This window comes from Gouania willdenowi, chromosome 3, assembly GCF_900634775.1.
Source record: "Gouania willdenowi chromosome 3, fGouWil2.1, whole genome shotgun sequence".
Lineage (NCBI taxonomy): Eukaryota > Metazoa > Chordata > Actinopteri > Blenniiformes > Gobiesocidae > Gouania > Gouania willdenowi.
This window is the reverse complement of record NC_041046.1, coordinates 35,432,921-35,577,099: the sequence shown is the minus strand read 5'-3', so window position 1 is coordinate 35,577,099 and position 144,179 is coordinate 35,432,921. Positions and strand designations below refer to the sequence as shown.

The 144,179-nt window shown below is 38.1% G+C and overlaps 4 protein-coding genes across 15 annotated transcripts in view; 2 read left to right on the top strand and 2 right to left on the bottom strand.

The window, feature by feature from the left end:
• Positions 1-24,253, top strand: part of nhsb (Nance-Horan syndrome b (congenital cataracts and dental anomalies)) — a 66,060-nt gene extending 41,807 nt beyond the window's left edge. The window contains exons 2-13 of one of the 4 annotated variants that reach the window (XM_028440452.1): positions 9,187-9,339; positions 11,338-11,474; positions 11,943-11,990; positions 12,130-12,174; positions 12,294-12,338; positions 13,406-13,598; positions 14,544-14,675; positions 15,333-15,485; positions 15,855-17,492; positions 17,586-19,013; positions 20,075-20,198; positions 20,760-24,253. In XM_028440452.1, the coding sequence (XP_028296253.1) occupies positions 9,187-9,339; positions 11,338-11,474; positions 11,943-11,990; positions 12,130-12,174; positions 12,294-12,338; positions 13,406-13,598; positions 14,544-14,675; positions 15,333-15,485; positions 15,855-17,492; positions 17,586-19,013; positions 20,075-20,198; positions 20,760-21,393 (4,730 nt within the window). In that variant the 3' untranslated portion in view covers positions 21,394-24,253. Of the gene's footprint in view, positions 1-9,186; positions 9,340-11,337; positions 11,475-11,942; positions 11,991-12,129; positions 12,175-12,293; positions 12,339-13,405; positions 13,599-14,543; positions 14,676-15,332; positions 15,486-15,854; positions 19,014-20,074; positions 20,199-20,759 lie in introns of all 4 variants that reach the window. The other 3 variants (XM_028440443.1, XM_028440439.1, XM_028440459.1) reach the window with 3 other exon arrangements.
• Positions 24,254-30,559: 6,306 nt separating this feature from the next.
• On the bottom strand, positions 30,560-65,543 carry scml2 (Scm polycomb group protein like 2). 5 transcript variants are annotated; one of them, XM_028443129.1, is made up of 14 exons: positions 65,443-65,543; positions 58,674-58,732; positions 58,410-58,478; positions 58,099-58,169; positions 56,826-57,060; positions 55,584-55,672; positions 55,160-55,403; positions 41,510-41,808; positions 39,654-39,777; positions 37,776-37,982; positions 35,966-36,139; positions 35,092-35,307; positions 33,681-33,835; positions 30,560-33,034 (listed from the first exon to the last, which is right to left on the bottom strand). In XM_028443129.1, exons 2-14 carry the CDS (start codon positions 58,693-58,695, stop codon positions 32,909-32,911), a joined length of 2,031 nt encoding a protein of 676 aa, XP_028298930.1. In that variant the 5' UTR covers positions 58,696-58,732; positions 65,443-65,543; the 3' UTR covers positions 30,560-32,908. The 5 variants fall into 5 exon arrangements, with proteins under 5 accessions (XP_028298930.1, XP_028298929.1, XP_028298931.1 ...); XM_028443128.1 differs by having other exon boundaries at positions 65,439-65,528; XM_028443130.1 differs by having other exon boundaries at positions 33,681-33,832; positions 65,439-65,528.
• Positions 65,544-68,990: 3,447 nt separating this feature from the next.
• Positions 68,991-128,753, top strand: cdkl5 (cyclin dependent kinase like 5). 5 transcript variants are annotated; one of them, XM_028443029.1, is made up of 21 exons: positions 68,991-69,351; positions 72,191-72,541; positions 77,899-77,933; positions 100,963-101,008; positions 101,095-101,231; positions 101,562-101,682; positions 105,323-105,382; positions 106,317-106,407; positions 108,952-109,054; positions 109,880-109,966; positions 110,409-110,489; positions 110,955-111,130; positions 112,633-113,483; positions 114,615-114,952; positions 117,920-118,021; positions 118,276-118,381; positions 119,383-119,542; positions 121,450-121,555; positions 122,751-122,912; positions 126,686-126,934; positions 127,991-128,753. In XM_028443029.1, exons 2-21 carry the CDS (start codon positions 72,505-72,507, stop codon positions 128,396-128,398), a joined length of 3,456 nt encoding a protein of 1,151 aa, XP_028298830.1. In that variant the 5' UTR covers positions 68,991-69,351; positions 72,191-72,504; the 3' UTR covers positions 128,399-128,753. The 5 variants fall into 5 exon arrangements, with proteins under 5 accessions (XP_028298830.1, XP_028298831.1, XP_028298829.1 ...); XM_028443030.1 differs by having other exon boundaries at positions 114,612-114,952; positions 122,751-122,873; XM_028443028.1 differs by having other exon boundaries at positions 114,612-114,952.
• Positions 128,754-135,816: 7,063 nt separating this feature from the next.
• On the bottom strand, positions 135,817-140,572 carry rs1a (retinoschisin 1a). The gene is made up of 6 exons (XM_028443298.1): positions 140,471-140,572; positions 140,160-140,185; positions 139,825-139,936; positions 137,755-137,896; positions 136,822-137,017; positions 135,817-136,635 (listed from the first exon to the last, which is right to left on the bottom strand). Exons 1-6 carry the CDS (start codon positions 140,523-140,525, stop codon positions 136,483-136,485), a joined length of 684 nt encoding a protein of 227 aa, XP_028299099.1. The 5' UTR covers positions 140,526-140,572; the 3' UTR covers positions 135,817-136,482.
• Between the last annotated feature and the right edge of the window lie 3,607 nt (positions 140,573-144,179).

Sequence of the window (144,179 nt, the reverse complement as noted above, 5' to 3'; positions counted from 1 at the left end):
TCAAGCTGTGACGAATCACTGGCATGTCATTCCTCAAGAGAGTATAGGAGCGTCTAGAGTGTGTCCTAAGTGGAAGCTTCTACCTTTTCTACGTGCAAATACGGAGAGTTCCCTTGTCACTATCGAGCTAGGTCAGCTGAAAGGATGATAGAAGGGACAGCAGGTGGGTGCAGAGGTAGAGGGGGAGGGTCTGTGTCTACAGATGTCAGATCAGATGTTGGACGTGTACCGAAACGCTTTGAAAAAGCCTGCAGGACAACAGGACGGGCTGTGTTACTCATGAACAGATGAGAAGAAAAACGTGATAAAGAAAGACAACAGAGAAGACAAAGTCTCAGCTGCTGGACATGGCTTTGGCGTGCCTTGGTTTTGGCTGTTCCCCTGTTGGATCCAAAGGTACAGCTGGTGGCACCGGTGTGTGCTGCTGACCAACACACACAGTTTCTCACATTTAAATTTTAAATACAAGGGCAGGGACTGACCCGTGCTGAATAGCCATCATTACCGATAGACCATGTATTATTAGTCCAGGTGATTATTGAATTTGCATGAGGGTGATCAGTATTTGTGGACATTCAAATTTTTTCATTCAGATTTTTTTTTTTCCTGAGCATGCATGATCAAAGCATCAAAGTAAGCTTTATAGGGTCGGTTGGCATAAAACTCTAACATGTAAAATTGTTGCTTAATTTGTAACATTAGCATACTGAGATATTTCCATGTGCCTGGATAACGTTTCTGTAAGTTGTGACCCATGATATAAATATTCTACAAAGAAACAAATACTTTGACACACGAGTTACCTCCCACATCCTAGACTAATAATGTAACTAGGTACATTAAAGTCTCCAGTTGGCTTTAGCTGAACGTTGGTCTACATGATTGTGTGTTAACCCTGTGATAAACTGGCTTTCTGCCCGAGCTTTGTTCCACCTCCGACCTGCGTCATGACAGTTCAGGTCTCCAGTGTAAAGCCCTGCATGTGCCACAAATCTTTTAACCAACTTTTCTCATTTTAGATAGTAATTGATATTATCCAAAATTAAAACACTGGGGATCATTTAAATCATTTTTTAACATAAGTAGTTACCCACGTTGCAAAGGGGGAGAAGATTTCCAGTAAGGTTCCAAAGAAACAAGCTTGGAAATGAGAATATTCAAAAATATAAACTTCTCAAATTATTTCATTGCAATTAACTGCAAAATATGGAGTAATATTAAATAACTTAATCTTATTAAAAAATAAACATTAGCATCCATGCAAAATAGAGTATTAAAATCTGTAACATTTCTACGAGGGTAGCAAAAATTGCTTTCATTTCATTAGAATAAATGTGAAAAATTGAGAAGTAACAAAATTAAAGATCAGTCCTCTTCGGGCACGTTAAATATAATCAACATATTTTTGCATGACCTGAAATATCAACATTAGTTCATTCCAACACCAATGAGGTTACAGTATATTTTCACGACTGTTTGTCTGTTAGCACAATTACACCAACAAGATTCCATTAAATTTAGTACAGGATCTAGATCAATATACTGATTTTGGATTAGTTTGAAAAATCAAAAAATTCTTGTCTCTCATCGTTGGTGAAAACTTCAAAAAAAAAATTTTCGATTTGTTATTGTCCAAACTTATGAAATTTAACTCAGTTATGTCGGGTTAGTTCCTCATTTACCCCACCAAGTTTATTCTTGATTTTAATTTGTGCATTGCTTTGCAATTTTTCAAGAAAAAAAATGGGTAATGTTATTAATATGGATATACATTTCTTCCGAGCCTTTAAAGTGTGAATAATCATGGCACCATGATCAGGATCACTGATCCAGATAACTGCCAATATATGGCAGAGAGAATATTTTGCACTTGGTGGAGGTTTGCACTCTCAATTTCCAGATAATTCTAACAATTTCCATGAAAAGTTTATAATTTTGAATATTCCCAAAATTCTCGACTTTAAGTTCCCGTGGAATTTTCCACCCCCTTTGCAACCCTAGTAGTTACAGTACTAGTACTAGTTACTAGTAGTAACAGGAATGGAGTGTTGGTTAGCATCAGAGGTGAAAGTACAGATTACAAGTACTCACGTTACTGTATTTGCGTTGCTTTTAGGAGTACATTTCTAAATCAGTCATTTTACTTGTACTTAAGTACATTTCTAAAGAAGTAAAGTAATTCATTACATTTCTACACCCAACTGTTACTGAGTAAATTATTATTTTTGTTTTAAAATGATCAACGGACATTGTGAAACTACAAAAAATGAAACAACCAGATTGATCGTAATGCACAGCACCAAAGCAGCATGGTTATTTTCTCAGTTTTAGAGTTCATAAATGTAGCTATACTTAGAGCCTGATAAAAAAAAAGTTATTTTCAATTGTACATTTTATTTTAAACAGATTCCTTTGCATAAAAAAAGTTCCAACTGAGATTTGGTCTCTTCCTTTTTAAGTTTATACATGAGTTGTTTGCTGTATGCAAAGGAACCGTTGTTACCAAAAATAAACGTGGGGGATGAAAGTAACTAGTAACTTTGACTACCATTTAATTTCGCTACTTTTTAATTGTTCTTGAGTATTTTATGTATGACTTACTTGTACTTGAGTGCAATTTCAATCAAGTAACAGTACTTCTACTTGAGTAGGTTATTACAGTACACTTTATACCTCTGGTCACCATTTACTGGTACTAAGAATACCTGACTGGATGGATATGGAGTATTGACACTACAGATGTCAAGAGGATGTGAACCTTTTTTTTTTCCCTCTACAGAGCTGGTCAGTGAGTGTTCCTTTTATAACATTCGTCTACAATGACAAGATTTTACAGCTACTGCCATGTGGAGTGTGCTCTCTGACCCAGATATAACTTAATACGTCCATCCGCTACCAATGAGTCATACTCACTAACATTTCTACACCAGGAATATGAAGAGAAGCTCCTGGTCCTGAGTACAAAACGATGCTAAATCAGGGCCAGCTCATGTCAACAAACCTGACTGTGTTTTTATCAAACAGAAATCAGTCTTAAAATAAAAATTCAAGTCATAAATGTGACCCATTAATGAATGAGGAGGAAGTAACGCACGGAAACACTTCAGCCAATAGATCACCAGCTGTACATCACATATTTAAAACCTCCACATTAGCAATGACAGCATTTAAATGAGACACCTCCCCTGACACAAAACACATAAATTAAAGAGTTCTTACTCCATCAAGCCATCCTAACAGGGCCTCCGCTCTCAGCAGGGGTTTGACTCACATTTGGTGATTACTCTACCATTCCCTTTATATATTGATTCTGTGCCTTCGTGAATACAGAAGACATGACAATACACTAAGCAGATGTGTTTACTTTCTATACAAACTTGGTTTAATCAAGGTCGTGGAATACTGGATCATTTTCCAGTTTACACAGGATTAAGGCTGGTTACGTGCTCTGTATCTGCCTGTTGAAGCACAAACATCTGCAAACATCTCCAAACATCTCCAAAATTCATAGATAAATCTCAGTTCTCATATTTCATGGCAGTTTTAAAAGTTAGTTAAAAAAAAAAAAAAAAAAAAAATACAGATTTAGTGGAGTATCAACCACACAGACTGCATGTCCCAAAGAAAAAGCAAGTGAAGATGCATCAGCTGAACCCCTCGGAGTCAGTATAAGCCCTCAAAGTCAGTGGAACTCAGAGTCAGTATAAGCCCTTCATGTTAGTATTTATTAGATTAGATTGCATTGGTTTATTTGAAAGGGGACAGTGCAATTTCATATAACACATGAACAAACATGGTTTAAAAAAAGCCAAAATTAGCCAGAAGGCTATTTTTCATCTGTAGTCCCCTGGCCAAGATGTAAAAAGGCATTAAAATACAAGCATGACAATACATTTACAAGTCAATAACAGTACCTGTTACAATATTAAAACACACAAAAAACCTGTTACAATATTAAAACACAAAAAACACGCATTCAAAAGGCTACGATATCTAATACAATGCAATGCAGCGCAACATGCTCGACTTTTAATGTTGGCAGACGTACATGTTAACAAGACAAATTTTCAATTTTTTTTGTAAAGGCCTTGTAAGTGGTTAGCTGTTTAACCTCCTCAGGTATTGAGTTCCACTCAGCAGCACCCCTAACTGACCAGGCCGAGCGACTAAAAGCACTCCTGCGCAGAGGGATGACACAATCGCCTCTTACAGAGCCTCGAGTGACGCGCTCAGAGCTGTTTCTTTGGCTGACGAACTCTACCAGAGGAGCTGGGGCCAAATCATTTGTTACTTTGTATATGAGACTCAGATCTGCAAATCTATGGAGACTGTCCCATTTTAAAAAGTTGTACTTTTTTAGGATTGCACAGTGATGATAGTGCCTTGGTTTTCTATCAAAGACTTTAATGGCTTGTTTGTATAATGTCTTTTTGCACTCTGACTTGCCTATTAATACAGTAAACTGTATTGATAACTAACAGCAGTGGGCGCTGCGTTCACTGTTCCAATAAGTTTGAATGAGAACATTTCAATTTAATTTTGACAATTCATAAATAACTCCTTAAACTTACCAAAACACCATAAGAGCAGGAGAGTCAGTAAAATCGGACAAAATTTTGAAGGACGGGTTATTGGACAAAAATCTATTTTATAATAATGAAGTACAGTACACAGAAAAACAATAGGGGAAATAATCTCCAATACAACTCACTCTCAGGTAGTGACCGTCTACTTGGTCTACATTTGGTATCACGTTATTTGTGGCCATACCAGTCTGTGATCGTCCGATCTCATTAGATCTCTGAAGCTAAGCAGGTCTGGACCTGGTTAGTAGTTGGATGGGAGACCACAGTGGGGTGGCAGTCACCCCAGTGGTACCTGCCATTGTGTCCTTGGGCAAAGCACTTCACCCACATTGCCTCATGTTGGTGGTGGTCGGAGGGGCCGATGGAAGCCTCGCTTCTGTAAATCTGCCCCAGGGCAGCTGTGGCTACAATAGTAGCTTACCACCACTAAGTGTGGAAAGAAAGAAATAATCCCTCACTTCTGTAAAGCTGTGTAAAAATGATGCATTATTTTTATTTATCCAACAGAAACATGGGATGTTGATTTAGTTTAAACTGTGCTTCTTTAACATTCTGCTGAAATTAACCAAAGACTGCCAAAATGAGCTCACTGATTTAATTGCAGACAAAAGCAAGCTTTGATGAGCAATGAAAGGTTGCCAAGCTACTGATGCCTGGTGCACGGACACAATTGCATTTGACATTCAGAGTTAAAAGAGTGTAATTAGGATAGGAAAATAAAGCGTAGGGAGGTGAGATGGGTGATGGTCACAGCCTTTTTCTTAGTTTTACTCTAAATATTTAACGTTACAAATAATGTGGTGGTGATAAACATTGGTGCTGATAAACATCAAAGCCTGGGAATTTTTTTGCAGCGATTTCTGCAGCGTGTTCAGTGTATGTGTTTAGCTGCCACCTGCTGGTGTGTTTCCTTACTGCACAACATTAAAAACTGGGAGTGAGCTTTCTTTTTTTTTTTTTGATTAACATGTTTTGTTTACATCCTCGCATATTTTTATATGCAAGATAAAATGCTTCCCAATAGTTTTAATATTATTTTAGTTTAAGATGGAGGCCACAGTGTGCAGAACAGGTTAGAATAATGTCTGATTTACTGTATATGCTTTCTTTTTGTTTATCTGTGAAATTAAAGTTGGACCTCTCAATCTGAGAAACACTGTTAAATTTAATCTGTAGATTAATGGTGAAATACTTTTTGCCGTAAAAATTACAGTCATGTCATAGTCCACATTACGGTACACCGTAAAATGCACAATCAGTATAATTCACAGAGAAATACTGGCAATTGTTTGCAAAAGTTCACCATTAAAATTACAGTTTTATATACTTCGGTTGCCATAAATTAACCATAAAAACTACAGTCACACTTTGTTTTTACAGGGGAAAACATTTGTTGCAGATTTTGCAGTGCAAACTGGTAGAATAAAGGGTTTATATATTTTAACAAAATTATGTTTTGCTCTTTAATTAAAAGAAAAATAAAGACTGTCTCATTTGAGTTTTCTACCTTATAATTCACTGTTTACAATACAACTGTAAAAAGAATTCTAGAAATTACTGTAAAAACCAAAAGCTTTGATGCACTAAAATATTTTTTTTATTATTTTGTTTTGGTTTTTTTTTTTTTTAAAACAAAGAGCAAAATCATATTTTAGCTATGTGCATTTACTGTCATCTCTAGCTAGGCTGAGGTTAGGTCTAAAGCCCCACAACTTTGAACTGGAAACACAATGAAAAATGTTTGTTTCCCAGACTAATCTTTGCATTACCTGGAACATATTCTTTTTCTCCAGGGTCTTCACGTTTTATCACCTAAAGAGGTGATTGGAACACATTTTTAGTGGCTCCATGTTATGGCAATTTTTATATTCATCATCATATCGTCAAATGTATGTTCATGTGTACAATTTGTCATGTTTTAATACATGATGACTGCGTTACTCTTTGCACTTTTGAACAGCTGATCATGTTAGATTAAACAGTACAGATCGTATTGTACTCAGTGCAACACAGAGTCTCTGCTGAAGGCCAAAACTCAAACTCACATGCAGATATACACGAGCGCACACACTATCAAGGATAGATAAGAGTGGCGCCCAATCTTCCTCATAATATATACGTCTTCATCATCCTCAAATGTTTTTACTGTTGGGCATCTGACTCCCTCCTTATCCTCAGGGTAGAACTTTTTCTGTTATCTGTATAAAAGCTTAAGCTGTGAAACTGTTAGTTAGAGTGGGTCTTGCCTTTTTGCTCTGCCACAAGCCTTTTGCCTTTCATTCTTTCAGGACGGAAGCTTCTTTTTTACTCTTTTTTTCTTTAATTTTATAATAAATCTTTTTTATAAAATCATCAATGCCTCGCCTGGACTCCATCATTCAACCAGAGCAATAAATCATGTCTCCAAATGAGGTCAACCGCAAATTTGCCGTGACACCATGTAAATGTTTCAGCCTCTAACATTTAAACTTCTCCAAGAATATGAAGATGAAGCCCGAAAGATAAGATACATTTCATATCCACTGCCTCCAAAAGTAATGAACTACATTTTAAAATCTTATATGGAATTTATCCAACCAACCATTTCTGGAGGACAAAATTTGACAGCCTGAGACCCACTGGTCTGTAAACAACCAACAATGCCACCTCAAAATGAGGAAAAGGAAAATAAGGTTAACTAAACAGAGGGTTCCCCATTCATGAGTGCTTTGGTAGGCCCCACAATAAACACACAGAGATGGTAGTGCACTGTACAATTATAACAATCTTTATTTACAAGTCTTAATATAAAATTAATTCAGTAGTATTCATAATAATAAATAACACATTTTATTTATAGTGCACTTTACATTTGATGCCAAACCTCAAAGTACTACAAGATTAAAACAATACAACATATTGAAAGACAGGACTAAAAAGAAGCATTAACTGTTAAAATAAGTTTCTGTAAAAAGGTGATATTTAAGTTTTTTCTTAAAAATGTCCACTGTCTGGGAGGGTGTATTCCTTGATTATGGAGAGCGTTTGCTCAGCACCGCCTCTACAGCTTATATTAACCTTTATTCAGCTCAGATCATTCAATTAGTATAAATATATCCATATCCATAGTATTTACTTAAATTTGATAGTAATATGACATTATCACAACAACAAAAAAACAATATACTACCACAAAATAAAGACAGTTCATGATCATAAATGTGTTTTCAGCAGCATAGCCAAAAGAGCCCCAGCACAAAAACGGCATCATGGACGTGACATTTTACAGTTCTACAATTTCACAAGTGGTTTCACCAATTTTGAGGGAAAACACACAAAAATGACGCTTTAGGAGTAGAATGCTGACGCACGATCTGAGGCCGATATCGGCGAGACGTATGCGTGCTATCTGGGTTTCTATTACTTTTTTAAAACTACAACACACACAAATAAATCCAAAACACAGTAAACTAAATGTGTAACACACAACACATCAAAAATAAACTGTACAAAACTAATCAAGACACTTCAATGGTTAAGTAGGAGAAACCAAAAAGAAACACTAAACTAGAAAGCATAACGTCAGGCAAAGCTATAACAGAAATAAATGAATTAGCATTAATAATGAACATTCACTGCTACATTATGTTAGCTTAGAAATAATTACCTGGCTCACTCTGTTCCAGCACCACTAAACTCTCAGGGTATAATCACTCAAACAGACTTAGACACAGGCCTAAAACAGGGGCCAATATTAATGTTTTTCATCATAAAACATACATTAAAATAAAAGAAAAAGCTACTTACATCACTGTCACACCAAACCAAACCAACAGTTCAGACATGACCAAACCAAAGGGTTCAAAGGTGGTCTACATGACCTAATTAAGGCAATGGTGCATTCAAGGACACTGGGAAATGTGCATCCCACTACACCTCACTACATTCGGATCATTAATTTTTTTTAATGTAAGGTGATACGTGCGTTCTGGACTAATATGCAGAGCTGGCTGCAGTCTAAGGAGATTTAATATTTTTTCTTTTGTCAGTGAAAGATATTAAGTTTGGTATTTTTTATTCATGATGGAAACTTAGAGCTTCTCATTAACACTTAATTCTGTGTTCACTTTAAAACTAAACCCACTCTCAGAGTTAAAACTGTTCAGTAAATCTCTAAAATCTGTCAAAGACATAAAAGCCTGGAATTCATATGCTTTGCTGTGTAAATTTAATTAGATTTAAGATAGCCCTTATTTATGTGTTTGTTTCTTTATTTTCCCATCGATATCTATCTAATGGTAGTTAGGTTATGACTTACGTATGATTGATAGTTTCAATGTTTTTATGTCCTTTCATTTCTTATTTTATGGTTGGATTTCCCCTGTGTTTCTTTTTATGTTTGACCTGATACCAGTCTGTGTTTTGTTTTAATTTGATATATGTTTATCTATATTGTTTGTATTGAAACAAAGAAAAATAAACATTTACACACATTTATTCCATGTCCTTATTCCAAGACTTGGGATGTTGAAGCTAAGAAAACGTATTTGGACAAGTTGTCAGGGAGAATTTTGGGGTCATTTCTTTAACATCTTCCTCTTTTCTCTCTCTCTGATGTCAGCGGTGTCCAACCTGGAGATAGAAAGCAAGCTGTCAGCTCACTACCAAGCCCCATGGCACCAACAGCACAACATCTTTCATCCTTGCACCCGGCTGCCGTGTCTGGAGGAGCTGCACAGGAACGCTCAGCTCAGCCTTCGGGCCCTGAACCCAGGTGAGAACAGTAGAAAGTAGGGATGTAACGATTAATCGTAAGGCAGTTAAAAATTTATTTTATTTATTTATTTATTCAGTTCATTTCCGACATGGTTGCAATCACAGAAATTCATAGGTACCATGGTTGCAATCACAGAGATTCATAGGTACCACGGTTCACATTGATGCTCTGAAAATTGAATCGCAGTACTTTTTTTAAACAGCAGAGGGCGCTATATATTAATCCTTCCAGAAGCGGACGTGACGGGCGGAATCTGCTACTATTTTCTTTCTTGCCGCCATTTACTGTTAAACATGCTCATAAATGATTCTTTACTCCTTTAGCACCGAAAGAATATCTGTAAAAGTCACGTTTTTCTATTAGCTCTGTCTGCTAGCATAGCTTCTCTTCTTCACTGGTGGAATAACTGCATGCCAACCGACCACTGGGTTACCAGCGCCCTCTGCTGGTCTAAGCAAATATCTGACGTAAATGCAGTATAATGACTGTTTTTTTTTTTTGTTTGTTTGTTTTTTAAAGTCCAATTGTTAAGGCACAAAATACATTTTCAGTTGCACTTTTAAAAAGAAAAAGAACTATTATGCAGTTTTTAATTGTTTACTTTAGAACCAGAATTTAAATTAATAGGTTCCTTCTTCATTTGTATCATTCCTTTATGTATTTCATTCAAGATTTATTTTTAGTTAAATTGCATCATTTTGCATAGTTTATCAAGGGATTCTTTTGACAATGAAAAATAAAAGGAACATAGTATAGTATTTTCCCCAAAAAAATAAAGGAATATTTTTCAGTCATTTGTCAACAGTCCCATTTTGTAAAATAAATCGTGAGAAAATCGTATCGTGAACCCAGTATCGTGAATCGATACCTAGTAGAAAGTGTAGCGTACTGACATTTCCTTCTCAACTAAAAGTACTGTTGATTGAAATTGTACCCAAGTACAAGTGCAAGTAAGTCATACATAGAATACTCAAGTACAAGTAAAAAGTAGCTCAGTTAAACACAGGGTCCCCACGGTCATGAAATTCCTGGAAAAAGTTATGGTATTTGAAAAAAAACGATTTTCCAGTCTGGAAAAGTCATGGAATATTTTAAATGTTTTGGAAAAGTTTTGGAAATATAGCCTTTTTTATAACACAGTTTTAAATACGTTAAACCCCAAAAATGTTAAGCGTTAATTTCAAAGTGAGATCACTTCGGCTGGTGTACGCTAAAAACAAACAAATGCATACGCAAAAAAGATCTTAGCACTGCAGAACTAAGTCATGGAAATTTGGTAAAATATTTCGGAAAAGTTTTGAAAAATCATTGTGAAAAAAGTGTGGAAACCTTGTAAATAGTACTCAAAGTAAAAGTTACTCCTTACTCTCGCCCCGCACATTTATTTGTGGTAATTAATCTTGCCACGGTTCCTTTGTTTACAGTAAACATCTCATGTATAAACTTTAAAAAAATGAAGAGACCAAAAAAACAATTGGAACTTATTTTATTTTCCACAAAGACATAAAAAATAAATAAAATAAAAGGTTTGTCAAAATGTACAATTAAAAAATAAATAAATAACACCAATAAATTAAACTCATAATAAGAAATTCTCAGGCTCTAAGTATAGCTAAATTTATGAACTCTAAAACTGAGAAAATAACCTCCATTCAATGCTGTTTTGGCACCGTTCATTACATTTTATCTGGTTGGTCGGCTTTGATGTGATGCATTTGATTGTTTTCTGGTCATTTAACAACAAAAAAAAAATGTTCTCAGCAACAGTTTGGTGTAGAAATGTAATTAATTACTTTACTTCTTTTAAAACGTACTTAAGTACAAGTCAAATGACTGATTGGTACAAGTACCCATAAAAACAACTCAATTACAGTAACGTGAGTACTTGTAATCCATTACTTTCACCTCTGGAGAACAGCCCCTCCAGGCTTCCGTTCCCCATGTGCACGTGAGGCAGACAGTAGAGTTTATTCTGCCTGTGTTTGTATTTCACAGATGAACAAAAGTGTCAGAGGTCCTCCAGCCGAGAATCCAACAGGGTGACCATCTCTGTGTCCGTGGCTCCGCCCATGCCCACGTTCCCATCGCCACACACCATCCGACGGCAACAGAGGAGCCGCCTGGCACGGGCGGTGAGGAAAACTCACTGTGAATGTCTAATTCTGGATTTTTCAACCTTGGGGTTGTGACCCCATGTGGGGTCGCTCGGAATTCAAATGGGTTCGCCTGAAATACCTAGTTTTAAAAAAAATATTAAAGTTGTGTTTTTTGATTTTTAAATTATTATTTTTCAGAACTAATTCTAAAAAGAATGAAAACTTGTGAAATTTGTGATTTCAAAATGGGGTCACGACCCAAAAAAGGTTGGGAACCACTGGTGTAATTACACATGCTGATATGAAGCAAAAAGCGACGTAGATGTTTTTCAAAAATGACTTTAAACTATTTTTCTATGTATTCTTCATTCTTCAAATATTTATATTATAGAAAAGGAATCTGAAACTTTTGAAAAGATGATGAACAAAATATGATTTAGAAGTCTGGATCTTTTCATTATACCTTTGATTTTTTAACTAATATGTTTATTTGATGTCATGCAGCAAGAACGAGCAGAACGGGAGCGGGAGTTGGACTACCAACCCAGGAAGGTAAATCATTCCTATTAATATTTCCTGTGGATGTTAATATTTTAGTTTTCAAAATGGTCCAAGCTCACCACATATCCTACATTGTGTTTTTCATCAACTTTGCCTCATGCTTTACTAACTTTGTCTCCCTTTGTTGAAGGAGAGGACCATGAGAGAAACAGAGATGCAGACTGTGCAGAAAAAAGTAATCTTTTTTCCTTTCTTAAAAAAAATCAAACTAATCTTATTCATAGTTTGTACATTGCCCCCTCTATGCAATGTGCAAAGACTTCTTTAAAAGTTTTTTTTTTTTTATTCTAATAGGAACGACAGGGAAGAGAAGCAGATGTGCAGACGATCCAAAGAAAGGTATGAAGAAAGTACAATAATTACATTTACTTTCACACAGGTGGAAAAAAAAACAACAAATTGGAGAAAGTTTAAGTAGGACTGCAAGGGCTTCACTTTATCATTGTGTGGTTCTGGGTGTGGACTTCAATGGGAACATGTTCTAGGTTCTAAGGCCTGGTATATCGGTTAATATCGTAAATTAAGTGTTGGACAATATCAGCATATCGGCAAAAAGCTAATATTAAACGAATATATTGAAGTCCTTTATAGGGTGGAATATATCTTAGCATCACTATTACATAAATAACCATTTGCATATATGTATAAGTGGGTATATACTGTACACTGGGACTCAAATGTGTACGTACCTCCATCCATCCATTTTCAGACCCGCTTGTTCCTGTTTTCAGGGTCGCGGGGTGTACGTACCTTGCCAGGGTGTCCAAAATGTGTTATCTTATGAAAATGTACATCAAAACTGTTTAATTGTATATTAAATGGGATTTACACTTCACTAAGATGTGTACATGTGGTTAAATGTTCATCAATATTTAACCAGTTTTTCTTGAGTGTGTATATATTACACGTGCAAATGTATCAGTTTGTGCGTGTGTGTCAAAATGATTTATTTGAGAGTTGTTGACAGAAAACGGGACAAAGCGAAAGTTTATTTTCTGGTTCATCAACCATACTGTACATTTAATTTATTTTTAACCTTTTGAAATCCATTTGTTTGAATATGATTTGGTTTATTTTGGTTTGTTTTCTTTTGTTGTGGTTTTGTGTTCATAGTTTGAATGCTTTTACTCACTTCGGCCTATGGAAGGTTGCATCTTCATTCCATGGAGTCGAAAGGTATTGATTGATTCTGTTATTTAAACTTTTATTATTGTGTCTACCATTACACCACTCCATATTATGTTCTACAATTTGTGACTTTCTAAAATTATAATTTCTCAACTTTACTGAGGAACAATTTTCCATTGCACTTAACAAAGGAAAAGAGAATCTTTAGCCTTTTTGTTCTAATGCTATGGATTTATTAAAGACGTAGTCCGTCTCTAATTAGCATTTCTTTTTTCTAGGCTACCTCAGCAGCGGAAGGTGAAAGCGATGAGGCAATAGGAGGCAATAGAACAAAGTCCTCCACTCCCAGCGCCCCGTCCACCCAGGACAAACAAACCAACTGGTCAAAGGAAAACATCCCACCATCAGATCAGAAAGCGTCAGATGATTCTCCACCGATCTCCTCCTGCATCATCCCTATCAATGTGACAGGTGAGCTACTGGCTGGAGGCTTGGAAGATGACTTAGAGCGGTGTTTCTCAAATGGGAGTACGTGTAGCCCTACGGGTACGTGATGGCACAACAAAAATGGGGTTTTATAATGTCTATTTTTAGTTACATATGATGATCATACTAAATATTACCAGCAACTCACAAAACGACAACAAAAACACAGAAAATAAGAGAAAAATATACTGAATAATAAAAGGAACAGACAAACAACAACAAAATGACACCACAAACACACGCACTAAAATAATAAAATACACAAAACATACAAAACGACATAAAAAACAACCAAATGACACCCAAAAAAAAAACACACGCACTAAAATAGAAAAATGCTTGCTATAACCAGCAACACACAAAGACACACTAAACATACAACCAAAAAAACAACCAAATGACACTAAAACACACACACACTGAGATAGAATAATTTAAATAATACCAACTCACAAAAACAACAACAAAAACACACAAAATAAGAGAAAAATATAATGAATCATAATGAAAAAAAAAGCAGACAACAACAAAATACACAAAATGACATAAAAAAAAACGCATAAAATGATGATAGAAAATATTTTGATTAGAACATGAACTGAAAATACAAGGGTCAATCAGGAGTGTGTAACTGGAAATGATAAAATACTATGGAAATAATACGATTCAGGAAGCACTAAATACTGTTTCATTCCATTTATTTGCAAAATGAGATTCTTTAAAATGTGTGTTATAACTCATTAATGAATTAATTATGCTCTATAGTTGTTTTTTCCCAGAATTCTGAGCAAATTATGGTAGACGGACAAATAAGGTACATGGAGCAAGTGGGGTAGTTGAGAACCACTGACATAGAGTAAACTTATACATAAACTATATAGATTTCTTCAGGCTAAATGTTGTCTCATTTGAACTCTGTTGTCGTTGCAGGAGTCGGGTTCGACAGAGAAGCAAGTGCTCGTTGTTCTCTGGTTCATTCACAGTCAGTTCTACAGAGAAGGAGGAAGCTGAGGAGAAGGAAGACCATCACAGGAATACCCAAACGAGTGCAACAAGACATTGGTTTGTTTAAAGCTACATCTCATTCTCATTTGATTATTTAACCATGCAAGAGTCTTATGTTTGACACATTCTGCACTTTCATTTGCATTTTTTCATCAAAGGTAGCCGCAATGGCTAGTGATAGCAACATTAATGCTACCGAGACAATCTGAGAAACAAGTGATTTTATTGTAAAAAAAAAATTATAAAAAGTGCATGCAGAACGTATTAGGAAAATTAACTGTATATTGTTTCAGCTCCAACTTGCTATAACATTGAACTTTCAGATTGTTTTCACATACGTGTTTACAATTAATCGGGCAATTGCTCAGCTGTCAATTTCCCTGTATACTACCTGATTATAAAAAAAAGCAGGATCAAACTTGTGTTAGCAACGCTGTCTCTACTAATGTTGCTGTTAAGGTGCCGCAGGATGGACAAGCAGGTCAAAAAGCTCTTAAAATCTCAATAAAATCTCAATAACTGTTGCACATCTATCAAACATAAAATACCACATTGTAGTACTAATTTTTTAGCTCCAGCTAACTACTGACATGGAGGAGTGTTTAACCCTGCCAGTCAGTGTGCACATTTATGAAGGCACCGATGCTATATGATAGCAAATCACAGGGTTGACATATTTCAGAACCTGTCCGTGGATTGTCTCTCTGCTTGCAGATTCAGACGAATCACCTGTAGCAAGAGAGCGCACCGTCATCATCCACGCCAACCCACACCAACTAACACTGTGTCAGGAGGATCTATCAGTTAGTGGTCGCCCTCATCACACTCGGGACTCTGGCTGCCAGACTGATGATTTCCTTATAGCATGTAAGTTTATGGATAAGAAGAAGAACAGGAAAAGGAATCAATGTCAGGTTCGAAAAACTTAAACCGAAGGACAGCTTTTCAAAGCAATGATGTGAGAAGTTGTATAAAATTCAACCTTCATAAATTAGTTGAAAGCTGCAAAACGACAGCAGCAATATCAAGTACAAGTAACCAGTTAATATACATGGAAAATGACCACCCTGGGGTTAAAATTTCAAAATTAAATCAAATAAATTGTATTTATCATGTGCATTGTATGTATTTATTTATGCTTTATAACAGAAATTACATAATATGGGCTTAGATCATCAAAGGCCATCGCAAAATGCTTTTTAATATGACATGCCTTCATTTTTTCTCTCACTTCAGGTACGGCGGCTCCTTCCAGGAGGCGAATCAGAGCTCAACGTGGCCACCAAGGGATCCCTGCCTCTCTGTCCCATTCAACGGGCAACATTTCCTCCCTGGGTGACCAATCAGACTCCGCTTACACTACAACTGCAGCCCACGGTGGACGCCTGCGGTCACGTAGCCTTCCACGAGAGGGCGGACGTCTAATGGACAGCGATGAGGATGACGACGATGATGATGATAACTATGACGATGATGACGAAGATGAAGACTTGTCACCGTATGAAGCAGAGGACTTTATTCCACCTGGCCCCAGTCCAAGGATGAAGCTGATGATGATGAAGGATGAGGAGGAGAGCACAGACGATCAGGCGGCTCCTGAGCCGCTGCAGTTAGGGAGCCTGAAAAGGTTGCAGCGAACAGGGGAGCGAGACAGAGGGGGTGGAGGGGGCGGGAGCCCAGAGCACAGCTGGATGGAGAGGGGCCGGTCTCGCTTGCCTCGTAAGGCAGACATGGGCAGCTGTGAGATCTCATCCAGCTCTGACACTTTCAGCAGCCCAATACACTCCGTCTCCACAACAGGAGTTCTTGGAGGCCATGTGGACCACAAGGAAGATCACCAATCCTCAAGTGGTAATTGGAGCGGTTCAAGCTCCACCTGTCCTTCACAAACATCTGAGACTATCCCGCCACCCTCATCTCCACCTTTAACAGGCTCCTCCCACTGTGACTCAGAGCTGTCACTCAACACTGTGCCCAATGCCAGTGATGAAGGATTTAGTCTGGATCCTCTGTACCACTCAGAGCTCAGACCCCAAGGCCAGGGCCACAGATCAAGCTCCTTCACGTCCTCAGCCACAGATCAGCTGGATGATGCAGGTGTCAGTACAGCCAGTGAGGGTGAGTGGGCGTATCCTCCAGACCAAGATCAGACTGATCCAGACCAAGATCAAAACTTAAACCAAGGGTTGGTCCAAGAGTACACCTTAAAACAAGGGATTGAAGATCAATCTGGTTTTAACGACAAAATGAGCAACAATGAAAAAGAAAGTGACTCTCAATACCCATCAGACACAGAGGGGTTCTATTCATCCTCTGTGCATTTTGGGGAGTGCAATCAGAGTTACCGAGGGTACATGTATAACTATGCAGACCCAGGGCTTGACAGTAGTCAGTCCAACACTGTGGTAGCACCACTATCTCATGGGGGTTACCCCCAGCCTTCAAGTGACTTCAGAGCAGGCACTATGACCCTGGGTAGAACCTGTCGTTCACGGAAAAAGCCTAAAGTCAAACCTCCACCACCCAAGCGAACGTCCTCACTGAAGGAACCAAGTAGTGTAGTTGATGTCGGAACAGACACACAGGCGGATCAAGATCAACCAAAGATGGTTTGTGACCAGAAGCTTACCTTGTCTTCCACAGATGTAAAGATGGAACTTGACCTCGAGCTTGCAGTAGCTCCAGAACCCTTACAGACGTCTTGTCTAGTGGCAGAGCCTATGGGAACGTGGGGGATTGGATTAGGCGGATCTGTGGACATAGTTGAGCCAATGTCCTTTAGCTCTGCGGACACGCACTCATTTAAAGATGAAGGTGCTGTGCAATCTGACTATGCAGACCTGTGGCTTCACAACAATGAGCTCAAGTCCAATGGTGAGTACACGACTTTGTCAAACTCAAGCACAGCCACTGGTACAACTGTTATGGACTGCATCAAGTCACCTGACAGCTCTTCCTCCTCCACAGACACACAAACCCAGGCGTCCTCTCAGACTACTGAAATTAGGCCCAATAGTCCACCACTACCACAAGGTGACTTCAAACTTGGCTCACCTGAGAAGCTGGCTGGTCTGGCCTCCCCCTCAAGTGGCTATTCCAGCCAATCAGAGACTCCAACCTCTACTTTGCCGTCTTCTTCAGCTGCATTCTTCCCTGGGCCACTGTCTCCTTCAACTGGCAAGAGAAAGCCTAAAGTGCCAGAGAGGAAGTCTTCTCTCTCCTCCCTGCAGCACTTTCCCAGAGATGGAGCATCAATTTCCTCCTGTTATAAGCGAGATCCAGACTTTCCACCTCCACCCTCTCAACTTGATCTCAGTGTTCTCCACGGTGGCTATGTAAGACACACGCTATCCCACAGGACACATTATATGCACACGCTTCATCACAACAAACACAGAGTGACAAATGTGAGTGGGACAAAGCTGTTGGCCCCTGAGGCCTCAAGTACCAATCCACCACATAATTCTAACTCTGCTTTAACAGTCCCCACTTCAGATCTGCTTGCGACAACATTGTCCACAGTCCGTTCAGTACAGTTTTCGTCTATCACTCAAGCTATAGATCAACAGAACTCTTCCAGGGCAAACCAGGAAGCAAGTGGATCAGAAACTGTTACCCGACCCAAATGTCCTCCAAGTGGTGCTACTCTGGCTCCCCCTCCAGTAAACACAAGGCCTCTCCCTCCTCGCAGACCACCTCCAAGACCTCCATGTCTGGAACACGCCTCTTCCCCTGAGCACATCAATCCACCTCCTCCCGGTCGTCATCCTGACGGGCCTCCGTCTTATGAAAGCTTGCTACTCAGACAAGATCGCTATGGACCCGGAACATTTTGGGCCATGTCGGCCTTTAGATCTCGGATGGACCTGTCGTCAGATCTTTCTGAGGAGAGCTCACCTCTCCATCGACCCGTGCCACGTGCTCCCCACCCCTCGCCTGTGGATTTACACACACACATCCACTCACACGCAGAGTTTAGAGGGCTCACCCACTCCACTAATGCGCATTCTGAGTTTCGGGTTCTGGGGGAACGTTCACTCTCACAAGATGATGATGATGATGAAGATGAAGAGGAAGAAGAAGAGGAGCCAGTAAAAGAGCCGCAGAGAGCTGCCTTTTCCAGGATAAGCATGCGATCAGACCACCCTCCCCCTCCAGCGTATGACTTTGCTGGGGTTTTCCACTCAGACTCAGGGCCCTGGGCTAGTCCAGTCAAAGTGCCTGGTTTCATGGAGACATCGCATCCTTACCTAATCAGCGATGCAAGGAAGGGAGGACATGAAGAAGAGGAGGAGGAAGGTTCATCAGGTGCTACCAGAAGTGCCCATCAGCTGCAGCTATACGAGGGCAAAGATGACTCCACCACTCCTGACACAGAGGGTTACTTCAGTAAAGGTAAAATATGCAACAATCTAATAATCTAATAACAAATAGGTCTGGCACTTAGATGAAAGGCTCGGTTTGTGGCAACAGTGGCAAAGACGCAGTGAAATATCACATTTAACGTTTAGATTAATACATTGATGGGATAACGCAACAAGTCAAATAATAACTAAACCCCTGCTTTCTCCAGACATGCCACTGGGAGGGAAATTCAAAAAATGCTTTTATTATGGACGGGGCACCTAGAGGAGTTAAGACACGCCCAGTCTATACTATAAAATCTCCAATGAACAATCTATGCCATGTTAACTAGCTACTCATTACTCAATATACCTCTATATTCACTCTTCTCTTAGTTCAACCTACTCGCCACAGATTGTAGAGTCCACAGGCGCTAGTTTTTATAAAAGGGGCGGGGCTAACAGTAATTGTTTGTGACTCAAGATGGTCCCAAAACATCACATGATCTTGTTCTCAGCCAATAGCAAAAATCAATTGTAATAGCTGGGTTTCAACCCATAGAGGGCAGTCACTCTGACATTGGACACAACAAAATATGCCAAATTGAAATACTTTTTTCTAAAATGTTGAGAGTTGGACCAGAATTAATCAACAGCACAACTTCATACCCAAATACATTTGTATCCAGCAGAAAAAAATGGTTTTGGAGTTCAGTTACTCCTTAAGCAGAAGAATGTATTTTTTTTATGCCTGTAAATTCCTCTCTTTTTCTGTATTTCTGCAAAACATGTTTTGTTTTTTCAACACAATGGTAACTTAACTGACAGTGGCTTGTTTTTAGTTTTGATTGTCTTTGGTTTAATATGCAACATGCATTGTGGTGTTTTAAAAAATAAAGATCAAAATGTGAAACACAAAGTAATGTTAAAAGCTGTTAATGAAAGGAGAAATGAATGATTTTTGACTTCAATAAAACAAGATGGTGACTAAAGTCACCATCTTACATTCAATATACAGTAATTTTTTAAAATGTGATTATTTCTTTGACTCTATAGAATGATTAAACAAACAGGAACCTACTGGATGTGTGATATGAATGGTACATGTTTCAGATTCTACACCTAGTGATAATTCGCTCTCCCCTTTGATGGATGACATTAAAGTGGATGATGACATTATTATTACATCGCCCAACAAGACCAGAACAACCGAGGATCTGTTCGCCATGATACACAGGTATTTTACATGTATTCATTTAATACATGCTGTTGGTTAGGGCGATATATAGATATTCAAGATATATCAAGTTTTCTATTTTGGCGATATAGAAAATTACAATATCGGCAATATCGATCTGTATATACTTTTTATAGCTTACATTGTTTTAGAATACTTGTTTTAGGAGTCGCTGCTTTCACTACTTGTCAGAACAGCAAGAAAAGCAGTTTGATGGATTTCTGAGTGCGTCCTAACCCAGACCTTCACCTATACAAGCCACACTACAGAACTCACTCACACATGCTGTCCCATATAGGAGAAAAAGCCAAACGTAGCACATTTTGTGCAGTTGTTTGTTATTAAATTTCCTTGTGTTACATTTTTCATCAGCAAACTTAACTCAGAATTTTATTTCTGGTCGGACTTCATTTGAATTAAAATTATCGAGATTTATACAGTTTATCGCTATTTTGAGAAAAATTATTGAGATATGAGTTTTGGTCCATATCGCCCAACCCTACTGTTGGTTGTTTTTTTTAACCATTAAATATTAAGTACCATTTTTATTTCCTCATCCAGATCCAAGAGAAAGGTTCTTGGCCGTAAAGATTCTGGGGACCTGAACGTGAAGTCACGTCTTTGCTCTGTCGCTCAAGTGACCCCGAACAATGTCCCTACTGTTATCGTTCCACCAGCTCCTCCTCTCAACATCCCACCCAGTGTAATCAATGCAGCTGGTGCACAAAGAGCCCCTGTGCCGATCTATCGCAGTGCCAGGAAGTCCAGCACGTCCAACGAGGAATTCAAACTCCTTCTGCTTAAAAAAGGCAGCAGGTCTGACTCTAGCTACCGTATGTCAGCTACGGAGATTCTGAAAAGCCCCATCACACCAAAACTACCAGGGGAATCATCTCAAGAAGCTCTCTTTAGACAGGCTGAAGATTCAGCTTCTATAATCCAAGATGCCCCTATTACTGGCTTGGAACCTATCCAGATACCAGGCTTTTTCCCTCAAGTGAATTCCGAGAGTTTCACCCATAAAACTCTGCCGATGTCTGCTGCTTCTCGGCAGGGACGCTCTCGGATTCCTCCCGTGGCCAACAGCAGTCGCTACAGTACACGCAGTCGCCTCTACACAGCACCCATGCAAGCCATTTCTGAAGGGGACACAGAGAATTCGGACGGGAGTCCCCATGATGACAGGTCGTCCTAAAAACAACCCAATAGGATTTTCCACCTGTTCGTTACCGTGTCCTGCATTCTCAATGGTTACTTCTACTTTTATACTGTTGGACGTTTTTCATCATTAAGGCCAAAAGTGTAATTCCTGCCACACATGCCGACTGTTGCTGAGAAACATCCAGTTATGGGTGCATTATTCTATCCAAGGGTGTCGGACTGTTGTGTACTGTATTTTAAAAGGATGATCATGAAATACATGAGAAAACACCTAAATACTGTATCAAAAAAAATCTTCATAGTTAAGAGTGCAAGACCTATTTTGATTGGACTCTTTTTTAAAGATATATATATATATGAAAAGTTTTAAAAGTGTATTATAAAAACAAACTTTTGTGGAGCTCAGACAAAGTGTGTGTGCATGAACAAACACATGCAGCATCTGCTGACCTTTCTACATGTCTTTTGAACGGTGTGGTTTGTGTCACAAAGGAACTGCTTTCTTATAAAATAAACAAGAAAAAAAAGTTAATATAATCTAATCCGTTGTGCCCAAAGCATCGGATAGGCTTACCAGAGCCCAAACTTATAGTTTAACCTCAGCAAGCAGATAAGCTTTTTCATTCTGAGCTTACTAACAACATTTCGTCAATGCATCAACTTATCAGATATATTTCCATCAGCAGACCTGACATAGAGAGCGTGTCACAGAGAGCCAATCATAATCTTTCTTCACATAAATTATATCCCAAAAAAAATAACATGATGCATGTATTTTTGTAAAACTGAACCTCAGAACATGAGAGTAAAGGTTCATCATGTTGCATGACCCTATATAGAAACATCCCCTGGATCCTGGTTTCTGTTGATATTTTGGGGTTATTTTGTAATGAAAAAAAAAAACATTTTATCCAAACTTAGGTCACATATGCACCGCATTTTCAGTTGTGTGAATTGATTTGTTTTGAGTTTAAGAGTGAAAAGGAGCAAGGGCTCGTGCCTATGTGTCAAAGATAGCAGGCTCATTTTGGACAATCGCACAGTGGCCTTTCTCTAATTGGTGGGTAAAGGGACCCTCCACTGTTTTCGTTCCCCCCACATGACATCATCAACACATGATGCTCTGTGTGCCATTCAAGATGGTGGCCCCTGGCACTTTAAATGTAAACAAGGCTCATCTTTAAAAGGACTATAGTCTACGTAAGACATTTTTTCAGCACAGATCTTCATACGCGGAGTTTGCAGGGGTTTAGGAGGATCTTTGCTTCTCCCAGTGGTCAAAAGTTTTCATTACAGTTTTCCCAAATTCATTCGAAAAAATACAATTCTTAATATACAAATATTTTAAGTGCCATAAGACACAGTGACCGTACAACATATTTATATATTAATTAATTTGTTGTTCTTTTAAAGATACTAGTATAAGCTTTCAGTGAAATGAATCCAAACTTTTGAGACTTTAGGTTGGTTCTTCTTTTGTTGTGCAATTCCTTTAAACGACACGTCAATGCCCATTTTTGTAGTCAACATTATCAATTATGTTACTATTCATTTTTGCATTATTGTATATGTTACACACATTGTGGTTGGCACGAATTTCCAGACGGTCTATACTGTATATTGAATTCTATTATTTCTTTTGCCCTCCTTGCAAGAATGTCAAACTCCGCCTATGCAGATATTCTAATCAGAACAATTGGAACATCTGAGGCCACATGTTTGTAAAGGCAGTGAAGGATCCCTTTAAAGTGGTGGTGTTTATGTTTCCACGTACATGGAGCTGTGCCATGTTCCACCACAATTCAATCACATCCTATTTGTACGTAACCTTGAAACCGAGTGCACTAACACTGACGGAAGCTTTTTCCAGCCGCTGGCCAGTCATAAATGAAGTGGAAAGGATGTATTTGGAAGCAGAAACCACAGAGCGCAGACGGTGACAATGCTTTCGAGGCTCCTCAATCGATTTGACTCCAGGCTAATGTTAAAATGTTTGTAGAGGGGAGTAAAAAAAAATCTCCTCTTTTTGCACTTCATGACATGCTCGGAGTAATTCTTGGAGAGAAATTATATCTTATAATGAAATACATATGTATATTTGTATCGAATATAAAAACGAATATCTTTATGAAATGTCAAGCAGAAATTTTATAGGAAATAATCTGACTGTAGCAAAAGAACAGGTCTCAGTGATAATACTGCACAGAAAGCTAGCAAAGTATACCCTGTTCTCCTCAATCCTATTTGCACTGACCCAGTAGCATTAGACAGGTGAAAGCTTAACCATTCTGTCTTAAACTCCAAACCAGTTCAAATAAAAGAGGAAAGGATTATGCAGATCACTCCTTTTTCTAAAGTCAGTAGCCGTAGTGCTGCCGGGTTTACTTATCTGACACCGGGCCCAAAAAAATAAAACCAAGTGTTCTGCAGTAGCGGATGAGTACGAGAGAAGAGTTTTAACTCTCCTTCTCTAACAACAGCACACAGGAAGCTTCTTACATTTAGAGATCGTACTTCAATAGAAACCATTCACTGTATTCTATGAATACCTCAACGAGCAGATTACTGTTTTATTGTAAATGGAGGACATATAGATAGATAGACAGACAGACAGACAGACAGACAGACAGACAGACAGACAGACAGACGGACAGATAGATAGATAGACAGACAGACAGATAGATAGATAAATAGAGAGAAATACTCAGAGAATCGCAATTGCAGAACTGACACTGTGTATGATGATGAAGAAAGTCAAAAGCTGTGAACTGATTATTCATTCCCATTCTGCTGAATCACACTCGTTTCTGGTCATTTTTTGATTTTTCTTGTGTTTTCTATCGCATGCAATAAGTAAAGAATGGTATTTTTGGAAAAAGAAAATAAGTTCATTTGAAGGAAAGAAGAAGAAAAAAAACAAAACAAGACAAATTATTATTTTTATCCAAGGGATGTCTCCATGAGAAGATTTTGTATTTTTTGTTCCAGATGTTGAGTTCAATAGTGTGCTCTATAGATGTACAAACTGTCTGGCTAATTCTGTTCTGTATAGTCGTAATCACAAACAGGGGTTTATCTTGTACTGTATATCTACTCACAGGACAATCATATACGTAAGAGACTGAAAAAAAAAAAAAGAAAAGAAAAAAGTGATACAAAACTTGTCAAGATGAAGAAAACTCAGTGCTGGGTCCGAGTTGTGCTGGAGCTGTGGATGGAGAAACTAATGGTTGTGTTTACCTTGGATGAGCCACTTGGTAATGTCATACCATTGAGATCATGTATCTTAAAATATCTTTGATCTGATTACAAAGACACTATACTAATAGGTGTTTGAGAAAACGAAAGAAAAAAAGACGAATCTGTGGTCGGTCTTCAAAACGAATTGAACATTTAAAGATAGTAATGCCATTGCGTTATAATAACAACACATTTTTCATCCCAAAAATGTATTTGTTGGTTTGTTTAGTGTGACCTTTCCGTACTGTACCTTGCACTGATGCTTTGGGGGTATTTTCAGACTGTTTCATTTCTTTGTAGATGCAGTGGCCTGACATTTGATAGCCATTATATCATCAGAGAGACACTGAGGGTTCATGTGTAGGCTCTATTAGCACTCACTTCCTGTGTCCTTACAGTTGGGAATACTACGACAACAACAAAACCTAATATGATCACGTGTTGTTTTCCCCTGATGCGTTTCTGACATCTACCTGCAGTGTTTGCCATAAAGATGAAGTGACAACAACCACTTGATATTTTTCTTCAGATGTGTACAGTATGGAACACTAAACAAGCATTAACATGCAGCCACTGAGGTCAAACTGTACCTATTTTTTAAAAGAAACGCTCCATGTTTAAAAGTAGCTATAGGACTCAAAAGATTTGAATCACTTTTGTATTTTTGTAAAAATGTGTACATAGATTTTTAAAGAATAAAAGTTGCAATTTTTTTATATAAAATAATTCAATAAAAGTTTAAAAACATCTTCTTTTTTTTTTTTGTTTTTCCAAAGTCTCCATGATGATTAATTTCCAAGCCTTTGTATATTTTGGTGGTGCGGAAGACCTTCAGTCTTGTATTTATTTAATTTTATTTTGGGGGGGATGGGGGGGGGAAGGAGGGGGTGACAACATTGTGAAAATACCATGATTCTATATCTAATTCATTTTTAACAGCTCATCAGGCTGCTTAGTAACTGTGCATAGAAAAAAGCCAATAAATGTGATTGCAATGAAACCTAAAGGCTCGTTTCTTCCTTTAAAAAAAAAAAAAAAATCACTATCAGAACGTAATGTGTAGTTTGTCCACTAGGTGGCAGTATTTAAACATTAGGACGTAGCTCTGTCCTCTTTCCCATATTCCTATCAGTTTCCTATTTCATAAACTTTATTTATTTATATCGTAATAAAAACAAAAAAAAAAAAGGTTTTGTTGTCCAAAACACCCCCACATGTAGGAAAAGATATTTAAAAAAAAAATGAATATGCAAATCATTTTATTCAACCCTCGTAAAGTCGTGAACTGACAGAATGACCATAATGAAATGTTGGGGTTATTCATGGAGGTACATTTGTGTTTTTATTATTTAATCAAAAAATAATCACTTTTTAAATATATATATATATATTCAATTAAAAAACTTCACTTCAATGAACCATTTAAATCACATTTAATTTTATTGCTGTCAAATATTTGATTAGATCATATTAATAGTTCTTTTTTTTACTGACAATTTGATGTTGATTAAAGCAGTTTTTTCTTTTTTTTTTGATTGAATAATGATGAAGACATAAATTTACCTCCATATTACGAGTCCTCAAGACCACTTTATCACAGTGCAGGTCTGAGCATTACAACAAAATAAATGAATACATAATGTATTCATGTATTCATATATATAAAATACATTATGTATTCATTTATTTTGTGTATATACAGTATATATAGCCAGGGGGGTAATGGTGAGAAATGTCGCCTATTGCAGTCATGCTTGATCGTTCGAGGCCTGGATCGACTCACACTAGTGGAAACTGTTAGTTATGTCCAGTACCTGAGATTATATACAGAGACACATAGTAGAGCTTTTGCTTTGCTGAACCAATCGATGGATTTATTACAGATGAGCAGAAATAAATCAACAACCATATAGCAGAACAAGCACTCATCTAACACACAGCTGTGGGCCTCAGGATTGGTCACTAGTAGTTTTCTCAGCATTTTTATGCGGGGCTTAAAACGCCACTGGACATTTAATTATAGTATGTCAAAAAGAGAAACCATGAATAATAATCCATATTTACAATAAAACCAATGGCAGGGAGAGAAAAGAAAAAAAGCTGTGTAGAGAGAATCTCAAGATAAAAACTGATGAAGACAGAACTTAAATAAGCTCCACAGGGCACATAAAATCAAAACATCAATGTTATTGAAAATGAAAAGAACTGTGGATGTGATGGAGAGATTTAAGGAGGAAAGATGATAAAGCCTTCTGTCTTCCCTCAACATCCAGGAACTGTGAAAGATGTTAAAGGCCTTTGACTACTGGTTCTATGGCTTATTTAGGTTTCATTATATATTATTTGTTAGATTTTATGGAAAAAATATTTACAGCATACATTTAAAAATGTGTCAGTGTGTAGAATTTGAGAATAAACCAGACATTGTAAATCTTTGATGCCTGAAGGCAACTGGTTAGTTAATCCTTTAGACAATGGTTTCTATTCAGCATCACTTTCTAAATAAGACATCCATGAACCTTTGACCCTCAAGCCCTAATCCTGTCTCCAAAACACACACACAGACACACACACCCTTACACAGACACACACACCCTTACACAGACATGCCTGTGTTGATTTTATCGTCACTAATCCCCTTCTTTAAGACATTTCTATTTTTTAGTCCTGCTCTGAACTCTTGTAAATAAGATACTGTCAGATTAACTATATGATGTGATTGTGCTACGCTGTATGTTTATATTGTGTTTTGGGACTTCCTGTTGTATTTTAGGTTTTGTTATTTATTAATTTTCTCCGTCTATTGTCTTACATTTTTGAAGACAAAAAACCTGCTTATTTTCTGTTCCTCCACTGTGACCGAACGGATTGAACCATTGGTCCCAGTAATGGGGGCGGGGATAACCTTTGAGGTCAGAAGTAAAAAGCGAGACGCTGTTATTAGATCTATTCATCCTTCTTGGATGCTGGCTTGGACAAGATTAGGGTCACAGGGTCAAAGGGCACGAAGCAGACAGGAAACATCCTGGACGTGTTTGTGGTCCATCGCTGGGACAGGACGCACAATTACTGACACAAACACACACATATATACACACTTGTGGTCAGTTTATAGGCTCACATTTAAACTCTTTATTTTAGAATTAAAGTTATTGTAGGCCAACATTTACAAAACTGTAAGAATAAGAACATAAGAAGAACCTCCTGAAACTCTGCAGATTTTTCCTCCTCTCTGCATATTCTTAATTCATTTTTGAAAACTTTGACCCATTGTCTTTATTATGGGCCCTGTTACCACCATATACATTAGTTGTCCTTTATGGTCAATTCTGACTAGAGTCCAGTAAAAATGGGGATTTTATCTGTCTATATATATATATATATATATATAATTATATTGGACTCAGACGGTCTACTTGTACTGGTGTGACTTGTACAGTCACACCAGTGCTGAAAAACATGCTGAAGAATATGTATTTCTCATGTTTACAATGTGAAACCAATTGTTTTTATGTTACCTTTGGGGTTGCCCGGAATTAAAATGGGATTGCTTGAAATGTCTAGTAAGTGATACAAAAAATAAATAAATAAATAAATAAATAAATAAATAAAATACTGATTCAAATGATTTGTTTGTAACTTTTTAGATTCTTCTTTTTCAAATTAAATCATCACATAGTCTCAAACTGTATTCTATATTTTCACTTCCTCAAATATAAAACTAGTTAAAATTACAGGATACAAATTAAATAGTTAATTAAATAATGAAACAATAACAAAATATTTTTGTAATTAGAAAAAAAATATATATATATATATATTTTAAAAATAAAATAAAATTAAAGCACCACACACAATCTCAAACAACTGTATTCTATATGTTCACTTGCTTAAATATAAAACTAGTTAAAAATCAGGGATCTGTTCTTGGACCTCTTCTGTTTAGCCTTTACATGCTTCCTTTAGGACACATTTTACAGAACTGTAAGGTTGATTATCAGAGCTATGCAGATGACACACAACTACAGTATATCTATCACTGAACCCAGATGACTATGGTCCATTGAGGTGTTGTGTGACTGTTTAGAAAAAGTAAACTGCTGGATGAGTGAAAACTTCCTTCAACTAAACCATGACAAGATGGAGGTGATTGTCTTTGGTAACAAGGAAAAGAGGACAGCTGTCAGCAAGTATCTGAGTCAAAAACCTTGGTGTTCTGATTGACTCAGATCTTACATTCAGCATCAGATCAAATCTATCACAAAAACAGCTTCTACCACCTAAAGAACATCTCCAGAGTGAAAGGTTTAATGACTCAGAAAGACCAGGAGAAACTGGTCCATGCTTTTATCTCCAGCAGACTGGACTATTGTAATGGTCTTCTGACAGGAATCCCCCAAAAGAGCATCAAACATCTACAGATGGTTCAGAACGCTGCAGCTCGGGTCTAAACCAGAACAAAGAGGTCAGAACACATTAGTCCAGTTTTAAAGTCTTTACACTGGCTCCCAGTCAGCCTCAGAATAGACTTTAAAGTTCTGCTGCTGGTGTATAAACCTGTGAATGGGTTTGGTCCAGAATACATCAGTGAGATGTTAGTCAGGTATGAACCCAGCAGGTCTCTCAGATCTATGGACACAGGTCAGATAGTGGAGACCAGAGTTCACAGTAAACATGGTGATGCTGCTTTTAGTTGTTATGCTGCAAAGAAGTGGAACAAACTGCCAGCAGAGCTGAAGTCAGTATCTAATGTGAACATTTTTAAATCAAAGTTAAAGGCACTTTTTTTCTCTACTGCATATGATTGAGAGAGAGATTTTTGGTCATGTTGTTGATGTAATGTGTTTGTTGATGATTTTAAATGTTCTTATTGATTTTAAACAATTAAATGTTTTATCATGTAAAGCACATTGAGTTGCCTTGTGTATGAAATGCACTATACAAATAAATTTGCCTTTCCTTGCCTTACAGGATACAAATGAAATATTTTTTGTAATTAAAAAAAGAAAAATAAACCTTTTTTTTTTAAAAAAAAAAAAGTAAAGCACCACACACAATCTCAAGCAACTGTATTCTATACTTTCACTTACTTAAATGTAACTCTAGTTTAAAAACAAATCTGTATAAAAATGCAATAATTAGTTAATTAAATAATAGAAATAAAAATTATATTTTTGTAATTATTCTTTTTCAAATTAAAAACACCACACAATCTCAAGTAACTATATTCTAAACTTTCACTTCCTCAAAAACTAGCTAAACACACACGCATACTGTATATGCGTGTGTGTTTAGATTTATTTATATAGTAAAAAAGGTGATACTCGTAACACTTTATATCACAAACATTACATATATATATAAAAATAAAAATATATATATATAAATATAGAGAGAGAGAACGAGAGTGTCTCTGGAGTCACCAGTAATTTGTGGGTCACGACCCAAAAAAGGTTGGGGACCACTGCTTCACACGACAACAGCGAATAGTACATTTTCTTAGATATCAAAAAAGTGATTTTAATGGTAGTAGTACTAAAATTTTGACTTTATGTTTAATAGGCTACTGAACGCAAAGTCAAAATTTAAGATTAAACGACTGTTTAGATCTAAGGACATTTATTAATTTATGATACAAAGACAAAGATGAGTTATTATACTGTACTTACCAGGCCTTAGTAATACAAATAAGTAGGAAAAAAAAGAAGCAATGCATGCCAAACTAAGTTATGGGTTTCAAGAGGTTAAAACCAGTTTACTACTCAGAATTATTGATTCACATTCATTTTTCCTCAATAGAGACTCATCAAAACAATGCAAATAATTATTTATTATGTGAATGTATATCAAACATCTGTAAACTTACAGTAAAAAGTCATACACTTGATGGACAATAGATGAGAAAACAGTAAAAAAAAAAAAAAAATTAAAAAAACACACATGGTTGCCATGCTCCGTGTTACCTTATTGAACATGACTCCCAATGACATGAAACACTTCAATGAAGCACAACTCTTACTAAAAACCTGAGTTTCACATTAAAGCAAGAGTGTTTCAAGTATCAACTAGGTATCGCTAAAGGAGAGCAATGGTGTGAAATGCAGCTGATGGAGTTGGGACACAATTCTGAAATGTCCAGAAAATGAAGATTTCTGCCATGAAAACACTGATAAATACTTGCTGTTTATTCATTGATTGAATATATATTTAATCCAATCCTGTAAGCAGTTTTCTACTGTACACGGGAAGATATTTCAGGCAGTAAAATTATAACACTTAAGTTTGATAAAGATTAGATATTGCTAAAGTACAAAAGAATATTTAACAAAAAACAGAAAAAAACAACCTTGAGACTGATTTTGTAGCAAACTGTTTTTCCCATCATGCACTGTCTCAGGAAAATGCACTTCAAATCGCTGTACAGCATTCAAATTTGTATTTTACAAAGGCAAAATATTCACAACAATCTTTGAATGTCTTGAGTGTGCGTTTGCAGACGTTGACCGTCAGAGCGTGTCACCATACTGAAGCCACATCACTGTTGACTTTAAGATTCCATCACAATCCTGGTGCACACCCACATTATACTGTACATTCCAACCTCGCATGAGCTAAAGTAGCCATCTATAGAACATGCTGTGGTCCTGAAACTTAACAGCATTATTAGAGATTACACAGTAAAATGTTGCCTGCCACGACTCTGACTAGCTTTCAAAGTTCATAGCTTCAGTGCAAAGGATCCATCTAGAGACAGAATACTGTGGATGCATCCACAGAACCCATTTATCTGCTACAGCTAATGCTACAGAACCTGGAGCATTAAAAGCAGTTTCTACACTCAAAACTTGCAAAATGATTAAAAAACGTGACAAAAATCTACAGTGCATACATGTAAGAGTAATGGTGGAAATGTTAAGATAAACACCATGGCCCTCATTTATCAACCCTGCGTGAAATCGGGTGCAAATTTGAGTGACCGTGTGGCTCATGAAACATTCGTATCTGATCAATCCCAGCGTACAAATGATTGGTTGTTGATAACTCCGGCGGCTGAATTTGATTGTCATTAACATGTTACAGCCTCCTGTTTAGGAGGCCCCGCCCACTGAGGTCAAACAAGAAAAGACGCTTTTCCAAGATGAAAATCGGCATCCTCACATCTGAGGTGGAGCAATACAAAGATGTGCTTTTTGAACGCGTGAAAACTGGAATTAAAGAAGTGCATTTAAATGCTCTGAGGGAGAGAATCAGCTCTCGAGCTGGTGAAGTCTGCCCCCCTGTGTGCGCGGGGAACAACTAGACAGCAGAGATGCAGAGACAGAGGAACTATTTACATTTAAAAGCATGAATGAATTCATATTTCCTCCATACAGCACATCACTGAGGGCTGTACGGACATCACAAGTTCCACATCGCAGTGCGTCCTGTGTGTGTGCGTGTGTATGCACTGGGTGAACCTATGCAGTCCGGTTGGTAGCAGAGGGGTTATACGGTATTCCGTAAAAGGAAAACCAAAACAATAGTATCAGTAATAATGTGGGCTTCTTAAATATAATTTTATTTTGTTTAATTTGTTATAATAATCACTTTAGATCTGTTCTGAAAGTGTGTCTGCTTATGTTTAAATGACAGCTGAGGTTAGTTTAATACTTTATTTTCAGTCTCAGACAGATTTTTCTGTGCTGAACCACAAATCCGCACACTCAGATTTGCGTAAACGAGTTCAGACCTGATGTGATATCTGATCAACACGTCAGGATTAATAAATACCAAAGCTTGCGTGAATTTGGTCGAACGGTTGATAAATGAGGGCCACTGACCTTAAATTCTGAGCTATGGGTGTAATCAACATCAAACACCAAAGAAAATCAGATATGTGACACAATTTTGAGCATCTTAAAAGATAATTTAATCTTAATTTTTTAAAAAGTGGCATATAAATTAAAAATTAAGGGCATTGAGGGCATTGCAGAATCCATCCATCAGATCTTTTTCTACAGCTGATAATCCAGATCTGGGTCAGAGGGTGCTGCTCCTTAACCAATTGAATGAAGACTTTATTTATTTATTTAATCTTTAGTAAATTCATATTAAGGTCTAAAGCCGAGTCCTTTCCGTGATGCCAAATCTAAAACGTTTTACTTCACTTTGTTTAGGCATCCAAACAACAATCTCATCTCGCATAAAGTAAACGTCCCTCAGTGAGACCTGAAGCTCCGTGTGCTGTTCAGTGTGGATGAGCCGTGTTGTGGTGTACCATCCATTCCATCCTGTAGGACTCCGTCTGTTTTACTGCAGCTGTTCAGCTTCTACTGTTTGGTTTGTTTCAGCTTCTCGATGTGATTGCAGAGTTTGAGCGCCGGGCCCAGTTTTAGTCCCATGTACTTCATGATGACGTCACTACGCAGCAGCAGCAGCGCCTTCCCGTCGATCTCCTGCAGAAAAGATGAGTTTAGGGACGTCATCACAACAAAGTAGAAAACATCAGTCTGTCCTGTTAACAATGGAAGGCAAAGAGCAACGCCTGTGTGATGTGAATACTAGGGGTGGGGGAAAAATTGATTCACATAAGAATCGCGATTCTAATCATCCACAATTCTGAATCGATTAATAAACTTCAAAAATCTTTTTTTTTTTTAATTGCAAGTCAAACAATACAAGACGAAACACAAAAACAAAACAAAACATACAAAGTACAGGACGAAAGCAATTCTTGTAGTCACTGAGAGTTGAGACTTACTTCTGGAAGAAAGGGGCAGCTGACCTATGCTTTTATTTTGGCAATTTTACAGTATTTATGCAAGTTATTTCTTGTACAGTAAGTACGTTTTTATTTGTTCAGCATGAATAAATGTTACCTTTTGTCTTAAGTTTGCCTTTGAGTGATTACGTCATTGAAATCCGTTTATTTAAAATAATCGTATACAAACTGTATTGTTTTAATGCCATAATTTACCTTTACACACTATGCATTGTATACATTTTTTTGAATCGAGAAACAATTTTTAATCGAATCGTGACCCGACGAATCGAATCGAATGGTGAGACACCAAAAGATTCACATCCCAGGTGAATACCCACATGCTTTCTGAACAGCTCCACGTGTGGGCCGAGTGTGTGTGGATCCGCCTCCTGGACAAACCGTATGACATCATCGACAGTCCAGGAAGAGACAGTGTTGCCTGAAGTCTCCTTGTCCTGTTTCATGTGGTCTGGACCTGTTGTAGAGCTCGCTGCTGTAGAAAATGGGAACAGGAGGAGAAAGTCTAAAGGGATTATTATGTGACTTTTTTTTTTTTTTTGTAAACTGAAGTAGATGGCATCAAGATTTACACACTCCAGTACAGTAGGTGACGATATGCATCTATTCAAGTTGGTTGCAACACGCCAATAACAAAGACAAAAACGACACACTTTTTTTCAAAATATGCTAGTTGAGGTCATAAAGAAAGCACTCCATGCTTCATTTAACAGTATTAGATGTTATAAAATGGTAAACTTTGGAAAATTTGACTTTGTTAGGATAAGTTGGTTCCTTAAATTCTGCATCGGATCAAATCTGTATTGTGCATTTCATCGTGCCCATACATTTAGACCTACTGCAACATTATTAAATGAAATGTCTTCCAAGCCTTTAAAGTGTGAATGATCATGGCACAAAGATCAGGATCACGGATCCAGATTTGGCTCTTGGCGGAGGTTTGCGCTCTCCGAGTGCGCTTGTTTATTTATCATTTTTAACATCAAATGACAACAAGGCTATGAAACTTTTTTTTTTTTTTTTTTTAAATGTGTCTAATAAAAAAACACCATTTGAACCTGAACAACAACTGGAGTCAAATCTCTATCATATTTACCCAGTTTCTAATTTTCTAAACAAACTGCCTTTGTAATTACCCAGAAGAATCTTTAGAACACATTTTCTTTATCTGCCTGATTTTTCAAGTCAATTCTTCAGTGACGTTAGAGATTTGAGGCTTTGACTCAAAATTCCTAATACTCTCAAGATACTTTGCTGACAACTTAGAAAGTAAAGTGTCTGATACTGTGAAAAAATAGCATATACAGTACACTGCTGTAAGTGGAGACGGTCTCACCATTGCTTCAACCATTTTATCAATGACTAAGTTGTATTTTTCCTCTAGAAAACTGTTGAAAGCTGACTATGCCAAAGTAATTACATCTTATCTGTCTTACTTTTGTTTTAAATGTGTAAAGTTAGGCTCTTTTTTAATATTTCTCTGCCTTATAATGTATGTGATTTGTGTGTGTTAGGGTGTTGTTTTTACTGTCTTTGGTACACTGTTCCCTAACAGTTGTTCTACGGCTGCTATTACCTCTGCGAGACTTTGTATCCTGTTGTTGTTTAAGAAAATAAAAAATGAAAAAATATCCATCTTTTGTTTCAATTGAAGAAAACCTCTAAAACTCTTCAACCTTGGGAATAATCAGTGCAAAATGTCTCATCACAGAATCATTAGTAACGTCGCACCTTCCACTCGTCTGTGCGAACACACTGGGCTCGGCTCTGTCGGGTTGGAGCTGACTCGACGGAGCGGGGGCGGAGTCTGCGTGTGTCCGGGGTAATATGGCCGTTCCCTCTTCGACGCTCTGTAGTCTGACGTGGTGTGGTGAGGCCGAGCGCTGGGAGGGGGGTCCTTGGGTGAGTCGTGATTGGACAGGCCATTCTCAGAGGCCGACAGCGGTTCTGCTCCAAACAGGAAAGGGATTGAATCCATCATTTAGTGAACACACATTTACAGAAGAGTCGTGCAAAGAGATGTAAACACATGATGACATGCGATCTCTTGTTGGATGAACCTGCATCTATCAGCTATTTGTTCTATGCTTTCATTTCAGAGTGCAGTGACACAATAAACTAAAAAACTTTCTGTAAAAAACTGGAAAATATGTGTATGCATAAATGTGTGTGTGTGTGATATACAGTATATATACAGTATATATATATATATAAATATATGTACACATATTTCCGCATAAACATTTTTGTATGATAATATTCTCTACACTGAAGAAATAAGCCCTTTAATCATTGACTCACTCTATAATGTAATGAAAAAATACACTTTATGTAACAACTTGTTACATTTTTGGCAAAAAGTGTTTCCATTTTGTAACAATTCGGGGTTTATTACACTTTTTTTTTTTTTTTTAAATTAAATTTCAGGCTCTGCACTTTTGTTATATTATTGATCAGTTATAGTTATTACCGGTACATTTCAGGGTTTATTCCATTTTTTTCTTTTTTTGTTATATTTTGGGTCTAACAAGCCTCAATAAATTATTGAAGTCAAACAATACGTGTCTGTCGGTTCAACGGACGATCAAAGCCACCTTGCCCCTACCTGACTTGGTTCTGTTGTAGAAGCGTGTGTTGTTGCTGAAGGGGTTAAAAGGCTGTGAGCTGAACAGAGTGTCGCTCTCCAGATGTTTGCACAGACTCTCCAAAAAGCGCAGAACAGACGACGCACTGGAGACTGACGGCAGCTTCAGGTAACGAATCCCGTGCTCTGATCGAACTGATGGGAAAGACACAACAGCCTTAAGAATTCCAATCAACGCACACGCGCACGCGCACACGCACACACACAAAAAACATGTTCATTCGCAGCTCAAACTGAACAGCAGATGGTTTATCACCCTCTGTTTATAAGCTGCATTATTTTGAGCCCATCTTCCACACAGACCCCCCCCCCCCCCACCCCACCCCCCCATCCAAGCCAAGCCTGCTCAAATCCTCAAATTAAAACCCTTTTTTTTTTCTTACTCAGCTTCACCCATCGCGTTCCAATCCGGCCCCCAAGGGAGACTCAGTCCCACAATGAAAAACCAGGTTGGATGCACATGTCACTTGTGATTACATACACAGTGCTCACATCAGCTGCTGCCAGAGGCACCGTTAGTTAATCCTCCCCTCGCCGTCGTCTCTCTCTCTCTCTCTCTCATGCACGGGCGCACAGTTTTTAAAAACGTGACTATTGATACTCAACATGGTGGAAACCATATTTATTGTGTCTCACCTTTGTTTTGAATGCTGTATAACTGATATAAATACAACATTTGTTATATGTAAGATGGAAAATAGGTTGTTTCACAGATGTTTTGTAGGTTGATGAAATAAAAAATATGACCAAAGATTACACGACCGCTTATGTATTGTAGGTCAGGCCACATTGAGCTCAGTTTGTTATTTAGATTGATTTGATTCAATCTGTTTATTTATTTCGTTCTTGTAAATGGAAACGTGAATACAGTTTAAAATAAAATAAAACATAAACATCAAGGAATAACAACAAAACAGTGTCTTGCACCTTCCAAATTCTTACGTATCTCAGTTTACATGAACGAAAATAGTTGAAAGTATAGATATCTAGTCCAACACCTTTCATTTTTTATGATTTTCTCAGTTAAACGTTAACAAAATCTCAATTTACTAACACTTTTAAAACTATAATGTGAATAAACAATCAAACAATACATTGACATATTGACTTTCAATGAACTACATCTGAAAATACAATGATGGTAGGGCTGAATGATTTTGGAAAATATTCTAATTGTGCTTTTTTTCCTCAATATTGCGATTGAATATGTGATTATTTTTTCAAGGGCCTCTTGTCATATATTTTTCAATGAACACAAGGAATAAATCCATCAGTTTCATAATAAACAACTGCATATTTATTTAAACTTTAAATAAATTTAAAATATACATTTTAAAGCACAGATTACAACAAATAAATGAATAAATAAATGTATTTAATTGCAATGACAAAACATGCATTGCTGTATTAGAAAGACTGCACTTCTTGTAGTGTTGACCTTTGACAGCATGTGCAGACAAAAAATAAATAAATAAATAATCGCAGCCTTTGCGATTAGAAAATAGTATCTTATGTCGCGATAATATCGCAAATGCAATTAATTGCTTAGCCTTAATTGATAGCGTGCACATTTTACAAAAAGATTAATAAAAACAATGTAAGATTTCTCAGGAAGGATAAATGCTTACATTAATTAATCCATGGTTAGTTACACACACATGTAAGATGTAACTAAAGCAGACTGAGAATAATGTCATCTAGAAATCATGTGTGTGAGGAGGAAATGTGGTGTGTGTGTGTGTGTGTGCGTGTGTGTGTGGGTGTCACTCACCACGGATGACCTCCCCTCCTGTGTGGGACTGACTCTGTAGAAATGACAGCAGCACAGAAGGCTGGTACGTGCAGTCCACGCAGGCCTGCACAGCCTGCTGGAGCACCGCGTTGACGGGAGCCGGTCCAAAGTGGTCTGGGAGCTGCTGCACGAGTTTGCGGTCGAGGTGAGGGCCATAGTTCCCGTGCTTATTAACATAGACACACACTGAGACGAGAGAGAATCAAGGAAAACCGTTAAAAATACATATACACGTGTTCATTGTGAACGTATACAGTATATCTATCTCTCTCTGTAGAAACATTTCATTTTATTTTATTTATTTTCATTCTGTCAAAGTAAAGATCACAATTTCTTCACGAGGAATATTGAACTTTGTTACATTCCATGTCCAGAAAGGAGCAGGGAGAAGAACAATTCTTATATTGCAAATATTAAACATTTGGTCTGCCAGGTTTACACTGAGATAATGATATTACAGCATTATTTAAAAATAATTCTGGATAAATAATATATTAAAAATTTCAAGGACTTACACACCTCTCAGCACTAAAATAGGAAAACAACACTCTAAACACACATGTTCATATCGTCATAGGAGTCTCTCATTGTACATTCTTTTAAACTGAAATACATTCAAACTGCTCTTTATCTCACTATATAAACAATTTCACATTTTGACTCCAACAACAGAAATGCACATCTGCTTTAAGGTGGTACGTGCAAATTGATGTTTGAAATAATCATCAAATGATTACAAATCTCAATGGTATGTATTCTCCTCCTGTACTTAAGTCAGTCACTGCATGCCTCCATCCCAGTTACGCACTGTGGGTGGAACGGCCCTGAAATGTGGGCGTTCCCATTCAAAGCTGGCCTTACACGCCTTCTCCTGTCTGCTTAAGTTCTTCAGGCGCTTCTGAACCTGGAATAAGTGCAGCCCTCCGATAAGGTGAAACATTATATTGCACTAGAAATATGGATTCAGTTACAATTTAAAGCAGAACTAATTAATTTGCGCTTAGCGCTCCCCCTAAAGGTCTCTTTTGGTTATGTCACTGTCGTAAAAACTCCTTACCCACCGCCACCTGCCCTACACACAGCTACATGCGCACCTTTGCTCTCCCAAGACAGAGGAAGAGAGACAAGTAAAATAAATGAATGATGTGGGAGTAATACAGAAGGGAGTGTGGAAATGTGTGTGTGTGTTTGTTTGTGTGCTGACAAAGCGGCTCTGAGGATAAGGATGGATTTGTGTGTGTGCTGCCTGATGGAGCGCTGGGTTGTGAGTGTGTGTGATTGCTGTGTGCTGTTGCTGCTGAGCTGTCACTGCCTTTGTCCACATTGCTTTAGGTAGCTTAGAAACATGATGCTGCCGCCGCCGTGCTTCACTGCAGTGATATTATTGGTCAGAGGAAGGAGCAATTATGTACTTTAACTCTAAGTTTGTAGATTTTATCTGAACTTTAACACCAGACCAAATCCTGATGGAACGGACAGTGCTATAGTTTCCAACTAATGAGGACTTTAGGGGATCATGGCAGCCTTTGCTTCTATCCAGGGCCACCATTCGATCAAAGACGTCCACAGGGAGTTCATCGCTCTTCTGTCTGGATAATTAAATTCACTACAGGTTGCCATCAATTAAACTGGCAACACATGTCAAGGATGATTAAATCAAATGAAATCAGGCCTAGGTTCACAGCAAAGGGTGTGTGGACTTAATTCTAAATACTTCATTGGTTACTAATTGTAGACTATATCTAAGGATACAATATGCATTTATTTTAACTTCTGTAACACAAGTGGCAGAATGTGAAGATCGTTAAAATCCCACACACTGATGAGAGCACTCAGAGGAAGGTTGGATTGATTTACCTGTGCAAACTACATTTGAGTTGCTGCTGAGGCTGTTGTCTGCCGACACGTGACCGGAGCTCAGACGTGTCTCTGGAGGCGGAGCAGTAACTGATGGGGACCCCACCTGCACCACCTGAGGCTTCTTTTTGAAAGGAAAACAAACAAAGCCACCCAGATTAAAGCAGTGTGCTGCACAATGGCTGCTGGATAATGATTGATCAGTGGGTCTGTACTAGCACACAGACAAAATAATATAAGAAAACACACACAAACAAAACTAATAATAAAAGTAATACACACCACCTGCATACAAAAGAGAAAGATGAAGAAGGAAATGTTTTTGCACAATAGGAAATGGGGTATAGATAAAGTCACACATCTTTTGATGCATTTACGTAATTGGGTAGTCTACTTTCGGGATATATTTTAATATTTTCTCGCAAGTTACGGTATATTTAATTTTTTCAGCATCTAAGGTTTTTTCTACTGCTCTCAAGACGTAAAGGAAATGCATTATTTTAGTGCCCACACTCCTATTTAAGTTCACCTCTGACCAGTGTTGGGGTCAATTACAAATACGTTTTTAATTATCCATATTCAATTACAATTTAAATACAATTTCGGTGACCGTCATTTTTTCCAATTACAATTAAATTACAGTGATTATTTTCCCCTGAAAGTCAATTACAATTATTTTCTCAATTACTTAAGTTTGATTACAATTTTACCAACTTGTATTTATAAAGCGCTCAAAAACAGCCCACAGACCAAAGTGCTTTAATGATGATCTCTCGTATACTGTATATATATTAATTTTGATGTACCATGTATGCTCAAGATTCATTGGCCTGTTGTGATGATTGATTGCTTTTGTGTTTGTATGCTATAGTTTTAGCATTTTTACATTTACATTTTAGTGTATTGATTCTAATATTACATGTAAAAGCCAAAGAAAATGAATTTAGCAATAGCTATAACCTCTTTGTACACAACATCAGTTACATTCACAGTATTGGCACTCTTTGTATCGTCCCTATTTAAATAAATTGTATTTAAATATAATCCCCTAACTCTGTATGATATGATGGTGTGAAGATTCACTCACAGGTAGAAGGAAAACGTGATATGAAACATATTTTAATAATTGTTTACTACATGTGTATAAGCAATAGAACTGTAACATGGTTCCCCAGTTTTAAGCCAATTACAATGACATAGTCAATTACCTGAACTCAATAACAATTACATTAAGATCAAAACGGAAAAAAAAAAAAATTGCAATTACGATTAGAATTATGCCGTGATTGTAATCAATTGTCAATTAAGCGATAATTATAATAGACCCCAGTCTACCTGCTTTAGGTATTACCACTGACTTCTACCCTCTGTCCACAGCACCACCATTATAGCTAAGCTTCACACCTGGCTTGATTACACAACATAATAAGCGCAATATATTCTACTACGACTTCACATCTCACTCTCACTGTAAAATAATCTATTCTTCCCCACCCTTTCTATTTCCTGCCATGAGTCTCTCCTCCCTGCTCCCTTCCCCCACCACCCCCCCACCTAGGTGTAACACTGCTCTCCCTTTTTATATCCTCCCTATAACAAAATGTTTCTTACCCTTCCTTAGGGAGGGCTGGTGATGGTCACAATTATGCAATAAAATAATTTGTTTTATTTCATTGCAATAACATTCATTCATTGCTGTCTCATAATGATTGCACTTCTTGTAGTGTTGACCTTTGACAGCATGTGCAGACAAGTGGAAAAAGAAAATAATAATAATAGTCCCCAGCTCTGCCAGTGCCACACTCCTCTTCATACAGTTTGACCAACATGTCGGACCACTAATCTTCACTTCTTACCTTGTTCTTTGGTTTGGGGCCCCTCTTCTTGTGTGGTCTTGGGACCAGCTGAGTCTCTGCTGGTCTCGGCGATGCTCCATTTACAGCTGCTGCTGCTGCTGCCGCTGCCTCGGCCGCCGCCTTTAACAAAGCTATAGTCTGTGATTTGGGTCGACGACCCCGCACACCCTTTCGAACGGGGAGGGGCGGCAAGGGGTTGGGTAGCCGGTATGAGGTCTGCATGGAGGATGAGGAGAAAGACGAACGACGAGCGGCTGAAGAAGCGGGAACGGACGTGTGGAGCGCACCAGGGAGAGTGACTGGGACCAGAGATGATGGAGAGGTAAAGGAAGAGGAAAAAACGGTTTAAACCACGATATTAATGATCATAATGCTCTGCACATCTGATGATGACACGTCGATTATTCACTGTTAACAGGGATGAAAAGAAACAAATCCCAAAAGATCTTCTTATTTCATCATCTTTATTAAAGTTTTTTTTTTTGTGTGTGTGTTTGAGAAACATAAGAAATGGCAAGCTCTTTATAAAAAAATATAATCACCCTCTACTGGTCTAAAATAATGGAGTCTTTGTCAGTAATTTTTAATGTTAAACTCCCAGCCAATCCAGTAATGTTATTATTTGGTGTGATACATACAGATATACATTTGAACAGTTCGTTAAGTAATGTATTGTGTTTTGTGATCTTGCTAAACTGGAAAATTTAAATCCCTCCGACTCATCAAACCTTCTCAGAGATGTAATGCAATATTTACAATTGGAAAAGATGAAATATTCTTTAAGGAAAAAAGAACAGATGTTTTAATTTGGCAACTCTTTATTAACCCTTTATTAATTATGATAATGATTTGATAGTGATAAGTACATTTGGACGATCCTCCTAATACTTACTTTGATCTAGTTATTTATTTTGTACTTATTTTGTTCTCATTTTCTTTTCTTTTCTGTTTACATTCATATATATATAAAAAATTATATACATGCAAGTTATTTGTATAAAACTGTTGGAAAAGGTAATAAAAATAATTGGGGAAAAAAAAACCATAATTACACAACTTCCAAGTTTAAAATTTTGTTAAAAAAAACTTTTTTCAGGAGTTTGTTAAACACTTAAACACTAATACAGGCTCCTGTACGTTTAACAATCTGACTCTGGGACATGCACAGGAATTTCTAATGTATCTGTTCTTTTTAACTTGTACCTATGGCAATAAACTCTATTCTATTCTATTCTATTCTATTCCTGTGACCACAGACCTTTAACTTCTTTGTGTACTGGTTTGTTAGGTGCGTGTGTGTGAGAGTGTCAGCCTGTTCTTTCTACGCGGTACCACAACCACAAAGAGGAAAGATTTTAACAGCACCTCAACACCTACAATCAACAGCACTATCCATAATAACACACACACACACACACACACACACACACACACACACACACACACACACACACACACACACACACACACACACACACACACACACACACACACACACACACACACACACACACACACACACACACACACACACACACACAATAAACACCCCTGCACTAAGAAATGTTAAATGCTAAATAAATGCTTCAATTTGTATGAATTTATGTCTTTTATCAGATTCTACCTAAACCGCCGTATTGGTACAAACTGTATTTATCAATTCATCATCCACATGTCCCATAGAATTAAACCAAGGAAATCGCACATGGTATTTTACTTTGTATCCGCATATATACAGTATATCTGTTTATGTAAACCTCTTTGTATATCCAACCTTTTTTTTCTATTGCATGTTTATTTGTGACAAGGGATAATGCACATTAATGGACAGATATGTAAATAAATAAATATTCTGATTCTTGTAATGCATTTTTGTTGTGATCTCACCTCCTATTGTTTGTCTTCTTTGCTCTGTTTTTTTTTTGTTACCTGCTTCGATGCAAAAAATTAGCATTTGTCATGGATATCCCTTTATCGTCGCTAAAATTACGTCTATTGTCGTCTAAAAAGATGGTCATTAATGTGCACTGCCCCTCTCACATACGCAAATAAACTGAAAATGAGGGGGTTCTTGAATACTATTTGGGGGATGCAGTCAAAGTGAGAACCAACACGTACTTTAAGTTCAAGAGGAAATGACGATATGGAGGCCAATGAAAGTGTGATAAAGAAGAAAAAGCGGTCCTCAGAGATTGGTGTGTGCGTTGTCCGTAATAAGCCCCTCCCTCAAAGCCTCCAGTGGGAGCAGCCGGTGACACGACAGATAAATGTGTCAGTCAACATAAACAGCACATGTGCACTTCAAACAGAACAAAAAATGTAATTGAAAACATTCTGACCATGTAGTGAACATATTAACTTAATTGTGATTTGCCAAATAACAATCTGACAAGCAAAACCGATACCTACATATGGAAGTCAACTTTAGCTATGGAGACATGCAAATACATCTTTCTTTGAATGTTGCTTTACTTAATTTTGTGCTGTATTTAGTAAATGGAATAGAGTTTTATTTAATTGATCAGCAGAATATACAAGTAAAAGCAGCATTAACACTAATTAAACAGACCTCTGACACTTACGCTCACACTGATGATCATTCTACAAAGTGCCACCACAGATAATCAGGTCTGAGAAATAATTATTTATATACAGTATGTATAGAAATAATTCATTCTATACATATAAATATTAATTTGTACCGAAATAATGATAAAAAGCCCGATGAGAATGTGGAATTGCATTAAAAAAAGGTGTTCAACCAGTGATTCCTAATGTGTGTAAAGTGTGTAACAGGGATCTTCTGGAGAGAGATTTAAAAACTTAAGTTATAAAATTCTGCCAACGTGTTTGCGATTAAAAGAGTCTCAATATTGATATCAAAAACCAGTCCGATATCAGCAAAAAGTATCGATTATTTCGGCCTACATCTAAAATCTCCACTTTAAGCACAAGCAGAACTTAACTTCAGTACATCTGATAAATGGGTCAGTTTTTTTCATACACTGTTGACTAGTGTTCTCCGACTGAAAGTCAAAAAGTTGCATCGAGACGAGACACTCGTATTTACAATCATTTAAAAATATAAATTATCAGAGAAACAATCCAAAAATGAATTATACACATATGTATTTATATGAATAATTGATTTAATCCTGTGTATATATCTTTTTAATTATTGTAAATTTCAGATATATTTAGTACATCATTTTAGGTTGGTTTTTTTTTTCACTTTTTTTTTGACATCTGGCTCATGTAAACATGAGTAAGTCCTGCAATGTTCAACAGTGTTCTTTTACAAAACACTAAATCACCGCACGAGTGTCAACCCTTAGCTCTGAGGAGACGCCACCAGGTATTCACGTCTACTGTTACACATGATTCCATACAATGGTATAATTATAGTCTAAATATAGTGTACAACATGAGAAAACTGAGTAGAGAAGGTAGAATTGACCCATTTATTTATTTTACTTGATAACTAAATCGGGTAAACTACTGTATAATCTATTATCCAGAGTGCTATACCCCAATATCATTTTAAATTAATTATCATAGTGGAGAATTAAGGAAAAAGGCCAAACTAGGGCATAAAGGAAGTATAATGGAGGAAAAGATGAGTATCAGCTCTCACAATGCCAAGGGCAGCTCTGAGCTATAGCAGGAAGGCTGAGAGCGCATGTGGGAGCTCTCTGGAGGCCAAAGCTTTTATTGGAGCCTGCTTGACTAAAGCTATAAGGACGCTTTACAGTATTCTCTAGGGGGGGGCACCGGAGACGCCCTGAAAGCTGTTTAATTACAAAATGAGTGAAAGTGGGTGTAGGAAAAAAAAAAGAAAAGCAGAGTCCTGTTTCAGAAGACGAGGGCTCGCTGGGAGCGGTATAGGACAAAGTGTGCACGCAGACACAGCGACGCTAACCTGCACGGCTGCACTCAGTCACACTGGGGGAAAAAAAAAAAAAACACTAAAAAAGAGCCACATTTCCTGACAGGGATGAGTTGGTTTTAGGTTCCTACAGGAAATCTGAGTCTTCTCTGATCACTCGTGTTGTTAAAAACAAAACAAAGAACTTAATCCATTCACAAAACATGACAGACAATCAAGCAACACACACCCTTTCCTCACATGTGATTAATGCCCCATCCCTCCATGTCTGTCACTTTATCAGAAACAGAAACGCGGTGCACCTTTCACAGGAAACGTGCTGCTCATGAAGCTCTTTCATTCCATTCACACATGTGGTCAGATGCTATATCATGTTTATGTTAAAGGAAACTTCAAACCATTTAAAACTCTCCACTTGCGTGTGATTTAAAACCTAGAGCAACAACTGAGCGGCTTTAAAATGAGAAAACTCAAATAGTCTGCAATGAAAAATGTATCAAATCTGTTTTAAAACCTGCATGTAAACTAAACCACAAATAAAGCAATTTTAAATTATCACTCATTTTCATCTGTTTTTGTATTTTGTGCTGACTCATAATGTTGCCTTTAGAATCCTGCTCAAGGTAAAAGAGTTCATTGTAATAAATGTTCAAACTTTTCATGCTGTGCTCAGAAATGTTATGTTTAAATTAAACATTAAAATGAGTTGATCTTGGCATTGGTTGAGCCTACATTAAGTGACACAATATTGGAAGCATTGGCGGGAATGTTTGTTTGTGCTTTAACTATATGCGCTACATGTATATATATATATGTTGTACTTAATTGTTGTTTGCACCTCTTTTATATGGACCGAATTGGTCCGAAATGAAATTGAAATTAAATGAAAAATGTGCAAAAATGCAATTGAATGTCATTTTAACAAAAATTATTACCATGGTATTTTAAGAAACGTGCAAAAAGACTTGACTATAATAGGAACTATGAATGAAATAAGATCATGAGCATCGCTCGCGTGAACACAGCGCAGCTAAACAAAGGCATATGGTACTGATCGTGACGATATAATTTCAAGTCGACCCGTTGACCTGTATGAGCCACCGCCTGAGGAAACCGTGTGTGTGTGTGTGTGTGTGTGTGCGCTCGCCTGAGAAATGTGTGTCTGCAGTTTGGGGGGAGGGGCTCCCAAGAGTTGGCTCTTGTTCAATTACAACATGCAAACACTAACAAAAAGACACAAACTCACAACTATTGAAGCTATATAAAAAAAAAAAGTCAGACTTGCTCATGACGAAGTATAAGAACGGATAAATGAAGGGTATTTCCAAAAGGTTCACGCACAAATGCACACGCTCCGCAAAACCTACTGTTCAAACTGTGAGACCATCTACAACCTGAAAATATTCCACCTCAGACTGAGACGTAGAAACAGAAAAACTAGCCAATCAGAGGATTCACCAAGCCAATCCCCAAATACTAAATGCTTTGTGTGCAGATATCAAAAACACATGGAGCTCCAAAGTCAGTCCCAACAATGCAGTTCCACACAGCCCATGTGTGCCGCCTCTTACAATAAATGAAAGCAAACAGCCTGAGTGTGTAACAAACCTGTCATCTGATGTGAAGATTAGGATTTGGCTTCTCAGTTTGTTGTTTTAACACAGATTGACTAAAAAAAGACCCAAAAAGCTTTAATTTTGATATGAAATACCACTTTGTAAGAGAAGCTGGAAGTACTTCCTGATTGGAGCATTTTATTTACAAGTAGGAGGAAGAAAGAAGTGAAATTAAGACTAATCAGTGAAATACGATCCATGAAAAAGTACAGCCATGTAAAACATTATCAGAAACATACACACGTTCCTGAACGCATCATTTAAAACCAGACATAGATGTTTAGTCTGAGGCTCTGAGGGAGTTTTTCCTCTAATTGTTCAAACGATCCCTAAAAGAAACAAAGTCCACTGGCTGCAGACTTACCAGGATATCCCTGCTGGAAACGCTGAGGCTACAGTCGGGGCTTGTTGTTGTTGTAGTAGTAGTAGTAGTAGTAGTAGTAGTAGTGATAGCGACAGTGGGGGTAATAATAGTAATGGCTCAGTTCAGCTGCTTCCTGGTTCTCTCTTTAAGAAAAAAAAACAACAACTTTCTCTCGTGTAAATCTCAGGTCTGGTCTTGACTTTTCCTCTCATCTGAACTTCATTGTGTGCGTCTCTATCAGCTGCTCACTCACTCACTCACTCACTCACTCACTCACTCGTCTTCAAGCGAAGCCCAAAACAAAGCCCACGCTGCTGCTGCTGCTGCGCCGCCTTTGGAAGGCAAAGCTTCCCTCGTCGATGAATGAGCAGAAGCAGGAGGAGGAGGAAAAGAATGGGTTGGGGTCAGATTTGCATAGGAGTGAGGGAGGGGTAATGTGCAGGAGGGGAGGGGCAAGAGTTGAGTCCTTATTTGTGTTATCTGGAGCCCATATCGACAGTCGACATCAGTCACCTGCCCCTGAGCAAAGCCTCTGGGTGCAGGGAGACGTTGTGTGTGTGTAGGAGGGGGGGATCTCACAGTGGGGCTCCTACTGTGGGTGGGGGAGGGAGAAAAGGGGGTGTCGGGGGAGGTAAGAGATGAAACTGAATGAGAAGTGTGTAAGAAATAATTGATTCGGCGATGTATCGTGATGTTTCACAGCGCGATTATAATATCGATCCAAAAAATGTGCAAACTGCTTTTTTTAGTCATGGGGGGCTCAGTGGGAGAGTGGTTTGTTCAGTAACCAAAGGTTGGTGGTGGTCAGAGGGGCCGTAGGCGTAAAACGGCAGCCACGCTTCGCAGGGCAGCTGTGGCTACATTGTAGCTTACTACCACTGGTATGGCTGATGTGAGTGACTGGTGTGACTGAATAACGGTTTCTATATATGCTTTGAGTTTCCTTGAAAAAAAAAGCGCCATATGAATCTAAGCAATTGTTATTGTGTTTTTTTTTAACATTTAATTACATCGACATGTGCATACATTTGTTTTAAAGAATTTAGGAACGTCACAGAAGCGGAATCTGTTGAAGAAGCAAAAGTGAAACTTTTTTGAAAAATGTAATTTGGCAGTTTGATAAACATAACACGTGTTTCTCATTTGTACTTGAAATACAGTTAGTTACCATTTATTTGTTCTCGCAAGTTTGAAAATAAAACAAATTCATTGTATTTCATATTATTTTGTACTTGTAAAGGTGAAATGTGTAAATATTGATATTGTGATCTATATGGTATTGCTTAGTATCAGGATATATCGACATGCAAATCGTGAATCGTATTGTATCGTCAGATTCATGGCAATGCACACCCCTAATCAGAAGGGGATGATAGTGAGATGAGATAGAAAAAAGGGTGAACTCCTGCAGTTAGAGTACACATCTGTAAGATTTCCATCAACACACACACACACACACACACAGGAGTGCCGTCCTCTATGAGTGTGACCCTAGCCCTATTCACTCACTCCCACAATGAGCGATGTTAGAAGCAGCATCAGGAAGCTCTGTCACAGTCACATTTCACCCTGTGTTAAAACAATGTGAGGCACCGCAGTAGGAGGAAGCGTGTATGAAATAATGTCCCCAAAAATACTTCTTCATGTCTGTCCCAAAGGGACAAAATGCTACAAACGTGAATTACAAAACAAAACAAAACACACAATTATTAGCAATGATTAGCATGATAAGGAAGTTTATTCTTAGAAATTCCCAAAAGGTTTGTTTAGTCTTTCAAGACTGAATTTGAAAAATATAATTAGTTAGATTCATGTAAATAAATTACAGTGTTTGATAGTCGTGTACCCTGGTAAAATGACCTTAATCGCTTTTTGAATATTTTAAAAGTCACAAGAAAGAAACATGTATACATGGTATATTTGTATTTATGTGATCTGGTTTATCTCTGCATTTAACAATATAAAAAGCCTAGTTTGAGTTATTCTGAGCATTAACTGTTACGTACAACACATTTCTGATAATGTACTTTCATTGTCCTCTATACAAATTATTATAATATCAGAACTAAAAAAAAAAAAAAAAAAAAAAAAAATTTGGAGGGGGCCATAAAACCTAAGCATATATTTAGTGACAGTATGAAAATTAGGGGTGGGAACCTCTGGCTACCTCACGATACACGATACAAAGCTCACGATAACGATTATCTCACGATATGACAATACTGCGATTATCGATATATTGGTCAGAAATCAATCTACGATAATCTATGACATAACAAGAAAAAAAAAAAAGATTAAGTGAAAGAATAAAAATTTTATTTTACATCTCTGGAAGACAATTTATTGAAAAAGTGTCCCATGAACAGTGACACTATTTTAGTGCAACATGTCTGTAAATAAGTGTCAACATACCAATGTAAATGAATAAGTATCTCCAATAGTGCTTTGTGTCAACAAAAAATATGGTCTTTCTTACCAGTGTCACCATTATAGTGAAATATACCAGTAAATAACATATTGGTTCCTTCAACAAACACTGACAAAATTTCTGTGACGACGTATCTGCACATTTTAGTGAAAAAGCAGAAAAATATCAAAAAATCGATACTTAGCGGGAGCATATCGTTAATCGATCGTGCGGAAAAATATTGCGATATATCGCCGCATCGAGATATTGTCACACTCCTAATGAAAATACCAAAGAACCAAATTTTGTTTTATGTACCACCTCCAAAACACTATTCCAATGCTGTTGTCAAAATGAAAAGTATTAGTATAATATTATTTGAGAAATATTCTTTTGCATTTGGCTTCAAAACCTTCACAAACTAAAGTGACTGGTGAGGCAAAACACATGGAACATCTAAAGAATAAAAGTGGCCTTTGAAATCAAACCTGGACCTCACAGTCATTACTGCATCTCTCACTATTTGTCACACATGCAAAGTCAATTATCTGCTCATTAACACCTCACCATAACCCTGCGTATCGCCTACTTGTGCAAACAGTGTAGCTGTCATGTCATACAAACCCAGAGCTCCAATGGCTGAGACAAATGGTGTCTGTGGTCTACATTAGCTCAAACAGACAAAGACGACACACACTTTCAGTTTCCTCAGTGAAACAAAACACATCGGCTTTCAACAAGTCAACCCCTGTGAGATTCAACCACTGAGTGTATCCAGAGTTCAGACCGTTCAACAAATAGACAGACCAAACACAAGGGCTTATACTTTATGCAGAAAAAAGCTATAAAAAAACAATTGATTAATTTACAGTACTGACTAGGCTTTACACCAATCTGATCTGATCGGCTATATCCAATCTATTTTGTATTTTATGAAATTCATGTGATCGGCTGTAATGTCTTAATTCGCCGATCCGATCAATGACGTCATTGTTGTGATGAAACTTTCCGTAGATAGAGTTGTTTGCTTAACATGACACAGCTTTATTTCTCTCACATTTGTGCACAAAGGTAAAAACCTATGAGCAAAAGGCAAGCGCCGGACTTCATCCCCAGTCTATCGGCTCTGAAAGTGGGGGCAGCATCTGCTGTTTGTATGTGTGTGTGTGTTTATATGTGTGTGTCAGGGTTGGGCTAAAAATTGATTTAATCGATTTATCGAATTTGTAGATAAAAACAATTTTTATTTTGCAAATTTGAGTTTTAGAAATTATTTTGCAGATTATTTTTGTAAAAACAGTCTGCACTGTATTTACGTCAGATATTTGTGTGGACCAGCAGATGGCGATGGTACCCCAGTGGTCGGTTGGCATGCAGCTAATCTAACAGTGAAGAAGCGATGCTATGCTAGCAGACAGAGCTAATAGGAAAAACGTGACTTTTACAGATATTCACGTAATATTACAGATATTCTTTCGGTGCTAAAGGGGTAAGGAATCATTTATGAACATGTTTAGGAGTAGAAGGTGGCCAGAAAGAAAGTAGCAGCAGATTCCGCCCACCGCCTACACTTTTGGACGAGAAGGATAAATGAATATATACCGCCGTCTGCTGTTTAAAAAAAGTACTGCGATTCAATTTTCAAAGTATCGATGTCAACCGTGATACCTATGAATCGATTTTTAACTGCCTTACAATTAATCGTTACATCCCTACCTATTACCCCAATAAAGTGGAATAAACTAGAGTTGTGTGTCAAACACGTAAGACTATATTGTGAGCAAAAATAGCTCTCATCAAACAGCTCCTGTTGTTACAAAAGCTCTTCATTCAAACAAGGATGTGTATTTTGTTAGAAAAAAAACACTGAAAAACATGAAAACATCTCGTCGATACATGAACTACTGAAGTGTGGCTTCATCGCTTCCCTCCCTTAAAAACTGAGGTCATGCTTCAGCAGCAGACATGTAACTACAGTCATCCATCAGCTCTGTGGAGTAAACCCACACACACACACACACACGCACACGCGCACACACTACATTAATCAAATTGGCGGGTCTGGGTTATTTAAAGCCATAAGTTTCCTGACCAGCAGACATCAACAAAAAGAAGGGGAGGGAAATACAGCTGCTGAAATATAATGGCAGACATGGAGATGATTGATACGCATCACATCAGCAAAACATGATCAGAAACATCAATTCAGAGTCAACAGACTGACCACAGAGCCATTTGTCAGGAGATGTTGATGGATGACAAATGTCAACATATGGACCAGTAAACCTTCAACATTCAGCACTGGAGCAGATTGCTCAGGGATAAACCACTTTAGTAGTAACAATAGTTAACATTTAGTGTTTGGATCAGTGATGCACTTTCAAAATAAAATCAAACATCACTTGTGCTTCCATATCTGTCTTACTGCTCAGAGATTTAGGGACATGCTTGCAAAACACACACTGACCCAATAATTCAATTACAAAAAATGGCAATAAGATTAATTAATAAAGTGGGATACCGTGACCACATTAATGAACTTTTTATAAAATCAAATATATTAAAATTTATGGATATAGAAATTTTGTTTCGAGTTGCAAACAAAGATCTTCCTACAGGTATTCAAGCATTCTTCAAATGAAGTAACAGTCATTATAATCTTAGAGGTTTTCTACAATTTGAAACAAAAAAAGCAAGAACTAATATTAGAAAACAAAGTGTATTTTTGGTCATACAGCCCAGCCCTAGGATGCCTCTATCACTACATCTTACTACACATGCCTTATCATGTTGAATAAAGAAGACACCTTCAAAAGTTAAGTCCCTTAAACCTCCTTAAACCAGTATAAATAAGTGAATGGAGCACTTTCATGAGTACAGTTATCACTCCACTAAAGTTTGTCAAACAAAAGTGTGGCTTTAATGCAGTTTTAAACCGTAAAGTAATGTTTACACTCTTTCAGTTGAGCTCTCTTTGTAGTTTGTGTCGAGTATTTGCACAGAAACAAATCCTGTCTGGTACCGAGAAGTCTGTTTACAATATTAGTCCAAACTTCCACAGGAAAAAAAAAAAAAGGAATTATTCCCTATTTTTACACCGTCTTTAACTGCTTATCAAATAAACCTCACACACATGGTTTTCCAAAGACTCAGAAGTACCTGGTTATAAAATACCATAACAACCACCAGAGTAGATGAATCATACCGCACATAAATCTAAAATGAACAGCGCATCATTCTGGGTAACCTACATGTGCACTTGAATAACTGGGTTAATTATAAATAAATGATAAAGATTAAATTATTCATTTTTAAAGGTCACATGGCTTATAAAATTTACAAAGTACACCAAGAAATTAAAACTGAAATTAATATGTGACTCTCTAATGCAGTGGTTTCCAAACTGTGGCGTGCGCCCCGTCATGACAAAGGGGGCATCTTAATAAGAACTTTGTTACTATTCTCAAATATGTGATTACAAATGTTGTGTTACTTTCATGAGATTTGAAGAAGAATAGTCCACATTTCTATTTTTATTTATTTATTTATTTTTAAAAAAGGTCAGTTTTTTTTTTTTTACATTTTGTTGCAATGCAGGGACCCTGAGAGTTTTTTATTCTTCCAAGGGATGCACAGCAGAAAAAGCTATGGGAATTACTGACTGCTCTAATGCCCAGCTTCCCAAAGTGGGGTTCAGGGACCTACAGGGGTACGCAAATTGTCAAAGGGGGTACATGAATATAGAAATAAAAATTGGAAACTAGAATATAAATCGACCAGCAGTCAGGAGCCTCCATGCATTGCCACAAATTACTCATTAGCCAACTACCCATGGTTACAGGTTATTATTATTATTATTATTATTATTATTATTTTTAATTATATACTGTTCCTCAACAGAATAGGTTAAAGTCAGACACCTTTCACTGTGGGGCTACATTGTGTGTGACTAGGGCTGCTCGATTATAGAAAAAAATGATAATCAAGGTTTTTTTCAGTCATAATTGAAATCACAATTATTAAAATTATTATTTGTCAACCAAAAAGTTATTTATTTTTTGTACAAAAAAAAAAATACAATATATTCTTTAAACATAAATAAAATCCTTCAAACACTAAAATCAAGTATGTTCACTTTTGCACTAAAAACACTTTTTCCAAAGTGTTCCCATATAAGAGAATTTGACTTGCCACTTGTTTATCAAGCGTTTTTTGCTGCTTTTTCCCCTTCCATGTTTTAAGACCACAAGCAACAACTTTCCTCATGTTGGCCTGCCGGCTAGCTTTGGCTTTGAGAGGGGCGGAGCCGAGGGGAGGAGCTTGCATGTGCGTGGATTAAACAACTCAAAGTTAGTATTAATAACGTGTGCCAAGCTTTATTATTTGTAGATGTCCGAAATAATGGGTTTGTTTTATTTAGCGAATAAAACACGTTAAAGAAAAAAAAAATTGTTGTTTTTAATAATCGTTTTTTCTCAATTATGTTATTTTTGTAATCGTTGGGTGGAATAATCAAAATCGTAATCGAATTTCGATTAATTGAGCAGCCCTAGTTGTGACCCCATTTTAATATCACCATTTTATTTGAAATACATTTATATTCCAAAAAGTGAAAGTATAGGATACAGTTTTGTTTTGTGTGGTGGTGTTATAATTTGAAAAATAATATTAATTAAAACATTAAACAAAATACATTTTTGATCAGTATTTTCTTATTACAAATGATTAGACATTCCAGACGACCCCATTCAAATTCCAGGTGACCGCACATGGGGTCTTGACCCCATGATTGTAAAACAATGCACTATATTATTATGTTTTTTTTAAGTGTGCAGCAGGAGGGGGTACATGGCTTCAAGTTCAATGTCTGAACCACTGATGTAATGCATGGTTTAGGGGAAGATTTTGTTGCCTGATAAAAAGGGGTGTGGCGATAACACGTTAAAAAAAGACCATCAACAAAGATGGAATGGGTTCGTTTGCACCATATTTGTTTTATTTATACTGTTTTTAATTCTCTTTCGATAAACCAAAGAGGTTTACATCGACATCTTTAGCTTTTTATGATTATTTAGAGGAACCAAAAGCAGCACAAAGCTGCTAAATGATCTAAAAAGCAGACAGGAATGCTTCCCTCCAATAAGAAACAATAGGATGTTACCAAGCAAAGGGGTGTGTGTCACTTCATCAATTGCGCGATTTCAAGATGGCAGAATACAGGTATATTTAAAATATAACACATAGGTTAGGCATAGATCTTCTAATAAGGACATTTCCAAGATTTTAGGCCACATTTGTAAGAACAATGGAGGATCCCTTTAAGGATTAAATAAAATCTAAACAAGAATGAATAAATAAAAAGTTGAGCAGCACTTACAGAAGTTTCCTGGTGGCTGCAGACTGTGTTTGGTGAGAGTGCACCAGCCCACTGGGAATATGTCCCTGGAGTCAAAGGGGCACCAGTAGTCGAAGGCGCCTCGCCAGCCGTCAAACATGACAAAAATTTCCTGACCCCTGGCTTCTCCCACTGTGGCCGGACAGATGAGGTAGGGGTTCTTCCTGTCCACTGCCTCCAGCTTCATACCAGGCTGGAAAAAGTTTTTAAGAGGACTGGGAGGTTCCTGTTTGTGAAAAGAAACATGTGCATTAAAAATATGACGTCCATATCTAACGCTGCTCGACCACTTCCATTTTGGTTTTTATTCACAACAAACACACGCATGTTTTTATTTGTTTTTAAAAAGAATGATTTTCCAATAAAATGTGCATTTTTTATTGTTTTTTTCAATCTTGGTCGTTACCTTCTTGAAGGCGGAGGCAGGAGCCATCTCTGCACCACTGAGGGTCCGCAACAGGAACATCGGCCACGAGGACGCATTCATCCTGAAACCTGTTTGAGAGATCAGTGAGGTCTGTGAGTCAAATAACAGGCAACAAACCTGGAATCTTAACACTGAGTCTGCAAGTGATGGTTGTAATATTATCACCCAATGGATACACGTTTGATTTTATACAATTTGGTATTTTAAAATAGAAAGTTGAAAGTGTAACACTCCACAATAGTGGTTTGAAGGCTATATTTCCCTCAAGAAGATGATTTGATGAAGCCGTTCATTAACATACAGTAGATTTCTTTATTCTCACGTATTTTTCTGAAATGTGTAAAGGAATGTTGTTGCATCCAGATCGATTTTATTCAGATTTATCCTGAATTCAAACAATGGCGGATGACAGAAATATACGATAATCAAAATGAGTGTACATCACTATGAGCACGATAGGAAAAGCAGGACAAAAACATGACAAAGCGAATAAATGTCTTGTCTGATGAAGGAACAAAAGGAATCACAAGAAGAATGAAGTTAAAAAAAAAAAAAAAAAATTTTGTCTGCTTTGGTGTCGTCTTTGCATTCTTCTATGGGACTCCAAAGCCCACAATGCAATGGGCGAAAACTTTTCCACAGTTCAAGTCACGTGTCACAAACCGAACATTATTGGTAAAGTCGATAAACTTTCGAGCAGACATTTATGAGAACAATCTTTGGAAGATATACAGGTACAGTTAAAATATATATTTAATAAGTTTGGTTTTCTGCTCTCAAGTTTCCCTTTTCTCATATTCCTGAATCTAAGTATCCCCTCTTTGTCCGACGACTGTACTTTGCTCAGAATTCTGTGAAAAACAACTACAGAGCATAATGATGAATGAATGAGTGATAACACACATTTTTAAAAAATCTAACTTTGTAAATAAGTGGAATGAAACAATATTTAGCACCTCCTAAATAGATTTATTTCTATTGTTTTTATCATTTCCGGTCATCTCCCACATATGTGTGGAACCAGGATTGACTTCCATCATCTTTGATATGATTATCATTTTTAACTAAACACAAGCATTATAAAACCTTATATTTTTAATGCTTTTATTTGTTGATATTCTACTCTCTCATGTACGCCTAGGGGTACACAAACCCCCGCTTGAGAAACACTGGTCCAGTTGACATGATTTTTCTGGTAATTCAAACGTTGTTCTCGCTCACCGAGTGGGGGCTGCAGCATGTCTCCGGTCCTCTCGCAGGTCCCTATTGGCTGAATGTCCGACGTGTCCACCAGCCTCCAGAAGTCGTTGGTGTTGTCGCTGCCGTCCAGTCGCAGACGTAGACGAGTACCCATCATGCCCATCACCGTGGCAATGCACACGGAGTTTGAGTTGCGGGGATCGCGCGCCTCCAGCTTCATACCGGCTTTAAAGTCATTAGAGGGAGGAGTTCTGGACTGCAGAGAGGAAACACAGAGAGCTTCAGTCACCGCAAGTCCTTCACTCACACTATTACTTAAAAAAAAAAAAAAAAAAAAAAAATCAATTAACCAAACAGAAATCTTTTTAGTGAGTCTCTTTTTTTTTTTATTTGGCGTTTAGTAAGCAAGGCCTTAATAGAAGAAACAACAACTTTCTACTAAGGTACCATTAAAGCAGTGCTTCTCAAAGTGTGTGGCGCGCCCCCTGGTGGGGAAACACCTACATTTGCCACATACTACTATGAGAAGAAATTCAAATAATTAAAACAATTATTAGACTGTACTAGACATGCAACCAAATGTAACGTGGAACTAAAGCGCAAAAATTTATTTATTCCCTTTTTGTTTTCTTAGACTTTTTGCCACAGATTTCAAACAATGTTTAGTTATTTCCTGTGTTTTTGACTACTACACTTTTACATTTGGTTTTTATGCAGGTAATTACCAGTAGTATAATTTAATTTTTGAGTTTTGATTTATTTAAGAAATATGTTACTTGCATTATGAAACATGATGTTCCCTGTTAGTTCATTCCATATGTGCACTGATATTTCTTCTTTGTTTGCTTAAGGTTTTTGGCACAAATTGCAAACAATGTTTCATTATTTTCTATTTTGGTTTTTTACTACTGCACTTTTACATTTGGTTTTTGTTTTTATGCAGGTCATTAGTTTAATTTAGTTTTTGATTTATTATGAAATTTGCTACTTGTTCGCTGTTAGTTCGATATATTTAGGCACAGGTAGAGCTATAAAGTTCACATTTGTTCAAAGTTGGGAATACCCAAAAAAGTTTGAGAACCACTGCAATAAAGGCACCAGGAATCAACCAATCGACCCAATCAACCAATCATATGGCAGAGACTCAATGTAAGGATAGAGAATTGATTAAGATGAGCTGCTTAAGTTCAAACAGAGTATCAGAATGGAAACTATTACTTTGTTTGTTGAGTCACAATTTCTGCTCTGAGTCAAAGAAACACAATTTTCATTTGGAAAACAAACATTCATCCACCTGTTTGAAGCATGACGGCGATGCTGCAACAGAGGATGTCTCTCTCAGATATTCCTCCCAGCGAAACGGCTCTAGTGACAAAGATAATGATCAGTCATCAGAACATGAAGTCAGAGGAGGTCTGGATATAAAAACAGGTTTAAAATGACACCAGAGTGGTCCCTCCTACAACACAATGAAATATAACACCTGGATTATCAAATATTAATCAGATCTACAGAAGCTTTAATGAACTCATAGCAGACTAAAGTCTAAACCATGCAGGGCTGAATTAAGTGGATTTCTTTAAAGAATCATCAATGAGAGCAAACCATTGGATTTGTCCAGGGCAGAGCTGTTTGTGATGCTACTTCGTTTCTCCTTCTTCTCCTCTCGTTGATCTGAAATTCAAGCAGCACGCGGTGAGAAGGATTTTACTGAGAGGGACAAATTAGGCGAGTGAATCAAAAGGCCTCCAAACAAACCTGCAGACATTTTAACTTCCCAGGCTTCTAACGACTCTTTGATTTGTGATCAAACTGGTGTAGAAGCCAATGAGTGAGACAGACAGACGACAGCACACGGTGCACGCTTACCTCTGTGTGGCGTTCGGCCCATGGTGGCAGTGATTGGACGGATGAAGTCAGTCAATTACCTGAAACCACACAAAGAACAAAGCCCGGAGATCAAAGGACGTATTTTTAAACTAGATTTCAGGATATCCTTCAAATCATTGGAACAAAGTCAATAGACAAATTGGTTTAGTGACAAATAGGGCTGCACGATTTTGACAAAAAACCTAATTGCAATTTTTCTAACAGATATTGCAATTGCAATTGGATTTATGATTTTTAAAAATAGTTTATACATTTAAATGCATATGCATTTTTTTCCAAATTCCATAATTTCCACATCATTTTGTATTTCTTTTTTTTTTTTTAAATATTAATCAATTTTTTCAGAAAATTAGTTTTTAACTCATGTGAGGAAACAAAATAAATATCCATAATTAGACAAAAATGTATGTCAAAAAAAGTAAGATACAATTAAAAAGCAGATATATATAAAATATATACTAGTAAAAAGAAAAATATAATTAACCAAAAATGTTGGTCAAAAATAAAAATGTAATTCAAAAAATTGAGTAAGATACACTTAAAAGTATAATTATAAGTTGTACTGACATGGATTGTTCTGCTCCTTTTTAAATATTCATGTCATATGTATGAGAGCAGTATTATTGTTACCCAATTCCCCCACAAGGATCAATGGTTTACCGAATCTGATCAGGTTTATTGATGAAGTTTTGTACAACATAATTTTAATCAACCTAAATGAAATGATCCTGATGACATAATTCCAGACCGTAATGATTAAACAGAAAATAAATGGACAAAGTATCAGAAGAATCCGTGTTTCATTCGTTCATCATTATGTAACAAATACATGAAAAATAAAAACACTCATTATTTTATATTTGTTTCCAAAACCAAAATGAAAAAATGGAAAACGCCTTGTTTTTCAAATTCAAGCTGTTTTGCTTTGGTACAGAAAACGAAAAACGGAAAACGAACACCTTTATTTGTTTTCCCCATTACCGATTTGCCAAAGTACGTGACAAGAATCTATAATAAACTAAATCAGCAGATCAAGTACCATAACGCTTTAGAAATATCAGTTAATCTATTAAAATAGCCCTCTACAGTATTTCATATACTGTACCTTACCATTTACACATCGATAATCGATTACTATGTCTGAATGGCGATGCGTTGATTATTACAATATTTCTCCCACCCCAAACCAATACAGTCTAATGACTAGAGTTTGTAAAACAAATGTACTTTTCTTTTGTGGGTTATTTTAATTTTACAATGTAGTTTTATTAGGAAGTAGTTGATGGTGTAAGTAACCAACAGACCATGTAAGAATCTTTGTGTTCAAGTGAGGGGGAGATAAAAATAAGAATTAGATTGTGTGTTATGCACTTTCATGAAAGAAACAAATAAAAACGGTGACAGTCTTTGGTAAAAGAGGACTGCTGAACTGAAACCTTGGTGTTCTGATTGACTCAGATCTGACATTCTGCAGTCACAAAAACATCTTTCTACCACGTGAAAATCATCTCCAGAGCGAAAGGTCTGATGACTCACAAAGATCAGGAGAAGCTGCTCCATGCTTTTATCTCTTAATGTTCTTAATCAAACAGCTACAGCTGGTTCAGAACGCTGCATTAACCACAACAAAGAAGTCCAGCTCTATAGTCTTTACACTGGCTCCCAGTCAGCCTTAGAATAGACTTTAAAGTTCTGCTGCTGGGGTTTAAATCTGTGAATGGGTTTGGTCCAGAATACATCAGTGACATGTTAGTCAGGTATGAACCCAGCAGGTCTCTCAGATCTATGGACACAGGTCAGATAGTGGAGCCCAGAGCTCACAGCAAACATGGTGATGCTGTTTTTAGTTGTTATGCTGCAAAGAAGTGGAACAAACTGCCAGCAGAGCTGAAATCAGCATCACATGTCAACATTCATCACTGGTCCAGCCCGATCTCACATACTGCACAAAGTTTAAGGGAAATATTTACAAAACACATTTACAATCAATAGTTAAACTTCAAAGGAGAGCAATACGCTATATACATAACACCAGATACTGTATTTAGATCATACAAACCCGTTGTTCCATAAGACAAAGTGACTCAATTAGTTGTTTTTCAAACTTTTCAAGTTGTATTTTAGACCAAGAATACATTATTACCTAAAAACATTCAAAAGCTCTTTATTAAGAGTAGAGGTCAACTTATTTTTTTAGCACTTTAGAGTAGCAAATAAAGGAAAAGAGAAAGAACATAACAAACATATGAATATACAACAAAAAAAGAAGTAATAATAATAATAATAGCATGTGCATGGGAGAGGTAGAAGCCAAAAGGCTTACAAATAAAAAGCCGATATAATAGGATAAGAATATAATATAATAGTGCCTGATCGAATATCTTTATCATATTATATCCTTATTAATAGGATAAGGATATAAGAGGATAAGGATATTTGATCAGGCACCCATGTGGGCAAAATTGATTATTGTTACTGTAATGTAGGAAAAGGGGTGGGACTAATAAGTTTACACTTCCTTTCGAACACAAAAAGTATGTGTATGCAGTAGTACATGTAATTGTTTTTTTTGGGGGGGGGGTTCTGGAGGGAACCCATCTACATTTAATTTTAATTGTAATATTGTTTTTTGTATATTGCATTTATTTGAAATAAAACATCATCATATAATCAAGTTAAATGTTTAGCTGTACTTTTCTCTACTATTTATGCCAGACCTTTTTACTGCTGATTTTAAACTTTGTTTTAATAGTTTTTTACCGTTTCACTGACACATTTTACAAATTGTCTGTCTCTATGTTTTGGATTTTATGACCTCTCGACATGTTGTACGTTAATCAATAATTAAAAACACTGAGTTTCCCTGTGTATGAAATGTGCTTTAGAAATACATTTGCTCTGTAGAAATTCTCCTAAATGACCTGATTTTTAATTCATTTTTATTTTTTTGTCAGAAGACTAATTCAAATTAAATCTGAATTGTAAATCATGGTAATGCTACCTCCAGTGTACAGCTTTGTGCAGGCTTTGGTTGCATAAAATGAACCCTGAGGTTTATTGAGTAATCAAAACAAGTAATAGTGCATCACCGTTAGAGATGTAACGATTAATCGTAAGGCAGTTAAAAATCGATTCATAGGTATCACGATTCACATCGATACTGTGAAAATTGAATCGCAGTACTTTTTTTAAGTATCCAGAAGTGTTGGCGGCGGCCTGAATCTGCTAATACTTTCTTTCTGGCCGCCTTCTACTTTTAAACATGTTCATAATAATTCCTTACCCCTTTAGCACCAAAAAATATCTGTAATATTACGTGAATATCTGTAAAAGTCACGTTTTTCTATTAGCTCTGTCTGCTAGCATAGCATCTCTTCTTCTCTGCACAGAATATCTGCATGCCAACTGACCACTGGGTTACCAGCGCCCTCTTCTGGTCCAAACAAACATCTGCCCTAAATACAGTGAAATGACTGTTTTTTTTTTTTTTAAAGTGCAATTTTAAGTCCAATAGTTAAGACACAAAATACATTTTCAGTTGCACTTTTAGAAAGAACTATTATGCAGTTTTGCATTGTTTACTATAGAACCAGAATTTAAATTAATAGGCTTCTTCTTCATTTGTATTATTTCATTCAAGATTTATTTTTAGTTAAATTGCATTGTTTTGAAGAGTTTATCAAGGGATTCTTTTGACAATGAAAAATAAAAGGAAAACAGTACAGTTTTTTATAGTTTTGTTTTCCCCAAAAAAATAAAGTAATATTTTTCAGTCATCATTTTTCTACAGTCCCATTTTGTAAAATAAATCGTGAGAGAATCGTATCGTGAACCCAGTATCGTGACTCGAATCGTATCGGGAGTTGAGTGAATCGTTACATTCCTAGACGATATGCAATTAAACACCGTTCGAATTTTACCTTAGCTTGGGCAGGTTTTGCTCACTGCGCATCTGAATAAAAGAAGAAAGAAAAACCAGTCCGTATGCTTTTCATCCAGGAAAACTGCTCAATATTAACTTCTAACTAAATATACTTTATGGACTCCTTATACAGTAGCTATTTGTAATTATATATGCCACATTTTTTAAGTCAAAGGACTAAAGCCTGAGACAAAGTTTAAGAGAAACCATCATCCTCGTCCAACTTCCATTGAATTCCAAACAGACATCCAGCTCGAACTGATGCAGTAAAATAATCCATATGAGCATAAGTGATTTGTCCCAAACAAAAAAATGTAAAGGTTACAATCCTCTAGAGTCCTTTTTTGTGTTGTAAGACTTTCTGAATTGCAAAGTTCTCCCTCTGAAGACCCTTCTGTGTCTTCTTCACTAAATCCCATTGAGTCGGAAGAAGCCATAAAGATTCCTGGCTGCCATAAAAAGCATTTAAAGCGGTATGAAAAGGAGTCCTGCTCTGTTTCTCACTCTCCTCCATCCTAACTCCAGTGTTTGAAGTGAAAGACACTCAGAAGAATCTGCGAGGCAGAACAGGAAGCACTTCATTTTTACAGCTTCCTTTCTGCCACTGACCTGGGATTAGTGTAACGTTCACAAAGCTGAAAAAAACATATATGGAAACCTGCTTTCATTTAAAGCTGATATTAACCTTCTATATGGATAGCAGATATGGACCCTAAAATGAAGTTAAACATACTTATTTGCAAAAAAAATAAAAAATTGAGTAAAATATTAGAATATTTATTAATTGATAATTGCTACAACTTCTTAGATTTATTTTTATTCATTTCAAACAAACATAAATGTGAATTGGTTAAATCATATTTTAACTAAAATTCACCAAATAAAGTACGTTGTATTTATACATAACCATCTGTAATAATTTCAGCTCTAAATCAATACTTTTAATAGAAAAATACTTTACACAAAGAGTAACTTAATCTCTGGGGATGTTCCGATATATTACTTTTCACTTGAAATATGATACCAATATTGCTGAGTTACCGATATTAATGTGATTCAATGTCTGCATGAATCCTACATACTTTTATTACTTATTTTGTAGTGTGTAATGCTAGGAAAGGCTTGACCAACTGATGTTACTCAAACAGAGAACAACAGTCAGCAACAGTAGATATGAGAAAAGCTGACACCTTTAATATTAAATAATGAGTACATTTATTTAAACAGTAGAATATTCTACAATTGGAATATACAAATATTAGAAGACCCTGAAAAATAACCTCAAAGAACTAAATAAAAACAATATATATTATATCAGAGGATTTAGATGCAGGCCGACATAATCTGATAATTACAATGGACTGGACTGATATCAACATCAAATGAAGTTAAAACAATGTCTAATCCTACTGATATTAAAAATATTGTATTGCAGTTACATAAGATCATGACTTTCTTATAATAAACTAATTCATTTTGCATACTCGTGGGTTTTTTTGCACTGTTAATCTTGCCTTCATTTCTTTTCCTCTATACTTAATGTTTGCACCACCAAAACAAATTCCTCGTACGGTTTACAGATACACTAGGGATGTCCCGATACAACTTTTTTTTTTTTTTTCCACTTCCGATACGATACCGATATTGCCACCTTGCATATTGTCTGATATCGATACGATATCAGCACAAATCATACATACTACATTACTTATTATGTAGTGTGGAATGCTAGAAAATGTTTGATCAAGTGATGTCACTCAAACAGAGAACAATAGTCAGCAACAGTAGGTATTAGAAAAACTGACCCATTTATTATTAACCAATTGGTTACATTAACTTTAACCTTCAACATAATATCTACAGTATTCTACAAATGAATAAATATAATGTAATATATATATATCGGAGATTTTAGATGCAGTCCGATAAAATCCAATATCAATATCGCATCGAGACACCCCTACTACACACCTTACAAAGTTCATATGTTTGCATACATGTGACACAAAATCAGTCAGTCAATAACAAAAGTTATTGACTGACTGATTTTTGTTGTTTACCTGTTTACTTTGACAAAGTTAAATTGTAAAGTGGGCCAAATCGGGCTATCTGATGGTCAAATTTGGCCCACAAGCCATATATTTGACGCCACAACAAGGCAACAATTTACATTTTTGTTGGATTAAAAACAAACAAAAATAAAAGAATACATATTTTCAAAAATAACTTGTGTTTAACATTACAATTGATGGTGTTTGTTCCTCATGTGCTGGGAGTGGTTTTGCTGATGTGTGGAGGCTTAATGTAATGATGCAGTAACTTAACTCAGGGTGTAAAACATCAAACCGATCTACAAATATGTGTGTGAATTAGAAGTGTTTACATGTTCAGTCAATCAGAATGAAGGTGCTGTAATTGGGAGAAAAAGATAAACACAACAAGCCCATATTCCGAGTAAACGTTGAGGGAAAGTGTGTGACGCATTTTCATTGGTGTTATGGTCACATTTAGTGGGCGGGACGGGCGAATAAAATAAACCACGCTAATTTTACACTGTATCCACTGTGTTGCACTGCAAACCCATTAAAAACACGCTATGTGTAATTTAGTTATTAACACAATCTGATCGAGAGCAACCGATCGGACAGAGAAAAAGCTGCAGATAGTGGCGTGTCTGCACGCGCGCAACACACACAGTATATAAACACACGCGCTGCGAGCTGCTCGCACGTGGGCTGTGTCTAGAGGAAGAGGAAGCACGAGGAGAGAGTATGGCGTCATTCGCAGCAAAGCGGAGAAAATGTGAGACACGAGCCACGTACCGACCGTGATGAGAGGATGTTTGTGATGAGGATTCCTCACTTTCACTCAGATGCGAGCCGCCATGTTCGCTGCAGCACTGCGCATGTCCACCACGCAGTGCTGCCTGTAATTCATGTTTTGCCATTAGGAGGAGGAAGGGGGGGGGTGGTGGTGGTGGTGGTGGGGGGGGATTCATCACATGCTTTTAATGACACTCTGGCTGTTTACATTGGGGTTAGGTGTTAAATATTTGCGTTGAGTAAACAACATTGTTTTTTTTGGGTTTTTTTTTACTTGGTGCACTGGTCTGCATTAGGGCTGGGTAATATGGACCAAAAGTCATATCTCGATATTTTTTTCTCAAAATGACAATATTAATCTCGATATTTTGTCTTCTCAGGAAGACGATTCTGGGTTAAATTTGCTGATGGGAAATGCCACACAAGCTGCACACTGTAGTCTTTTTTCTCCTGCAAGGGACAGCACGTGTGAGTGAGTTCTGTTGTGTGGCTTGTTTAGATGAAGGTCAGGGTTAGGACGTTCTCGGCGATCCATCCAACTGCTCTTTTTACGCTGTTCTGAGAAGCAACAAAAGCAGTATAAAATCAGTATTCTAATATAAAATAAGCTATAACATGATATATCTCAGAAATATGTGAAAATTTTAAAGAAGGACAGTGTTTGACTGTACTCTATGAATAATATTAAATACTTGTATGATGTGATTTGTACTGTGTGTCATTTTTACAGCTTCCTTTCTGCCACTGACCTGGGATTAGTGTAATATTCACAAAGCTGAAAAAAATATATGTGGAAACCTGCTTTCATTTAAAGCTGATATTAACTTTCTATATGGATAGCAGATATGGACCCTAAAATGAAGTAAAACATACTTATTTGCAAAAAAAAATTAAAAATTGAGTAAAATATTAGAATATTTATTAAATGATAATTGCTACAACTTCTGAGATTTATTTTTATTCATTTCAAACAAACATAAATGTGAATTGGTTAAATCATATTTTAACTTAAATTCACCAAATAAAGTATGTTGTATTTATACATAACCATCTGAAGTAATTTCAGCTCTGAACCAATACTTTTAATAGAAAAATACTTTACACAAAGAGTAACTTAATCTCTAGGGATGTTCCGATATATTAGTTTTCACTTGAAATATGATACCAATATTGCTGACATGAGTATGCCCGTTACCGATATTAAACTGGAAAGTAGAAATGTCCTTGCACTGAAAGTTTTATACTTTATATTAACTTTTGATTACACTGTTTTGCATTGCTTTTGGATTTTGACCCATAGTTGTTGTTGTTCCCTCAGGACATTAGCACGATACCTGTAGATGTTATATTGTACGAAGTAGCTATCTGGTATGGTAGCCGTACGGACAACCCCCCGGTGCTATTCGTACGTGGCCTATGATGTTACCGGAAGTCATGTGACCATTCTGTACGGACTACCGGAAGAAAAAATGGCTGCACAAGCAATACATGGTGGCAAAAAATTCAAATCCACTTCAGAAGGTTAGGGTTAGGGTTATAGTTAGGGTTAGTTAGTCCGTAACGTACACCCCTTCAGTAGGTTAGGGTTTGGGTTAGTTAGTCTGTAACGTAGATTAGGGTTAGGGTTACGGTTAGAGTTAGGGTTAGTTAGTCCGTAACGTAGTTAAGGGTTACGGTTAGAGTTAGGGTTAGTTAGTCCGTAACGTAGTTAAGGGTTACGGTTAGAGTTAGGGTTAGTTAGTCCGTAACGTAGTTAAGGGTTACGGTTAGAGTTAGAGTTAGTTAGTCCGTAACGTAGTTTAGGGTTACGGTTAGAGTTAGGGTTAGTTAGTCCGTAACGTAGTTTAGGGCTAGGGTTACGGTTAGAGTTAGGGTTAGTTAGTCCGTAACGTAGTTCAGGGTTACGGTTAGAGTTAGGGTTAGTTAGTCCATAACGTAGTTAAGGGTTACGGTTAGAGTTAGGGTTAGTTAGTCCGTAACGTAGTTTAGGGTTACGGTTAGAGTTAGGGTTAGTTAGTCTGTAACATAGTTTAGGGCTAGGGTTAGAGTTAGGGTTAGTTAGTCTGTAACGTAGTTAAGGGTTACGGCTAGAGTTAGGGTTAGTTAGTCCGTAACGTAGTTAAGGGTTATGGTTAGAGTTAGGGTTAGTTAGTCCGTAACGTAGTTAAGGGTTACGGTTAGAGTTAGAGTTAGTTAGTCCGTAACGTAGTTAAGGGTTATGGTTAGAGTTAGGGTTAGTTAGTCCGTAACGTAGTTTAGGGTTACGGTTAGAGTTAGGGTTAGTTAGTCCGTAACGTAGTTTAGGGCTAGGGTTACGGTTAGAGTTAGGGTTAGTTAGTCCGTAACGTAGTTTAGGGCTAGGGTTACGGTTAGAGTTAGGGTTAGTTAGTCAGTAACGTAGTTTAGGGTTACGATTAGAGTTAGGGTTAGTTAGTCCGTAATGTAGTTTAGGGCTAGGGTTACGGTTAGAGTTAGGGTTAGTTAGTCCGTAACGTAGTTTAGGGTTACGGTTAGAGTTAGGGTTAGTTAGTCCGTAACGTAGTTAAGGGTTACGGTTAGAGTTAGAGTTAGTTAGTCCGTAACGTAGTTTAGGGTTACGGTTAGAGTTAGGGTTAGTTAGTCCTTAACGTAGTTTAGGGCTAGGGTTACAGTTAGAGTTAGGGTTAGTTAGTCCGTAACGTAGTTCAGGGTTACGGTTAGAGTTAGGGTTAGTTAGTCCATAACGTAGTTAAGGGTTACGGTTAGAGTTAGGGTTAGTTAGTCTGTAACGTAGTTTAGGGCTAGGGTTAGAGTTAGGGTTAGTTAGTCTGTAACGTAGTTTAGGGCTAGGGTTACGGTTAGAGTTAGAGTTAGTTAGTCCGTAGCGTAGTTTAGGAATCTACGTATTAATAGCAAACAAAAGTACTGGCCAATGAGGGGCGCTATGTATAAATGTCACAACAATTCATAAATACGTAGCATGTCCGTAACGTAGTTTAGGAATCTACGTATTAACAGCAAACAGAAGTACAAGTACGTAGCGTCTTAATCACGTGGCCTAACTTACTTGGCCATTGAGGAGTGCTACGTACGAATAGAACGGCGGTATCTTGATACGGCTACGGATGGATAGCTACTGCCTGTATTATTCAATTTTTTAAAATAGGTTGTTTTGGGGTTTTTTCAATGGTTTGTTGTGTTGCAGTATTGCATTGTTTTTTTCTTGGTATATTAAAAACAATAATTTGTACACAGTGTGTATAGACTTTTATTCATTTCTATTCATTTATTTGGGGAGGGGGGCAATGTCCACCCTTGCCTAGGGCACCGAATAACCTAATTCCGGCCCTGATTGCCAGAACGCACTAAATAAGCCCAGGTGTGGTTAATTAGTGCAGGGCTGAAGGTGATGTGGAGGTTGTTTGGTCATAGGTTGAATTTCAGCGTCTTTCTAAAGTTTCTCAGAGCGCGAGCTCAGCTCACGGTGGCAGTGCTGGCACGCGCACACCGTCCGCGCTTCTATTGGCTGTTTGCTGCGTCGCTCACAGGAATGACGTGTTTGTTGCTGCTATAAGCAGCTGATGCTGAGGCAATGAACACCGAGCCTCAGAGGAAAGTGTTGGCGCTCTCCTGATGCCCTGTCATCGGCTGTGTCCGTGGATTTGACCCGAGCTTCAGTGAGCCGTGGCACGTTTGGACCGTGTCACGACGCACGGGCCCGGGGTGCCCACCCCCTCTTCCTTCTCCTCATCCTCCTTCTCCTTCTTCTTGAGGTTTCTTTCCACTCGTCTTCATTTTCACGGAGATAGATGATGATGATGATGATGATGATGATGATGATGATGATGATGATGATGATGATGATGATGATCATGCTCTTCGCTTCACACATTCAGCTTCATCACCTCGCGCATGCGACACATCTTATCTGCAGGTAGGAATGCACATTCCTGCTGCTCCCACCACTGAAACACACGTCAATCAATGCCGTTGTCCCCCTTTTACTGGTTTTCATTCGTTTTCTTGAATGGGGGGGGGGGTGTCATTGGTAAACGTTATGTGTGGATGTTGTTGTGCAATACAGTCGTGAAGTCCGTTGTAATGTAATATATGCACGGGCTGCTCTGCTGTGTGGGCTGGAGAAAACGCGTGGACAGCGCAGGAATGGTGATGGTGGTGGTGGTGGTGGTGGTGGTGCGCAGAGACCACAGAGAGAGACGCAGTTTAGGTGCAGAGAGCAGCATTACTATCTATGACACACACACACACACACACACACACCTCACTTACTTATTTTCCTCGCATGCTGCTGACACCAACAGGCGTCAGTGACATGTTGTGTTTTATTTTTATTGTGGCTCCGTACATCCTGACATACCTTCAGGAATAATTGCTTTGCACCACATTCTATCACATGTGTTTGCATTAACAGCTGTTAACATATCATTAAAAACAAATATGTGCCACGCCCGTTCTTTGGAAGCGTTTAGGTGAGGACATCATGTATCTTTCAAAGGAGGGCTGATGTTGATGGAGCAGGTCCTTATCACTAGCCATGGATGGCCCTGAACGTCCACTTCAACCTGCAGAGTTGAAGCCTGCATAGACACACACCAGCATTAAAATGGCAATGCTCTGTTTAACTATGTCGGTATGTATTTAGTCATATACAGAGAAGCCTTACTCTATTATGGAATGCACATTCATGGTCAGTTCCTCATAGGGGCAATTTAACAATATGAAGCAAATCTAAATATCTAGATAGATCAATCACTGATTCTTAACCTTATTGGAAGTACTGAACCATGCACACTTCATCAGTACATTCACAACCCTTTGTAATTTTTAAAAACCCAACATATATTGGAACTTATTTTATTCGAACACATGTAAGCCTGGGCCAATTTTTTTTGCTTCGCTTAATATACTTTTACTTTTGATACATATTTAAAATTGAATTTATCTTTTAATAAAGAAAGTGTCCGGAGGTACGTTAAACGTAGCCATAGTCCCTGGGACTATAGTTATATATGTAGATATATATATATATATCTATATATATATTTAACACAGAAAATTCCACCTTTAAAAATACATATCTGACAAAAATAAACATTTTAGGGTTAGAGTACAGTTACAGTTAGGGCTAAAATAAAACGGTTAGAGGGGTAGCTAAGAATAAAAATGAGCTAAAATACAAATGACGGAGCTTTAAGTCACGTGACTTAAACTGGCCAATGAGGGGCGCTGCGTATCCATAGCGTGGCAGTCTACGTATGCATTTAAAGTACCCGTAGCCACGGCCTTTAATAAACTAGTGCAGTGTTTCGGTTTTGTGTACCCCTAGGGGTACGCAATGGCACTACAGGAGGTACTTGAGAGAGAGAAAGTCTAAAATTAACAAACAAAAACATTGAAAATATGAGGTTTTATAATGTTTATTTTCATTAAAAATGACAATCATATTATTGATGATGAAAATGATCTGGATGAGAACATCCTCTGAAAACACAAGGGTCAGTCTAGGTCTTACGCCAGGTGGGATATGACCAAAAATGATTAAAAAAAAAAAAAAAAAACCTCTATAGAAATAAATGAATTCAGAAGGCACTAAATAATGTTTAATTCCTCTTATATACAGTGGGACTTACAATGTGGGTTATCACTCATTCATTCCATCATTATGCTTTTTAGTTGTTTTTTTTCGTAGAATTCTAAGCAAAATGTTAAAGTCGGACAAAGGGGGTACTTAGATTCAGAAATAGGAGAAACGGGGTACTTGGGCCAAAAAAGTGGACATTTATTTTGTGTAACATTTTTTTACTGGGTGTGTCTTGACCCCTGCCAAGTCTCTGTGACTGATAGATAGATAGATAGATAGATAGACAGAGTCCACAACAGGACCAGCACACAGACTAATGATGACTGCACATACAGGGTGTCAAACACATTTTTGCTCAGGGGCCAAATAAAGAGCAGTTTGAACTAAGAGGATATCAGATTTTAGGTGGAATTTTAGTGCAATTTCACCATTTTCATGCCAAAGTTTGCATTTCCACATATCCAAACCAATAAACAACAGATGTCAGTTTTTTTCTTTCTTACCAACTATTGTGTAACTTTGGAAAATTTTGTGGAATTGTTTGTAAGAAGTTGCAGGATTTTCAAAGACTGAAGCGTTCTTTTGACAAGTGCCATTACATTGTGATTAAATAAGAGTGCTGTCGTGTTAGATGGGCACAGGAAAATAGCGAGCCCCTGCAAATACTGTGGTGTTTTATTGAATTTGTGAGATATCATCTAAATTATTTTGTAATTTACACAATGATTCATGTTCATTCTGTCATTGTCACTTTATCCCGAGGGCGGATTTGGATGCTCTCAAGAAAGGATTTGTGCTTTATAGACTAAGTAACCAGATACAGTACTAAACAAAATGTCCAAAATTGCTACAGGCTTAAATCACTCAGTTGGAAGATCTAAAAACAACCATCCTGTTAATCTATTTTGAAGATGTTGAATTTTCCAGTATGAATAGGATCTACTTTCTGTGCACTTTTGATGCTTCCTTATTTTGGAATACAACCAACAGCTGTTAATACCATTTTTGTGTGTATACGCTGCTGGAAGAGGAAACAAAATGCTGCTTTTCTGGCAGTTCATGTGTTCCATTGTGATGTGCACTATTTGTGTCATGGATACCAGCAGTCCATCACCCCATGTCCTGAGCGAGGAACAATGGGATTTCAACACTTCTGTGTTTTGTCTTTTAGGTGAGCTCGAGTGGAGGTTTGGGTGAAGCTTCAACACAAAAATCAAGACATGGAATAAAAAGAAAGCTCAAACCATTTCAGTTGGATACATTTCAATGAAGAACCCAAATTAACGAAGATAAGATTATAAGTCTGACACAAAGCTGAAGAATATCTGAATCATAGTCCACGATGGGGTGTGGTCGGACACTTCCCACGTCTCTCTTGGATTCTGCATTTCAACTCATCAGCCGTATGTCCGACCAGAAGTCTGTTTGTTAAAACCAGAGCTGCTTATTTTACCTGCTGGAAGAGCCCCTCCCCTTGGTGATGTGATGAATAAGTTTGAAGTCCTTGGCATTGTGGGAGAAGGTGGGTGGTTTCATGGATCACGTTTTTTACAGCATGTTTGTCAAACTGAGGGTCCATCAGCTCTGTGCTCATTTTCAATCAATCAATCTTTTATTTGTATAGCGCCAAATCATAACCAATGGTATCTCAAGACACTTTACAGTAGAGCAGTCTTAAGGACGGACTCTTCATTTTATGGATACACACATATGCATAGATACGTATATGCACATACATATGTATCCCACACCCAACATGAATTCATCATGGCGGCAAGGAAAACCTTCTGTTAAGCAGCAGGAACCTTGTGTGGATCCCATTCCTATGATGAACAGCCATCCATGTTATGCTGTGTTGGGTGTGTGCAGAGGAAAGGGTGGAGACAGAGTTGTTGAGACTCTGTAACTCCACACTGAGGATCCCACGGACCTGCAAGACAAAAGCCAGAAGGAGTACAGGAGCAAACACACAAGGGAAGAAGCAGACATAGAGGGAATGTTTGAGAGAGGAATGGGACCCTCTCCGGTCCCTCTCTAGCCTAAATTACCTCTCTCTTAACGCCCTCTCCAACCTCTCTCCAACCGAGCATGCCAGACCCCCCCACCGGCAGTCTATGGCTATTGCATCTTAACTATGAGCTATAATTCAATGAATTATTCATGGTTGGTTTTTTCATTGTAGCTCATCCTCACAGCTCTTTTCACTTTTCTTTAGGTCTACAGGTGTGTCAGGCTCTTGAGAGGTGAATTTGAAGCCATTTAGCTATAAAGCCTCTGTGTCACAATAACCTGCTAACTAGTTACAGTAACTTGAGGCAGGGGTACCCAAGTCCTGTTCTGAGGTACCCATATTCCACATTTCTTAGATGTGATTTTAAAAAAATAATACAATCACCACAGCTGATTGTGGTTTTCTCATTTAAAGTTTTCCGTTTCGGCCAAGAATGATCATTTTGGTACATCCCGAGTTTTTTTAGCATGGAATGTAAGAAAAGGTTTGAGTCAGTAACAGAAAATATGAGGAAAAACTTACAATTTAAACATGAGAATATTCTACAATTGGAATAAAAAAAATAATTGGAAAAACCCTGAAAAAAAATCTCAATAAATCCAATAAAAATCAATGATGATGATGGAGTATCCAAGATTTTAGATACAGGCCATTGCTAATAACGGATAAATATCCAATATGAATATGGGATTAGGACACCTTTAGTCAATATCTAAGACCAAGACTTGCCCGGGACCAGAATGCACAAATATCAAGATAAGACCAAGACTTTGAGGAGTTGAGACTGAGTCAACACCAAGACCAGAAAAAAATCTATTTTTTAAACCATGACCAGGTTAAACAATTAAAGAGCTCTTTTTAATCTGAGTGTTCTTTTAAATACATTTTTGACAGACAAAAACAAGGTGTCTGGAACACTCTTAAAGCTCATCATGCAAAAATCTTGATCAACTTAATTCTTGCAGAACACAAATCCTTAAATATCTGAAAATACAATGTTTATTTGTCAAGTGACTGAGTCCTAAAGTATGTGTTCAGAGGAGTTTCTGAGTAGAAATGAAATGGATTGATGTCTGAGTTTTTGCAGGTGTCTGACACTTAAGGCACTAGCAAAGATTTTTAACAAAGCAGAACCATCAGTGAGCTAACGCTAATTGTTTAAAGTCAAATTACATCATTAATTAACCAGAAAGCGTTCCAAGTGCTTCTCCATATTGTCACTTCAATGAAGTTGAAGAATAGCAGATTGGTGCTGGTCTCAACTTGTCTTGATGGAAAATCCTGATTCCGACTTGACAAAAACAAGACAGAGTAAAATTGCTCTCGAGTCCGAGACAAGACCAAGACCTTCAAAATGTGGTCTGGAGACCAAACACTGCTCTCAATCACTACTTACGCTGGCCTTTGACAAACTCAAATAACCTTGATGTTCTTATAATGCATGTAATATGACTTACAGCCATGTTTTTTTTGTTAAAAGGCTTCTGTTTGAACAACTCCTTCTTTTGATTGTAGACATTTTGAGAGACTCTCCTTCTTATTTCATCTCAAGTTCTCTCTTGTCCTACAGCTGGCCATGTTTGTCACCGGTTTTCTTTTTTACATGAAAATGCAAACCTACGGAAGCTTATTGCATTCACAGAAGAAAAAATAATAAGTAAATTGAAACTTTTTTCCCTGTTTTTCCTGTTTTTATGGGAAATATTTTTTGTTTTTTCTTAATTCATGAGAAATTTTTATAGGAAATATTTTAAGTTTTTTTCAGAATTCATGAGAAGTTTTTATAGGAAATATTTTAGTTTTTTCTGAATTGATGAGAAGTTTTTATAAGAAATATTTTTGGTTTGTAAAATTATCTCATCAACTCAGAAAAACTGAGCTCTGTTTTTCTCAGAAAAACAGAGCAACAACTTTTTATTTTCTTTGTTTTTATCTCAGCAACTCAGGCAAACAGAAAAAATATTTCCTTTAAAAACAGAAAAACAGGGCAAAATATTTTTATTTAGTTATTTTTATCTCATTAATTCAGAAAAAAAACAAACTTCTGTGAATGCAATAAGCTTTTGTACAAACCAGTAGAATCGCTGCATGTTTGACACAAGCACATGTGACAACAATGTAGGTTAAAAAAGCCAACATTCTGTTTTTGCTTTTGATCTGGAGAATTTATTAAATGTTAAAAAAAAAAAGAAAAAGCACATGTATTTCAAAACGTTATTTTTCAACAATCCTGAGTATTTCACACACAGATCCTTCACTTTTGAAAGCACACTGCCATTATCCATCATAGCCAGCTGTAGGATTTCTCGCTGATTGCACTCAGATAAATGGACACTCACTTTTTCTTCACACTAATGTGAGAAGACAGAGGAACCCAGTGTTTACTGTACTGTTGATAATTCTCACCAACTCATCCAAGAATATCTCATCAGTGTGAGATGAAGAGCAATTTTGGTTGTCATTTAGTGCGTGTGCATGTGTGTGTGATCTGCACTTTTCTGACATTTAATATTTTTTCTTAATTTTTTATATTTTTGTTTACATTTTGTGTTCTTGGATTAATTCTGTGTATTTTTGGATTAATTCTGTGTATTTTTGGATTAATTCTGCGTATTGTTGCTGTTTTGTGTTTTAGGAGTCGTTTTGTGTATTTCTCTTGTCATTATGTGTTTTCGGAGTCATTTGGTCTATTTCTCTTCTCATTTTGCATATATTTACAGGTGTTTTGGGGTTTTGGAGTCATCTTTGTGTATTTTTCTTGTGATTTTGTGTTTTTGGAGTAATTGTGTGTATTTCTGTTGTGTTTTTGTGTTTTAAGTTTTTGGAATCATTTTGTGTATTTCTGTTGTCATTTTTGTATATGTTTTTGTTTTTTGGAGTCATTTTTGTTTTCTTTTTTGTGTTTTTGTGTTTTTTGAGTCATTTTTGTTGTTATTTTCTACATATTTCTGCTATTTTTGTGTTTTTGTTTTTATATTTGTGTTTTTGATGCATTTTGTGTATTTTTTTGTTTTGTTTGTATTTTTGTTGTCATTTTGTGTTTTTTGCCACCTTTTACAACAGTTATGAGTTCCAATTCAGGCTCCCACATTTTTAAGCTTGTACTTGTACTTTAGCTTTAGATTACTCACCTTGATCCTCTCCCTATTTTAAGATTAATAAATTAACCATTAATGTATGTCTGGCTCCACATGTGTACCGTACTGTACTGTACTTGGTGTTGTCTAAATGAGGACGGGAACATTTTGTACCAATAAGGTCAACCACTGCTACACATCTGATACAGTTTTATGTGAAGTGATCCAAAGTGTGTTACTTTTACTCTGTTACCTTTGGGAACATTATCGTATTTTCAGGAAGTTGGATGCTTAGTAATTAACCAGCAATTAATTAACTTGACTTTTTTTGTAACTTTTATACCCAATCCTGGATCATACAGGTTATTAAGGAGCAAAGTTAGAGCAATAACCATCTCTGCACTAGGTATAACCAACTTTAAGACGAAACACATACGCACGATGAAAAAGAACAAACTAGGACAGTATAAAGACCGTGTAAAGCAAATTCTGACATTTTCTTCTAAACACATTAAATAGGTCATAAATGTATTCCTTAAAACATGTAAAAAGCCTTTCAACTATTTATAATTTATTTGTGGAGCTAGGCTTCAAAAACTGTTTTTCCAATTTCTGTCTTCATGATTTAATGAGCGGGTCAGAAATCATAGCCACGTTACGTAACGGAGCCATCATTAGCATAAACCCGATCCTGCTGCTGCAGCACACCAAACTTCCGGACCCTAGCCAAAAACAAACCACATATTCGGACTCGGCGGAATAAAACGCGTCCGCTGGTGCTACATTTTTCATGAAATTATCACTTATTTTGCACTGTGATTGTGTGTTTCGCCTCTAGCGGGCACAGTTCTGACTCTACCCGGGAGGGATTTCTGCTGACATCTTGTTTGGCCCAATCCGAACAGTTTTGGAAGCACTATCAACGCTTGAGCCGCTTTCACACTGCTCTCTCTCCATAGACACAGTACAAGGAGGTGGTGCCTTTCCCGCATGTGGTCGTGGTTCCAGCGTTTTTTTTTTTATCTTTCAAATATGGCTCAGTGGTCAATGGCACATGTATTTCTGCTTTACATGGACTTTAAAAAACAAACAAACATCTTTACGAGAGATTTCCAAATTTTAAAGAGGTTTAAAGTCTGTGTCTGAACAAAGTACATTTAGAGCAACATAACATTTCATCAGTGTGGTTCAGAAGTCCATATTTCAAATAGGTTACGCTTGTAATGGCAGTGGAGCCTATCTCAGCTTTACTCATTGTGCAAGCAACAAAAACCAGGCAGGAAAACCACTTTTTTGAAGAGGAAAACACTTCGTCATAGCCTTAATTATTCTCAAATGCAGAGAAAAATAATAAGATAACAGCACTAAGCATGTCAAAATCAGCATGTATCACAAGAACAGTACTATTTCATTATTGTTATAGTTATAAACTGTTACTTTAACTGCAATGTCCCCACCCCAGGTGTTAAAAATGAAATCTGAAATCCTGAATCAATAAAGTTTTGTCTAGTGAATAGAAAACAAGTTTACAGCCACAAGGGCGTAGCGTGTGGGTTCTTTGTCAAAGTGATTGATATAAATGTGTGTACTGTATCTCTGTGGGGGAGGTTATACTAATGTCATTGCTTTAACTATTAGCTGTAATTTCTGCGTTGTTTTTCCAACTACTGCACTTGTTTTTATGAGCTTGTTCTGGTCAGGTTTGGAAAATGAAATATTACTCGATTGTCAAAACTCAGCCTCAGTAGGTATTGATCAGTTTTTTACTTCCCTCCATTTATCTCTGTCCAGGGGCCTATGGAGTGGTGTTGAAGTGCCGACATAAGGTAAGAAAGCCAATCTAATTGTCAAGGTTATCACCATGGTGGGTTTGACACTATTCGAGACTTTCATTTATGTGATCCGAGATCCAGTGATCTGGAACCGTCAGAGGCGTGAAATCAAATTAAATCAGTGAAATATATGTGAGGAAAAGTTCTGAAGAAGAAGATTTGATCATTTAATTTCATCAAGCTTCCTGGTGCATACATTCCCTAAAACAAAGACAAAGGAAATTGTATACATCCTTGTATACTGTTATTTCTATCTGTACCATGTGCAGATGAGTGCTGTTACCACAGGAATGTTGTTAGAAATCATAGTTTATATCTAGATTTAAACTAGTTGTTCCCACAGGGTGAAGTATATCAAACAAGAGCGATCAGAGAGCGCAAATCTCTGCTAAGCACCAAAAATCCTCTAGCCAGATTCAATTGAACTTTATTTATATTTATTTATTAAGTGCATATTACAATAATAGTCATCTCGAAGCGCTATCAAAATATAAAATTCTTAAGAAAAAAACCCAACAGCTAATAGCATTTATTTGGATCAGTGATCCTGATCACGTTACGATTATCATTTACACTTTAAAGGCTTCTAAGAAAATTCTATCCCTAATAATAATGATATAAATATCAAAATAATGATTTTTTTTTCCCAAAAGAAAGAAAGATCCGAGAAAAAAAACAAGGTCCTATCCAGATGAAACTCCACATAATGATGAGTAATAGGGATTTTTTTTATTTTTGAAACTGATCCAGAATCAATATTGATCCGGATCCCCTCCAAAAATTTAATGGAATCTTCCATTGCTAAAGGTTACATTCTTTTAAGTTATTTTGAAGTAATCCTGCTAATAGACAAAGAAATAAGTAAATAAACGCTGGTGAAAATATTAGCTCCTTGGCAGAGGTAACCTCTGGCCTTCCACAGTGTTTTATACAGTATATCATTCAAATAGACATGTTTGTTACAAGTAGTAGATACAGTATCTATATATCTTTTTGCAGCAATGTAATCAGCCACTGTTCAATAAATACAGTATGTAACCTCTACTGATGTGAAGTTGAACACTATTTTATACATCTCATTGATAGTACAGTGTCATGCTTTCTAAAAACCAACACTAGCTTTCTTTAATCAATGGTAGTAACTTGTACGTTTTGTATCGTTTTTTTTCTTCTCATTATCAAAAACATTGTAAAAGCTGAAAAATGGATCTCCCAGTGTAGCAATTAACAAGCTTCTGATGGTACCTCGGTCACTAGAGGGTCCTCAGAAATGACAGTAAAAAGTTCACAAAAGCAGCGCTTATCATGTACCAGAGAGCTTCACTGCTAGTGAGAAAACACCTTTAAGAACATGCAAGCAGGCTAATAAGTGCTTAGTGTCTCCTTCATTGTGTCAGTGTGACTAAATTGTGTTTTTGCAGTGCGATACGTTTGGAATTTACAATGTTAAAAGAAGACAGCAACAAATGTAGCTCAGGCTAATGTGTGTATTTAGGAAATTATCAAATAAAGATAAGTTGGTTTGTATTTCCACCCCGAACAAGGAGAGTTAAGCTAATTTTAGACCTTTTTAACCCTGTTGCTGGCTGATCGTGACACCTAAATGTGTTCTGAAATGCTGCGTTGATGCATGAAATTCATGTCATCAGTGCACCGCACTTGGTACATGCATGTAAGCAAGGCCTTGCGTTATGACTCATCTGTCTTTCATACAAGTCTGGATAGTTTCCAGCGCATGATTTGCTGTTGTGTTTTCTTCTACATGCTGTTTTTTTTAAGCTTGAAATAATGATCTATGCTGTAACTTTTACTGGAACCCAAAAATAATATGTAGAGATATTGAAGATATGAAACTAGATGGGCTTTGAATTAAAGTCAGTACATTCAGTCCTGCGCCAGTATGATGTTATTATGTAATTACTATTTTCTCTTATGTTCATGTTGATGTCCAACCACACAGGACTTTTGATATGGTCTTTGGCTAAAAGGCATTTTACTGTGTGGAGTGCTGATTGAATAATGACTCTGGACCTTATTTTAGTTGATCAAAAACAGGTATTAATCCCCTGGCATTGGCCTAAAGTAAATAGTTTGATTTGCTCAGAGAGGAATGGGTTTAATGGCAGATTTTTACGATCACCAACTGAAGTCTTCATTAACGGAGTACTGCACTTGTAATCAAACAGTTCCCAGTAAGAACAAGCATTACCATAAAGGTAAAAGCTGTTTATCACTGTGATACATTCATTCGTTTTTGTTTGACCAAAAGGATTAATATTAAAATGTCTGTAAAGTCAATTTTGTGCCTGCAATACCTAGGCTACAGAAGTCTGTTTAAGGAATGGTGCATTATTTAGGCAGTAACTCAGCCTGTAGCTTTCCAGTTGGGCTGAAATATTTTTCATGTTGTTTTTTTTAACTTGTGTTCAAAAAGAAAAATGTATCATTAAAAAATCCATTTACCAATAATGGTGGTTTTCTTCTAGATCTGTGTGAAACTCAGTGGGGTGTAGAGGAACCAACATGGCATGTATAAATCAAATTTCATGAACGTCATTCAGTTATAAACCAAGATAGGAATTTTTGAAATTGACCAAGATTCAGGATATTGATCTGGATCTTTCCCAAAATGGATCTTTCCCAAAAATATAACCTCTTTGGTAGAGGTAAATACCACTTTTTATACATTTGTGCAAAGGATTAGCTAAAAAAAAACATTTAAAAAAAGAATGTTCCTTAATTACAAAGCTATTATGTGAAAATATTAGAGATCCATCAGTAATTCCACAGTAACAAGGCTGGTAGCATTTTGCTCAAAGAGGTGGGTCATGTCCAATTATAGTTAAAAGTGGATTAAAAAACCAAGATATAGAGCCCGAACTGAATCAAGATGTACACTAACTATATACCCATATCTTACCCCATGTCTTCTGCTTGAGGACACTGAATCTCTTCCCTGCCCCAAAGTCCTGAAGCATGTTCATGCTCTGGGAGCTCCAGGTTGTTTTATGTATTCTTGTCCAAAACCTTCCTCTACCAGAGCTTCTAAATCAATGGTGCTAAACTCGTTGTAGTCCAGGGGTCCTGGTATGACACTATTTGTTCCCAAGTAAGCCAAGATAAAAACAATGATAGTTAAAAAAATTATATTTTCTTACTATCATGTTTACTGTCATCTAATGTGCAAAATATTGTCTAGTAAATATTTATTCATTCACTTCATGACTATGTGCAAACGTTCAGGGTTATTTATAAGCCTTGAGTGTTTTTCAGTTTTAATTTCTGAGGAGATGTTTCTCATTGTTTCAGTGATTGAGAGATACTAAGAAGGTACAGTATATATGACATTTTTCAAAGACAAGATTATCCTAATGAATCCGTGTACCCTTCGTTCTTTAGTTGTTTCGTTTCAAAACCAAATTAAAAAATAGAAAAAACAGATTTTTTTGTTGTATTCATTTAAATTTTTTTAAATTAAATCTGGTTCTGTTGGTGTGATATTTAGATATTTACGGGGAAACTAGTACAAGAGCTTCAAGTTTTAATCTCACAGAGACACACAGACGGACGTTTATTCTGCTGCGTTTGATAAAAAATAATCTTGTATCATGTTGTCCACCTCACACTGATGGCAGAGGCGTGATTTGTGTGTCGATGATGTTTCCTTAAAGAGTTATTGATGCTGGAAGTCAGAATTTATGAATATCTGCCAACTTTACCGAACAGTGTTACGGTCCAAATAGTATCCAGATACACTGGTGACAGGACAGACTTTTGCTCCCGGTCCGGACATAAAAAGAAGCAACGCATAAGTTACATTAGTGGTGAATTGAAACGTTATTAATACATAAATAAATCTAAACCAAAAAATGGATGTTAAGTAAAACATGCACATGATATGTGGCACCAGAGGTGGTGTAATGAATGTACTGGTGCTCCTCGTTTCTTGTGATCAGCTTCCGTGTGTGTTGACGGCTGCTGTTAACGGTATTTATTACCTGCAAAATAAACATTTTACTGCCCTCAAAAAAGCTGTTTTTGTTTGTTTTTGCGAAAGTGTCAAATCGTAGAAGTTCTAACATCTATTGTTCCTCACACCAGCCTCACAGTTGATAGTCAGTCACCAGTTTATTTGGATACTATTTGGACGGTAACAACGCAAAACAAAACATAAAGGCAGTGGCTATCTGTACAGTTGCTGTATCAATATACCGACGTGCTATTCGCTCGCAGCACCCCTCTTTGGCCAGTATAGGTCACGTGACTAAAACTAAACCTAACCATAAACCTAACCCTAACCCTAAGACGCTACGTATGTCTACTTCGGTAAATGTACCAATAGCACCGGGGGTTGTAGGTATGGCAACCGTACGAATAGTCAAACATAAACGTGAGCAGCTTTTTACGAGCTAAAACATCCACAGACTGAATGAAAACAGGAGCAGGATCATAAAACTGCTGGAATAAATCCTTAACAGTCCTAATGTGTGTGGAGACCTGGTCCAGGACCTGGGGAGGGAAATGACGTGCAGTGGACTTCAGTTCTCATTCTGATTTCCCCGTCACACAGACAAATAGAACAAGTTAAAAAAAAACACACACTGCTTATCTGGTTTTTGGTTTTTCTGTATTTCTGTCTTGGTTCTAAATCAGTAAAACAAAATAACCACACTGTTTATTTGTTATTCTGATTTGGCTTTAAAACGGAATTACTAAAGAATGAAGAGTACACGGATTCTAATGCATAGTTTAGTTTTTTGTTTTGTTGTTATTGAGAGAGAAATTATTTTTAAACCTTATGGACAATAACAAATTATTTATCTACTGTATCATATTTTATCATTACAAGGTAAATTTAAGAAAACGTTGAGTACTTTGTTTTTTGAGTGTGCCGGGGTCGTCCCAAGTGTCAAAATCAACTTATGGTCATCGTAGCTAACTAGCAACACACTGAATTTGGTGCTCGGGATTTGATTTACGCAATAAACTAATGTTGATAGTGACTGTGTCGGATTGTGTAGTGATATTGTTTCCCTCCTGTTTTTATTTTTGAAATAGAAAACCTTCAATTTCCAAAGATCAATTATCAGATTTTCTAACTTTTTGTTCATGATGAATAAAAAAAGGTGAAGAACTACCAAAGTAGTTAGCATTGCTGCCTCTAGGTGCAGAGGTCATTGGTTCAAGTCCCACTGACTTGTATCTCTTTGGTGTGGTGGGGATGGACTGGCTAATCCGTTTGATTCCCTCTGAGTTTGAATATTCTGGGTTTCTCGCGTGGTTCCTGTCTTGATGCATGTCCCATTCAGTGCCAAATGTGCATCTTTTTTCCATCACTGACTCTATATGAAATCATGCTCTCTCCAGATGGCTTTCATGAAAATTTTAAAACAGCCATACATTATATACGTTGAGTGAAACTTCAAATATGCAAACGCCTGCATGCTTGAGCCATGAACAGAGTGACATGGTAAGCATGTTAAGAGGGTAGTTGTGCCCTGACAGCGGCAGATAAAAGCCCTTGGAAAGAGTATTCTGCATATCAGATGGAATAAAAATGACGGAAGCAAGTGTGAACACGGAAATTGGCTTTTGCATTTTGCTCGTCTTCCAGAGATGGAAATCTGTTGTGTGGGGAAGGTTTAAGTGTTTGTGCTTTGAAGAGGCTCTGTGTACGGCTCAAGTGAAGTGTTGTGTTTATAAGACAAATGTTTCCTCATCAATAGCAGTTTGTACAAGATAACAAACATTACGTCTGAAACTTAATCCCAATTTCTTGTCTTGTGGTCAGTTGTACTTTGAAAGCAGATTAATTATATAATGTTTTCAGCCTGGCACAGTTGATGTAAAGCCTCAATCATTAAATAATTGATAGAAAATTCCAGTGTTTTGAAACTGGAGCCTTTATTGGTTCCTATGAACAACCAAAAAAAATATATACATTTTCATTTATGAGTTTTAATTTCAATTCAACTTTATTTGTATAGCGTAATTTACAACAAAGTCATCTCAATGCGCTTATCAAAATACAAAATTCATAATAAGATAGAAAAAACCCAACAAGAGCCACATGAACAAGCATTTAGCGACAGTGGGAAGAAACAACTCCCTTTTAACAGTAAGAAATCTCCAGCAGAACCAGGTTCAGAGGTGGCAGCCATCTGCGTCGACTGGTTGGGGTTAGTGGGCAGAAGGACCAACAGAACAGGATAGAGAGATAGAACATCAGAGTGTCTCAGACTAGTTGAGCCGTGAACCACAGATCAGGAACTGCCATCGTCTGTTTCACGACACCTGAAACAGAGCAGAGAGAGAAGGACGAGGAGAAGGCACTGACTGCAGAAAAACAGCCTGCATTGGCCTTGGGCTTCACTCCCAGTGGCCGTGTCAACCCTTATTGTGAAGGGTTTGTTTATTGGTAAACTAACAGTGACCCTAGGGTCTGTAAATGCAACCGTTCACCGACGAGCCCATGTCCGCTCTAGCGGTTAGGTTATGTTATGATTCCATCCTGTTTATGCAGACTGTAAATCATAACCAGCTACATCAGAATTTGAATCTCTTACCGTTTACTGAACCAGTAAATGAGACCATTCACAGATGAGCCCATGTCCTTTCTAGCGATTAGATTATGTTATGATTCAATCCTGAATCATGTATCATATTTGATACATCCGGTCTCAATGTTCAAATTTGTTTGTTTTTTACCAACAAAAACATAATAAATAACCAACATGTCAACAAAATGGTAATTCCATACATACATAAGAACATTTTTCAGTGCTATTTTTATTCAACAATGAGATATCCACCAATGGAACTGGCACAGTGAAGTCTATAACATATTACATTTCACTTAGTTTTCCTCATTTTGTGGATCACAAACTTTTTATTTTCATGTTGCACGGAATGAAAACAGTTCCTGTACTTGTTCAGATAGAGATACACTCAGAATTTCTCACAGTACACGTGGGAAAAGTGGCCTGCACAGAGTTTACATCTGTCTATTTTCCATGTTGGTTACCAAATTATGCAATTTAAACATTTAGTTTGTTTGTTTGAAAAATAAAGAAGACTTTTTGTGGCTTGATGATATGTAAATTGTACGAAATGCAATAAAATGACAATTGACTGAGTTAGAATTAGCTCATATACCTGCTGTTTCAAATCTGATACACCATATTCAACATGGTTTTACTAAAACAGAGATTATGAAATATAAACTAATATCACACTGCATCAAACCAGTAACTCTTCCTTTTGATGTTTCAGTAAAAATTTGAACGTTTTTCTAACCATAATCTTTTCAAAATTGGAAAAGTTCTTCTTCTAAAACCACCTGTGCATCTTTCCTCATAAATAACAATCTTGTAGAGTTGCTGAAAAGGCCTCAGCTGAACTAATTACTGCCTCATGGTAGATTATCCTTGTATTGCATGTATATAATCATATACATTGGGTTTTTCAAGAATAAAAATCATCACACTGATCATGTAGAGCACATGTATCAAACTCAAAGCCTGGGGGCCAAATGCGGCCCTTTGGAGCATCCAATTCTGCCCACAGAAAAAAGTAAAAATGACAGAGAAAACATGAATCATTGTGTAAATGAAACTATTGAAATATTTGCTGGGGCTCACAGTTTTCCGGTGCTAATTCTTCCAAAATAATTTCATGTTTTGTATTTTGTATTTTATGTACAGTATAAGTGCAAACTAGGTCACAATAATGTTGAAATAAGTTGTTTTCCCACATAAAATCTGTGGCCCTCTTGAGATCAAACTGCTCCATATTTGACCCCTGAACTACATTGTTTGACACCCCTGATTGTAGAGGGTTCCAATACTCACGCATCAAATACGATACGTTTGGTGTTACAGGGTCGAGGCTCCAATCACGACGGGTTTGTGTGAAAACTGACCAAAATGATCTGCAAAGGATGAGAGCAGCACTCAGCTCTTTGTTTCTATTGGACAGCAAAACATGAAAAGACTTGTTAATGCTTGTCATGATCTGCTGAGTTGTTTCACTCTTTGCATTCGTTTTGACTCGAGGGTCGAGCTGAGCATTCAGGAAATACACCCGAGAGACAAAGAAAGAGACAAGCTCTTATTATTTTACCAGGCAGTGTTAAACTCCACAGGGAAGCTCCAAATCCTGATTGAATGGCTGGCTTAAGCAGCGGGATTCAAATGTCTCTCGGCTATGAGCTCCCAGTTTGCATGTTCTCTTTGAGTGTACACATGGTTACTTAGTAATGTTTCACTTTAACACATTTGAATGATAGACATCATGTCTGTTTTCTGGGATGGAAAGGCCTTTTTTTCTCTCGTTGGGTTCCATTTACAATACAACACCGGGTAAAACAAAATCAGTGGTTGTTTTTAGCTCTTTCACTGATGTTGTTAAAAATAATATTTGTTTTATTAATTCTTTAATCAATAGGCGGAAACTCGTTGACACAAGAATAAACAGATCATGTGAGGAGAGAAACAAAAAGTCGTCATCATCACTTCATCTTGAATTGTCAGTCTGTTTTTTTTTTGATCATCCTTTGTATAAATTTTTGAACATAACAATATCCATCCATCCATTTTCCAATCCACTTGCTCCTTTTCAGGGACCATGTCAGTATGGCAATCAAATAAGATTTAATAAAAATAAAAAAAAACAGAAAAAAAAACTAACAATAGAAAATAATGTTCTGATAATTGCAAACTTTTAATATCAAACAAATTTGGTCACAGTTGGTCCCTCATGCCTACAGGAGGAAGGATTCAAACTTTAGTTTTTATCTAGTAAAGCGTTAAAAAGCACCACAAATTAGTGACTTATTAGTGAATCTCACTTTCATAAAGATTTAAACATGTCCGTATGTGACAACTCCAAGTTTTTTTTCCACTTACTGTAATATGACATGGGACAGGATCAACTCTTATATAACAGAGAAGTGTCTTCATTTTCACATGTAGATTCAGAGACTCAGAAAAACCACAGAAAAACAATCTTTTTTCGCTGTGCAGTTATTTTTACTTTTCCCAGCTGGAAGCAGGGCAGAAGAGAGAAGCAAGGAAAGACAGGGAAAGTAGTGTGAGTGTGTGTGAAAGGATGGAAGAGAAGAAGAGAAAGGTATTGGAGATGAAGACTATATGCTGATGGTAAATGGGTCACCCTGTTAGAAGGCTAGGGCGGACCTGTGAGGAGGAGGCTTGACAAAGAGCAGGCTGGCCATTTTAAATGCATGTGCTTCTTGTATAATTTACAATGCAGTGTAGGTTCAGAGGAAAATTTAAACACTAGTCTTATTGTGTGCACGCATTGGTGCAGTGCTTTACTACTTTATGTGTGCAAGTGTTGTATGTGGGTGTCTTTAAGGAGGCTTATGTGTTAACTTAGATTATTCGGTAACACTTTACTTGAGGTTTTATACATAAGGCTGACATTACGGTGTAATTATCTGTCATGAGCATGAATAAGGTGTCCTGAAGGCTGTCAATAAAGGTGCAGTCTGCGACTCTCAGATCCCTCTCTCCCCCTCCCTCCCCGCTGCTCTCTTGCCCTGCCTCCAAACTTTCCAAAGTCCCTCCCTCAGAGCAGCTAACAAGCTAGCATTAGTCTGACAGCAACATCATAGTAATATAACATGCTCTGTTAAAAGCATATTACTGCAGCGCTTCTCTCTCTCAATGTGCACATACCTCAGCAGCAGCAACAACTCAGTGTCACTTACAGCAGCCACACGGAGGCTGCTGCGCGCACATGAACACATGCACTACAGAGTGTAACAATCACAAATCAAACATAATGTAAATCAAGCAGCAGTAATTACCTTTCAAGCAGAAAAGTCATCAATTCCATCTTCTACTCCTCCAGACCATACACTGTAAAAAAGACAGCACTCTAGCTCCAGGAAAGGGGCGGGGCCTGTGAGCAACAGCTGTCAGACAGCCCATCAAACACAATCCTGGCTCTGATTGGTTCTTTTTGCTCGGTCGCGGTGCATTCTGGCAATTTGCCAAAGGCTGCAGGAGCAGCAGGGTGGACTCAATGAGCCTATTTTTTCACACAAACTACTAGTTTCATGTAAAGCTGATCTTACATACTGACAGCTTTAGTAAATATGACAAAAAGTTACTTTTATAAGAGTTGCAAAGTGCACCTTTAAGTGTGGTTTGCTAAATTATGACACTTTTGGAGCTATGTTGGCATTTAGGGTTAGGGATTAGGGTAACGAACATCACTTAATGACAGCCTTCATGACACCTTATTCATGCTAATAATGACAGCGTAATGTCAGCTTCATGCATAAAATCTCAAGTAAAGTGTTACCGATTATTATTTTGAGAGTGACAGTAGAAAAAGGCTTCAAGCTAGCCCAAGGGTGTCAAACTGATTTTAGTTCAGGGGCCAAATGCAAAGTTTGATCCTAAGTGGGCTGCGGATTTGAAGCGGGAGCCCCAAGTTTGTACGTAAAGCTGCTATCTGGAGTTTCTGAGAAACGTCTCGATGTCCCGTTTTAAACAGCCTCACTTCCTCCCACTGCCTCTCCCAATCTAACAGAAGCCACGCCTCTACTTTTCTGCACACGCATTGCAGAACATAACAAGGTTGCATCGGGTCACATTGATATAGGTCTATGGGTGAGATAAGAGCCAAAATCTTATTTACCTGTTTGCTGTTGTGATGCGCGACCTTGTTTCCGTGCACAATTCCGCATTCACTTTGATTGAGAGTCTCAAAAACAGGAAGTTGAAGCCTATTGGCTGGGTGCACTCGGCGAGTGCAGTGCCATGAGCACTAAGGTTGGGTTGGCAGGGCGTTGCAAATCGAGACCACCAATGTCAACACCAATGACAATTTCATATGTTTCTGCTGGCAAGTGTTAATTCAATTCAATTCAATTAAATTGAACTTTATTTGTATACCGCAATTTACAACAAAGTCATCTCAATTTGCTTATCAAAATATGAAATTCATAATAAAAAAGAAAAAACCCAACAAGATCCACATGAACAAACATTTAGCCATCTAACAAAATCAACATCGTAAAATACCATTAAAGAAACAAACAATTCTCATGACACTGCAGCACAGCCGTTGTTTGTGTTGGAAACACAGAAACACGGAGAAAATGACAACAACAACAACTCGGAACAGCCTCAGTGAGGCGCATCCACAAAACCAATCCTTCCTTTTGTACCATTCACTGTAGAAAATATAAACAATGTTCTGACCTTTCCTTTGCTGAAGGTCTGGTAACAAGTTTCTTTATCGCCTCTAGCGCTGTCATCCTGACTGTAGTGTTATCCGGCCCACTAGCTAGAGAACGTAGCAGTAGCAATTCACTAATGCACTGTGAACTTACTTATAGCATTTAGCATAGCACGGCTACGTCCAAAGGCACCGTAGAGAGCTGCCTTTTTACGTAAATGGTTGTCATCTTGGGGAACTGACTGTGCATGCGCAAACACATAAAAACACGCTATGGGAACAGAGGCAGAGCAGCAATGTGCTTTTGAGAAGGGGTGTGGCCTCCTCCTGCCTTTCAGCGGTTAGGAAATAGCGATGTTTAGCGATTCGGGCTATGAAAAGCACAAAATGCTGACACTTTCAAACTTAGAAGTACTGTAGGCTATTGGAAATTATTGAAAAATAAATAATTTATAATTATATATAAATTATAATTAAAACAAATAATCAAAATAACAATTCACCCTTGGATAGGCACTGCCTACCTTGCCTACCCTGACTGCACGTCACTGACATTAATGTATATGAATGACCACCGGGAGTAGACCATTGTATTTCAAAAGAATCATACATAAACATTGATTTCTCAGAAACTCCGATTATCAGCTTTAACACGACGTATGAATCATGCATAAATAATAATGACAATAATAAAAATAATGGCTTGGATTTATGTGACGCTTTTTTTGAGGAGACTCAAAGTGCATACAGAAACCATTATTCATTCACACCAGTCACTCACATCAGTCATATCAGTGGTGGTAAGCTACATTGTAGCCATACAATAGTGTATGTAAGGCACCAACAATATCCAAACAAATATCAGATATCAGACCCTGCAGGATTTTCTCTTTTAAATTTCAATTGATTTTGTGACCATTTTTTATTTAATTTGGAAAATTATATGAAATAATTTCAATTTCTTTGTACAATTTGAGATTTAAAATGACTGCAGTCATGTGAAAAAAGCATGGGAAAATTGCGATCCTCCAATTATTATGGAGTTTCATTGAATTTGTGGATTGAGATATCTGAGCTGAGACATCTAAACCTGAATTATTTTGTAAATTCGACAACATTTTATGTTTTTTCTGTCTTTTTAACAAATTAGATGGTCTAAAGGGCCAGATTTGGCCCCTGGGCCAATTCATTTGGGTGCTAACCATATCTTTCAGAGCTAAAACAACACATTTTTCCAACCCACAAAGCAGCATCTCATATGATATGACGAATTACCTTTTTTCTACTTCAAATCAATGTTAGACAATCTGGACTTCACCAGAGTTGATACAAAACAGCATCCACATAAATCTTATTTATGTTTCTTCTTGACGTATGGCTCTTGTAATAAAGTTCTTGTTGGTATTTCCTGTGGGGAAGGAAGTAACACATTGAAGCATTTTCTGCTTTGTGAGAATTAAGACCGCCGCTGTCATAAGCAAAAAATTAGCACCTCTGGAGCTATTGTTGAGTGTGCTGACCAACCAGAGGCTCACAAGGTTAATCATTGAAGCTAAGGGACAACACTTCTGAGTAAAGGCATGATCAGCACACTGCAAAGTCCCACCACGGAGCTTAAAATGTATATTGTGCTGTAAAACTGCTGCAATGTTTGGTTTTTCAATCTGCCTGGTAAGAGCAGTGAGAACAGTTGTCTTTTATTTGTTTGCGTACACAGAGATGATCTCTGAACAATCAGCTTTGTAACTCAACACACATTTAGGCCAACAAAAGGCTTCTATGAGCAGAAGCAGAACATTGTCGGAGGCTTCCTATGGCGCAGCCCGTTCCCAACACTAAAACTGTTGTCTGACCTTTTGTGGACAAAAGAACAACAGTGAGACGTATAAGCAGCTGGTCGCACTGCCCTGTTTGTTGGAAATAGTTTTTAGACAGCTGTCTTTATAGTCGTTACCATCCCACTGGGGTGATATCAACACAAAAACTAGGACTAAATATAGATACTTTGGTAACCAAACTTAATTTCAGAGTTTTGCATGTCAGCGGACAGCATTGCATCCTCACTGAATATGCTCCTCATGTCAAAAGAGTCAAAGTGCTCAAATTAATACCCGGACAATTGAGACGGTGTCCCAACTGGGGACTCCATTGTTCTACTGGGGGACTTCAACGCCCACGTGGGCTGCGACAGTGAGACCTGGACAGGGGTGATTGGGAAGAATGGCCTCCCCGATCTGAACCCGAGTGGTGTTTTGTTTTTGGACTTCTGTGCTAGTTACAGTTTGTCCATAACGAACACCATGTTGGAGCACAAGGGTGTCCATAAGTGCACGTGGTACCAGGATACACGTGGTGTATCACCTGATCTCCGGCTGCGTGTCTCGGACACTCGGGTGAAGAGAGGGGCTGAGCTGTCAACCGATCACCACCTGGTGGTGAGCTGGATCCGCTGGCAGGGGAGGAAGCCGGTCAGACCTGGCAGGCCCAAACGTGTGGTGAGGGTCTGTTGGGAACGTCTGGTGGATCCCTCTGTCAGTGGAGTCTTCAACTCCCAGATTCTGGCAAACCGTTCGCCGCCTCAGGAGGGGGAAGCAGTGCTTCACCAACACTGTTTACAGTGCAGGGGGGGAGCTGCTGACCTCAACTGGGGATGTTGTCGGGCGGTGGAAGGAGTACTTCGAGGGTCTCCTCAATCCCACTGCCACGTTTTCCGATGAGGAAGCAGAGGCTGGGGACTTGGAGGCAGACTCGCCCATCACCCGGGCTGAAGTCACCGAGGTGGTTGAAAAGCTCCTCGGGGGCAGGACACCGGGGGTGGATGAGAGTCGTCCTGAGTACCTTAAGTCTCTGGATGTTGTAGGACTGTCTTGGTTGACACGTCTCTGCAACATTGCGTGGCAGTTGGGGACAGTGCCTCTGGATTGGCAGACCGGGGTGGTGGTCCCTCTCTTTAAGAAGGGGGATCGGAGGGTGTGCTCCAACTACAGAGGGATCACACTCCTCAGCCTCCCCGGCAAGGTCTACTCCAGGGTGCTGGAGAGGAGGATCCGGCCGATAGTCGAACCTCGGATTCAGGAGGAACAATGCGGTTTTCGTCCTGGTCGCGGCACACTGGATCAGCTCTATACCCTTCATCGGGTGCTCGAGGGTTTGTGGGAGTTCGCCCAACCAGTCCACATGTGCTTTGTGGATCTGGAGAAGGCGTTCCACCGTGTCCCTCGTGGTGCCCTGTGGGGTGTGCTGCGGGAGTATGGGGTCCGGGGCCCTTTGCTAAGGGCTGCCCGTTCCCTGTATGACCGCAGCAGGAGCCTGGTTCGCATTGCCGGCAGTAAGTCAGACCTGTTCCCAGTTTATGTTGGTCTCCGCCAGGGCTGCCCTTTATCATCGGTTCTGTTCATTACTTTTATGGACAGAATTTCTAGGTGCAGCCAGGGACCGGAGGGGGTCCGATTTGGGAACCTCAGGATTTCATCCCTCCTGTTTGCAGATTATGTTGTTCTGTTGGCTTCCTCAAATCAGGACCTTCAGCGTGCACTGGGGCGGTTTGCAGCCAAGTGTGAAGCGGCCGGGATGAGGATCAGCACCTCCAAATCTGAGGCCATGATTCTCCACCGGAAAACGGTGGCTTCCCCTCTCTGGGTCGGTGGAGAGTCCTTGCCTCAAGTGGAGGAGTTCAAGTATCTCGGGGTCTTGTTCACGAGTGAGGGTAGGATGGAGCGTGAGATCGATAGACGGATCGGTGCGGCGTCAGCAGTGATGCGGTCGCTGTATCGGACTGTTGTGGTGAAGAGGGAGCTGAGTCGGGGGGCAAAGCTCTCAATTTACCGATCGATCTACGTTCCTACCCTCACCTATGGTCATGAGATTTGGGTAATGACCGAAAGGACAAGTTCGCGGATACAGGCGGCCGAAATGAGTTTCCTTCGCAGGGTGGCTGGGCGCACCCTTCGAGATAGGGTGAGAAGCTCAGTCACCCGGGAGGAGCTCGGAGTAGAGTCGCTGCTCCTTCACGTCGAAAGGAGCCAGCTGAGGTGGCTCGGGCATCTGTTTCGGATGCCTCCTGGTCGCCTCCCTAGGGAGGTGTTTCAGGCATGTCCTATTGGGAAGAGGCCTTGTGGAAGGCCCAGGACACGTTAGAGGGACTATGTCTCTGAGCTGGCCTGGTGTCGCCTCGGGGTCCCCCCAGAATGGCTGGAGGAGGTGTGCGTGGATCGGGAGGTCTGGGCATCTCTGCTGAGACTGCTGCCTCTGCGACCCGGCCCCGGATAAAGCGGAAGAAGATGGATGGATGGATGGATGGATAAATGCGCATTAAGCAACAAACTGTCGAAGTTTCTGTTCTAAACTGCATCAACATTAACAAGAATAAATATTCAAAGAAGTAGTAAACTGCTGAGAGAGAGGGAAACACACACACGCACACGCACACACACACACACACACACAAAACCTCCGGCCAGCTGTTCGTTAACAACAAGTGCGACAACACGTGGACCCACGGAATAGATAAGTTAACGTAACAGTTAAAAGAAGGAAAAAAGTTTTTTCTTCCCACTGTCGTTAAGTGCTTGTTCATGTGGATCTTGTTGGGTTCTTTATTTCTTACTATGAACTTTAAATTTTGTTCAGCGCTTTGAGATTACTTTGTTGTATCTTGCGCTATATAAATAAATTTGAATTGAAAAAAATTTCATTGAATTTGAAAGTTTAAAACCTGCCGTTGGGATTGAAGAGCTACTTTCATGCTCTGCTAGTGGGGGGAGGGGCTCTGCAGCCTCCGTCTCCAGCAACACGGAGCAGCCTGTGGCAGCCGCTCTGTTCATAAAGTGGATCGGCAAACGCAGCAGCGCGCATCGGCCGATGCCGATACACGTAAAACACACAAAAATCGATTAAATCGGCCGGCTGATGAATCGGTCGATCACTACTGGTAACCCCTAAATACATCAGCTGACACCTGCCTGTCCTGTGTCAACCTCCCTATTTAGTCCTGGCCCTGTTCTTCAGTTCTGTCCTTCTGCACCGGTGTCAGGCAGAAATCCTCCAGGACCAATCCATGACATGTTCTCCCTGTCAGTTATCTCTCCATTGGATTGCGTGGCCAAACTCTCTCTCAAGTAACCCCTGTAGTGCCATTGCGTACCCCTAGGGGTACATGTACCCTCATTTCAGAAACACTGATCTCAACCAATAATTCTAACTTAAACGTGTCCAGTTCACTGGATAAATATCCAATGAAAGAGTCAACACACACAACTGCCTCAATTTTCTATAATTTTTTAAAAATAATACTCCTTAAGTGTGATACACACAAAATTAGTGTTTTGAGATGTTTTTCTTTTGGTTTCCATCCCCTGCAAAGTCTGTTTAAGTTTATTGTAGTTGTAATTTTAAATTTTACTTTACCATGTCATGCTGTGAAACGGACACTAGATGGTGACACTGACCTGAAACGTCACTGGGTCTCTAAGCAATTCGCACCGAACGTGCCTCATAATCCAATTGAACGGTGAGAGAGTCACATGTGTCCAGCTTTGCTGTGTCTTTTCCACATTTACAGGTTAGTTTCTCACCTTTTAGGTGATTACAGGTGTTTATAACACAATATGGTACTCCAGTGATATGTAGCCTGTTAGCTAAAATGTGTAAGTGTGTGTAGAAATGTAAGTTTCATGCTACGTGACGAGGAGAGTAAACAAAATGGCGGTCAACATCGTAGTAATTGTATACTTTATAAGTCTATTTCTTTTGACTCCTGGTCATTTGTGGGTTGTTGCATTTGTACAATATTGTATTTGTGGGTTTATCTTTATGTGTGAATTCTGATGTGTGAGTGCAATACATTGTTTGGTCGTTTAAGCTAATGCTAATGTATGGATACAAATGTGCTCCATCTGCAGCCTTGGTTTAAGGCCTGTACTTAAACTGAGACTGGTGGTGTGGTTAGAGTTCATGGGTTTGGTGACAAGCCAGGAGTTAGTCATATTTCTGATTGTTAATAAGTTTTAAGTCAATAGTGCGTGAGTAAATCAATTACTGCATGTAAGGTTATTCTGTTATATTAACTAAATACTTAAAATATGTTTAGTTGTGACAAAATGTACACTCTTAAATAAGAGGTTAAAAACAAAGTGTTTAAACAAGAATATATACTGTACATGACTGGTGATACAGAGTTAGATGACATGATTGTGAAGGAATGTTTTTTTTTTAATTAGTATATTTTTGTGAAAATATGTAAAATGGACATTTTGTGTAAATGATAACAACTGTGATTATAATAGTGCTTCAATGCAGAGAGAAATAATAGGAATAATTCATAAATGCAGAAAAAGGTTTATTTGAGTGTGAAATAAAATATAATCCAATTGAATGGAGAAAGAGACACATGTGTCCGGCCGGTTGTAAATAAACTTGGTTTACAACATGCTTTAATTCCCAAAGGCTTTCCAATGTCAGCACATCACACCAATAATCAGCATGGCTGATAAAATTGAGAAAAAATTGGTATTTTTTCCCCGCCTTTGACTTTCAAAATCGAACCAAACCGATTTGAACCATTAATTTTAAAGACGCTTAAACCACTTGATCAACCGTTGCCATGGAGAGCCCGCCTTTTTCTTCTCCTGCTTTTGGAAGCTGAGATTCTCCTCCGCCTTCTGCTCCACGATCAGCTCTTTGATATTCAGATGCTCCTGAACCTTCTCCTCAAGCGACTCTAGCAGCTGTTTCTGCTGGAGTCGCTTCTTCTCTTTGATGCTCAGATACTTCTGAATTTCCTTCTCCAACTTCTGCTCCGCAAGCTGTAGCTTCTGGAAATTCTTCTGCCTTTTAGAGCCCAGATGCTCCTTAATCTTAAGCCCCAACATCTGCTCCTCCAGCTGCAGCTGCTGATGCTTCTGATGTTTTGAACTCAGATACTCCTGAAACTTCTGCTCAAAGTTCAGATTTAAATCTGCCTTCTGTTTTTGAAGCTCCTGCTCTTTTTGAAGCATCTCCTTCTCCACGTTCTCATGCTGGGCCATCAGTTGGCTTCTCCAGCCTAGTAGCTGTCGTTGGAAGATTTTGAGCTTGGTCGCCTTCCGCTCCAGATGTTCTTTGTTGTTCGTATGCTTTTTTAATTTTTGAGCCTCCTCCTCCAGTAACACCTGATTATTAACAAGGTCAGCGATTTGAGACTTCAGGTTGCAGTTTTCTTCAAGCAGAAACTTGACCCCTTCCAAAGCTTCGTCTAAGCCAATATTATCGTTCTCCTCTGGCTCAACTTTGTGTGTCAGCATATCAGGAGATGTAGGTGCCTGTGATTTACTCATGGTGAAATATCTGATAGGTTTGTCCCACTGGTTTTTGTCTCTGTGCTAAAGTGATCTGCAGCTGACTTTGATATAGCTAAGTTCTAAGTCTGAAATGAAAGGACTGGCCAAGAGGCTCCGCCCACTGAAATAAAAAAAAGAACTCTCCATCTCCATGGTGAGTTCCATAAACAACTTCCTGTCTTTAACACTGACCACAGTAAAAAAAAAAAAAAAAAAAGTTGTGTCAATATTTCCCAGTCAATTTGGTTTAACCAGGATAAAGTATTTACAACTATATCAAGAGTTGCCTACCTCTGGTGAACACAATCATCAAAAATAGAAACATTTTGACACAGAACAGTGTTTCCCAAATGTTATTGCGGGTAAACTTGACAACAACACACTTTTATAAATGTGCAATTTATGGTCATGTGTCAGTTCTTAGGTGAAAGTCAAGGTCGCTTCGAGTGTCAAATATTTGTCGAGATATGGACAATTTTGATTTTTTATCGTACAAGTTGGATGCTTACATTTATGAAAAGCTCATCTCAAGTGGAGTATTTTATTTATTGGGACCGAAGCTGTACGACCTACCAGTAAAAATATTGGTAGGGATCAAAGTTCATGACGTCACAAAAAAATAAAATAAAAAACTTTTTCCCTACAACTTGGCCACCGGTACTCTTGAACAACATTTCCTTTCAATGTGTGACGTTGACCTTCCTTCAAGGTCATGTTTAAGGTCAAGGTCAGTCTTCTGTTTTTCGTGCATTACTTTCAATTTAATTAGTAAAAGGAACAAACTTTTCAACAAATCCGTTTACAGGTTGTCATTTTTCCCAATTTTTTAAATTTTCAATTGCCAAATACGTATTCGCCTTGCAAATTCAGGTGTTGCCTAGTTTTAACATATATTTTTTTAAATTGGGTAACTTAATAAATGTTTAAGTGGATATCACAATATGAGACAGATAGAATTTTACATGACATTTATTTTTCAATGAAATTTTTTGGTTGTCCACTTTTGGAGATGTGTCCTAGAATGTTGTTTTAGCATTAAAGTGACAGGAAATCACAAATGTGCTTGTCTTCCAAGCATGTTTTGTATGTTTTGAATGTTAAGTATTTCAGTGATGGTAAATAATGAGTTTGATTTTAAAAAAAAAGTATTTATAGACATTTCTAAAAAAAGCATTTTTTTGTTCAAATTATTGCAGTTTCATTAAACCTGCTGCCAACTTTCTTTCTTTCTTTTTTTTTTTTTTTTTTTAATGTTCGTTTAATGAAAGTAATATCCCCAAACTCTAACTTGAAAACTACACCATTTTTAATTGAATAAATGTGAGAATTATTCCCTGCTTTGGTCAATGTTTTTTTTTTTTCAAGCATTAAAGGCCTTGAAAAACGAACCAATGAAAAATCCCTATTTCATACCCACGTTTGTGATTTAAATGCCAGGCACTGGAGCCTACCCCATAACACGGGGCCCGAGAAAGGTTGAGGTGTGAACATTGAAATCACACTATGAATAATATGAAAAAACATATTAAATATGATAGTATGTTGCTTTGCTACAATCAGGTTTGTAAGTAAAGAGTGTGAGAGGTATAATGTGGTATAGTTTTTGTGCAATTTCTAGGAATCTATCGCCTCACTAACATTAACTTTGATATTTTACTTTTTACCGTGGTTTTTGTCTGGTGAAACACGGAAGGGTAGTCATTTCAACCTCCTGCACTTCAGTCACGTCATTTTTATTTCCGAGAATAGCTAAGCCGTTGTTGTTTGTAGACTTATGCTGCAAGAGCATGGCAATTCCTTCCTTTGCTTCTCCACAGTATTATTCACCATTTCCTGACTTTTACACAAACCTAATAAATAAAGATGTATGCATTGCTTACCCATTGAGGGCTCAGATTTTAAATTAAATCACTTAGACTTGTGTTTAACATGGTACACATTGATGGTGTGAATTTGCTTTATGCTAGTTTAACATATGTTATCAGAAACAAAATATGGCCTTGGGCATCTGTGCTGATAAAATGTGTCATGAAGTGTTGGAAGAACCAGATGCAGCGAAGCAGGAGGCAGGAATAGATGCAAACACAAAAGCACAAAAAAAAGGCACAAAAAAACCCAAACCTAAAAAGCTATCACACCCACTGACTGACATACTGAAAAAGGAGAATACAGACAATGATTCCATAACCACTCTGTGTATACACTCCTTTAAATAGTGAGTGAAGGTCATTAGGAGATTAGGAACACTTGAGTGGAAACAGAAAGGAGCTTAATCACTTTCTCACACACGTAAACTGACAAGACAGGGTGGCAGGACACACTGAGGAGAACCTAAACCCACAAGATAGACAAAACTGTTATCAAGAAGGAATTAACAAGAGTAGAACAAAAACCTGATTAACAGATCAAACGGGGCTCTGGAATAGAGCATCACCAGGGCTTGAACCCATTTTATTTTTTACTGAGACAAAAAAACATCCCACACCACCTCAAGCAGCGACAAAATGCGATTTTTTTTAGAAAATTTAACAGGGTGTAAAATTTTTCAATGTCACATAAAAGTCTCATGTCATGCTATTTTTCACCCATCTCCATTTGTTCTAAGAATGACAAAAAACATAGTATTTGAGGTTTATTTTCCTCAAACTCGCCTGTTTTCAAGAGTTCTAGCCTCTGAAAAGTCACTTTCTGAGCAACTCTACAAAAACAGGCTGATTTGGGACCTACTTATGCATATTCATGAGTGGGCGTGTCTATAGACGGGACAATGACTTCCTCCACCCCGTACGGTGAAGTAGGGCCAGAGGACGGACCGCCCTCCTCCCACCCAGCTCATGCTGCTTTATAAACATGAGACAGAGCGTGGGGGCGAGGCGTTTGTCGGTACATACATAGACTGTAGAAAATACATACATAGCACTGCACGAAGGACACTGAAATGCTCATCTTTGTGGGCATGTCTGTTTATATGTCAATCACGGAAGAGCGCTTTCTGGAGGCGTGGCTCAAATTCGTCATCAAAGTGCATCATCAAATTGGAGCGAGGTGTTTGGGCTCGCCCTGCAGTAAGAAAGGAGCAAATCACCCTCTAACTAACAATTGAGTTAATCAATGAAAAAAACACTTTGATGTTAAAAGCTCAGAAAAGTTGATTTAGTGTAACATGGGCCCTTTAAACTTTAAGGAAGCGAGAGATGGCTTGTGTGTCTGTCAAAGGAGGTAATATTTTTACCACTGTTTGTGTGTCTGTCTGTCTGTTAGTTTTACCTCAAAAGTACTAAATGGCTTTTGACAAAATCAAAAATAGACCTTATGCCATAGAAGATTCCATTAAAGTTTGGAGGGAATCTAGATCAATATGCTGAATCTGGATCAGTTTCAAAAATAGAAAAATTGCTATCTCTCTTCATTGGTAAAATAAAATAAAAAAAACATATCTCAGTTCGTAATAGACCGATCTTTATGAAATTTGACTCAGTTATGTTGGGTTTGGATCCTCAATTCCTGGATTGGATCCAGATTTGGGCATTTTGTCACGATTTAAAAAATAAAAATAAATAAATGGGGGTGACATATATTTGGACCTACTGTAATGTTATTAATGAGGATAGAAAGTGTGGTGGCAAAATTGATTAATTATGTATACTCATATATTTGCTTTTTGATCTCATTCAACTTAATACCCCAATTTGTAACTTTCCACTCCTGTCTGATGTCTTTTCCTCTTCCTGTAAAGTCAGTGGACCCATACTCCCATGATACAGCTTCTCTAAAGGAATGTCAGTTGGCCTCAGTTTAATCTCCAAGGCCAGAGCACGTCCAAACCCACCCCGACATCGGAGGTGTCACCTCCGGCAGACTGACCTTCCCCCCCTGGTCTCTTCTTTGTTGTCTGTGGAAGGGGGGAGGTGGGACAGTGGGGTATAAATGTGTGTAAAAGGAACTTTTGGTTCCTTCTTCGCGTCTCTCCTCTGGCCAGAGGAGACCACTTCTTTGTCTATCCCGCTTTGTACCTTTTTATTTAGTTTAGATTAAATCATTTTTTATTACTTCATCATCTCTCCTGTCTGGTCTTCATCATTTATCACCACAGAGTGTGCTTTCAAGTCAAAGACGAGGTAACCGTAAATTTCACCGTATCAAAAGTTATTCCAAGATTTTGAATCATCATCGAACCATGATCTGGATCAGTGATCCAAATAACTGAATATCTGACAGAGAGGATATTTGGCGGAGGTTTGCGCTCTCCAAGTCCTTTTAATGAGTGAGTCGACAGTGTCAGACTGGACTCGAAAACTATTCTGTGTCAACAAACTGCTTATTACTTGTTAATGTCTGTGTTTTTCTGAATCCAATTCTCCAACAAAAATAACAGTATTTCTGCATCAACTATGAAATAGTGTTATTGTGATTGACTGGCGTTCTTTACAGGCTGACTTTGTTCTGGGAATAATCTGAATCAATCAGTATGAGCTAATATTTTTGTGTCCCTTTAGGAAACCAATGAGCTGGTGGCCATTAAGAAGTTCAAAGACAGTGAAGGTGAGTGGAGAGGAGAGGAAAGGACACGAGAAAAATGTGGGAAGACCAGATTAGCATTTATCTTCATTACTCTGATTTCTCCACAGAAAATGAGGAAGTCAAAGAGACGACGCTCCGGGAGCTGAAAATGCTGCGGACACTGAAGCAGGACAATATTGTGGAGCTGAAAGAGGCTTTTCGCAGGAGGGGAAAACTATATCTGGTCTTTGAATATGTGGAAAGGGTGAGCCTCATTACTTTATTCTCACTGTGTCAATGCACATTCATGTTTTGTGCTTCTATACTCTGCTGTCTAAGGATCATAATCTTTCCGGATGTTCAGATTTTATAGTCAGGCATGAAAAAAAATATCCCCATGGCAACAAATGATTTTTGCTGCCTGTGAGTAATGGCATTCCCCACTGTGTTGCCAGGGTTGCCAGTCAATTGTTTATTTTGTGACAGGTTTTATTTTCAAACTGTGCTTCAGTCATTTATCGCAGGATCCTGTTGTCTCTGTTGATTTTTTTTTTTTCCAAACAGGCTAAAAATTAAAGACCTTCATCTGTTACAGAATATGCTGGAGCTGTTGGAAGAACTGCCAAACGGTGCACCACCTGATAAAGTCCGCAGTTACATTTATCAGCTCATCAAAGCCATCAACTGGTGTCACAAGAACGAGATAGTGCACAGAGGTGAGTTTCCACCCACGCCAAGTGTAAATGATCGTGTGTGCTGAGCTTCTCAGGCATCCTGCTAATGGAAGGAGTTGTTCTGATGGTTCACATCTCACCTGTAGAGATGTCTTCACTACTTTGATTAAAGCTAGTAAACTCTGACCTTTTCTTCAGTCTACATTCCCTGTACATGCATGTAAATGCTGCGTAAACATGGACCGAGATAAATGGACTGATCAAGGGGCTAAGGATTGTCCTTTTCTTGTGTTTTGAAGTTTTCATAATTGATTCAGGACACTTTGATATCACACGGCCTGAACAGCAAAATGTTGCAGAGCATGCAAAAACCTTGAATGAAATTGCGTAAAGGTGCTGTCTGCAATCTTCAAATTTCAAATTTATTTATTTAGAGGATAAGCCCCTTGAGATGAATCATCTCATTTTCAAGGGGGTCCTCAATATTGCAACAAATGGCAGATACAGCAAAAAAGACAATAAATAATTCCAAAATACATAAGGAAAAACAACAAAACACAATATACACACACACTTAACTGCAGTTCATCATATTATATTTATATATTACATATATTTATATATTACATATATTTATATATATATATATATATCTATACAACATATACATACATACACAACCTATGATCAAAAACACTGACATGAGTTCTGGAAATGGTGTACAAGAGCATTTTTAAACAGAGACAGAGAAGATAAAGAGCGGATTTCTCGTGGGAGTATGTTCCAATCAAGCGGAGCTTTATATTTAAATCAGTGTTTTCCAACAGCTTTTTGACTCTGGGGACTATAAGGTAGGATTTATTTAAGTGACGTAAACTGTAAGAGGATCGGAGAGGAATCAAATATCAAATATTCTCAGGAAAACTGAGATTAATACATTTGAATATAAATATTAACCAGTGAAGCTGTTGTCTGGATGCCAGAGTGAGCCATGACAGTTGCTCATACATCTGGCAGTGGTAAGTTCTAAAAGGACAGCGGAGGATAAACCTGCAGAGGCTGTTGTAGGTGACATTAAGTGGTTGGATGATAGGAAGTATCAACTGTGAAATTATCCATTTTCTAACTGAGAAACTGAAGCAGTTAACAAATTGATAAAGTAGTTTTAATCAATATGAAATTTTATTTGTGATAGTTTGTATATGAGTTTTAAAAGAGAGTGAAGAGTCAAGCCATAAACCGAGATATTTGAATTGATCAACAACTGGGACGGGTGATATATCAGAAAAAGTGAGTTTGATCACATTTTCAGAAACAGGACGGACTTGCTTCTGAAACAACATAAAATTTGATTTTGATTTGTTTAGTAACATTTGTTAGATTCTAGCCATACCTGAAATGAATTGAAGTCAAGCTGAATTGAGTGCCGGATGTCAGTGATATTGGATTTAGAAGAATAAAGCACAGTGTCATCAGCGTAGAGTTGGATATAACAGTCCTTACATGCAAGGGGAAGGTCATTAATAAATATTGAAAATAAGAGCGGACCCAGGGAGGAACCTTGCGGCACACCCCTTTCTATATAAGAAAATTCAGATTAGCTACCTTTTTAAAAGACGCACTGCTACCGATGATGAAGATCAAAATTGAACCAGAGAAGCGAGGACATATCTAGGCCTATAGAATGAAGGTTGTCTAAAAGCAATCATGATCAAGCTAGCAAGATTTGAGCTAGCTAGTTCCACCCCTTCCTCCCCCTCCTGTTTGCTTCATCCAAAGCCACACCCTCACAAGCTTAAACCCGCATAGAACCTGCAGGGGAGACGTGAGCCGACCCAACTATATCAGCACATTTTGGAATGTGCAAAAAGGGAGGGGGAAGGACAGAGGGGTGAGTGGGCAGGACGAGACATGAAGGCATCTGATTGGTTCTTTCCATTCAGACCGAATGGCAGGTATCGGTCAATTTTTACACAATTCCAACTGCTACAGAAGATACAATATTTGTGGAAATGATGAATTATTTCTCCTTAGACTTACAGTTGTCAGCCTGATTCACATTTGCATTTGCACCATCGATAGTGAATCTGCCAGGCAAGCTTTTAGTATTTTGCTGAAGAAAATGTCAGCGTCATTATCTTTCAAAATAACACTTCAGTGAATAAACAGGAATTGTCAAAATTTTACTTCTTGAAATGGATTTTCCAAGGGTATTCACAAGGGTCTGCTGGTGCTTATCCCAATTGTTATTGGTCACTAGGCGGGGGTACAATGTGGACAGGGTGCCAGTCCATTGCAGGGTTCTTCTAATTGTTACTTTAATTAATAGTTTTTTTTAAAGAGCCTTGTTACTTCTGCTCAAAGCTCCAATTCACAAAACCACGACTGTTTTTTAGACTTTTACATGTTCCCCGAAGGGTTCAAGAACAGCATCAAAAATAAAATGAGTTTTACATTTAGGCATTTTGGTGAAATTACATTGATGATTCTTTTCCTTCCTTTTTATGAATACACAATGTATTGGCTACTCTCAGAATGGAAGAACCATTTCATCCAGGGTAATAAAAAGTATTTCTGAGCAGGATGGTAGACTCCACCATTAAATATTACATTGTGTTGTAGGTATTTACTATTACACTGCAGCTTTTCAGTGGGATAAAATTATCCTGCACATTTTTCATGCTCTTTATCTTTTAAATTCTAAAGTAGCTCATTGTCAGGCCTACTGCAGAGCTTTATGATGACCTGCTCTACAGATTCAGGTGTTAGTAACGTCCAAAATTTGCAGAAAGGCCTCTCACTTGGAAACGCTTGTTATATGTGTAATAAATATAGGTGTATTAGAAGTGTCATCTGCCTCTACATCAAGCCAGCTTTTGTCACGGTCTGCTGCTGATTGCTGTCTGCTGTTTTGGGAGAAGCAACACATTTGGAAGGTTATGTGTTTTCAGAAACATTAGGCTGCAGTTTGCATGTTCTTCAAGATCATTGGTGGGTTTTTGCTACTTATGCCAGATATGGTCCAAACCTGTGTGAAATGGTGCAGGTTCTATGGCTGCCTGAGGAAAAAAACAGTCCAACTAAGGCTAAAAATAGATTTTTTTCTCTGCTTGTTAATGATACTGTGTGTCGTAGTGGTGATAATGAATGAGCCTGGCATTATAAGGAATTCTATAAATAGTTCCATGCAGTATAGGTGCATTAGACAAACTATTTTTAATGTGTCAACTTGTAGGCTGCTGTCACACATAGTTAATAAAAGATTGAATGTTGACCTTTAATGTGTGTCTCTACAGCCATGTTAAATGCTAGTCTGTTCCACCAAGATCTAACCTTGTTTAATATCTTGGGAAATGAAGTGATTTTTCTATTTTGAAACCGGTATCAAAAACATAAAAAAGTTGTATTTATAGGCTTCAGGGTCTGAAGTTTAGCACTTGTTTTGAATCACCTTCACACCTCAGATGTAGCAACAAGTTTACCCAAATAGAAAAATGATTTATCTCATCTAAATGTATCTAGAGAGAACAACAGCAGTGTTGGTGAGTTTAGAACTTTTCCAGAAACTTACATTAAAGACCCTGAGATTGTGTTTTTATGTTCACTGTGTTTAACATTATTAACATTATAAAGGTAATTAAGTTGTATTTGTAATTACATTATGACTGATTTTCTTTGGCAGACATCAAGCCGGAAAACCTGCTCATCAGCTCAGAGGATATTCTCAAACTTTGTGACTTTGGTGAGTTGTTGGTCTTACTGTGTTCTCACCAAATCCCATATAGTATTTACCTAATAATCACAAGCACCAAAACAACACCATCAATTTGAATAACTTTCTTGTGTTGGCGTTGAATGTCGATTTTGCTAATGTGATTTGATCCTTATGATCAATTTGTTCTCGGCCAATTTATCCATCTCCAATCGCTGCTATCAGCAAGTTTGTGCTTTCTTTTCAGCTTAGAAGGAAGCAACATAGTAATGCACAGAAATCGGGCGTCTTTTTAGTCTTACACTTTGCCAACTTGAAGAAGGGTAAATTCAAATAGGTTGTGACTTGATTTGCTGCCAGTTTTTAGCCAGGCTTGGTCTTTACAGAGGGTAATGTTTGGACTTTACCTGACAGGATCACATGCACTGTTGCACACTGATCTCTTTGTAGTTATTTGTGCGTTTACCAAGACCTCAAATGTCCTGATCAACTGTATTCCTTCAGCCAATCTGTCCAGTTGGCATGGATTAGCTCCAACACAGTAGGAGGAAGGTAATATTTTAGATGAATTGGGCATACAGGACTTGGATTTACACTTCTCGTTTCCCCGGTGTACATCCTATATTTGGATGAGTGTTCACAAAACCACAAAGCCAATTAGCTTTGCACTATTGGCTCATGCTGCCCTACTGAGTCAGCTGGGGTGAGAATTTTTATTCACTGTCAGAGCTGGCATGCAGTTTATTGTGACTTCTCCTGCTTAAAATGGACTCTGTGCACCAGCTATCTAAGTATCTTTCACAGACCGCCTGTGCTGACAAAAGTATGGTACTTAAGGTCTTAATCACATGAAAAGACCATCATGTTGCTACCAGAGCTATACGAATGATTTGAAAATCCACTGAGCTTTTTCTTGTTGGCTAAATATCCCAGTTTGACTGTTATTTGTGTGGCTCCACCTCAGGTTTTGCTCGGAACCTGTCGGAAGGGACAGATGCCAACTACACTGAGTATGTGGCCACACGTTGGTACCGCTCGCCTGAGTTGCTGCTGGGGTAAGTCGTGTTTGTCGAGAAAAAGCAGAAAACGAGACGAGAGTTATTGTTGGTTGGTTTTACTTTATTTAACAAATCAGTTGTGCTCAAGTCTAGTTTGAAGGAGCCCTTATCCAACATGTGTCAGATGTCGCCCTGTTCCAACACACTGCCACCATTCGATTCGATTCGATTATATTTCACCTACTAAGCCATTCTGATGCTTTGACAGTTTTATTGTTTGATTGTTTAATCTACCGTAAATTATTTTTAACAAAAGCAAAAAGAGTGCCTCTCCATCGGGGATTGGAGAGGCACCCCCTTGGTGCCCTCGGCAACTGTGGGCATGGTCGCTGTCCCTGGGGGCGCTGCTCTCGGTGCTGCTTCTGTTCCGGGTCCTTCTGCCCTTAGGGTCCGTTCCCTGCTGGCTCTGGGCCTGCCGGCGGGCGCCCGCTGGCTGCCCGTTTGGCACGGCTCTGGCCGTCTGCTGGGCGTGGGCATTGACTCCTCGGCTGAGGTCTCAGGCGGGGGGCTCTCTGGGCCATCCCCTCGGGGGTTGGGTGCTTAAGTGTGGGTGGGTGGGTGGGGGGGGGGATGCTGGCGGGGGGCCTTGGAGTTGGGGGTTGGGGTCAGTGGCGGGATGCGCTGGGTGCTCGGCTGCTTGGGGCTTCTTCGGATGTGTGTGTGGTGGGCGGTGGCTGCCTCTCGGCCTGGGATCTTGGGGGCATCTGGGGGGTTGCTCGGCCGTGGGGGGGTGGGCTGGGGCTCCCTGGCCCCCACTCTTTCTGCTGGCCTGGCTGCATCTGCGGGCCCGTGGCAGTTCCTGGGTTTGCGGTAACAGTTTTTGTACATAGACTGGTATACGATGCACTGGCACGTCTTGGGATGTGGGATAAAACTCATACTGGGCTTAACTTTAGACACGTTAATCAAAAATACCTTTAGGTACTACCACTCACTCATTCCACCTGTCCACAGCCACCACCATTATAGCTAAGCTTCACACTTGTCACTATACTGGCTTGATTACACAACATAACAAGCACAATATATTCTACAACTTCACATCTCACCCTCACTGTATAACAATCTATTCTTCCCCACCCTTTTTATTTCCTATCTTGAGTCTCTCCTCCCTGCTCCCTTTCCCCTCACCCTCCCCCTCCACTTAGGTGTAACACTGCTCTCCCTTATTATATCCTCCCTATAATAAAAGATTTCTTACCCTACCTTAGGGAGGGCTGGTGATGGTCACAATTAAGCAATAAAATAAATCAATTTATTTTATTGCAATAAAACATGCGTTGCTGTCTCATAATGATTGCACTTCTTGTAGTGTTGAGCTTTGACAGCATGTGCAGACAAGGGGAAAAAAAACAAAAGCAAAAAGACTTGTGCTGTGTTTCACTGACAATGTTGATTGATGATTTGAGTTTCTATCAATTTGATTGTATCGTTCCTTATCCAATTGATAGATCGATTCAGATCGAAGGATTGATTACACCCCTAGTTATATACTAACAAATTAATCAAGGCCACTATTATGATTTATTCACAGTCGAATAACGTCATGACACCTCGTAAAAATGTCCATCAGCTAAATGAGTTGAAATTCAGCAAGAATGTGAATGGAATATATAATTACATGTAATATGTGTGGAAATGATAAATTACTTCTCCTTAGACTTATAGTTTTCACCATATTTATGCATTTTCATTCAGCCTGATTCATGATATGCATTTTGTACCAACGATAATTAATCTGCCAGGCAAGCTCTTAGTCTTTTGTTGGGGAAAATGTCGGCTTGATTTTTTTTAAAGGGGGAGTTGGGTGCGCTGGTGTGGTGGGGGGTGGATGTTGGCAGGGGGGCCTTGGGGTTGGTGGTGGGGTGCGCTGGGTCCTCGGCTCCTTGGGGCTTTCTCGGATGCTTTCTTAGATAGTTATCTTCCTTCTGCACAACTTTGCCAATATTTCCCAGATACAAGATGGGGAATGTCTTGGTGATCTTATATCCAAGCACCTCATTAATCACAAGGCTATATTAACCTATTTTTTAATGAGCAAAACATACTTTGAACAATAAACCTGAAGCCAGTTTAGCTGTTGCTTTCTGTTGCCTGTGTTGCTGTTGCTGCATTAAATGTTTGTTCCAGCTAGGAGACAGCTGATCGTCATGGAGCCTATGCTGTAGCCTGATTTAGTAAAAGGCCCTGGAACATTTATTGAGACAGCGTTTGAATGTCGCCCACTCAAAAATCCGCTCCTTCCAACACCACTGCTCCTCTCCTTTGCTTCTCTGCTGCCACACTGTTCAACCACTCCTTCAGCTTCTTCATTAATCTATTTCATCAGAAAGTTTGAAACTGATTTGACTTTTTTTTTTAACCACCCCACTGCCATAAACACTATGATCTCTGTTCTTGTAATCATCTCCTTTTTCGTTTGAGTTGTTATGCTCTGCATCCCACACATTTTCACTCTCAGCACTATCATTATCTCCATACCTTCAAATTAATGAGGTTTGAGTTTGCTGTCATTGTCGTCTCTGTTTCTTTCTCCCACAGGGCTCCCTATGGGAAAGCGGTTGACATGTGGTCGGTCGGGTGTATCCTCGGGGAACTGAGCGACGGGCAGCCATTGTTTCCCGGGGAAAGCGAAATTGATCAGGTCAGTCCAGAATATTTTGAAAGACAGGTAGATGAAGAAGAGAAAAACATGTTATGTATATAGTTAAATAAATTTCACCCACGATCAAAAACGAGAACCGAGAAAATTGACAGGGGTTTCTTACACCAATGTTCTCTTTTGCTGATACAGTTCTGTTAAATGTCAAATGTCAGTATATCACCTCCCAAAAAATCACTCGAATGCAATGAATCATTAAACATAAATATTCAGTTATATCTTCTGCCCCAAGACACAATAACTGCTTATTTAATGTACCCACGGCTGTAATAGGGAATTCATTGGAATAAAGAGCATTGCTTCAGGGCCATTTCACCTACTCACGACAATATATTATCAGCACAAAGGGATAAAGAAAGCATTTTTTGTACTTCATTATTATTATTACTAATATCTTATTGTGGCCAACATATCTTGATGTCACTTGTATTCATTATGTTTCCCTCCACTTGCCTAATTATTTGTGTATGCATTTATAAAAATGAGATTCATAAAAACACTGATTATACTCATGCAGGGCCCTTGAATGACAATTACAAGCATTCAAGCTTGGTTGTCATGCACATGTTGTGCAGATCCCCTGAATAAATTACCGTGATTCAAGGTCTTTTGCCTCCAAATATACACCAAAAAAAAAAAATTATGTTAACCATTCGATCAATTCACAAGATTAAGCTCAAAAGCAGCGTAATTACTTAATTTCTTCCCAAAATTAACTGTGTTTAATCATGTAAAGATCCTTTTCACTGGTGTAAATGTTTAATTTCCTGATATAGCATTGTTTAATAGATTAATTTTTCTCTTAAGCTGTTCACCATTCAGAAAGTTTTGGGGCCTCTTCCTGCCGAACAGATGAAACTCTTTTACAACAACCCGCGTTTTCATGGGATCAGGGTAGGAATCATGTTATTTGCCATTTCTCCTCCTCTTCCCTTCTCTCCTTCTCTCTCACCTCCTTCGGCCTCTATTTCACTCTCTTCTTCGTGGCCGTGTTCCCAGCACCATGACTGAGTGGATAGCAGTGACTCATGAGATAGGTGGTTGGTGTTCAGTTTAGCAGCATGAGAAAATGTCCCAGAAGGCCTAGCAACACTGTGTGTGTGTGTGTGTGTGTGTGTGTGTGTGTGTGTGTGTGTGTGTGTGTGCGTGTGCGTGTGCGTGTGTGTGCGTGTGCGTGTCAGTTTATTTTGTGTGATCCTGTGAAAGATTCCTGTGTGTTTTGAACCACAAACCTCTTCTCTAAACATCTACTATCCTGTAAAACCTGATAGTAAACACCGGTGCATAGAAAGGTTCAGGTTGGGTACAATTGATTTTTTTTTTACGTGTTTGTCAGTTTCCCTCAGTTACTCATCCTCAGACTTTGGAAAGACGATACCAAGGCATCCTGAGCGGATTGATGTTAGATTTGATGAAGGTAAAACACAGAACGAGTTGCATTTACATTCATATTTTGACACCAATCTGCTATAACATTATGATCATAGCCTTAATCCGTTGCAGGCGTTACATTCAGCTTTAAATCACAAGCATCTAAAATTCTTGTTTCCAATTTACACTGGGAGCATTACAGACTAGACAAAGCTGCTTATCTAAATCCCCTACATGCATTAATGTATTGTGACTTTTAAAAGATATTCAGCAGCACAAACATTTAAAAAGAATTGCTGTTTTAAACATGCCCTCTTCCACTTTTACCAACCCCAGGTTCTTACACATGTGCAGCTTCCTGTTTCTATCACATCACCTTTCAGGACAAATAGTTCATCTTGCTCCAGATATGTACCATCAACAAACAGATGACTTATCTCAACTGTCATTGTTATTGAGACTCAAGCTACTAGAGTACATCCAAACTCATGTTTGCACAACCTTCCACCAGAATCTATTGCTGCTAAACCCGACGGAGCGATACCTAACAGAGCAAAGTCTGAACCATCCAGCCTTCCAGCCTCTGAGGCAGGTGGAGAGGGAGCGGCCTCCTCCTGCATCCCCCAACCCGCCCCGCTCCTCTAAGAGGAAAACTCACCATCACGGGGAGAACACGGTTCCTACAAGGTTAGACTCCTCTGTTATTGCTTTCGTTTTCAGCCTCCACGTGCTTGCGTTGTGCATTGATCAATGGCATTGGGGGTTTAGCAGCTCAGCAGAGAGTTACAGCAGTAGCTCTGTTTTACAAATAGAGTTGATAAGGAGTATGGGGTAACACTTTACTTGAAGTTTTATTCATAAGGCTGGCATTATCTGTATGAATAAGGTGTCATGAAGGCTGGTATTAAGTGTCGTTCGCTAAATTATGACACCTTTGGAGTTATGTTGGCATTTTCTGGGTTAGTTGAAGAAATCGAGTTGAGATAAGTACAGTAACGCGTTACCCGCCCCAACGTCACTTTTAACAGTAACTATCAGAATCAGAATCAACTTTATTGACAAGTAATGTATGTTATACACACGAGGAATTTGACTTGGTGAACTGTGCTCTCTCTAATAGTGTAAAACATTAAATAATAACAATCAACTAGAAAAAAAATAAAAATCTAAACATAAATATAACAGTAGTTAGACTAATATAGCTAGTAATATAACTAGCACTGTAACGCAATGTATTTCTAAAGAAATAACGCTGTTTCCTAATTCATGCTAATGACCAGTGTCATGTCACAATAACAGCATAATGTCAGCCTTATGTATAAAACTTCAAGTAAAGTGTTACTGAGTATGGTGATACAAATTAAATAAGAGCACTCGGAGAGTGCAAAACTTTGCCAAATTAAGAGCTACAAAGTCACCAGCTGGCGGTGCTGCAGAACGAGCCAAAAGTCTGCATTATGCTCCAAAACCTGTTCTGGATACTGTATCCACAATACCTGCCAGTTCATCTCCAAAATAGAACTTGTTCAGCTCACCAAATTTCATTTAAATCCGTTAATAACGTTTTGAAAAATCCTTGCTCAAGAAATGTTTCTGGATACAGTATCTACGGTACCTTCCGCATCATCTTCAAAATGATGCGGAAGGTATCATTTTGCATCGTATATTGGCAAACCAACTTTCATTAATTTGTTCAGAATTTTTTGAGATATCCTGTTAAAAAAACATCCACATTAACAGACGGATGGACGGATGGACAAAGGCCTGAGAAAACATTACCTCCTTGTCGTGAGGATGGCAGAGGAAACCATTGTGACTTCTCTCCCCCCATTGAGAACATTGCAGAGTAACACTGTTCAATGGGTAACAGTTTCATTCCTCAGGCCACCAGACTCTCTGACAGACAATGAAGGTGACAAAATTCCCTTTATTGACTACTGAAATGCCCAATAGGAGGGAAAGTGCAATTAGAAGTGTTTTTATATTTAATTTTCTACCAGAAACAATACATGGTATACTTGTTGCACTAACTTTCTGTATGTATTCTCTTTATTTGTTTTGATTTCTTGTTTGGTTTCAAGAGCCAGACACAACATTTCTTTAATAATGCCCATTGAAAATGTATGTTGTGAATGACAAATAAGAATCTATTCTATTCTAAATCCAGTGATCGTCTCTCTACCCTCCAGGAGTCACACTAAGAGCTCAAGCCGGCGCTCTAACAGCAAAGAATGTTCCAGTCTTCCTCGTCACGGTGATCTGCACCATCTCGGTAATGAGAATTTCATCAATGGTAACAAACTGCCTTCATCCAGTCTGAGCCCCACACTTCATCACAAAGGCCCGTACATGTCCCAGACCCTCAACCGGTCTCCTTCGTCCAACAAAGACCTGGCCAACAACAACCTGCCACACCTTCTCAGTCCCAAAGAGGCCAAAAATAAAGAGTTTGACTTCCCTCTGGGACCTTCCGCTAAGTTGTCAGATCAAGGACATGGGGGAAAGTACAGCCACAGTAAAATCAGCTCATCCTCTCGCTCTCAGCAGCAGCAGCAGCAGCAGCAGCAGCAGCAGCAGCAGCAGCAGCAGGCCGGTCGGCACACTTTCCTGGAGGGTAAGACCAACACCTTACAGTCTGGTGCAGACAAACAGCATGGCAGACATGCCCACAATATGGCCGACTCTGCCCACGGCTCTATGTCGTCATCCTCCAAGAGCTCCGCCTCCTATCTCAGCCTGTCCAAGAGCCACAATGCACTGAGTGATGCCAAATCTGTTGGGAACCTCAGTGAGAGTCGACTCCACCATGACGACCCAAACTCAAACACACAAGCAGGAGCAGCACCTGGGGCCCGCTTTTTCCCCGCCAGCTGTTTAGACCTCAACACGGCTCCTGGCCCCCCTGGGAGCCCCTCTGCACGCCACAGCGAACGCTCAGGTCACAGCCCTGACTCTCGTAGTAGCGGGAACCGCAGGATGGAGAGCAGCACGTTGGACTCATCATCCAGACATAAATCCAGACATAAGTCTTCAGCACCAGGTGGGTTTCACAGTCAAACTTTAGCTCTACAAATAGTTTATAAACTATTTTTTGGGGGCAAGTTACAAGATTTTTCTCATTTTAGTGACTTTTAGTCAGGATTGCTACATGCTTTGCGAAACTATTAAGAACTAAGCATGTGCATTAGTCTTTCAAGCAAGCCTTTTGCCATTGAGCAGTTGTGAATAAAAATCGATCTGTTATTGATCTGTCTTGCCTGTTTACAATAAGTTCAAATAGAATAAATAAATGAATGAATGAATTTAAACCTCCTGGAGGCATTATTTTTTTATCAGATAAGGACATAGCGTAGGCCTCATAGAGCAATAAAAACAAGTCAAATGTTGAAGTTGCCACTCAAAGGTTGGTTTGATCTTCACTATAAACACTTAGTTTATTAACATTATTGTTGACATTATTATTGACAAGTTTTTTGCATTGCATTTTGGGTTGTGCATAGAAGTGTTTTTACTTCATTCTACTGATTTTCTTCACCAGATAAGAAGGACAGTGATTCGGTTGACATCCTTTTGGTTCTAGTTTGTTCCCAGTATTCCCAATTTGCGAGACATTTGATATCAGCCGGATTTGGATCTTTCCGTGTAAGCCTCAAAATAAACATTTACCATTGATTTGTCAACTTTTCAGTCTGTGAAAACACCAGAAATGTGTTGGGAATTCACTTTGGTGGGTTAGTTTTGTGGCAAACACAAGAAATCACAATAAGAATGACGTATAAACACTTCTATGGATCCATCTACGAGATTCCACATCCCACAAAGCAATGCGTGAAACTTTTCCGACAATGTCACAGTGTTACAGTGGAGATCAAAACAAAATTTTGAGCGGCAATTTCAAACTTTTACATGTTTTGTTGATCAAATGATTTATTTATTGATCTATGAGGCCTTCACTATGGATGTATTTGATGTAAAAAAAAATTCTACTCCAGCAGCTTTAAACAGTTAGCGAGGAAAGCAGAAAAACCATCATCATTGGCGTTATGTATTGCCTGTGGGAATCAACTGCTACTGCCAGAACAAATGTTTTCAGCAACTTGAAACTAGCACTTACAATATTGCAGTAAAATGTGAACCTGTAGCAACGCTAATAAATCTTCTTTCCTAGAAGATGCTGGTGCTCCAGAGCTCTTAGACCCTGGAGGATCAGGAATGCCCTCCACTCACACCCTGCCATCTCCTCATGAATCCTATCATTACGGCCTGGGCTACACTTCGCCCTTCTCCTCCCAGCAACGGCCCCAGCGCCATTCCATGTACGTGAGGAGGGAGCGCCACAGACCTCACGGAGGAGAGGGAGTGATGGCGGGCCTGCCTCCACCAGGCCAGGCCATACCAACCCGTGCCAGCAGCCTGCAGCTCCTCTCCCCTCAGCTACAGCACCGGACCACCCTGGCCGGGCACTCAGTGAGCTCGTCTAGAGAGGACTGTACCAACGACTTATCCAGGGTCAGTAGCAGACGGACAGTGTTCTATAGTCCTGACAGTTCCCAAAAGAATGGTTTCAAAGGGTATTTTTCCACAGTCGTACTGTGATGGCTGCTATCTTTTTTTTTAGCTATGCTACCTAAGGAGTTTCTATGGTAACACCAACAGCAGTGTCTCAATTTGGAGATTGTGGTCTTTGGACCTATCCTCCTTAAATATTTCTTACTGTTGCGTAATAGATATTTTCTTGCATTTCCTTTAGTAAATTTAGCTTTTCTTGTTGACTTGGAAAATTACACTTCAAATCTTTTAACCATGTCTTGATGGTTGACTGAATATTCTGGGAATCCTTACACATATTAATAAAATAATAGTAAAAGCATGATTTGATGTAAAGCAATTGTCCTCCACTAAATGTCCACAATTTTTAAGCAGCAGTAACAGACTCTTAAGTGTGTCTTATAGATAAGGCTGACATTACGTGTCATTATCTGTCATTAGCACGAATCAGGTGTCATGAAGGTTGTCATTAAGTGTTGTTTGCTAAATGACGACACCTTTGGAGATGTTGGCATTTTTTGGGTTAGATGGAGGGATCTCGTGGGGTTAAGTAGGGTTAAGGGTTAGGGCAGTGCTTAATTTGTAAATCATCAGGTCCCGGAGCAAACGCCGGGTGTTGTTCCGGCAGTAACAGAAATGTCACGAAATACATTTTTTAAAGCGCCTTTTGTTAACTAAATAGGCCAATAATATCACGTGAACACAAACAACCGATCAGCGTTAAAGAAGCACGTACAATCACACGTTGCAGAGCCTTCGTCTTTCACTCTCTGGGTGACAGCTGTCAAAATGAACAACACTTAATGACAGCCTTCATGACACCTTATTTATGTAATGTCAGCCTTTAACTTCAAGTAAAGTGTTAAAAAAAAGATTACATTTAAGAGGATATTCAATTGGCAGCAATGGACAAAATTGTTATTTACTCACAACTATCAAGTCAATAAGAGTTTCAGGAGGCAGTGGATCTGTTGGTACAGTAGGTTGTCTTCTTATCACAAGGTTTCTTACCCCCAATTTCCACAGGGTGCGGCTCCGCTGCGTTACGTCTCCCCTGCCCCACCTGAGCTGATAGGTTTCCACTTTAGTCTTTGTGTTAATTTCCACCGGGTCCGCTGCGCTGCGTGTCAGCTCCTTCCCAGCTACGGTAGTCCGGTGCCCTCCGCTAGATATACGCAGGACTTCTATTGCTGGCGGACACCGGAGCATGACGCATCAATCAGTACAGAGCAAATAAAGCTAAACAGGAAGTTGAGCATGTACTCCTCAATAAAATATCCCGTTACTTTTCAAAATAAATCCCTTCAGATTATATTTCATTTAACTGCATCACCAAAACGTCATAATGTGCAAAAACAAAATCACATTCACTATATTGTTTCCTCTCATACTGTAACTACACTGTAAACTGCGGCAACTTTGATTTAGTTCATGTTTTGCTGGTGCAGTTTTATCTCTTCTCTGTTGGCTGTTGCTAAAAAATGTGGCTATGACAAATCCAGAGTCCAACCTTCTTGTTGGACTCTGGATTCCTTTGTTAGTAACACTGACCTGTTCATCTGTTTATTGTTGCGTTTATAACACATACCTTTAACTGCGTTCTTGCGCGATTATATAAATATCGTGAGAACTCCTCTGTCTCGTGACGTCACAGTCATCCAACCAGCGGGGCAAAACCGGATCATTGCCGTGGCGCAGCGGAGACGTATCCAATAGAAACCCCCAGTTACACTGTGCCTGCGTGAGTGTCCCTTAGTGAGACGCTGAAGTCACCAAGCAAAGCCAATGTCTTTTTATGTGACTTTGAACCCCTGTCACAGTTTTAGACTGTGAGGTTTTGCACACAAATAATATTTGATTAGTTTGGGGTTCTCTAAAATGGATCGACTTCCTGTTCAAGGCGCACCTTGTCTTGCACAATGAGCGTAGCCCTAATCAACTAATACTTACATACATATTACATATTATTCTACAGTGTTTTATAGCCGCTGCATAAGACAAGCTGAATTAAATGCATGAGATTAAAAAAAAGATAATAAAAGATAGACGTGCAAAATTTATGTTTATTAAAAAATGAATTGGTTGGTGAAGTCACCAAGTCCCAAACAATGAGTATAGCACAAATGGATAGTGTGTATCTTAGCAGAATGTAATGGGGTCACTTGAAATGTTGAGTAATTAATTTAAAAAATATATATTTCAACATTTTTAACTTTTTCAATTAAATTGAATTTAAATAAATCTTATTTATATAGCGTAAATTACAAGAATAGTCATCTTGAAGCTCTAATGAAATTAAATCAAATTAAAACAACACAAAATTTTATAAAACTGTATTTGATACTTTCACTTTCTCAAATATGATTTTAGTTCAAATGAAATGCAGTTTAAGGAAAAGAAAGAGAAAAAGGAAGAATAATAAATAAATAATTTATAATGTATTTATTTTTTTAATAAATTCATAAATAAATTCATAAATAAATTATATATATTTTCAAGTTATTTAATAAATAAATAAAATGCAGTATAAAAATATCTGAGCTATAATGCATCTTGTCACTTTGTGCGCAAATCCTGGATACTCTGTATTTGTTACACATCATAACACACATGATCAAAAACTAATTATAGAAAAAAAATTAGAAATTAGTGATATCAAAATGGGGTCACGGTCCAAAAAAGGTTGAAAACCGCTGTATTTGACCAAGCTATTGTTTTACAGCCTAAGGATGGGATTTTTGACCAATCAAAAAAATGTCTTCTAAACGCTAACAGATAAATTTCCTCTCACCTGTCCTGAAAACATGTGTTTGTTTGGTTCTGAGTTGCATGCCTGCAGTGACTGTCACCGTCTCACATTGTCATTACCACTGCTTCATACTGCTTCCCTTGTCTGCTTAACCCTGGGCCTGTCCATCTTCCCAACAGAGTGAGCAGCCCCCTAAAGACATGAACCACCCTTGTGCCCCCATCAAAGACTCTACGAGGGACAACAATGCAGCTTTTCATTCACAGCGTTCAAAAAATGAGGTCTGACGCCTTGACTTTACCTCACAGGGTCTTTAAAAACAAACAGCTGCTGGTTTTTATGGATGTTTTTTTCTGTCAAACTCATCCAAACAACTTCATATTGTCGCTGGTGTTAATGTAGCATCCCTGAAAAGCTTCAACACCTCCTGTTACATGTATCAGTAAAAAGAAATGATTGTAGTGATATGATGAAGTGTTAGGTCACGTACAGGTGCTATGATCTCACATATGGACGTTTGCCTTTGTTTTTAAAGGTGGGAATGTATCATGACCCTCATGCTGATGATGGAGGTTCTTCAAAAGAGAACCGGATGATCTTCACGGAGTCCATGCCCCGGAGAGTCGGCAGCTTCTACAGAGGTGAGGACATCAATAACCACAGAACATTTCTGAAGTAAATATCGCCAAAAATGTGAGAAATAAAATAGTTAATAGTTAATTAGTAAATGTATTGATGTGGAAAAGTTGTCCACAGCTATAGTTAACTTGTTCTCAACAACAAACTAATCAATTAATAGAGCAGAGGCGGGCAACTTCTATTACAGCGGTGGCCACAAAATACGTTTGTTTGATCGAAGGGTCACATGATCAACATTTATGTCAGTAATTAGAATAATGACCAATCTGAGCATTAACACAGAAAAGTGTTTTTATAGTAATTTTGTTTGTTTTTCTGTCATTTTGTGTATGTTTGTTGTTGTCTTGCTTGTTGTGATTGCAACTTGTGCATTTTTGTTGTCTTTTTGTGTATTTTTGTGTAAAATGTATGTTTTTGGAGTCATATTGTGTATATGTTGTCATTTTGCATTTTTTGTTTGTTTGAGTAATTCATTATGATTGTCATTTTGTTTGTAGTACTGTGGGTTTGCAGAGTAATTTTTTGTGCTTTTCTTGTCTTTTGGTGTACTTTTGTTGTCATTTTCTGCAATTTTGTATTTTTTTTGTCATTTTGTGTGTTTCTGTTGTAATTTTTGCATTATTTGGAGTCATTTTGTGTATTACTGTTGTCGTTATGTTCACTTTTGTAGTAGTTTTGTGTTTTTTTTGGAGTATTTTCTGTGTTTTTCTGGTCTTTTACTGTATTTCCTGCAAAGTTGCAATTCTTTGTATTTTTTAATGGTTTTGTTTTGTGTACTTTTCTGTCATTTTGTATGTTTACTTTGGGTGCCGCATAAAATTAGGCAGAGGGCCGTATGTAGTTAAACGGACTTGCAGCAGAACAATTTGTATCACAGTCACCTTCAAGAATAAGCTGCGCAGGAGCAGAAAGCACCAATTGTAAAGCAGCAACTGTTAATATTTCCAACGCATGCTCTGCAGTACAAGCTTCATTATTTTCTTTTCTTTTCTGTCTTCCTCAGTTCCTTCTCCCAGGCCAGATAACTCTGCTTTCCATGAGGTAGTCGGACAGGGCAGAGTGCCTGTCGTCCCTGGGGGTCCTGTTGCTCCCGTCGTACCTGTTGTCCCTGGAGACCAAATCACTATGGGAAACCACTCCAAACGCCAAACAGCTTTTGACTGGTGAGAATATGTTTGCTACTCCTGTACTGAAAGACTTTTGTTCTTCATGCTTGAAAATGTCTCTCTCAACCAACGTTGTTTGTTTTTTTTTTTTTTTTTTTAATCACAAAAGATTAATGAGTATCAAGCCACTCCCTTTAGTCAGATGTAACGGAGCTGAGAGGTGTCTAAAACATCCAGAGCGTACCTTCCCAGTTATGCAGCATATAAAGGAAGGCTCATCTAGTCTAGGTCTGGGCAAGATATTGAGATTCAAGATATATCAAGTTTTTTATTTTGGCGATGTAGAAATCTACAATATTGATATATATATTTGTATTGCTTATTTTGTATTAAAGTACTCGCTTTAGGTGTCGCCGTTTCTGCTATTTCTCAGAACAGCATGAAAAGCACAGTTAGATGATCATTGAGTGCTTTCCTAACCCAGACCTTCCCCAAAAAGAGCTACACTACAGAACTCACTCACATGTGCTGTCTCTTACAGGACAAAAGCCAAAAGTTGCACATGATGTGCAGCTGTTTGTTAATACATGTGGTCAGACTATATTGAGCTAAAATCATGGAGTTTTATATCTAATATCGCCATTTTGAGAAAAGAATATTGAGTCTTAGACTTGTCCAGGGTTGATATAAGAAGCAAAATATGCTGGATTTAGTGGAACCAACTTCCTGCAAAACCTTCTTTAAATAAGAAGATAAGAAAAAAATAAGAGTTTCACAACAACCAGCTTGCTTGAACTGGGAAATTTCGCCTAATACTACTGCTTCCTCCCACTGTCCAAACACATGTATTTATGAAGGAAATAGGTGCAAAGTTTGTAATAAAGTCCAAATCTATGTATTCAAAGCAAATAATTACTGTAAATTATCACACATGAAGGCATAAATCTATACTGTAATGCAAGAAAGGTCTGCGTGCGCGCGTGTGTGTGTGTGTTTGTGTGAGAGAGCGAACCCATGGAGGAGATTGATGACGGATTATGTGCGTGCGCGCAGCTGATGCGCGTGCGTGTGTGTGTGTGTGTGTGTGTGTGTGTGAGAGAGTCACACACACACGAACACACAGACATCTCAAAACACACCCTCACCACACATAAGGTATTTATAATAAAAATATATAAAATGAGTAAAATGAAACAAAAGACGAAACAATATTTATACAGGAAGTACACAAAATGACAACCGAAATGCTCAAAAATATACCAAAAGCCTCCAAAAACAGAAAAATACACCAAACAACAACAAAAATATCAAAATTACTCAAAATACACAAAACTAAATATTTATACAAAAATGACACAACATGACTCCAGAATCACACTACAACGGCAACAAAAACAAGAATTATACAAAAAATGCACAAAAAGACAACAGAAAGATACAAAAATACACAAAATGACTCCAATAAACATACATTACAGAAAAATACACTAAAAACAAAAAAAAAAAAAACAAACACATTTATCATGTGCATGTGCCATAGAATTAAACCAGGAAAATTGCATGTTATTTTACTTTGCACCCACAAATAAACCCCTGTATAACACTACAGAGTACAGAGTATGTACACCTCTTTGTACATACAACCTTCAAACACATACTCATTTGGCCATAATTGACAACTCTACTTAAGCTCCTCCTACTATATGAATACATACTTACAACCGGTACTGTACTAGTATTAATAAATGCAGTGAAATTAATGTTTGTTTTCACATGAATGAAACCAAATTTGTTTTTATTTTTATTTTTAACCATTCACTATTCACTGTTTATCTTCCTTGGCTGAGAGTATCGGTTTATTACAGCCGTTTTCAAAGCCGTTGCCTTTTGTTTGAGATACAAATCAAAACATAAGAAAGTCACTGTATAAGACATAGCTCTGTGTGTGTGTTTTTCACGTGTAGGACTGCAGCAGAAGCAATGGCTATGAATCCCCCAGAGCCCACCAAGGAGAAGGAGAAGCAAGGCTTCTTCAGAGCCATTAAAAAGAAAAAGAAGAAGACACAAATAGTAAGACCTTTAAAGCTTTATTGACTAGTTTTATTTAAAGCACCAACAAACAAAGTTATTTCCCTCTTGGCAGCCACTAGATACTGAATGATCATCTGTCGGCTCTTCTGCTATCACAGTGTCATTTTTACTCTTTTAACACCAATTGGGATTAATTACAAATGTATTTTTATGTGATTTTTATTCAACCACTAAAGCTTTGAAATAACTGGTAAAATTCACTTTTAAATCTTCAAGCCAAGAATTTCAATGATCCTAATGAACACACCAACTAATTAAAGGAGCATAGGACAGGATTTATGAAAAAAAATAAACATTTATTTTTATGTCTTTTGATGCTAATGAGGGATGAAGCGTTTAATACCTAAAAGAATGAGCTCACACACACACACATCTTTAGCTCCCTATTGCCGTAAACAAGCTGTATGTACCGCAATTCGGGATCAGAATTTCAAATAATAATGAATATTAATTAATTAATGTATTTATTTGTTTATTTAAACAGGAAGGTGCAATTGAGATTACAGAACTCTTTTTCAAGGGAGTCCTGGGCAAAAAGGACGTGAACATACAGTTAAAAAAAAAAAACACCCACAGACAAACAATGAAACAACAAATCAGAAACATGCTGCATCATATTGGATCAGTTGGTTTAAATAGCAAAAGAATATGTGAATACCACAAATTGTTTCTTTACAGACATCATGCAGCTTATGAGAAATTTGAAAACTGATGTGAAATCTATTTCTTGTTTGTTTATTTGTTGTATTGTGATTAGAACATACTGCATGTATTCAATGTTTTGTTTTTATTGTTTTGATGTTGATTCTGTCATGAAGTTTGAGACAAAGAATGAAGAATTAGCAAAAATCTTAATTTAAAAGTAATCACGAAGGCAGTGGCTTGAATTAGTACTTGTTTAAAGTTGCAGATATGGTTCATAAATGTAGTTGATTATCAATATAAAACAGATTTATTTGGCCTTTAAATATTTTGGGAAATGTTCTTTGTTTTCTCCATTTTGGGTGACTTGAGATTGACTTTTTTTTTTTTAATTCAAATGTATTTATTTATTCATAAATATATTTTTGGTTTATTTGTTTATTTATTAGTTAGAATGAGTTACTGAATTTCTAGTTTTTTGTCATTGAAGCTTTCGTTTGAGAGTTGTTGCTGCGCATGCTCTGCTCCACAGACGGACATGGAGGACGGAAGGAACCCCAGCATCAAGAAAAGCCTTTTCCCCCTCTTTAGCTCTAAGAATAGCTTAAAGCACAACTCAGCTCACAAAGTCCTCCCTGTAGTGGCCTCGCCTATGGTACAACACCAGCCTGCCCCGCCCTACCCGGCCTCACCAGTAATCTAACCTCAGCATTTTGGCTGCATGTTGTTAACTCACGGTGTGCGATCAGAAGGAGCTGGTTTGAAATCTTCCCCACAGCCTGCAGATTTTTTTTTAATTTTTACATTTATACAATACTTCTTTTAAAGGATTTCAAACTGGCTCGAGTCTGATCAGCATCACTATGTCTCGCTTCAATGTTTGTCAAATGCAGTCATCTTGCATTCACATTGCACTGAGCGCTGCTGCTATTGAATGCTGCTGTAAAAAAAAACACCCAAAAAACCATAAAAACATCACTTTCATGAACATATTCAGCACTTTGAAATCCACAGACACAGAATATCATTATTAATTATTTGTAGTAAACAATAATACTAAATGTATTTTCAATAAGTTACATTTATACTATTTTCTTTTTTTACATAAGTCAAAATTTTAACTTCTCTTTCCAAGTTCCATTTCTTTAACCTAATCTGCCTAGAATATTTGCCTGAAGAAATAATGATCAGAATTTGTGTGATTCATTGCTGCACTATAATATAAATCTACCGTATATTAAAGGGATCCTCCACTTATTAGACGATCTTTGCCTAACAACACACAATATTTTGTACCATATTTGTTTTATTAACTTTTTAAAATGGGATTACTTTACTGTTTTCGAATCTGTGCGCCGCCATGTTGAAATAACGTCATTGATGATGCAAATTGCCCCTTAAGTTCTATAGGAGTGAAGGCATTCAGGATCATTGAGCAGCTTTTACAGTCAAAATGACCACATGTGCTGCTTTGTGTTGCTCTAAAAATCAATAAAAGTTAAAAAAAAAAAAGTCAACGTAAACCTCATTGAGCTGAAAAAATCTGTGAAGAAGAGCTCCGGTTGCATGTAAATATAGGCAACCAGGATCGGAATACAGAGCAGCTGTATACTGTAAGTGATGTGTAACGCCATGAGCTCAGAGCAGCAGTTTGATCCTGATTACCTGTATTTACATACAACCGGAGCTGCTCTTCTGCATAACAGCAGAGTCGGAAGTGTCGCCCCCCTGCGGTCACAGATATTTTCAGCTCACGGGTTTTGTTTATCAAATTTGGGGAAACAAAAGAAGTTTACATCAACTTTTTTAACTTTTACTGATTTTTAGAGCAACCAAAAGCAGCACAAGTTGTCATTTTAACTGAAAAAGCTGCTAAATGATCCTGAATGCTTCACTTCCTACAGAATTAAATGGGCTGAAGGGGCGAATGGCGTCATCAATGATGTCATTTCAACGTGGCGCCGCACAGGGTAAAGTAGACCCAGTTTTAAAAGTGAATAAAACGGTGCAAAACAATGCGTTTTGTTAGGCATAGATCTTCTAATGACCTTTCAATGGTTTTAGCCCACATTTGTAAAAACAGTGGAGGATCCCTTTAAAGGGCTGAACTAATTCAGATGCTGCAGTAGAATTGCATCCATATCCTGAAGGGTTTACACTGCCCCATGCCCTATGTCTGCTGAGCTAGCTTCATGCATCCTCTGCAACCCTGAACAAGAAAAGCAGGCAGGTTATAGATGACGAGACAAGACTAATTAAATTCCATGATTTTCGCAGATAAAAGAATGTTACACTAAGGTCAGGGATTTCAATCAGGGTTTTTCTCCACTTTATTCAGAGACTGGAGATTCTTATCCCATCTAATGCGGAGCAGTTTAGGTGTTTTATTTCAATAACACACCCACCTTCACAAGCTTCCTCTTCTCTTTTTATGTCTTCTCTTGCTCACTCCTGACTCAAGATGTCTTTTGGACATGTTGACACTTCATTTCTTTTGCTATTTTTTCATTTGCTGATGTGTCGTTGATCTCATTGACTGAGCCGTACCAAGCTCCCGTTGAACTCTACGATGCACCAATGCGTTCCACTTCATTCCATCTGATTGGCTGATAGGTCGCTGATTCAAGCTGAGCAGTCTGCCTTCACCTCATCCATTCATAAATTACTAATGTCTTTTATATATAGTGTATGTTACTAATGTGTTTTTATCACTTCTCAGCATGAGAAATGTCATGTCTGGTGTGTGAGCGTGTGAATGTATTGAATTGCGTGTCTCACGCTCAATGCCTGAGACTTGAGAGCCCTGTTTATAGCCATATCTAGTTCATATCTATCGGGTATCCAGCTAATATCCATATTTAGTTAATATCCATATCAGGTCAATTTGAAATTTGTAAATGACGAATAGCTAACAGATGGAGAAATAGCATAATTCCCTTCCATATTCCATAACTATATTATATCCATATCAACTGTATATCCAGATCTAGATTATATTTATATTGACCTTGTCTATAGTGATTTTATGTCCATATATAAATGATATCCATATTTACTAGATATCTATATCTACCATATATCTATTTCTACCATTAATCCATATCTATATTATATCCATATCTACTTTATTTATATATCTAGATTATATCCATATTTATCTTATATCTATATCTATAGTACATCCACGCCTACTTTTATTCCATATCTACCTTATATCTCTATCTAAATTATATCCATATTTGCTTTATATCTATACCTAGGTTATTTCCATATCTACTTTATTTATATATCTAGATTATATCCATATTTACCTTATATCTATATTATATCCATAGCTACTTTATTTCCATGTCTACCTTATATCTATATCTACCTTATATCTATATCTAGTTTACCTTATATCTACAGTATATCTATATAGTACCCATATTTACCTTATATCTCTATCTAGAATATATCCATATTTACCTTATATCTCTATCTAGATTATATCCATATCTTCCTTATATCTATATCTAGTTTATATCCATATTTGCTTTATATCTATAGCTAGATTATATCCATATCGATTTTATTTCCATGCCTACCTTATATCTACAGTATATCTATATAGTACCCATATTTACCTTATATCTCTATCTAAATTATATCCATATTTACCTTATATCTATATCTAGATTATATCCATATCTTCCTTATATCTATATCTAGATTATATCCATATCTTCCTTATATCTATATCTAGATTATATCCATATATAATTAATTTCCATTCATAGATTATATCCATATCTTCCTTATATCTATATCTAGATTATATCCATATATAATTAATTTCCATTCATAGATTATATCCATATCTTCCTTATATCTATATCTAGATTATATCCATATATAATTAATTTCCATTCATAGATTATATCCATATCTACCTTAAATCCATCTGGCTTAGATTTAAAAAGTCATGTGATGTAATAGGTCTCCAGCTTCTCTATGTTTTCCAGTATGTTCTGGCTAGGGATGTTTCTAGGCTTTGGGTTTTACTGTAGTCATGACCTCCCTGTCAACTACTGCAGGTTTTTCAAAGAAAAAATTAAGAGATTCAAGATTTAAAAAAAAAAAAATGTATTTGTCGCTGTGGGACCTTTCATTCTGAAGAGGAATGCTCTTCTCATGAGAAGCTAAAAATATCAAGTCCTATAGACGAAAACCTGAAGCAATGAGTGTGACTTGGGTTGTTTTGCATGTTGATTTTTAAATAGTATTATTGTTAAGGACACACACTCAGGCACAACAAACAACCCATGCTTTTTCATGTGTCAAGCCATTCCTGACCACTGTGCCCACATACTCGTCTTGGTGGCAGAGGAGTGCATGAAAAAGCCTCCCCAGGGTGGGCTTCCACTGCTGAGGGTGGCACTCTTTCACTTCAGACTCCTGATAACATTTCTACTCTGTCTTTGTTAGGTTCCTGGAAACGGACAGGAACACTTGTCCCTGCAGAGGAGCTCCAAGTCCTCCTCACACCACAGTAGCCGACGGAAAAACCGCGAGCGATCCCGGGACAGAGAGCGGGAACAGAGCCGGGACAGAGACCGAGACAGGGAGAGAGAGAGAGAGCGAGAGAGGGAGAGAGAGAGGGAGAGGGAGAGGGGACGAGAGCGAGAGAGAATCAAAGACTGGCCCCCTGACAAACCAGTGGACTCACACTCTCAGGTACGTGAGATGCTGTTTATTCAACCTGAAAATATCACAAAGTCTATCAAATCCAACTTGAAATTTGTAAATGACGAATAGCGAACAGATGGAAAAATAGCATAATTTTCTTCCTTATTTTTTATTTCTAGCCAAAGCACATTGATGAAAATGTCTTAAAGATCATGTTTTTAGTCGTATTATAGTAACAAAGGCTACTTTGAGACAGCCGGCAAATGCATTAATGCAACGACCCAAATCAGATTTTTTTGTGTGTCCACCTCTATCCCATCTGTTGGGAACAGTTTGAACAGCAGAAATCGGATTTTTTTTTTTTTTTTTCAATTCCAACTCATTCGTACATGTATCAGATATTCTGCAATGCAACTGCTGTCTGAACGGCCATGTCGCATTTATCCAACCTTTTACGTCATTAAAATGCGATAAACGACACAGTTCTGCAGCGGAGACGCTAAAGAGGCACACACGCTGATACGAGATGCATTGGTACTACGTACATGTCTGCGTGTGCACGTTAAAACAGCGTGACAACATTGGAAACTAGAATATAAATAGAGCAGCAGTCAGGAGCCTCCATGTATTGCCACAAATTACACTTTGGACTGTGTAAGACTGCCCTCTAGTGGTGACACTAGAGGCACAAATATGGTGAGAGCAACGTTGCTTTTTTGTTAGCAAATACTGAACAAGACTTTTCTCTCAAATATGGCCAAACATTGCAGAGTTTTGTGCAACCTTATAGATATATTTTTCCAAAATAAAAGATTGTTTCTCACTGAAAATGCCAGTAGACTAATACATTTGATAATTCTGAATATGTTGATTCAGAAAATTCAGAGACAATTTTTACTGTAGGGCTACATTGTGTATGATATTACATTATTATGTTTTTTAAGTGTACAGGAGTAGGGGGTTCATGGCTTCAGGTTAAATGTGTGAAGGGGTACGGGACTGTGAAAAGTTTGGGAACCACTGTGTTATACCATCACAGCACAGTTTAGAAGCCACGTGTTCATAGGATTGTCATTCCATGAGTATTGCTCTTCTCTTTCACAGAACCAACCACTGAAGTCCCTGCGGAGGCTGCTCCACCTCTCACCTTCTTCCTCCAACCACGGGCAGCCTCCTCCACCTCCACCTCCTGACCTGCGCTTCCAAGCACCTCTCCCCAACCCCCCTCAGCCCCCCTCCAAGGCCGGCTACCCCGAGGCTCGGGTGCACGGCGATAGCAGGGGGCACGCTGGCGTGAGCAGCTCTATCCAGGCCAAGACTCGTAAGCCCAGCTACCCTATCCCAGGACAGATCGAGTCCAGCTGGCACGTGTCGGCGTTACAGCGAGCCGAGGGCGCCAAGTTCACAGCTGAACAGCTGGGCATCAAACCGGGCCAGAACGGACCCACGTTTACCCGGGCATCACGCACCAGGATGCCAAACCTCAACGACTTGAAGGAGACGGCCCTGTGAGGCCCTGAGACCCCCGTGTGGCTCCATCTACAAGCCACCGCTAGATGTTATTAGTGAAAGTTTACATGAAAGCCCATTTCAGTCACCATCCAAGAATGAAGGTATCACTAGGATACTCATGTCTCTTCTTAAACCTGCAGAGACTTCATTAATTAAGGCAAACTTCAGACATCGTGTCGTTTAGGGCAGGGGTTCTCAACCTTGGGGTCAGGACCCCATTTGGAGTTGTGAGACACAGGGAGGTGGTCGCCAGTTTATTTATTTTTTTTAGCAGTTTGAGCCCATTTTTGCTTATTTTTACCCTTTTAATGCAACGGCACCCAACTTGCCATATTTTAAACTATTTTCATCACTTTTTCTTGCCATAGTTTTGCACCTTTTAATGCATTTTTGCTACGTTACTCCCATTTTTGCCAATTTTCCATCAAATTTCAATGCCTTTTCTGCACATTTTCTTCACTTTCAAGACATTTCCAGCACTTATAAACGCTTTCCTCCACCTTTTCCACCTAATGTCACATTTGTTGACCCATTATTGTCACTTTTAACCTCTTTTCACCATATTTCATGCTTATTTTTGCCAATTTATCCACATCCTCAATTTGTCATTCTCATCATTTGCCAGTTTAAACGAATTGTTCCTACTTTTTTTCTGCCACTTTATTGACACTATTGACACTTTGAACCATTTTGGCCACTCTAATTTGCCTTTTTTAACCAATTTCTGCTGTTTTTAAATTCCCATTTCACCACCTTTTCTACCATTTTTTATCGCTTTTAACCCATTTTATTTCTGATTAATATAAGGATTTACATCTTTAAGATTACTATATACTATGGAGGAAATAATACTAAACGTATTATTATTATTCAGATCAATAAATAAATGTGGTTATCACAGATTCATACATCAATAGACCATAATTTTGCTGACTTTATGGATGGACCCCATAGATGTTCTTGTCTCCATACGACTGTTCTTCAATGTTCATGTCTGTGTTCAACCACCTTCAGGTACAGTAGGGGTCTCTGGCACCTTTATTTTGGGGTCCGTGGGCTGAAAAGGTTGAGAACCACTGGTTTAGGGCATGCGTTGACTAAAGAGAATCAGCTCTTCTGTTCTCTACAGGTTGCTCCTAAGGATCTAACCTGTGTGTGTGTGTGTGTGTGTGTGTGTGTGTGTGTGTGTGTGTGTGTGTGTGTGTGTGTGTGTGTGTGTGTGTGTGTGTGTGTGTGTGTGTGTGTGTGTGTGTGTGTGTGTGTGTGTGTGTGTGTGTGTGTGTGTGTGTGTGTGTGTGTGTGACACCAGAAGAAGCTGATATACTCCTGTCACTCTCTGTCCTTTTGACCTCTTTGCTGCCCTCTACTGTTCATAGAACACTCCTGCAACACATCTCAGCCTCTGGGGAAAAAAAAACTAATGGCTGATACCACACACTGCAACGTTTTTACAGCTCTGATATTTGATAGAGACAAAGAACGAAGAAAAAATATTTATATCGACATTATTTATTAAATATTTATTTGTTTTCAATTTAAGGAAATAAGCTATAAATGACACCGTACGACGAATATATGGGAATATTATAAGGTATAGATGTTATGGCAAGAGCTTTAGTTTGGACACAGAGAAATGAATAGATATTTATGTGTTGATAATACAATATGTCACAATATGAGAAATATTTAATATAGGTGAATGTCTTTTTTCTGTTCTCTTTGATATGTAACAGATAGATTTTTTTATGTTGTTTGGTTTTATACTTTTTTTCATCAAAGTGTATAAATATCAAAGGAGCAACTGCATTAACTAGTGTACGATCTTGCAGAAATCTGATCCATCACCCTCCCAATGTGCGCTTTGAAGCTTTGTGACATGGAGGTGTTTGTCTGCAGGGTGTAGATGCACAGCAGTCATAGTGATGCCATGGACTCTTTAGTCTTTAGTGCAGTAATCATCAGCTCACCTTTGGTCCCACGCCCGATGCAGACGCCTTGGAATACGCCCCTCTGCTCCCATTGGTCGCCCACACTGCGAAATCTTTCCAGCTATGTTGGTTTTGTCTTCAGCCTTAACATAACAGTTGGTTGTCTTTGCCTTTTTGCTGAAAGGCTTACCTCATCTACAGCCAACACATTAAAGGATAAGTCAGATCTAATCAAATACGTCGTTAGAATTAGATTATTCTCCAAGTTGGAACCAAACTTTCACAATGTGTTCTACGAATGGAAAGTCAAAAATGTGTGTTTTTGAACTGGTCAGGGTATTTCAAATGAAGCACTTTTAATTGCATTTTCTCCAGAAATACAATTTTTATTTTAATTTTTTGTAAATCGGGCTACAATCTGGACAGGCCAGTCGATTGTAGACACACACTGAGTTGGAGCTGCAATCTATGCACACACGCCTTTAAGATCAGATTAGTGCACTGTTTTTCAACCCTGGGGTAGGGACCCCATGTGGGGTCGCCTGGAATTAAAACGGGGTCACCTGAAATGTCTAGTAGATTATGAAAAATAATGATAATAAAAAATTTAATAAAATAAATTATATTTTTACATTTTTTGAATTATTCTTATTTTTCAAATACACATCACACAAACATCAAATCACTGTATCCTATATTTAAAGTTTCTCAAATATAAATCTATTTCAAAATAAAATGCAGTATAAAAATGTCTAAGTTGGCGCACTTGTGCACTAATCCTGGCTACTGTGTATTTTTAACACCTTTGAATAAACATGACCAAAAACTAAAACTAGAAGAAGAAAAAAAGATCTCTGGGGTCGCGAAACATTTGTTATATCAAAACGGGGTCACGACCCGAAAAAGGTTGGGAACCTCAGGGTTAGGGCCAGGGTTAGTAAATACTTTAGTATATTTTAGCGGTGGGCAATGGTCCCTTTTTCAAATTTTGGTGGGCTAATGTGGACGAAACCCACAATTTCTGTGCTGTAGCAGCAGTGCAGTGCACCCCCAAACTAGACATTATTATTATTTACCTCTGCCAAGGAGGTTGTGTTTTTGCCGCTCTTATTTTATTTGTTGGTTAGACAGTCTAAAATATATTGTCTTAAAAAAGAAGGACAAATATTGATTAAAATAGTTTTTCTCTATATTTATTGTTGCCCCTTTTCCACCAAAACCAATTCCTTATATTATTTAAACTAAACCTGCCAATAAAACAGTTTCTGATTCTAAAATTGGAACACGTGATGAGATTTTGTGCTTTATGTACAATATTTTAGGCCGAGCAACAACGTATTTTCTTTAGCTTGACCTTTATCAGGATTATAAATACAATTAGATTAACTCTGACTTATCCTTTGATATATACATGTTTACCTTTTTGTGTTTGCTTTGAAACTCTGTTGTTTTTTTTTTTGCTAACTGCCTTCTTTAATGTAGATTTTGCATTTCTGCATTGTTTTTAACATTTACAGTCATAATCAGGGATGCTTTTACTTAACTGATTGTTCATTACCAAGCATTTGAATGTCATCCTCTGACCTATAAATAATTAAAACAAATCACAACCACTTTGGGTCTTAGAGAAAAATGCTCAGGAAAAAATTTTCCAGTCTTAAAAACAAAAATGCTCAAGCTTTAGTTTGAGATTTGCCAAACTGGATTGATAAAATGTATTGTTTTTAATCAGTTTTAAGACATCGGTGAAGATATACTGTATCTGATTTAAGGAACTGTTATTCTTCATCTGATGGCTGGAAATGGCACAAACAAGGGAAAATGAAAGAGTGCAAACCAATTTGAGCACATGAGTGATTGAAAGCAATAACATACAGTAGGAGTGCCAGTTAAACAGCAGCCTAATATAGCTCAAAGAGGGATTTCCATCCATAGAGTCTGATTGGAGCACGAGAAGTGCCCACGTATAAGACCCTGACATTAATCTGCAGTATGGGTTTATTTCCAGTTTGTCCTTGAAGCCAAACCTCGTGCTGTAAAAGATTCAAGCTTCACCCTGTGGGATGTTTTCCTGAGAATCAAGACTGCCGAACCGGGTTTGTTTGTGTCATAAATGGAGCAGAGTGATGACTGAGTTTGCCTTGCCAGTGGCCTCGAAGCCTTATGTGAGCTCACTGACTCGGACGCTTAAACATAAGCACGACCTTCAAATACACCGACATCTGCAACCAGAAGATGACTTTTTATTTACCAGATGTTTTTTTTTTTTTTTGCTTTTCCTCTATCTTGTTTTCCTTTATGCTGTGTCTCACTTCTGACAGGGTGTAAATAGAGATAATAGAGTGTATCGTTCTACTTAAATAAAAAAAAAAGGAGGGTCTCATAATAAATGCCAAAAGTACACTTTCAAATGACTCATGTTTGTTTTATACCTAGTTAAAAACTAAATCAGTTATGCACCGACTAATGGAAAGTACCAATCACAGTGTGAAGATGCATTTAATACACCGACATTCTATCCGTACGCAGCACCCCTATTTGGCCAGTTTAGGTCACATGATAGGTCAGTCATTGGCCAATTTAAGTCACGTGACTAAGACTAAACCTTACACTAACCCTAAAAATTGTTGTGATATTGGGTTATAACCTAACCTTAATCCAAACCCTAAGACGCTACGTACTTGTACTTCGGTAACTGTACCAATTGCACAAGGGGTTGTCCGTACGGCAACCGTACAAATAGACACTTTCTTGAAAAACCTAATGAGTCAGCTTGTTCAACTCTGCCATCAAAACACCCTGGGAAGCACGAATACAAACACAAAGTGGGTTAGAGGAATGAAAAACCTTTTAAATGCATTTTCATGTTGATGGAGTTAACATCAAAGGTGAGACAAGGTATCTCGATATTAGAACGTCGTCGAGGTTATGATGGGTATCATGAGTGGGGGAAGAGTGGGTCAGATAAAATCCACACGATCTAGTAAATATTTCGATTATGTTTTCATATTCCTGTTGAGTTGCATGGTTGTTTTACCACATGCATTTTTTTAATGGTGTTTTTTTTCCATTCCAGAATAATCATATTTTACCATAAATTTGCTGTATCGTCCAGTTGCCACTTAACATATATGTGGGAGGAGACTGATGTACCTGGAGAAAACTCCATACAAGTACAGGGAGAACATGTAAACTACACACTGAAAGGACTCAAGGTTCTGTCCACTAGGGATTGAACCTATAGGACCTTCTTCTTGTGATGAGGCAGCTGTTCTAACCACTAATCCACGGTACTGCTTTTGACGAATAGGAACAATCCCTGCAGTGTTTCGTTTGTGTCAAAATCAGATGTTTAAAAAATAATTCATTTCAACTCAACTTTATTTATATAGCATCAATTACAACAAAATCTCAAAGCACTTTCAAAACATAAACTTCCCAACAAATCCTCATGAAGAAGCATATGCAACAGTGAGAAGAAAAAAATCCCTTCTAAGAGTTTTTTTTTTTTAACAGGAAGAAATCTGCAGCAGAACCAGGTTCAGAGGTGGCAGCCATCTGCGTTGACCGGTTGGGGTTAGTGGACAGAAGGACCAACAGAACAAGATAGAGAGATAGAACATTAGAGAGCCCCAGACTAGTTGAGCTGTGAACCACAGATCAGGAACTGCCACCATCAGCTTCACGACATGTGAAACAGAGCAGAGAGAGAAAGACGAGGAGAAGGCACTGACTGCAGAAAAAACATGATACAGGAATAACAGTGGAATGAGAATGAATATGGGGTGGACGTCAGTGTAAATGGTGTGTAAGCAGTGTGAGCAGTGTATTGGGTATACAACAAGGTTCAGAAGTGGAGGGTTGGCTACAACCCAGCACAACTTTGTCTGGACATCATCCCATTGCAGCCCATTAGAGCTACAGTATGTGTAGATGGTGGATAGTGTTTGAATATAGTGTTGGTGTTCTACTATATAATCTTAGTTTTTAGTTCCTATTTTTAAGGCTTTTTTCCTAGTGGTTAGGTTAACGCTATTATACGGTATATGCTTTAGCAAATAAGAAGGTTTTGAGTTTAGCCTTAAAGGTGGAGAGAGTAGCAGCCTTCCTTACTAAGACTGTGAGCTGGTTCCAAAGGTGGGGAGCCTGAAATTATCATTTAGATTTTCTAATTATTCTACAAATCTTTAAAAATGCATATCTTATTTGATGAATTTAACTCAATGTGGGTAATTGTGTCCAAAAAACATCTCACTCTTTGGATAATAGTAGATTACAGTGCTGTGAGCTTCATCACAGACTTAATAACATCCAGTCTGTGACGAATGCATCTTTCTCCTACAATCCTTCTTGTCTTTCTTCCAATCACCTGCTTCCATCAACCAATAGAAATCAGCCATCTTTAGATCCTTAGCAGTGGATACGAAGAAAGCTTTGCTTCATTGACATAGCGTCTAATCTTTTTCTGTCTTGCGTCTTTGTCAGTACACGGTCGTAGAATCTCAGGATTTCTAACATATTTCTTGCCAAACTGGGGTGTGGGGACCTCCAGGGGTCGTCCAGCCTCAGCTTGGCTTGTAGGTTAGCAACCCAGTGCTCAACTCATTTAGAAAAGCAGCTCAAAGTGGGATTTAAAAATTCAAATATTTGCACTACTTCAGTGGTTCCAATCTTTTTTGTCCCATGTATCCCATTGGCATTTTTGTCAAATCACAAATACCCCCTCTTCATATCATAAGTACCCTCTCAATGTTTCGCTAAGGCTTCATCTACAAATTCAAAGCAATGAGTGGAACTTAAAGTGTAATTTAGTTAAACTACAACTTTTACGTGATTACTTTAATAGCAAGAAATAAATGCAGTCTACTTTGTAAAATGTAGCTATTTTTTGTCTCTTGTTGTCAGAAGTGTGATAAAAAATAATAATGTTTTAATAATTACAAGTAAAATCTAGTATTTTATTCACCAATAGTATTGTTAGTTTGTGGTGAATTTGTCCAAAAAAATAGCTGAAAAAAGAAACATTTTTCAATTAATTGTTAAATCTTTCCAAGTACCCCCTGCAATGTGCTCCAGTACACCCAGAGGTACACATACCGCTGTTTGGAAACCACTGCTCTAGTTAACTTCATGAAAACTTAAGATATGCATATTTTCTTTAATGTTGTTTCAATGCAAAACCACATTTTATGACATTCAGATTCATTTAATTTAGCTTTCTCTGAAGTTGATCTAAACGTTTCTCCAAGGCACAGTCATACAAAAGGTTGTTCATGTTCTTCATTAGCACCTCTAATAGCACATAAGGGACTAGTGATGTCAGCCAGGCAAAAGCTTGTTTTATTAGAACACATGAAATGTATGTTACAGGTTAGAGTGGAAAGTTGATCCTGAGACGAACCCAGAACCTTCTGGTTGCGAGAACCAAAGTGCAAAACACCAATGGTGCAAATAAAGAAGCAGCACTGAGCCCAGGTCAAAAAAGGCAGGGTAAAACATTCAGCTGAAACATGAGGGATTCAAATAAATGAAAATAAACACAGGAGAAGTTTAAATCAAGCATCAAATGAACTCAAAATAAATACAGTATTTGGTGAAAATAAGTATTTTCTAAACTTTTGTACACAATAGGTAATAGTCAGGTCAAGATCAAGGACTGGAATAAAAACCTTTTTTCATGAGTAAATAGGTAGAGGATAAAATGAGCAGGTAACACAACAACAAAATGTGGTGCTTCTTTCACAGCCGCAGATGACACACCAAAACCAGCTCAGCATCTTTTTCCCTGGGATCATTAGTATTTCTTTGAATTCAGGCTGTTTCAGTCAAAGCAACCTCGATGAAAACTCCCCAAATTAAAACCCCTCGAGCGTAATGAGGGTTTGATTGAGACAATAAAGCCCCCAATGTACACATCAAACAAACCTATTTCAATGCCGTGTCATTCTGTTTTTACTGTTTTGCTGAGCTTTTCAACGGTTTCATGCTGGTTTTATTCCACTGTGTGAGCTAAATCTGTGGTAATTCAATCACCCAAACAATCCAACACAAACCCATCACACACACACACACACACACACACACAGAGAGAGAGAGAGAAAGGGGACTCTACCAAGGGTTCAGGAGAAGTTCTTGGCCAAGGCAGAGGGAGGGGATTCAGGCGCATTTGTTCATGCACAAAAGCAGCTCCAGGCGCAAGGCGATGCGTGTGTGCCATCCCAGAGGGAGGATGCGAATGTAACGTGCTATGATGGCTGGCCGCAGGAGGTTCTGCACAGACGAGGAGCGGTCAGAGTTTCCATAAAACACCTGAGGAATGAGAAGACCAAGATCAACCAATACAGTTAGCATGGGTGGTGGAAATCATAGATATTTGTAACATTTTTTTTAGTACTTTCCCAAAAATAAAAAGGTCTTCCTTCAAAAATGCTCAACCACTTTGAAGTAGTAAAAATAAAAAAAAATGCTTTGCTGTTTTTGCAGTGTTTGACTAACCCTGTTGTTCCCAGTCTGATCTTTATAATAGATCCAGTTGAGTTTTTCGTCAGAGCGGTACTGAACGCTGTACTTGGTGACCCACTCATCTGCATCACAGCGGCCCTGGGAGAGGATGCCAGACACCACCATCACTTCATTCAGGTCAATCTGTAACCACTGGTTGTTGTCCTGAAACTTAGAGAGCCAGGCACACCTGAGAAAGAGAGAAGTTGCCTTCAGAAGGTTTCCTTTTCTTAGAAATATTTATCTTGCAAATATTGGTAATTCATGCTTTTGCCACTTTGAAAGTTTGAAACTATGAACAATTTTGCTCTGTTTTCATAAGCCCCAAAAGGCTAAGAACATGTCAAACCCAAGGTCTGGGGACCAATTCCTACCCTTTATAGCAGTGTTTCTCAAATGTCTCTGGGGACACCAAAAATTCTTGATATCAAAATGGGGTCACAATCCAAAAAAAGGTGTCGAACATATATATAGTTTTTTCTTCTCATGCATATTTATTATGCAATATGTTTCAAGTGAGAGCATATTGGTATAGGTTAACTTTCACATTTGCATCTTAAATACAAACCAAGTTAAACCAATGTCTGACAAATGGCTTCAGGAACCCAGACATACTTTAAGAGTAGTGACAGTCAAACAGACACCTATACCAACAATTCACTAATTCATATCAAACAGCATGTTTTACAGTCTGCAGCATCAAAACACATCCCAAAGACAACCTATGGATGAATTCAAGGCTAATATTCAAACGGTAACGGGATGGTATAAGATGGCAATAATATGTGCTTATTATTCTTGTGTGAGTTTACGTCTTATTCAAATACACAAGAAATGTGAGCATTTCTGAGGAGCAGTCGCCTCACAGTTCAAACATCCATCTGTTGAATTAAAATGACCTCCAAAAGTGTGTGTCGACGGACCTACCCAAAGCCCTGGCTGTTGAGCCGGGCCTTACTGGGGAGCCAAGAGGAGAACCAGCCAGTGTACTGGTCCTGGTTGAAACAGGTGATCTGCTCCGGGTTCACTGATCCTGCCTCGAAACCATAAGGCCTGTGGTACGGACACTCTGCAAAGGGGTGAGTAAACATTTTCATGAAAAGCAACTCTTATTTTTTTCCCTTCCCACTAAATTCCAGACTAAAATTAATTTTGAGGCTACACAAAGCTATACAGTATCTGCTTACTGCAGAATTCACAGCTTGACCCACAAATGATCATCCCTAAGCCTCTCTGGGTCATTTTTTTTTTTCAATTTTTTCCTGTTTTGCTTGCTGTTAGCTCAGGCCCCCCCCCCCCCCTGCCCCCCCCCCCCCCCCCCCCCCCTCAGTAAGAGATCAGTGATGTCCATTAGGGCAGCAGGCAGACAGATGGCCATGTCCCTCCCTGCACAGCTTTAGTTCAGTGCAGTGATCTCCCCCTCCTTCCCCCCCCACTCTCTCTTAAAAACCAAAATAAACTCATTTAGGGACTTAGAGAGTCTAAATCTATGAATGAAAGAGGTGACCAACACATCAGTGGAATATGTGGAACGCAAAGTGCTGAGGTAGCAGGCTGTGCTTTTATTTACTACTGGTTTAAGCCCATCTGGCACAGGTTCACATCCGCTCTAATCCAAGCATTACAACACATGGAGGAAAGTATTTACACCATCATGACGTCTGCGCTCCTCTACTCACGCAGGTCCACAGTGAAACTTCATATTTAGGTGCCAGATTTAAAAAGCAACAACAAGCAATGAGATCAGGGGAAGATCAACATTTATCATAACCATTTTTTTGTATAGGAGACATGGGCAACTGGTGGCCCGGGGGCCACATCTGGCCCCTGGTTTAATTTTGTGCGGCCCCCAAATTAAGTGCACAAGATGGTGCAAAAATAATACAACATGACTGTTAAATACACAAGAGGACTTCAAAAATACACAAAAATAAGAGACAAATATGCAAAACGACAACAAAAGCAAACAAACAACACAAAAACACCCAAAACACCAAAAACATACAAAATGCGAGAAACATTTTAAATGAAACCAAAAACATACAAAATGAGAGACAATTACTAATAAATGAAACCAAAAACACAAAAACAAAAGTACACGAAATGACAATAAAAGCACACAAAAATAAAGAAAAATATCCAAAATAACACCAGAAACACACAAAACGAGAGAAAAACAAACAAAATGACAGTAGAAATACACAAAACAAAACAAAAATATACAAAAATTGCCAATAATGCTCATACTGGGCATTAATATGATTAATGTTGACATTAATGTTGATAATGTGGCCCTCGGGTCAGACACAATCATCGTTTTATGGCCCCAGATTTGATAAAAGCTATATCTCTGATGTCGAGAATGTGTGGCCCATGTTGTTTTTTGTTGTTACTGTCACTGCAACACATTTATTAAGGCATTTCTTCAGCAGCAGCAGAAAATATTATGGTGAAAACCAACGATTAAATGCCTTTTTACATTTTTTATTTGCATTTAGGGATTCAAACAGACCCTGAAAACGGGGCAAGCGCGTTGGAAAATGGATGGATGGATTCAAACGAGAGCTTAAGACTTTAACCAAGAGCTTTTGTTTTGTATCTTTTTTTCAGGTTAACCAACAAGACGGTGATGGGCATGTTTTAAAATGGTCAAATATGGCAGGTACAGTATAAAGACATTTCAAAACTTGCTTGAAATAATTTGAGGGCAATTTGTAAATTAAAGTGGTGTTAATGTAAATCATTTCTGTTCATGCATGGGTCCATGAGTCTAGTGCACTCACGCACTCATGTTTTAGCTTCCGCACTCTAATCTATGCACATTTATACTGAACTATTGTGAACGCACAGTGATATTTATGGGAAACAAAGTACACTTGGTTGCTAACTGACTTTACTGATTTAGAGCATTTTGTAACACGAGACATTAAAACATCAGGATATACAAAACATGCTTGAATGATTTTCCTGCGGAAAATAATGAAGTGTATCTCTTACCTGGTATGCAGCCTTGCACCAACGACCTGATACCGGAAAACTCAGTTGGCGACTCAACTCCATCACAGTCACATTTGCATGACTTGCTGGTCCATGGCTCTGAAGCATCAGCCTCAGATTAAAAAAAAACAAAAAACAAAAATCTGACATTACAAGCAGACCAAACAGAGAGAGCAAGATTTCTTAGAATATACAACCCATTTTGAAACCTCATTAAATCCCATTTCCTCAGTGCTTTCATTGAAAAACACTTGACATTGACCAAATTCAGTCTAATAAGCAGTATTGTAAGTGTCTCCTTTCAAGAGTTTTATGCAGATTGGGGTTTCTCGTACCTCTTGAGCATGACTGCTGATGAATCCTGTCCAGGCAGATGGATGGGGAAGAGAAAAGAGCCATCAGATACATATCATCAGTGTATGATAGTCAACAGTCTACTAGAGACTAAATCTGTGCATCAATCTGTCAGTTTATCCAGAATAAACTAATTTAAAAATGAACACTGAGTCAGAATCGCAACAGAAATACTGAATGGTTTTAAAATAAAAATAGCTTTACTCAGATTTAGCCTCAATACCGAAAAACACAAACCCAGATTGAGCCCACACGGTTAGAAAAACAAAAAGTACAAAGACTGAAAGCGTACCATCAGTTACAAGAAGAAGAAGGACCAGCGAGAAACACCGCGCACCAACAGCCATTTTCCAAACTGCTCAAAGCACAGAATCCGGGTGCAGACTGAGCATCCCACAGCCAGCAGTACCAGAGAGGCTGGATTACAATAATCCACAGGACACGCTAATGCCATCCTTATCTGTCAAAGCCCCTCCTACAACTGTTCCCCCACTGCCATCAAAACCATCAACACCAACAAGAACCTCAGAACTTACTGGTGAAAAGCTCCAGTTGTTAGATTGTTGGATCAGAAAAGCTGGTGTGTTGTTGTGTGAGAGCTGATGGCTTCTGCTGGGCCTCTTCATCCGTATGATTGGACAGAAGGCACCACTTTGGATGGATGCATTTGTTTATCCAATAGTTTCCAAGTTTTCTACAATAATAATAATAATACCGGTAGTTTCATTAATAATATTATAATAATTTCTTTAGAGTAACGAAACCCCAAAACTACTTTTTTCTGCTTAAAACAGAGGTTCCCAACCTTTTTTGGGTCGTGACCCCATTTTTGATATCACTCATTTCTGGCAACCCCGGGGACTTTTCTTCTTCCTCTTTTCTTTGTAGAATTAGTTTCGATCATGTTTATTAAAGTGTGTTACAAATACAGAGTAGCAACGATGTATTTTTTTTATTTGAAAAGGTTTAAGTGTATTTATTGTCTGTAATATGTTCATTTAAAAAAGAATGATAATTAAAAAAAAAATAATAAGAAGAATTTTAATCAGTAATAAAAAATGTTTTACCAATTATTACTAGACATTTCTGGCGACCCCATTTTAATTCCAGCCCACATGGGGCCACGACCCTAAGGTTTAAAAATGCAGGCTTCTTTTCTGCGTCGCAGTTCTTCTTTACTCCTACACTCTCTATCTTCCCCAGCTGCTTGTTTTGTCTGCTGTTCTGTAGATCTAATAAGAGACTCTCTCTGCATTCATCCAAAACTCAAAATTATGGAATTGGTCAGCTGATCACTTAATACTATTGATCAAATGTTCTCAATGAGAAGACCAGGCCGAGGTGAGTCTGCGTGTCCAAACGGAACGTTTGCAGCCGGATACACAATGGATTCTTGGGACAGATGGAAGGTTATATGGCTGTCTTTACTCTCCGTGGAGGACGTGGAGGATATATACATGATTGGAATCATATGGTAGTAGAGATGCTGTTGATTGGCGCTGGCAGCTTTCTGTTCTATCGTAAAGTCTGTATTACTTTGGCAGCAGTTTTGGGAAAGCTGCCAGTCATCTCTGAAAGATGAGGCAGAGCATTGACCTCTCAGAATATCAAGATGAACAAAGTCAAAAGTAAGCAGAGGCTCCTTTGGAGCGTTTTCGTCGTCTTGGAGAAGATGGATTGGAGAGGATGTCTCGCCCAATTGCTGTTTGATGCCACATTATTGGATTTACTGAGACCACAGACTCGAGGCTACTGAAAGAGTGTTAGCCTGAAACGAAAACAAATTGTTATCACCCTTTGGCTTTCCCCCCACACGCCGCCATGCTTGACAAATAATAATAGTGTTGTTGGTTGATCCTAGTCCAACTCTGTACATTTTAATAAAAGGACATGTATGAGTGACGGCCCTCTATAGGTTGAAGCCCAAATATTAAAATAGAACTTTGCTATTGGTTGAGAATGGTGGTTTGTGACATTTTGATGTCTTCTTATGTCATGAATCACCACTATTGGCCCCGCCTCTTCTATAAAATACCAGCACCTGTGGCCTCTGCAATCTGTGGGAGCCGGTTGGATTGAGAGAATTGTGAATAAAGAGCTATAGTGGGTATTGAATGGATAGTTAGCATAGCATAGATCAGAGGTGTCAGTCATTTTAGTTCAGGGGCCAAATACGGTGCAGTTTGATCTGAAGTGGGCCACATTTTATGTAGGAAGACGGGTAAATTCAACATTATTGTGCCCTAGTTTGCATTTCTACATATACATACATGACTAAATTTGTAAGAAACCAACCATATCCAAGCAATAAGTGATAGATATCAGTACCAACAGGATATTCACTTTAAATTTCCTGGAGTTTGTGACCAATTTCTATTTAATTAAAGTAAATATGTCATAATTTGAGGAAAATTGAAGGAATTTGCTAAGAATTTTGAGTTTTTTTCAACTGTTCAACAACAAAAATAAGTGCCATCATGCAATACAAGCACTGTAAAAATTGTGAGCCCCTGCAAATATTGTTGAGTTTCATTAACACAATGATTCATGTTTTCTCTGTCATTTTCACTTTCTCCTATGGGCCGAATTGGATGCTCCAAAGGGCCCGATTTGGCACCCGGGCCATGAGTTTGACATATTTCCCATCGATTGTTCTTTGGAATTGTTATAGTATAGACTGGGCATGTCTTAACTGCTCCTGGAGCCCCGCCCATAATCAAGACATTTTTTTTTAATTTTCAGCATAGACCAACATCATTTAGTTACTCTTAAATAGTTTTAGTAATCTAATAATTGTAGCACAAATGACTCGAAACATCATTTTTCGTGAATCTAAAAGAAAACTTTCTTTTTGGGATTTGATGTGTCACAGTTTCAAAGCCAGGTGGGTGAAAGCAATTAGGCCTGATTAGGCAAAGCTGTTTCTGATTGTCATCATGACCGTCATCTGGGCCTCACACACTCATATAAACTCAGCTTGGCCAAAAAGGGTGTTTTCAAACTCTAGCGTGCACTTACCTGCTTTTTTTACTTTCTTTTTTTTAAATTTGGGGTAAAATGAAGACGTCTGTCAAAGCAACAAGCAGGATTCCACTTCAAAGAAGGAAAAGACTGCAAAAATATTCTACACGGATGTACCGAGCACATAAAGAGGTTAGTTCCTCCTTTCCTGCACGTGAGTCGATGTTTTAATTTCTAAATGAGGGTTTATGGGTGTAATCCAATATGTGCAGGTTTGTTTGTAAAACTGTTTTAAACCTAATCAGGTCAGACCAGCCCGGATGAGGACTTCAGATTTCTTGGCTAGTCGGTTCAGTTTTCCCAGACTTGTCCTGCTTCGACTGGTGAGCTCGGAGGCATCTCGTCTGTCAAAAACCAACAGACTGAAGGTGGTCACGCTGCATGAAATCAATGCTGCTGTTGCACTGGTGCAGCGGAGGATTTTTACCCGCGTTGCTGCGTGAGCAATAGGACTCAAACCAAATAATATATCCTGTATTTTAAATGTTTTGAACCAAGAATTAAATGTGTTAATTTTATTTGTCAAAGGTGTTTGTTTTTTTTTTTTTTACCATTCTTGGCTAAATATTTCATAGTGTAAAGAACTTTACTATCCTGTCACTGAACATGGAACAGTTGCTCCAGTGGTATCTGTCATTGTGTGCTTGGGCAGGACACTTCACCAACGTTGCCTAGTATGAATGTAGTGAGTGGTGGTCGGAGGGGCACTGTGGCAGATAGTAGCTTACCACCACAAAGTGTGGCGTGAAAGAATAATGCCTTAATTCTGTAAAGCACTTAGTGTCTATGATAGAGTGCTACATAAAATCCAATGCATTACTGTCATTTTGCTAGCTACTGCCCTTTGTGTGTTATCATGCTGTTAACAAACTATATTTTCTGCCAAAAGAAAAACACTTAATCACACTTGGTTCCTGCTAATTTCAGTCAATCTCAGTCTTGCTTCTTATTGCTAATTTTTTTATTTTTTTTTTTTTTTT

Excerpts from the sequence above, each read along its gene's own strand:
- scml2 (XM_028443129.1), bottom strand. The coding sequence starts at position 58,695 with ATGGGCCGAACGCCACACAGAG. Across the intron at positions 58,170-58,409 it reads TGCCCTGGACAAATCCAATG|AGCCGTTTCGCTGGGAGGAA; the intron begins GTTTGCTCTCAT and ends CTTTGTCACTAG. Across the intron at positions 55,404-55,583 it reads CTGCCTCCGCCTTCAAGAAG|GAACCTCCCAGTCCTCTTAA; the intron begins GTAACGACCAAG and ends TTTCACAAACAG.
- cdkl5 (XM_028443028.1), top strand. The coding sequence starts at position 72,505 with ATGAATAAGTTTGAAGTCCTTGGCATTGTGGGAGAAG. Across the intron at positions 77,934-100,962 it reads TGTTGAAGTGCCGACATAAG|GAAACCAATGAGCTGGTGGC; the intron begins GTAAGAAAGCCA and ends GTGTCCCTTTAG. Across the intron at positions 101,683-105,322 it reads GAACGAGATAGTGCACAGAG|ACATCAAGCCGGAAAACCTG; the intron begins GTGAGTTTCCAC and ends TTTCTTTGGCAG.
- rs1a (XM_028443298.1), bottom strand. The coding sequence starts at position 140,525 with ATGGCTGTTGGTGCGCGGTGTTTCTCGCTGGTCCTTCTTCTTCTTGTA. Across the intron at positions 139,937-140,159 it reads TCAGCAGTCATGCTCAAGAG|GCTGATGCTTCAGAGCCATG; the intron begins GTACGAGAAACC and ends TTTTAATCTGAG. Across the intron at positions 137,897-139,824 it reads GGTGCAAGGCTGCATACCAG|AGTGTCCGTACCACAGGCCT; the intron begins GTAAGAGATACA and ends ACCCCTTTGCAG.